The sequence below is a fragment of the Beta vulgaris genome, chromosome 5, assembly GCF_026745355.1.
Source record: "Beta vulgaris subsp. vulgaris cultivar EL10 chromosome 5, EL10.2, whole genome shotgun sequence".
Lineage (NCBI taxonomy): Eukaryota > Viridiplantae > Streptophyta > Magnoliopsida > Caryophyllales > Amaranthaceae > Beta > Beta vulgaris.
Window position 1 is genome coordinate 25454457 of NC_079206.1, and position 144179 is coordinate 25598635.

The window sequence follows — 144179 nt, forward strand, 5'->3', positions numbered from 1 at the left end:
ACATCCATACCATTCCATTCCAGTTCAGTGAACCAAACATGCCCTAAATTCTATTTGGTAGCCAAAAATAAATTACTTTACATATCGCGACCCTCAACTAGTTTGCCTTTTTACCTCGTGACATTACTAACCCTAAAATGTTATGTTAACGTTAAGTTTCATAGTTTTTGTTGTATAATGCGTTAGATTAGCTTAGTAACTTATTTCCCTCCAAAAAAATTTATTAGTTTCCCTCCAAAATGTATTATCCCCTTCCCCATATAAACAGGTCCTCATAGAACCTAAAGCACCATTTTTTTCCTTCCTTTAATTTTGTTTCTCTTCAATGGCTTCGTCTTCAAATGCTTCTTCTTTCTCAAACTTGGGTGCTACTAACGAGGGTACTTTTTTGTGGGTTAATTTCAAACGTTGTCTTTGCCAATCTAATGCATATTTTGAGATTAAGATTTCTGGATCTACTGCTAATCCTAACAAGCTGTACTATAAGTGCAAAGCGTGTGGAAAATTTGGCTGGGTTGCAGATGCAGATATGAAGAACGAAGTTGCTGCTGTGGGTGATGGGGTTAGGGAGATGGCAGATGGGATAGCTGATGTCAAAGAGAAATTAGGGTCCTTTGTCAAATTCATGGAGATGGTTGTTAAAATGACATGGTTTATGTATATAGTTATGGTTATTCTTGTGCTGTTGAAATAGTTAATAGGTTGAAGTGATGTATTGTGAGCAGGAGTAATATGTATTTCGTTGTACTTTTGCAAATCAAGAGATGAAGTTTAATTTGTCCAAAATAATTCATCTCATTATATCTCTGCCATGGTTTGAAGTCAATTTCCACAAATCACATAATGTGCAAAAAAAAAAAGGTTTACATTCCTAACAACCTTTTGTGAAAATTAAAACATGGTGACTACTTAGAATTAACCCCCCCTAAAACAAGTATAAACTAAACAGGTTGTGACATGGTCAGTCTTGCACTTCTTCTTGGTTGGACCGGCTGCATTGGTTGTGAAGATGTAGTTGCTCTCTTGTCTTGTTGCTTCTTCTGTTTTGCTGTTGCACCCCCCTTACAAGCTAGAGAGTTATGCCCAAACTCTTTACGGTTGCCACACCTAATGGTCTTGGACCTCTTCCCCTTTTGCTGCTCATCCTCCTTCCTTCTCCTATTTCTGCATGGTCTTCCTGCCCCTCTTTTCATCACTGGGGGTGCAATCTCAGGTAGCATAGTCTCAGGCTCTGGCCACTATTCAGGGTCAAGTTTTGACTTTATATTGGATGAGTAGGCTCTCTTGTACACCTCCACACTATACCAACTGCTTACATACTTGTGAGGATCCTCTTTGGCATGTAAAATGGCCCTCATACCATGTTTACATGGTATTCCACCTATTTGCCACAAATTACAAGCATAAGTTCTGTTAATCAAGCTCACTGGCAGAACTGACCTCCCATCATGTACTTCAAACTCTCCTTGACCAGAGAAATAAGCTTTGCAAGTCCTTGAATCTTGGCATAGGGTTTGTACTCTCTTGACAATATTGGGACATATGTCAGTGTTTTCCCAGCCCTCACAAATCTGCCTTCTGGATGCTAGCCTCACCATTGTTACTCTTCTTATACCTGCAAGTAAGAAAAAGAACAAGTCAACATAGGCCTAATAACTTGAAATAACAAAAAAAAAAGAAGTAGATATACCTTCTAGAAGTGTCAACACAGGCCTGCATCTATCTATGCCAAGTGTAGCATTAAAGCTTTCCACGAAGTTTGTCTTATTAACATCACTTTTAATATCAGGGTTGAATTGCCACTTTGTCCACCTACTTTGCTCTCCTAACTTCGAAAGCCATATTCTTGTGTTAGGATTTACTTTGTCTAAAGCTTCCATTGCCTTCTTAAAAGTGAACTTAGATGTGGCTCCACAAGCCTTCCAAAATAAACTGAACAGTAGAGGACCTCCAAAAACCCTCTTCCAATTTTTACTTAGGTGTTTACGGCAATACCTTCTCCCAACTTTTGGCCAATGCTCAGTCAATGCCATGTCAATGCCCTTGTGAAGAAAAGAAGAAAGCAAAGACCATGTTAGTCACTTAGTGAATAATGAAGAGAAGCAAAGACAATAAGTACAAAACATATGTACCTTTTGCCTATCAGATATAATACACCAGCTGTCACCTCTACCACTGTCCTTCAATGCATTTTTTAAATGCCAGACAAAGAATGCCCAACTTTCACCATCCTCACCAGGTACAATAGCCCAAGCAAAGGGGAATATTTCATTATTGCCATCAAGGGCTATTGCAGACAAAAGAATGCCCCCATAATTACCCTTAAGGTGTGCATCATCCACACCAATCAAACTTCTGCATTCAGCAAGTAACCCCTCCATAGGTCCTTTAAGAGCAATGAATATAGAAGAGAAAGACAATGGTCTTTCTGGATGATCTGGGGGTGTCCAGGCACAAATTACAATAGACTCAGGGTTTGTTTCTTTCACAATTTCACAATATCCAGGCAACAAACTGTAAGAAACATCATGCCCCTCATGTTTTCTATCAGTGCTTCTGCCCTCTTCTTGTAAATAGTGCTCTGTTTCATTTGGATTCCATATCTCTGCCATAACAACTCATTCAGAGACTTAGCACTAATGTCATTGTTTGCTCTGATATCATCCAGTAGCTTCTCTTTTGCCCACTTGCAGGTTACCATTGGGTTGCTCACTTCTAACCCCAAACAAGTGTGTCTTAAGTTTTGGATGGATTTGATGGCCCAAGTTGTGCCATCTGGTAGCCTTGAAGCATGCAGTCTCCACATACAACCCTGGGCAGAACAACTGCAGTATACCTAGTGTTACTAGCCTTGTCAACAACCACAGAGGACCCACATTGAATGCAATAATCTCTTACCACACTTCTCAAATGATGCTTGCCTAGAAATAACATCCAAGGCCTAAGCACTATCTTTCCAAACTCATCATCACCATATACCTCACCATTCTGGTATAACCTCTTCAAGTAGTTGGATTCATGTTTTCCATCAATATTGACATCATCATCATCTTCAAAATCATGGCCCTCATATGGGTCATACTCATCATGAATGTTTTCCAAACCATCATCATCAGATAAGCCATCCTCAGAGACCAAACTCTCATCAGTGTCAGTCCCATTTCCAGTAGGTGAGTACATTTCATCATCATCCAAGTTATGCCCCCCTTGATTTGTCTGCAAACTAATTGCAGCACTGTTAAGATCAGTTCCATGGCTGCTACTGTTCCCACTAGTAGGCCTCACATTCAACCCTATTCTAGCTGTAGTGGTTTTAAGGATCTTTTTTGCTCCAGCAGATGTAGTTTTAGATGCTTTTGATGAACCCTCAGTTGTACCAGAAGCAGTATTAGGTTGTAACAAAACTAGATTCATGTCATTCACAGTAGTACTAATAGTAGTCATTATTGTTCTATGGCTAGGGCTAGTACTAGGACTATGTAACAAAGGAATGTGTTTCACAGGAGCATATTCTTCCTTAGTTACATGAGCCCTCCCCCTTCCTCTTACCCTTCCTGTACCTCTTCTCCTAAGGCTAGCTCTCCCCCTACCTCTTCCCCTTCCTCTAACTGGACTGGTGGGTACACCTTCATTGATTATATCAATCCATGTTTCCTCTATTGCTAGGTTAATTGGATTGTCATTTGGTGAGTAAGGGATAGAGGAATTAATTGTGTCAAGAAATTCGGTAGCTGAACATATCTGAACTTCTCTATGCTTTTGGCTCCTCCTAGGTGTGTTGGTGGCAGTTGGTTTCAAAAAGGGTGGAATAGGTTGTGACAGCACATCATTACTCTCCACAACTTTCTTCCCAGACCTTAATCTTTTCATAACCTTCATGAGTTCAGATGGTTCACTAAGTTCCCCAACCCAAATGTAGATTAACTTAGACCCAGCTAAGTTAGCAAACATTTTCATTAAGTCACTGTCAGTTTGTAATTCAATGTGTTTCATCTTAAACACATAATTAAAGAAAGGGTTCTTTGGGACTTTAGTTTTGTTTTCACGGGCCTTATCTTCATACTCTATAACTAAGTCAATTAAATTGACAGTATCAATATCACTTACAACCAAATCGACATCAAAAACCTTATATTGAAATTTCAAAACCACAGCTTCACACATTCTTCAAGAGCAATATATACATGCAAGAAAAACAAGCATAAGCATAGTATCAACAACTACAAAATGAAGAGAAGTACCAAAAAACATCAAAATTCAGAAAAAAAAATCGACATACCTGGAAAATAATCGAACCTTTACAAACCCAGGAAATTTCCCAAAATCGAACCTTTTTGCAACCTTACTCCTCAATTGCACTCTTTCATTCGAAGCTCGCTCAAAAAATTAGGGTTTAGGGTTGAATTGCATTTGAAGAGGGATAATTAATGCCCCAAATTTGCAGATGAGGAAAATTTTTATGCCCGAATCGCAATTGAATAGGGACAAATTTGTTTTTGGTTCAGAAGAAAAACATGTCAAAGAGAGAAGTCAAAAGGTCAAGGTGTCATGTAAATAAAATTTTCAAACTTTAAAATCAAAATTTTAAGTCAACTAACGTTGTTTAGTTTGTAATGTCACGTTTCCTAACTGCGCACTAATTATAGGTCAAAATATGTAAAGAAGTTTACTTTTGGCTACCAAATAGAATTTAAAATAATACAGGGTCACCATATAGAATTTGGGGGTGTTACAAAGTGGTATCAGTTTTTCAGGTCTTGAAAAGATCAAAGTTGAACATCAAAATTGACCGGTAGACATAAGATAGGCATATAGAGTTTCGCATTTGTATTCTAAATTGTTTTTGTTAAGTTTAATTATTTTATTTTTGACGATTTGCATTGATGCATCTTGCTAGTACCACAAAAAGGTGTGTGTGTGTGTGTGTGTGTGTGTGTGTGTGTGTGTGTGTGTGTGTGTGTGTGTGTGTGTGTGTGTGTGTGTGTGTGTGTGTGTGTGTGTGTGTGTGTGTGTGTGTGTGTGTGTGTGTGTGTGTGTGTGTGTGTGTGTGTGTAGATGAAGGGTGTAGATATGTTGGGGTGACTAGCTCTGTCTAGGATTAGGAAGACTCTCCTCGATGTTGTGGGTAACTTCCTTACCTAGGAGCTATAATCACCTTGGCTATGCTATATCTTGAAATCAAGTACACTTTAAAAAAATTTAAAAATAAGTATTTTAAGCCATAGTGGTGCATCTAGTAAAATCTTGAACTATATTTAGTTATCATGTACTAGTATAACTCTTATGATGTTCTTGTAATATCCCAATTCTTCTTACTTTTATATGATTGTTGTAGGAAGTAGAGGAAAAAGTTTATGTTATTCCCTATGTATGGGATAAGCAAGGAGGACATGCTGCACTGGCAAGCAAATAGTAGTATTATGTGTATTATATTTCGTTAATGAGTAATTTTGTTAACATATGAGGGACATGTATTGCTTTGAAGAGCTTCTTTTGGAAAGAAAAACGGTCCCTGATTTTATAGATGATATTGTTGAGGCTAGTGGTCTTAATGCATTTGACTGGGAGCCATGGGTTTAGTGAGGAACCCTATGTAATCCCCGATAATTTTAAAGGATTTTATAAATATATGTAAGTATTTATATATTTATATTTAAACCCAAATGAGTTTGGAAAATGATTTGACTATTTAAAAAGGATGACTATTTTAAAAGTCAAATGAAATTATTTTTCATGGCTTAATAAAATTGAAAATATTTTAATTAAGCATGTTTTAATAAAAGTTTTAAATATTAAAGTATATTGAAAAAGAAGTCTAATAGAATCGAAAATCCTAAAAGGATAAAAAGGAAAAGAGTCATGTTGATGATTAAAGTCTTAAGTTGTTCATCTTATTAGTCATCAAATCTCATTAAACCTTATCTCTTTTCCTAAGCCCAAAAAGGGAAGCCTTTACATAAATATCCTAAAAACCCAATTATTTTATCCCACACAATTATTTTTCTCCACAATCACATCATTCATGTTCTCCCCTTTTCCTTCGACTTTTTCTCTCTCCTCTTCGTGCGTCTTCTTGTTCTCTCTCTCAAATCTCGTTTCTTCTTCTTAAGGTAACGTTTCTTCTTCAGCAAGAAACGTCACGAATCTCCCTAAAGTTCAAACCTTGCTGCTGCCGTGCCACTGCTGGGGTTTGTCTAGGGGTGAAAGTTCGGTGTGCGGTTTGGATTAAGGCCTAATCCAATCCGATCCGAAAAAAATTTGGATTTCAATTTTTCAATCTGAATCCAAACCAATTAGGATTTGAATCCGATCCAATCCAATCCGAAGTTTCATACTCTAGATTGGATCCGATCCGAAAATCCGATTTTTTTAAGACTCTAGTTTTTCGATGAAATAAATTAAGCACAACAGCAGCCTAGTAGATTTTGAAAATGAGGAATTAGGTGCAATTATTTTTTTAGGGGAAGGATTGAAGTGCTATGTGTATTGGGTAATAAAAAATCAGTTAAGCACTTAAGCCCAATCCAGATACATAATACAAGGCAGATTATTATTCGGTTATATTGGATTTTTGGATCCAATTACCCTAAATCTAATCCGATCCGGAAATCCAATTTTTCACAAAATCTCAATCCGAATCCAATCCGAACACAGTTTGAATCCGATCCGAATTACTAATTCGGATTGGATTGGATTGGATTGGATTTTGGATTTTATCCGAATAACTTTCACCCCTAGGTTTGTCCTTGCCGGCGCTGCTCTTCCTCCTTCGTTTGTTGGTTGTTTTCTTTCTTCCTTCCTAAGATTCCATTAAAAGACTAGGTTTTTATTTTTTTTATTATTATTAATTATGTTTACTAGTTAAATTACTATTTATATATATATATATAATTTCGGTTATTATAGTTATATATTATAAGAAATTTCAGATTTGTTATATTGAGTTTATTTTTAGTTTTAATCATGAAAATAAGAGTTTTTAGGGTTTTTAATTGCTAGAAACTAAAGTAATATATTATGAACTATGAGATTTACTTAGTACGTGTTTTTAAATACGTTGTACATATTTTAAGGAGGGTTATTAGCTTTTAAAAGTGTTGTAATTTAAGAAAAGAGTTATTTATGGAGTTTTTAAGGATTTTTAATTGCTAAAATAGTAGTACTATACTAGGAATTAAAAATAATACAAGATTGATACTTAAAATCGATTTTAAAACGTGTTTTAAAGGGGTTTTAAATTATTTAAAGCTGTTGTAATTTTTATTTTAAGTTATTAATTTTAGTTACCTTGTTTTCGAGGCGGAGAATTCATCGTAGGAGACTTTTAACGATTTAAAAGTGGCCTACAGGCTAGTATATACGAGGTACGTACATTATTACGTGCTATGTGGCTTAGTATCATATTTTAAGGAAGGTTTAAATTTTAGTATCATGTATAGGAACCTAATTTGTTCATATATGTGATTCATGGAAATTATTTTACATGTTTTATGCATGTGTGCAACATGTGACTTGGAATTGATTATGAATATCGAATATTATGTTTGTGTGGAATAATTGATACAAGCATGTTTAGAGAGTTTATTTATTAATTCATATAAGAATTAGTATATGTTAAAGTGAATCATGTAATGCATGCATTCTTTGAGAAGTATTATTTTTATTCTCTTATGAGGACCGTGGACCTTATTTGGTAAGTTTACATGTTACACCTATATAAAGGTAAGATTATTGTTGGTTAGGTTCAACAATTAAAGGAAGTTAAGATTAAGAAGGAATTAAAGTAGTCTTGGTTTGTAAGTTGTGATCACTTGTTAAATCCAAAGATAAAAGAAGTTCAGTTGTGATTGTCTGATTTTTATTTATATGTTATAGGTATGTGTGCGTGTGTCAACACATTAGTAATATGTAAATAACGTAAAGCGTAACGAGAACAAGTTATAGACTTTAGACTTCTGCACGTCTAGAGTTGGACGTTAAGGGTTGGGGTTATGGTGAGCGTGCCATAACTTTTCTAGGAATGGATTGATCACCATCCCTCTTTTATTTCAAAGGTTCCTCGATATCGCAGGTCATTTTTAAAATACGTGGTAGCTCCCGTATTTCATATTAGTAGGCAAGACAACTCGTCCAATAACTATTCCATTTAATGTAATAAAAATATGTTTTGTGTTTAGTTCAGTAAAAGTTGCCTGCAGATTATTATATGTTTATTTATTATTTATTCCTACACGTTATTGTTTAGTATCATGTTTAGGAATGTGTATGTTTGATATGTAGTACTCAGCTTTGCTGAGTACGTGCTTTCTTGTGTATGTGATCATGGCTTTGCTTACAGGTTCGCAGAGTCGATATTGCATTGACATTACAGGTTCGCAGATGTGCATCGCATTGGGAATCTGGAGTGGAGAGACTGTATTTCTAGCGTAGTTTAACTTATGCTTTCGTAGGAACATTTTATTTTAGATGGTTGTTTATTTAAGTTGGTTTGTTTAGATTCTCAACATTTGTCTTTTACTTAATGAGTTCACTAGTAGAATAAATGTTATTTGCTGCGGTCAAAAAGTGGCCTATTGCTGCGGTTTCGGGCGCGCAGCAATTAAGGGGGAAGCAATATGTAATTATTATATTGCTGCGGTTTAAAAACGCAGCAATATTTGAACATATTGCTGCGGTTTTTGGGAAAAACCGCAGGAATATTATTATTTTTATATCAAAATAATATTGCATAGTGCTGCGGTTTCTAGAAAAAACCGCAGCAATATATGGTATGTAATAATAAAAAATACGGATATTGCTGCGGTTTCTTTCTAAAACCGCAACAATAGACACTGGGCAGGTAAATTTTTTTTTTTTTTTACTTTTTCAAGCCTAAATTTTTTGTGGTTATAATAATATTATTATAATATGTTATATTAGCTACAACAATTCAATGTTATAAACACCCAACACAAAAAGAAACTAAAAAGCAGAAAAATGTACTACAAATTACAAATTAACTGTAATGAAATTATAATTACAAAACTAAACAAAAATACAGAAAAATATATTACAAATCAAATTCACCGTAATAAAATTATAATTATAAAATTTTAAAAAAAGTAGAAAAATACATTACAAACAAAAATCTGAAAATCGAAAAAATAAATAAAAAAATTTCATCACTGATAACGGAAAAAAAATGACGAGAAAAAAAAAACGAAAAGAAATTCTACTTTCAGATCTAGATCGAACGGCGGAGGCACGAACACTCTGGTCGAGGCCGGTGGACTTGGCGGCTTCATCGCGTCGCTCCGCTCAAAATCTGACGGGAGCAGTCGCGTTGCTCCGGTGGACGACGAAGATCGCGTAGCTCCGGTGGACGATGAAGATCGCATAGCTCCGGTGGACGACGAAGATCGCGTCGCTCCGTTCACGCGTGGGAACGTGCTGATGACGGGAGCGATAAAAGATGAGAGCTGTTGGACTCCGGTCACGCGTAGGAGCGATGAGAGAGATGACGGGAGCGGTCGCGTCGGTTGAGAGAGATGAGAGAAAAAAAGACGCGTTGAGAGATGAGAGAGGTTGAGAGAGAGAAGGTTGAGAGAATGAAAGAAACAGCTGGTGAGGATTGAAAGAATGAGAGGGGAAAAAACCCTAACACGCGCATTTTATACTTTTTTTGACAATATTGCTGCGGTTTTTACCAAGAACCGCAACAATATAGTAAAATATTATTTTTTAATATTATTTTAATATATTGCTGCGGTTCTTGACAAAAACTGCAGCAATATGTTTGGCCAAATAGTCAATTTTTTTTCAATAAAATTTTGGTAGATACCATATTGCTGCGGTTTTAAGAAGAAACCGCAGCAATATCTTTATTTCATATTTTATATTTATTTTTACGTGATATATTGCTGCGTATGGGTAAAATCGCAGCAATATCACCGCAGCAAAAAGCAATTATTCTACTAGTGGTTTAATAAAGTTGGTTTTAGTAAATTGTTTTCCGCTGCAAAATTCTGAATAAGCCGATACGTTATCACACGGGCGATAATGTCTGGGTAATTCTCTAAGTTTTATATTATAATGGTATTTCTGAAAAGAGAGAATTATCGGGGCGTTACAAAGTGGTATCTGGGAGCTTTAGGTTATTTTAAGACTTATAGGCGCCTAACTAGCTAGCTAGCTTACTAGTTATTTGAAGGAAACCTTAGAATTGCTCCTACTTATTCATTTTGAAAACTTATATAGAGTATCGTTTTTTTTTAGGAAAAATTGACAAAAATAAGCCAATATTTAGCCGATCTTCCGGAAATAAGGCAAGCTTTTGAAAATCCAGATATAATACAACCTTTGCATCGTTTTAGTCAAATTTGGGTCAGATGACTTTTTACCGATTGTACAGGTAATTTATTTGTTTTATTTCTTTATTTTTTCGTAATTTTTCTCTCTCTTTCTAAAATCCAACCTCCTACTTCCTCATCAAATCACCGACATCTACCATCACCTAACTCCACCGACCGAAATCAACAAGTCAGCCTCCATCCACCGGACCTCCACCGCCATAACCTCTGAGCGCCTCCTTTCTCTCTCTCCCTTTAATCTCTTTTGCTCTCTCTCCTTCGAAATTTAGCTGTGGTGATTTAGGGTGGTGGTGTTTGGTGCGGGATAGGGGTGTCACGGTGGGTTTTCGGTGGTTTCATGACGGGGTTTTGGGTGGTTTTGTGGTGGGGGTTGTTTCGGAGTTAGTGTTGGTCGATATGGGTTTCGGGGTTGGGGTTTGAAATTGGTTAGTTGCAGTTGTTCGAGGCAAGGTGGTCACGGTGTGGTTTGGTGTGGTGGCGCCGCTAGGTTTGTGGGTAGGTTTGGGACGGTGGTGGCGTTTAGTTTGGTGGGGTGGGTTAGTTGGCTACGGTTGTTGTGAGGTTGTCACGGTGGTTGTGGGGTTGTTTGATTTGGTTATGGTGGTGTTGGTTTAATTGTTGTGGTTGTGGGAAGAGCAATAAGAGGGGTGATTGTTGCGGTGGTGGTAGAGGTTATTGAACGCCGTTGCGCTGGTGTCGGCGGTGGTGGACGTAGGCGTGTATAGACATTTGTGACTGGTGGCGGTGGTGCTGGGTTCTAGTAAAGGGAAACAGGAAAAGGGAGGGTTAGGGAGGAGAAAGAAACTAAAATTAGTTTAGTTAAAACATTAAATTAAAATTATTAATTGAAATTAACCATAATTAATTAAATTAATCACAAATAACTTGTTACAACCTGTGCTAACAGGTAAACTAAAACCAATGACCCAAATTTGGCTAAAATGATGCAAAGGTTGTATTAAATCTGGATTTTCAAAAGCTTGCCTTATTTCCGGAAGATTGGCCAAATGTTGGCTTATTTTTGTCAATTTTTCCTTTTTTTTAAGGCCGATTTTTTTTAAAAAAAAAAAAACCGAATTTTTTTTCGGAAATCCTATGGTTCGATTTTTTTTTTTTATTCGAATTTTCTTTTTGTTCGAAACATTTTTCTTTTGTGTTCGAAATTTTTTTCGAGAAATCGTAATGCTTCGAAATTTTTTTTTTCGAAAACTATAGGAGCTTCGGAATTTTTCGAATATTTTATTAAGTCCGAAATTTTGTGAGTCAAAATTTTTTTTTCGAGTGTTCATACATCTGGATTTTTTTTTTTGTTTACTCGAAATTTTTTTTAGACACATCAATAATATTATTTATAAAAGTGTCTGCATTATATTTTCATACCTTTAAGGTTTATATTATTGTATTGTGAGAATGGTAGTATAAGAAGGGCATGTAGGATAGAAATATTATATGCCTGCATTCAATAGTTAGTTCAGCATCATTATATTTTTCTTCCCTGCTAATAATGCATTATTATCATTTCTTCCTGTTGACGATGCATTATATTATACTTCCCTGCTAATGATGCATGAATGTTTTCTTGCCTGCTAAGATGTTATGTTTTAATGCCTTTGTTTTTGTTTACCCTTATTGTTTCTTGTGGGAACACGTTGGATTGAGTACTAAAACATTCTGGGTTATTGTATTGTAGTTCCCTGAACATGTTTGCCAATCTAGGAAGCTACTTTAACCCTATCGTCCTGAGTGACGATGAAGTTGACGAGTTCCATGCACCCATCGACAGTAGACAATATACAGATCTACATTGGACTATGCGTTGCATTTTGAGGAAAGAGTTACGTAGTGATGATGAGGTTATAATAGAACTTGACAATGCTAGGGGCACAACTAGGGAAGACATCTATTATGCTTGTTTCAGGTATGAAACGAAAACTGAACCTGAAGAGGATGAGGACACTATACCCATTAGAAGATCCAAAATACAAAGGAAATTCATTGACTGTGATGAGGATGGGGAAGAAGAGGAAGTTGATGATGCAACATTTATGTCTGATTAGTATCAAGAAGCTAAGGATAAGAACAACAATGTAGTGCCTTAGGGTTATATTTTTTTTATGTTTCTAGGATACAGATATACATAGGATATTAGTTTTAGAAATAATGTTGGATGTATGCCAACAGTGATAGAGAAGTTTTATAGAATTATTCTTTTAGGAAAATATAAATACTATGTCATTCTTTTTCTTATACCCTTTATGGAAGAATAAAAGTTATTATTAAGTTTATATGAGTAAGTAAGAATTTATTCTGGGCACGTGATGAGAATATTTTTTTTATTCAAATTTTCATTATGTGATAATATTTTTTACTTGCTCGATTCTACTTCATGTTGATATGAATATATTTTACATGAATAATTACGTGATTATTAGAAGAACATTTCATGTTGGAACTAGTGGAATTGTTTGTTGATGCGATCTTTAATGATCAATTCAAATGTTGCCTTATTAGATGGACACATAAATTATACTAGAACCTAAGTAGAGTTATATTACTTTCAGGTCCCGGAGTAGAATGGCCAACAATACTGACTTAGCTGCTGCTATTCGCCTCTTGGCGGAGAAATTGACTCAGGAAAGAGTTGAGCGTCCTGAGACTGCTGGAGAAATGTTCGAAAGATTGGCCAAGGTTAAACCACCCTACTTTAAGGGACAATATGACCCTACCTTCTTAGAGAATTTGATTAGGGAGTTCGAAAAGCTATTTGAGGTAGTGGACTGCCCTGCTGAGATGAGAGTAGGTCAGGCTGTCTTATATCTGAAGGATGAGGCTGACCTATGGTGGAGAGAAAATGGTGTTAGACTGAGTGCTACGGAAGGATTCAATTGGGAAGCATTTGTGATAGTCTTGAGAGGGAAGTTTTACCCTGCCTTTATGAGGAAGCAAAAAGCCCAAGAGTTCATCAATCTTAGGATGGGTAACATGACCATTTCTTAGTACTATAGCAAATTCATAGCCTTGTCTAGATTTGCACCTGAGGTTGTAGCCACTGAGGAGCTTAAGGCTTAGAGGTTTGAGCAAGGTTTAACTGATGAAATTCAATTGGGATTAGGAGGTGAGACCTTTACATCCTTAGATGTGGTGTATGGGAGAGCTTCTCATATTTATGGATTGCAGACAAGGAGAGATAAGAAAAATGGGATAGTTGGCGAGAAGAGGAAGGATGTTAATGCTGGGGGAAACCAAGGGAATTTCAAGAAAAATTGAAATGGTAATGGGAACTTCCAAGGGAGGAACAACCAGGATAATCGAAGCCAGGGTAAACCTGATAGAGTTTACCATTGCAAAAAGTGTGACAAAAACCATCCTGGGAGAGATTGTAAGGGGGATTTAGTGACCTGCAACTTCTGCCAGAAGAAGGGCCATAAGGAGTATGAGTGTTTCTCCAACCATGGTAAGGATCAGAAGAGTCAAGGAAATGGTAACCAGGTTAGGTCAGGGTCCAACCAGTCAGGGAACCAGGGTCCTAAGCCTGGAGGTCAGCAAAATAATCAGGGAAACTATAGTAAGCCTCCAAATGAAAACCCAAACTAGAATAAACCTGCGGGAAAGATGTACGTGATGAGTCGTAATGAAGCTGAGAAGTCTGCTGATGTGGTTACTGGTAACTTTTCTATTAACTCAGTCCTTGTTAAAACGTTATTTGATTCGGGGGCGACTTATTCTTTTATTCGTCTTCTGTCCTAAAAACTCTGGGGTTAGTAGAATGTGAACCAATTGACTTGTCTATTAGCATTCCTACTGGGGAAATCATAAGGTGTACTAAGCTGTTTAAAAACATGCCTTTGAAGATAGGAGGCTGTGTCTTTCCGTCTGTTCTGATAGAATTCGATCTAGAAGACCTAGATGTGATTCTTGGAATGAACTGGTTGAGTCTTTACAAGGCTAATATTAATTGTGAGGTTCAAAAGGTAGTGTTGAGAAATCCTTTGGGAAAATTGACCTCATATATATATAGACGTTTTGGGAAACCTAAGAAGTTTGGCGTTATCTCTGCTATGCAAGTGAGGAAATTGATGAGAAAGGGGTGTATGCTATTTTTATGTAGCGTGCAGGATGTGAGTAAGGAAGCTGAGTTAAAACTTGAGGATGTCCCAATAGTGAACGAGTTTATGGACGTATTTCCGAGTGAGATTTCAGGTATGCCACCTGCAAGAGCTGTTGAGTTCACTATAGACTTAGTTCCTGGAACTGCACCTATATCTAAGGCACCATATAGAATTACACCTCCTGAGATGACTAAATTCAAGGTGCAATTGCAAGAGCTCTTAGATAAAGGTTATATTAGGCCAAGTGCATCACCTTGGGGAACTCCTGTGTTGTTTGTGAAGAAAAATGATGGAAGTATGAGGTTATGTATTGACTATAGGGAGTTGAACAATGTAACCATCAAAAACAAATACCCTTTGCCTATAATAGATGACCTATTCGACCAATTGAATGGAGCAAGTTTGTTCTCAAAGATTGATTTACGTTCAGGGTATCATCAATAGAGGGTAGCTGATAAGGATGTACCTAAGACTGCCTTTAGAACGCATTATGGTCACTATGAGTTCACTATAATGCCATTTGGGTTAACCAATACTCCTGCTATATTTATGGATTTAATGAATAGGATCTTTCATGAATTTTTGGACAAGTTTGTAGTGGTTTTCATTGATGACATTCTCATATACTCGAGGAATGAAGCTGAGCATGATGAGCACTTGAGGATTATTTTGGAGACATTAAGGAGAAACCAACTTTATGCCAAGTTCTCTAAGTGTCAGTTTCGTTTGGAGAAAGTAGCATTTTTGGGTCACTACGTGTCTAAGGAAGGAGTCTCCGTAGACCCGCTAAGATTCAAGCTGTGAGTGAGTGGCCAACTCCAAAGAGTGTGTCAGACATTAGGAGTTTCTTGGGTCTAGCTGGCTATTATAGGAGATTCGTGCGAGATTTCTCAAAGATAGCAAGACCTATGACCAATTTGATGAAAAAGGAGTCTAATTTCGAGTGGAATGAAAAGTGTGAGGAAGCTTTTCAGATCTTGAATGATCGTTTAACCTCTGCACCTGTTTTAACCCTGCCTGATGGAAATGAGGGATTTGACGTGTATAGTGATGCTTCGAAAAATGGTCTGGGATGTGTGTTGCAGCAAAATGGGAAGGTAATAACATATGCGTCGCGACAATTGAAACCTTATGAGGCTAATTATCCTACCCATGACGACCTAGAGTTAGCTGCCATATTGTTTGCATTAAAAATTTGGAGACATTACCTATATGGAGCAACTTGTAAGATGTTTACAGACCATAAGAGCCTAAAGTACATTTTCACTCAAAAGGACCTGAATATGAGACAAAGAAGATGGCTGGAGTTAATAAAGGATTATGACCTAGATATCCAGTATCATGAAGGGAAAGCAAATGTGGTTGCTGATGCCCTAAGTAGGAAATCGAGTCATAGCTTGAGTGCTTTGATAGTCCATGAGGAATTGTGTCGCGATATGCAAAGATTGAGCCTAGAAATTTTAAATCTTGAGGAAAGTGAGGCTAGGCTTAGTACTCTTTCTTTGGGAGTGTCAGTTTTCAATGAGATCATTGAGGGTCAAGTTGGTGATGAGCACCTAGATAAAATCAAGGAGAAAATCAAGCAAGGAAAGGAAGCTGACTTTAAGATCCATGATGATGGGAGTCTAAGGTTTAAAGGGAGGTGGTGTGTACCACAGAAGTGCAATGATCTTAAGAGACGCCTCATGGATGAAGGGCATAATACTCCATATTCTGTGCACCCTGGGGGTGATAAGTTGTATAAAGACCTTAAGGTTATCTATTGGTGGCCAAACATGAAGCGAGAGGTAGCTGAATATGTGTCTAAGTGCCTAACTTGTCAGAAGGTGAATATAGACCATAAGAGGCCCATGGGAAAGGTTCAATCGTTAGAGGTTCCTGGATGGAAATGGGATTCTATTTCTATGGACTTTGTGACTGCCTTACCTAAGACGAGAAGTGGAAATGACACCATTTGGGTTATCGTGGATAGATTGACCAAATCCGCCGTGTTTATACCTATTAAGGAGACATGGAAAAAGAAGTAGCTCGCTAAGACTTATATTAAGCATGTGGTGAGACTTCATGGAGTTCCAAAGGACATCATATCTTACCGTGCCTCTAGATTTTTATCGAAATTTTGGAAAAAGGTCCAATTAAATCTTGGGACAACACTGAAAATGAGTACAGCCTTTCACCCTGCAACCGATGGTCAGACTGAGAGGACTAATTAGACTATGGAGGACATGTTGAGAGCATGTTCATCGATTTTCAAGGTAGTTGGGAGGACCACTTAGATTTGATTGAGTTTTCTTACAACAATAGTTATCATGCGAGTATAAAGATGGCACCGTTTGAGGCATTATATGGACGGAAATGTAGAAGTCCCATTTGCTGGAATGACTTTAGCGAGAATATAGTCTTGGGGACTGAATTTATTGAGGAGACCGTCAAGAATGTTAGACTAATTCAGGCTCGAATCCAAGCTGCACAAGATAGGCAGAAAAGTTACGCTGATTTAAAACGACGCGAAGATGAGTTTGCTGTAGGTGATAAAGTGTTCTTGAAAGTATCACCCACTAAAGGCGTTATGATGTAATCCCCCACATTTTTAAAGGATTTTCATAAATATATTAAGTTATTTATGTAGTTATATTTAAATCCAAATGAGTTTGGAAATGGTTTGACTTTTAAAAAGGGTTGACTATTTTTAAAAGTCAACTAAAAATATTTTGCATGGCTTAACAAAACTTGTAATGTTTTAATTAAGCATGTTTTAAATAAAAGTTTAATTATTAAAAGCATATTTAAAAAGAAAACTTAATGGAATCGAAAGCCCAAAAGTAATAAAAAGGGAAAGGATAATTTGATGACTAAAGTCCTAATAAGCCATCTTGTTAGTCATCAAAGTTTTAATTATTGAAATTTCTTTTCCTAAGCCCAAAAGGATTAGCCTATTTAAATATCCTAAAAACCCAATTATTTTGCCCTACATTCTATTTTCTCTCTCCTCCCTTGCACGTAATTTTCTGGTTTGCTCTCTCTCACTCGGCCTTTCACTTTCTCTCTCCTCTTGTTGCGTGCGTTCATATTTTCCCCACCAAAGATCGTTTCTTCTTCGCTAAGTAACGTTTCTTGTTGAACAAGAAACGTCACGAATAATTTCTTGAAGCCGAAACCTGCTGCCGCCGGTCCTTGCTGCTGCCTTCAGTCCGGCGCTGCCTTCCTCCTCCAATTTCGGTTGTTTTTTCTTTATTTCTCCTTTAAGATTCCATTAAAGTCCTAATTTTTATTGTTATTTTATTACTATTTACATGATTATGATTTGAGTTATTATTTATTATGAAGAATTTGTTTCGGTCCTCATATGTATAAAAGAAAAAAAATTCAGATTTATTATTTTTAGTTTTAATCATGAAAGATATGGTTTTTAGGGTTTTAAATCACTAGAAACCGTATATTTAAAGTATAAATATGAATTTTGATTGGAATACGATTTTTATATGCATTTAAAATATTTTCAGAAAGTTTAGAAAATTTTATAGATGCTGGAAATTCAGAAAGTTAGTATTTTAAGGTTTTTAATGATTTTTAATCACTAGAATAGTTGTACTATACTAGGGATTAAAAATAACGAGAGTTTAAATTATAAAAACGATTTTTAGAGACGTTTAAAAAGGTTTGGGGACATTTTAAAGTTGCTGTATTTTTTTTAGTTCAAGTATTTACTTGATTATTTTATTGTTGTAGGCGGAGAATTTATAGTAGGGGACTTTTAGAACATAAAAGTGGCCTACCGTTGCGTTTATACAAGGTACGTACATAGTCTACGTGCTATATGGTTAGAAACATGCTTTAGGGATGTTTTTAATTTGTAGTATCATGTATAGGACCTTGTTGTTCATATATATGATTTACTGAGATGGCTTTACATGTTATTTACTTGTATGCTACATGTAAACTAAGAATATGTATAAGTAAGATTGTTTGTATGGAAGTTTGATGCAAGCAGATAAGTTTAGTTTGGTATTAATTCGTGAGTGAATTAATGTAAGTAAATTGGAATCATGTGTTACATAGATTCTTTGAGATTATTTATTTATCTTATAAGAACCGTGGATCTTATTTGGTAATTTTGAGTTATACCTATATAAAGGTACAGTTTACTGTTGGCTAGGTTCAACAGGCAAGTTAGCAAAGAATAAAAGAAGTTAAAAGAGTCTTGAATGATAAGTTGTGAACTTGTTAATTCTAAGATAAAAAGGAGTTTTGTGATCTTATGTGATTATTAGTTATATATGTTGTGTGCTTGGTTGGTGTCAACACAAGTATAAAAATGAATGCAACGTAAAGTGAAACGAGATAGGTTATAGACTTTAGACTGGTGCACGTCTAGAGTTGGACACTAAGGGTTGGGATACATAGTTCGCCGTGATATGTATTTTCCTAGGATTGGATTGATCACCTTTCCTTTTTAGCTCAAAGGTTCCTCGATATCGCAGGTCAATTGGAATATGTGGTAGCTCCCATATCTCCTACTTCAGTATAGACAACTCGTCCCATAACTATTCCATTTAAAAGAAGAAATAAAGTTTAGAGTCTAGTTCAGTAAGAGTCATCTGCAGTTTGTTATATGCTTATTATTATTTATGTTGTGGTATCATGTTTAGGATTATTTATGCCTGATATGTAGTACTCAGCTTTGCTGATTACGTGCGTGTTTGTGTTTGTGATCATGGCTTTGCCTATTGATCCTGTGGTGATCCTTCGGGGGAGCAGAGTCAAGAAAGCATTGACATTACAGGTTCGAAGATGCATACCATTGGGGAATCTGGATTGGAGAGGCTTTTGTGACATTAGTAGTATTTAAGTTGTTTCTAGGAATTTATATTTTCAGACTTTAGCTTTAAGTTGGTGTGTTTCAGTTCAAACATTGTTTGGTTTTTATTTCATAAGTTAATAAAGTTGATTTTATTTTAGTAATGGTTTTCCGCTGCAAAATTCTGAGTAAGCCGAAACGTTTTCACACGGGCGATAATGCCTGGGTAATTCTCTAGATTTGTTATAAAAGTATTTTCTAGAAAGAGAGAATTATCGGGGTGTTACATATGAGATTTGGGAAAAAGGGCAAGCTAAGTGCTAAGTATGTAGGCCCATATGAGATTTTGGAGCGTATTGGGAAAGTAGCTTATAGATTGGCGCTGTCAATGGAGTTTGAGAAGATGCATGATGTGTTCCATATTTCCCAACTTAAGCGCTATATCCCTGATGAGCGTCATGTATTGGAGCCTGAACGAGTTCAGATCTCACATATGAGGAAAGACCTGTCAAGATTCTCGACAGGAAAGTGCGTAGTACACGCAATAAAGATGTCCACATCGTCAAAGTTTGGTCTAACCACGAGTCAGAAGAGGCAATGTGGGAAGCCGAAGATGATATGAGGAAAAAGTATCCAGACCTATTCCTTGAGGTGAGTTACGAGGGCGTAACTCGTTTTCTTTTAGGGGGTAGAATGCGATAAATTTCGCGCTTTTGTCTATTTTTATGAAATTTTCATTCATTTGTATGCCTATGTCGGGCAATTTGCACATGTTAATGCAACAGAAGTAGATTCTTCACATAAGAAAAAGTGTTCATAGGTAACACAAGTGTTTTAAAACTGGGAAAAGTGCACAAGAGGCACTACCTTTCTTCAAAACTTTCGAAATGACGAGTCCAACTTTTGAAAGTATGAGAGTTTTGTGTCAAGTTTCGGGACGAAACTTCTTTCAAGGGGGGTAGACTGTAATCCCCCATAATTTTTAAAGGATTTTATAAATATATTTAAGTATTTATATATTTATATTTAAACCCAAATGAGTTTGGAAAATGATTTGACTATTTAAAAAGGATGACTATTTTAAAGTCAAATGAAATTATTTTTAGTTTTAATCATGAAAATAAGAGTTTTTAGGGTTTTTTATTGCTAGAAACTAAAGTAATATATTATGAACTATGAGATTTACTTAGGACGTGTTTTAAAATACGTTGTACATATTTTAAGGAGGGTTATTAGATTTTAAAAGTGCTATAATTTTGGAAAAGAGTTATTTATGGAGTTTTTAAGGATTTTTAATTGCTAGAATAGTAGTACTATACTAGGAATTAAAAATAATACAAGTTTGATACTTAAAACCGATTTTAAAACGTATTTTAAAGGGGTTTTAAATTATTTAAAGCTGCTGTAATTTTTATTTTAAGTTATTAATTTTAGTTACCTTGTTTTCTAGGCGGAGAATTCATCGTAGGAGACTTTTAACGATTTAAAAGTGGCCTACAAGCTAGTATATACGAGGTACGTACATTATTACGTGCTATGTGGCTTAGTATCATGTTTTAAGGAAGGTTTAAATTTTAGTATCATGTATAGGAACCTAATTTGTTCATATATATGATTTACAGAAATTATTCTACATGTTTTATGCATGTGTGTAACATGTGACTTGGAATTGATTATGAATATCGAATATTATGTTTGTGTGGAATAATTGATACAAGCATGTTTAGAGAGTTTATTTATTAATTCATATAAGAATTAGTATATGTTAAAGTGAATCATGTAATGCATGTATTCTTTGAGAAGTATTATTTTTATTATCTTATGAGGACCGTGGACCTTATTTGGTAAGTTTATATGTTACACCTATATAAAGGTAAGATTATTGTTGGCTAGGTTTAACAATTAAAGGAAGTTAAGATTAAGAAGGAATTAAAGTAGTCTTGGTTTGTAAGTTGTGATCACTTGTTAAATCCAAAGATAAAAGAAATTCAGTTGTGATTGTCTGATTTTTATTTATATGTTATAGGTATGTGTGCGTGTGTCAACACAGTAGTAATATGTAAATAACGTAAAGCGTAACGAGAACAAGTTATAGACTTTAGACTTGTGCACGTCTAGAGTTGGACGTTAAGGGTTGGGGTTATGGTGAGCGTGCCATAGCTTTTCTAGGAATGGATTGATCACCATCCCTCTTTTATTTTACAGGTTCCTCGATATCGCAGTTCATTTTTGGAATACGTGGTAGCTCCGGTATTTCATATTAGTAGGCAAGACAACTCGTCCAATAACTATTCCATTTAAAGTAATAAAAAGATGTTTTGAGTTTAGTTCAGTAAAAGTTGCCTGCAGATTATTATATGTTTATTTATTATTTATTCCTACACGTTATTGTTTAGTATCATGTTTAGGAATGTGTATGTTTGATATGTAGTACTCAGCTTTGCTGATTACGTGCTTTCTTGTGTATGTGATCATGGCTTTGCTTATTGATCCTGTCATGATCCTTCTGGTGAGCAGAGTCGATATTGCATTGACATTACAGGTTCGCAGATGTGCATCGCATTGGGAATCTGGAGTGGAGAGACTGTATTTCTAGCGTAGTTTAACTTATGCTTTCGTAGGAACATTTTATTTTAGATGGTTGTTTATTTAAGTTGGTTTGTTTAGATCCTCGACATTTGTCTTTTACTTAATGAGTTTAATAAAGTTGGTTTTAGTAAATTGTTTTCCGCTGCAAAATTCTGAATAAGCCGATACGTTATCACACAGGCGATAATGCCTGGGTAATTCTCTAAGTTTTATATTATAATGGTATTTTTGAAAAGAGAGAATTATCGGGGCTTTACACCCTACCGAATTTTGTTGGCCTTAATTCACCTTCCTCAGACACCCAAATACCAAATCCTCCATGATAAGTACGCTAATATGGTCTTGCCAACTACGGAGTGGGACAGTGATAATCATGAGTTCCATGGGGAGTTTGGTTAGCCACCATTCTTCATTTTGGCACCGAATTAATGTATATAGAAATAGATGGACCCCAAAAGGGGTGGGAATGCCATTGATATTGACCTAGTCCAGTATCCATAATTTCTTCAGTTTTCAAAATCTCTTCATGAAAATTAAAACTAGCACACCATTTCTTAACTATCATTGCTTTACCATAGAATAGATGAGGCCCATCAAGAAGAATATGATCTCTATCCTCCTTAGAGTTCAATTTAACAATGAGGAAACCCTCTTCATGCTTGAAGATGGCTGGTTCATAAGTCAAATGCCAAAAAACATTCACATATTGAGAAATAGAAGTGAGAGTGGGGTTTTGACCAACAACATAGACTACTAAAGCACCTTCCCAGTTCTTTGTCTGAGTATCTACATCTTTTTTGTCAAGTTTAGCAACAAAGTCTCGATTAACTACAACAGGAGCTACAAATTTCAACCACATACCTTTCTCGGAGATATGTGACTGTCCTGTAAAACCTTTCCATCGTAGCTGAGCTTCCTCAATGTGAGATTTCTCCACCACCTCTGGTTGTTGTTCATTAGTTACTGTTTCATTGATTTTTTCCACCGGGTCACCCAAAGCCTGAGTTTTTGTAACATTATCAACCATCTCCAAAGATCCCAACGTCGACGACCTACTTGCCTGCCCGGAGGTCTTCTTTTTTCGGCCCATACCGACCGATGGTGCACGATAGCAAAGAACCTAATCGTGCGCCAGCAGAGGGTTTTAGGAGGGTTTTTTATCAGCTCGTAATTAACTATAAGGGCTTACTATAACTATACTAGTCATTGAGGCTATATGCATATGAAAACTGGAAAACATATAATCAACATAAAATAAGTATTATAGCAGATCAAGGTATCTATGTGTGACGGTAAAGTAACTGAAAATAACTTTGCTTGATTTAAAGCAAGATTAAGTCGTATCCATTTTGATTTTAATTTTTTAAAACATAATATTTGAGTGAACCAAATTGATATTGGATTACAACGAGTCTCAAATTACAACGAATCTCGAACTACAATGAATAATTTTATAAACTAACTCTACAATCTTATTGAATGAATTAAACTAGCCACTAAAAAGATTAAACTAATCACTAAATGGATTAAAGAATGCGAGAACCAAATGGATTGAACTGGTCACTTATTAGATTAAACTAGTCACTATATTAACAAAGATGGTCTGTTCTCTTCTTAATATTGGGATCAGGTCGTTGCCTAATTTTAAATTAAAAGTATGCGGTCTCTTACAAGACCAACTAACTGAAGATAACATTGCTCCATGCCTCCATTATGATATCGAAAATAATATTGAAGTGAAACAAGTTAGTATCAGGTTATTAGATATTGTATCAATGTGAAACGATATCTTAAATGAGGATAAGAACACTCCAATGAAGTTAATCGTTTACAAGTTACATTTACTTTTTGAAATTCAAATATCTAATATAACTGAAACAAGGTGATACTGGATTATATAATATATCAATGTAAGCTGATAAGGTAAATGAAAATAGCAATGATATTTCCAAGTGGACCTTGATTAAGCTTTATCTATTATTGCAAATACAAAACATATTACTAGAGCAAAACAAGTTGATTAGTTGAGTTGTTATTAACTTATTCGATTAAAAGTTATATATGTGAATACATCTAAACAAATAAACAAATTGAAACAATTTGTTATTGCATAACGCTAATATATATGATGATATTGGATTAGATCAATTTATTGATAGAAGTCGATAGGCTAATTGGTATATATGGTTTACGTGGACTGTTTAAGATACTTTGTATTATGTTTACTTGGACCGTTTATGTTAAGATACTTTGTATTCTCTATTGAACATAACAACACACTATATATATAAGTTGATCGTTTTAAGTCAATGAAGTAATTAAAGATATGATCGTACGAAGATGGAGACATGAAGTGATGAAGTAAAACTTATGAAATTATATATAGGAAAGCATTAAAAGTATGAACTTTGTTTAAACTTATGAAATTGTGCATTGATAGTGATTAGTGAATATTGATTAATGATTGATACATTAACGATCAAACCACACATAGGTCGAAACTTGTAAGTGCTAATCACCACTCGTAAGTTGTAACTTGTAAGCACTAATTATTAACTTGTAACATGTTCGAAACTTCACATATTTATAATTTTCAAAGTTTTTAATAATAATTTATTTGAAATTAATAATAATAATTAAATTTCTATTAATTTATAACAATAATACTAGCTTAAGAAGTTACTAAATTACTAAACAAATTAATACTTCCTCCGTTTCAAAATAGATGGTACATTGTGATTAAAACGGACTCCTAGGCAAAATTTCATAAGTATGTTTAAGTAGTATAAAGGGAGGTAGATTAATTCTAGTGGTCCCATGTGAAAAGGAGGGAGAAAGAAAAAGTTGGGGACCACATGTATCAATCCCGCCAGCTTTGGGGAACAAAGGGGACCAGTTTTTTTTTTCCCCTCCATTTTTTTGGAAGTACATTCACCTTTTACACATGAAACCTTTTCAACCAAAACAGAAAATTTTGGCTTCCCTCTAAAATTTGAAAGCACTTAAACTTTTGTTAAATTTACCACCAAATCCTTGTTTTCCCTATTTAAGGGTTACAAACATTCTCCCAAAAAATCAGTTTTCCTACCAACCAAAATGCTTACATAAGGCAGTGAACATTCTCTCCTACACATTCACTGCACACACGCAGCACTATATTAACCAACCAAAATCTAAGGCAAAAAAAATCAGTTTGTTAATCTCATCATCATTTGCTGCATCTGGACAAAATGGATGCAGCACAGGAAATCTACAATGATGTTGTTGATGAAGAGGACTTGGATGAGTACTATCTACAACTACTTAAAGAGATTGTGCCCAACTTCAACAGTCAAATCTCCTCTGAACCAAAATCTGATACACAAGAACAAAACAGAAGAATTAAACCTGAGATGAAACATGAAAAGAGAAGGAAAGCTATAGATGAATTGTTAATTATGGAAGAGAAAGGAATATTACCATATGGTGCATTGAAGAAGACAACACAGAAGTATGGTGTTTCAAGACACACAATAGAGAGATTATGGAAAAGAGCATGCAATCAAAGAGCTAAGGATGATGTCATTGATGTCAGGTTAAGGAAAAAGGGAACTTTGGGGAGGAAATTAAAGGAATATAGTGAGGAGTTTCTCCAATCAGTGCCACTGAATTTACGCACTTCAGTTAGATGCTTTGCAGGGGCACTTAAAGTGTCTCCTTCAGCAATTTATAGACTGCTCAAAAAGGGGAAGCTCAGAAGCCATACAAGTAGTAACCATCCAAGTTTGACAGAGACTCACAAATTGGAGAGAATGAAGTGGGTGCTATCCCACATTCTGCCTGGCACACCCACTGAACAAGCACAGTTTATAGACATGGAGAACATCATATATATTGATGAGAAATGGTTCTACTTGAACCCAGATACAAGGAGATTTTATTTATTGCCAAGAGAAGATGATCCATATAGATGTTGCCAATCAAAGAGATTCAAAATTAAAGCAATGTTTATAGGGGTGACATCAAAACCAATGTATGATGCTGAAGGTAATCTGATTCATGATGGCAAGTTTGGTATCTATTCCTTTTGTAGAGAGGGTGGCAGCAAAATACACTACCAAAAACAGAGATAAGGGCACTATTGAAACCAAGGTTGTTGAGAGGATCACTCAGAAGGTCATCAGAGACATGATTATACAGAATGTACTACCATCTATAATGAGTAAATGGCCTGCTGGTCTGTCCAAGGATATATTCATCCAACAAGACAATGCTAGGCCTCACATACAAGGAAATAATGAGGCATTCAAGGCAGCAGCAACTCAAAATGGGTTCAACATCATGCTCATTCAACAGCCACCTCAGTCCCCAGATTTAAATGTTCTTGATTTAGGGTTTTTTAGAGCCATACAAGCTTTAATGTATCAAACTTTTCCTAAGAACATAGATGAGCTCATAACAAATGTGCAAGATGCATATGACAGATTTGATCCTAGTGTTATGAAATACACATGGTTACAATTACAGTGGATTATGGTTGAGATTCTACAGGTTAAAGGAGGTAATAATTACAAGAACCCTCATCATGGGAAAGCAAGATTAGAAAGTTGGGTCGTCTCCCCAAAACTGTCAAATGTGATTAAGTTATTGTGGATGAAGCTGTGCACTATTTGAATGAGAAGTTACCAAATGAAAGTGAAGAACTTGAGTACTTTGACAATGAGGGGGTTATTGATGAAGACTAAAATGAATGGTATGTGTGCATTTTTTTGTGAAGAAAACAGTTTTTTGGAAGAACATTAAAAGTGGGTGAATTTTGTGAAGAAAACAGTTTTTTGGAGAACATGTTTTTTTGGTAAATACATAACAATCCATTGAAGTAGGAACTTTTGTTAAACTGCACACCAAACCTAAGCTATGTAATGTAGTGGAGGAATGTAGGTTTGTAAATGCAGTTTATATCAATGATTATGCTTATTCTATTTACAGTTATGTTTCTTATTTACATCATTGTTATTGTTTTTAGTTTTAGGGACCGAGGCATACTATATGAGCAAAGAACCACAATCACAATCTTCATGTTAAGACATCATTTGACCTTCTAAAATCCATCAGGAACTTTTAACTTATGAAGGAGATCAATTCATTAACACCTCAAGGCACAATGCCGAGCAAATCATTGACTCACTTCAAGTTATTGGTGAGTCCTTCATCATATGGATTAGGGAGTGATTTAAAAAACAGGGGGACTTAATATAGAACAATAAACCAATGAACAACAAAAGTGCTTTCTCTATTCATAACTCATCATTCATCAATTTGACATCACCCTTAAACTCTAGTTCAAGCTCAACAGAACCAATAATCAACTAACACAACCAACAGCTCCCAAGAACACAAGCATCAAACACAATCCAAGCTTATCCAACATCAACCCAAACATTGAACATCACCAACAGAACTTCAACATCACCAACAGATTCAAGATCACCAACACAAGCGGAATATACATAAGCATTAAAATAGAAGAACACAAACCAACAACAGCAAAAATTAACATGCAAAAAAACGCAAGTAAATAAGGATAACAAAGGGACAGTAGTCAAACCTCCCTTACAAGAATTTTTGTTCAAATCAGTACCACCAATCACTATCCCCCTCCTCTTTGAACCAGATTTGAGGAACGATTTTGTCCCACTTCCACCACTTTCCTTAAAAGAACCCACCTTTGCCTTTCCTTTTCGGCTATATGAATAATAATCATCTCAGAGTCCATACAAGGAAGAGCACAAACAGTAATGCGTTTAGAATTAGGGTTTTTAGAGACAGAGAGTGGGGGTTTCATGGGAGTTTTGAAAACCACTTTTTCTTTTACTTCTTCCTCGGAACTCACCAGATCTATAACTCCGTCTTTCACAATTTCATCTTCTTCAGAGGACTCACTTGGTAAATCATCGGGAAACCAAGGTTCCTTCACGTCCTTGATATTTTTAAGAACAACACCCAAAGCTTTGCAAGCAGTTGGACCCATACACTTCTCAGCATCCCCTGATTCGTAAAGTCTACGGGGCCAAGGAGAACCATTTTCAATTGATTTCATGACGTCATAGATGAACATGCCTCTCCCTCATCCGTAGTTTCAAAATGCGCATCAATCAAAGGTTCCAAATTGATTGAATAAACCATTTTTAAGGAGAGAGAAAATGATTTTCAAGCAAAATTTCGAAGAACAGAAAGAAAAACGAAGATGAGGAGAGAGAGAGAGCGAAGATCTGAAGAGTTGGTGTTTCAGGAGAGAGAGTAGCTCTGAAAAACTTAGAGAGAGAACAGAGGGACGTTAATAGAGATGAGGGAGATGAGCAGTTATGAGGGAGATGAACAGTTATAAGGGAGATGAATGATGATGAAGAACCCTAGGTTAGATGAAGTTGGTGGGGTGGGAATTTAATTGGGGTAGTTGGGGGGTCATAAAAATTGGTGGGAATCATTAGTTTTAGGTTAGATTTTGTTAGGATTAATCAGATTATTAGAAGTAGATTAATGTACATAACACAAGTTAGTAAGGGTAAAATGGTAAAAGTGTAAGGCAAAAGTTACTAAATAAGGAAAAAAAAAAATGTTGCATCTATTTTGAAACACCCATAAATAGACAATGTAGCATCTATTTTGAAACGGAGGAAGTACTAGAATCACAAATTTAGAATATTTAATGCCACTGATTTAAGAAAGATCAAAATTGAACCATTGATGGACATTAACTTAGCAATCCATGTGCTTGGTCACTCTCAATGTTCATTGGTCAAAGAAGAATGTCATGGATCATGAATTGGGACCATTGATTAGAAAAAGGCAAAGCTAAGCCCTTCATTCTCTACTCTCTTACTCTCTCAGAAAAATAAAAATAAAAATTATAATGGGGATGAGAGCTAATCTTAGCGCTTAAATATTCAATCCAATGGATGAATTAAGATAAAAAAACCTAAAGTTGTATTTGATATAAACCCCCCCCCCCTTTTTTAGCCCCCCTCAAACCCTGTCATTTTTTCAATTCTGTCACGCCTCTTCATCCGCCTCTCTCGCCTATCGCCACGTCCATCAACAACTTGGCGAACACCACCAACACCGCCTTGAAGATGACCTCCGCAGTGAAATTCGACCACCATCACGCATGCCTTCGCCGCTGGCACACCTTTCGCTTATTGATTAACTTATTTCCCAGGCAAGTTTATCATTTTTCATTTTGAAGTATTCAAGTAACTAATTGTTGAAAATTTGGAATATTTATAAGAAAATGGTTTCAATTTTGGAATTATGCATCTTTTCATTAAGTGGGTTTTGTTAAAATTTTGTATATTTTTTCTGATGATGTTGCTAAAATGGTAATCACAGGTATACAAGTCGCTGATTGCGTTGTTGTTGGGAAACTGTAAATTGATTAGTGGGTATGACTATTCTCAGCGTAGTCTTTCACAAAAGACCTTCTGATGGATTGCTTGAATTTGTTGATAGAGTTTATGCCGAGTAATTTGTTTCTATTTTTCTGTCTTTAGCCGATTTTATAAAACTGTGATAATTCTAATTTGTGGTGTTTTTGGGTTGGTTGTTGAATGTTATCTTCGTCTTTAGTTCTCGCCAACCCAAAGTTATATGTTATTCATTCCTCTCTATTTATTTATTACAATTCTATATCTAATTTGCTAAACGCCGCCCTGAATTTTCCTACTAACGCCCTGTATTTTAGTACACAAATACATGAGTTGTATTTTACTACTTTCACTCTCCCACTCTCCCACTCTCACTCTCCTTCACTCTCATCACCACTCTCCTTCACTCTCTTGACCCTCCCTCACTTCTTACTCTCTCTCTCTCCATCTCCATTCTCTTTCACTCTCTTACTCCATCTCCATTCTCTTTCACTCTCTTACTCCATCTCTGTCATCAAGAAAGAGTATCAATCAAGTTCTCCGGCGACAAGAATCCCGGCGGCAGCGACTTTGGCGGCGGCGCATTTCCGGCCTCCGGCAAAACCTTTGTGAACATCCGGGCGTAGCGGCGGCAGCGAGTTTCGCGGTGGAGCATTTCAGGCCTCCGGTTTTTTCTAAATTTTTTTTGATTTTTTTTAAAAGGCGTCCACCATGGACGCCCCACCACCGGTGGAGGCGCCCATGGCAGGTGCTCCACCATATGGTGAGGCGCCTGCCATGGGCGACTCCTTTTTTTTGAATTTTTAAAAAAAAAAATTAAGGGAGGCATCCACCATGGACGCCCCACCACTGGTGGAGGCACCCATGGCAGGCGCCTCACCATGTGGTGGAGCGCCTGCCATGGGCGCCTCCACCGGTGGTGGGGCGTCCATGGTGGACGCGCCCTTAAATTTTTTTTAAAAATATTCATTGTAAATTGAAAAAAAAAATAGGAGAGGGGGTGATGGTGGGGGTATGCGGTGGTGGTGTGTTAGAGTAGTAGTGCGGCAGTGGTGGTGCAGTGGTGGTGCGGCGGTGGCACCGGCGTCTAGTGGTGAGTGGAAGAAGATGGGAGAGAAAGTGGAGGAAGAAGGGTAAAAAATCTGAAAAAATTAGGGAGTGAGTCAAGGGAAGGAGAGAGAAAGAAATACAAGTATATAAATACGGTATAAAAATAACGTATTTAGGGCATTATTAGGAAATTCTAGGGCGTTGTTTAGCAAAGCCCTTCTATATTGAGAAATCAAACTATCAATGTTGACCAATTATTTGATTTTTTCTACATTAACTTTTGCCACTAACATGTATGAAGTATGTAACAAAAGATAAAATTAACAGTTTCAGTTTTATATAGCTATAAAGTATAATGTCATAAATTCATATACTAATAATAAAATTATCATGATAAATTTTCATGTGATAGTATATCATAAAGTTGGGTAAAATGTAAATTCGATTTGGAGGGTAAAATCAGTGAACTTGACATAGTTGAAAATTATCAAAATTAAGCTATATGTCATAAATTTAAGTACTAATAAAAAAATTTCACGACAAAATTTGTATGTGAATTAGAGTACTATCATGAATTTGGATAATATGTGAATTCAGTTTAGATACAGTTAAAAATAATTTAAAATAGTTTCAGTTTAAATCAGTTTCAGTTCAGTTTCAGTTTGAACCAGTTTAATTAATTCAGTTAAATATTCAGTTCAGTTGATCGATCAACTTTAAGTTTTTCACAGTTATTTTCAGTTACAATTTGTTCGAGTTCAGTTGCAGTTCAGTTTCGATTTTTCATTTACAGTTTATTTCAGTTTCAGTTCAACATTTTTCCGTTAATTTCATTTACAGTTACTCTCAGTTCAATTTAATTTAGTTCAAATTTCAATTATTTCAATTCAACCAATAATTCATTAACCAAACTGACAGCTCTACTAACAACCTCATAAAAAAAATGGTTTTTTCACCAAATACCCCCGACAAATTAAGAAATTCACCATATACCCTCAATGTTTCAGAAATGCACCGTATACCCTTAAGTTTTCGAAAACGCGCACCAGATACCCTTTTGCCTAACTACCGTTAACCCACAGTTAGCTTTATTTACAATTTTGCCATCATTAACCCAAAACCCTAAACCCTAATCTAACCTAACCCTAATCCAATCCTAACTCTTACTCTAATCCTACCCCTAAACCCTAACCCTAACCCTAACTCTTTGGCAACCCCCACCCCCTCCACCCCACCCCAGCCCCTCCCCCTCTCCCTCTCCCCCACCGTCGGCCTCCCCCACTCCCTACGCGTCCGTCACCGCCGACCTCCCCTCACCCCTTCCCCGCTGATTTCCCCGACGATTTCCCAGCCCCTACCCCTCACCGCCGATTTCCAGCCACCGATTTCCCAGCCGCCGACTTCCCATCCCCGCAGATTTCCTAGCCCCGATTTCACAACCCTTCGAACACCAAACCACAACCCTTCCCCCTCGAACGCCAAACCCCCACGCCTCCCCGTCGAACGCCAAACCCATTCCCCTCCCCTTCGAACGCCGGCGACCATAGCAACGTGATTTCTGTTCGAATTCGAAGGGATGGCGACGGTGGAGCGATTGGAAAATCGACGGGGAGGGGGTGGGGGAGCGAAGGGAAATCGACAGGGAGGGGTGGGGGTTGCGGCAGAGGGAGGGGGAGGGGTGGGGTTGCGGCAGAGGGAGGGGGAGGGGTGGGGCTACAGGGGGGGGAGGGGAGGGGGAGATGATGGGGGTTTGGTGTTCGAAAGGGAGGGTGAGGGGTGGTCGACGAACAGACGCGCAGGGGGTGGGGAGGCCGGCACGCGCAGCGTCGGTGCGGTGGGGTGGGGGAGGCCGACACGCACATCGGCGGTGGGGGAGAGGGAGGGGTAGGGGCTGGGGTGGTGGAGGGGAGGGGGTGGGGATGGGGGCTGCCAAGGGGTAGGGTTAGGGTAAGGGGGAGGGTTTAGGGGTATGATTAGGGTTAGATTAGGGTTAGGTTTAATTAGGATTAGGGCTTAATGCTGGTAAAATCGTAAATAAATCTAACGGTAGGTTAACGGCAGTTAGGAAAAAGGTATCTGGTTCACAGTTTTGGAAACTCAAGGGTATACGGTGCATTTATGAAACATTGAGGGTATATGATGAATTTCTTGATTTGTCGGGGTATTTGGTGAAATAACCGAAAAAAAAACCATCAACCGCCAAACTCCCCCTTTGCTTTTGGGTGAAGGCAAAACGTACGTAGATGGATTGTCACTAAAAACCAACGGTAACTACCAAGTTAGCATCAGGCATCAGGCATCAGGCATCAGGCATCAGGCATCAGCAGTGAGCACTCAGCAGGGTTGATAACGCAAATTCCACTTTCCTCCACTTTCACCAAATTCACCAATTTGGAAGGTCACTCACTCCCTTCTGCACCATCAGCGCAATGCACTTCCTCGCGTACTCTCCACCCCCAATTCCTCTTGCATCTCCCAGCACCAACAATCTCCGTAATTCCTACTTTTCTCCTCACGTCAGACCAAAAATTCACAACTTCACTTGTTTTTCTACTGAAATCACAAGTACCCAGTTCAATTCTTGCATACCCAAAACAAGTTATTTCTTTAATTCCAATCTCACTAGCCCAGGTTTAGTTGGACTTTGCAGTTTTGTCTCTAAACCCAAATGGAAAAAACTAAAATTCCGCTTATCTGACTCATTAGATTGTAAAGGTGTAATTTTAGGGTTTTATGGTACAGAGAACTTCATATCAAGTCAGAATTTTAGGGTTTCTTGTGTTAATTATGTGAAATTGAGATATGGGTTTAATGGGATAGATAGAAGAAAGGTGGGAAGTGAGGGGAGGTTAAGAGCAGTGATGAATGTAGATGAAGTAGTGGAGAGAGGAAGTGGTGGAGATGAAGAGAGAGAAAATTATGATGCTATTGTGATTGGGTCTGGTATTGGTGGGTTAGTTGCAGCAACACAGTTGGCTGTGAAGGGAGCTAAGGTTTTGGCTTTGGAGAAGTATGTAATCCCTGGTGGAAGTTCTGGGTTTTATGAGAAAGCTGGATATACATTCGATGTCGGTTCGTCAGTAATGTTTGGCTTCAGTGATAAGGTTAGTGCTTGCTTTTTGCTTTGTGTTAGGTTCTCAGGAAGTCAAGTTATCTAAGCATTGAGGTTGATTGTATTAACTCTAATGTTATGTGTAGCTGTTGCAAATTTGAAGGCATTTGTGCACATTGATTAGAGCCTTTTTTTTTGAACTTGATGGCCAACGTGTAGTATAGATTAAGAACAGATATGAAATGTTGTGTTGATATTGATGGATTGATAAAAACATGATGCAATTTCGGTCAAAAGTATTTGCTGTCTTACAAGTGCAAGAGCAACACACCAATAAGTGTGATGTTAGTATATATTTGTATGATGGGCTAATTCCTTAAAATTGTTATGGTCCCTTGACTTACTAGTTGGCTACTTGGCTTGTTGATTTCTAAAGTTCTTTCTTGGGCTCTTCTTCCATTTATTTTCAATCTTATTTCGAAGAGTTTGAGTTCTACTTTCTCTATTATTTGGTTCTTTTAATCTTTTATTCTTGTTTATTTCATTTGAAATGTATATATCATGTTTGAAGCAGCTTATTATTACATTGATTGAATTCAATATCTAGATATGATAATGTAGAGGTATGTTATCCAATATATTCCATATAAATTATATTCCGCATCACCTAGAGTGGGTTTGTTGCTTTTCTGCTTGCTTGTAAGTGTCTTTAATAATTAGCAGCTACTAATGTTAAAGTATAATATGAATTTAAATCCGTGTTATTCGAATTTGACAGACACTTGTTAAGCATGCTATCTTGCTGCACAAACATTTTCTTACAGTGATTCCGTTGTATCCTCGTTTTTGTGGACTTTTGCCTGCCTTCTACAGCCTGATAGATTGGTTCATGAAGAGCAGATGGGTATTGGGCTTGATTATATAGATTGCTCAATATTTTTTTTTTCAAGCTTGAAGGCTTGATTATATAAATTGCTCAATATTTTTTTTTTCAAGCTTGAATTGTGTTCTATTAAGTGAATTCAATTGAAATCAAGATAATTTAATGTTTCGCTCTTTCTCTCTTTCTCATTTTTTTGGTTGGGGTGGGGGGATATGTGAAAGCAAGAAGCTAACTGTTACACTTATATGCACCTATTTTGAACAACTTTGACATCAAGTTTAACAAATGCTAATGCTATTAACTTCCAGAAAAGTTGTTGCCTTGTAATGGCCGTAGTTGGATGTGATAATTACTCCTAATCCGAATGCTGTTTGAGGGGGGGGGGGGTGCTGGTGGTGCGGGAAGATGAAATCTTAGGACAACTAGAGAGGGAAATGGGAAATTCAGTGGTATATGATCTTAAAGTTTAGATGTGTCTACCTTAGTTCCATGGTATTAACCTTTTAATTTGCTATGTATTTATCTGTTAGCTTACTTCTTGTTCTTTGTCAATGCCTGAATGTGGACAGGGTAATCTGAACTTAATCACCCAGTCATTAGCTGCAGTAGGATGTAAGATGGAAGTCATTCCAGACCCAACAACTGTTCATTTTCACCTCCCAGATAACCTTTCTGTTCGAGTGCACAAAGAGTATAGTGACTTTATCACTGAACTTACTACTAGATTCCCCCAGGAGAAGGAAGGAATTTTCAAATTCTATGGGGTGTGCTGGAAGGTAGTTTTGTGTAACGCCTCTGTAGCTTGTCTTGAACTTGGATCTTCCATTGTCGACCATTCGTGTTATTAATACTATGAATTACGTAGATCTTCAATGCCCTGAACTCATTGGAGCTGAAGTCACTTGAGGAACCAATCTACCTTTTCGGGCAGTTTTTCCAGAAACCCCTTGAATGCTTAACCCTTGGTAAGTACATACTTTTAATGCAAGCAACAATTTTAATGAATTCAGTTGATCAAGCTAGATCAATGTAATTGTGAGTTACTATTGACAGAAAAATATGTTGGGTTCGGGTGGCAGTTAAAGAGGAAAGAGTTTTATCGTATTATGTGTTGAGCTACCCTGTAAATTTTAGTCCTTTGGGAGTGTTTTGATTCTTTTTATTGCTTGTCATACTGATCATATGGAGGACAGTTGAAGTGTAATTTTTTTATGTTTTAAAAATAAGGTAATATAATTTAATTGATGCCCTCTCTGTGGGTCGTAATACAACCTACCCCAAATCCCCCCCCCCCCCCCCCCGCGGCAACAACAAGGTTTGATTGCATTACCCAGGCCATGGGAGATGAAGTAGCTGATAGCTCCCAACTGACCTATCCCTTGACCTTATCGAAGTGTGTATTAGGCTTTTCATTTTTTACAAATCCCGTGTATAAAGAATCTAGGTTTGAAGCATTCTTTATTCATAGACATATAATTCTTAAAACTTATAATGATTGTCTTCGCTTATCTGTGGTTGATACTTAGACGCTACTTCTAATTAGAAACATATGCTTATAGTTTAACATGCTGCTACTTGTACCTGCAGCTTATTATCTGCCTCAAAATACTGGAGCAATTGCTCGTAAATACATTAAGGACCCTCAATTGTTGTCCTTCATAGATGCTGAGGTAAAACAGATTACTTCTGTCTTAGGAGTTCAGTCTATCTGTATGCTTTGTAACATGGAGAACAACAGTTTGATCTGATAGTAAGATGTTATCTTCTGCAGTGTTTTATTGTCAGCACTGTTAACGCTATGCAAACTCCGATGATAAATGCAAGTATGGTAAGATATTTCATTTGCTCCTTTTGTTCTGGAATCTATTGTTTAGTTATGTCATTGATATACTTTATGATAGGTTCTATGCGATAGGCATTTTGGAGGGATTAATTACCCTGTTGGTGGTGTGGGTAGGATTGCCAAATCCCTTGCACAAGGTCTCATTGATCAAGGAAGCAAAATACTTTACAAAGCAAATGTCAGAGACATCATCCTGGAACATGGAAAGGCTGTAAGTCATATTAGCTTTGGGTGCTTGGAGTTGTCAATGATAAGGGATTTAAAGGGCTTACTAAAAATGTCGGACTTGTGTGCAATCGTGCTCATGTTTATGTGTGGATTTACAGGTTGGAGTAAGACTATCTGATGGAAGAGAGTTCTATGCCAGAACGGTTATATCAAATGCTACTAGATGGGATACCTTTGGTGAGTCTTGGCAATGAGTTAGGGTTTTATTTGCTTTCTCACTGGGATTTGCAGTTTTTTGTCATCAGTAACATTAGCGGATGCCTGGTAGTGTAGGCAAGCTTTTAAAAGCTGAGAAACTTCCAAAGGAAGAGGAAGATTTTCGGAGATTGTATGTCAAGGCCCCATCCTTTCTTTCAATACACATGGCAGTCAAGGCTGACGTCTTACCTCCAGACACTGATTGCCACCACTTTGTTCTTGAGGTGCTTACACACATTTCTTTATATATGGTTTTATTACAGGAATTGTTCAACCAATAGTCTTGTTTCTTTGTGATTAGAATGACTGGAAGGATTTAGAGGAGGCTTATGGCAGTATTTTTTTGAGCATTCCCACCATCCTTGATTCTTCATTGGCTCCTAGCGGACATCACATTCTCCACATATTCACAACTTCCTCCATCGATGACTGGCAGGTGCACTCAGGACTTCGTCGATTACATCGTAGCTTTCTTTTTTTCTGAGAAGAAATTAGATCTTGGCTCTATTCGTTTGGCCTCATTATTAAATGTTCTGTTCCCTCTTAAATCTGAAATCCCAGAATGTTCTGAAATATAATTTACATGAAGGGTTTGGGAATTGGGAATCAAATATCTTGAAACTTAGGTTTCTGATGTCACAGGGACTGTCTCCGGCAGACTACAACAAAAAGAAGGAGCTTATTGCTGATGAAATCATTGGCAGATTGGAAAAGAAGTTGTTTCCAGGACTTAAATCTTCCATATTGTTTAAGGAGGTATTGTTTCAGAAAATTTAGCTTGCATTCAGTATGATTGAGTGAATCTACCTCCCTCCCTCCCTCCCTCCCTCCCTCCCTCTCTTTCAGTTTCTTGATAGTCAATCAATAATGATTGCTCTTTGCCTTCATGTATGCTTCCTTCTTGGGTACGATTAATTGGGTTAAAAGGCATTGATTCTGACAGCTTGTCAGGCTCAATGTTATTAGTACTTCTATTTGAGTGCTGGCTTTAGATGTCAAGGCAAACTTGCCTCTTAAGATATAATCTATAAGCACGGCTCTCCCTATATCGCTTTGGGACAAAGCATGTCGGAAGTTGCATGAGGTCAGGGCCTTAGGGGTACGAGGTGCGGTATTCAAGGTCTGGTAGAGAAAGAGAGAGGAGAAGGAGGGAGAGGGCTATAGCACTTCAATTCCGGAAAATCTAATGTTGATACCGTTGGTATGACAAATACCACGTTGACTTGATGTCGATAGAACATTGTCATGATACTTTTAACAGAATTTACCCTTTTACCAAGTTTAATATCTTCTTTTAAGATTACTATCCGACCATTATATTTCTTGTATAAATAATCCTTTGTTATATATAGTACTTACCATTCTTAATACTAGCTCTTGCCGTATTTTTATCCGGCTATTTTTAAGGTTTGTAGAGGCAGTCAGTCCTATAAGAGGCGGTCAGACCGTAGGGCTATACCTTGTCTATGGCGGGTAGGTTTTAGGGGTTGTACCAAGTGTTTAAACTGGTTTAAGTTTTGTTCCATCCTTCGTCTATCCTAAAACACCCCCAAATCCTCCAAGTTTTCGAGAACTCTAGGCAAAACCAGGGAAACTCCAGCAAAAGCGGCCATATAAGGCAAAAATCTCGCAGGTAAAAATATTACAATTATTTCAAAACCAGAGGAAGGGGAATCTTCTCAAAAAACTCTCCTCAAAAACAATTTATGAAACCAGGTAGCTCTCAGGTTGTGGTGGCTCAACCTAAGAATAATTAGACTTCCGAATATTTTGTAAAAAATGCATCTCAAAACATTATAACAATTGAACATGGTTATCATGACGAAGATCCCTATGTTTCAATTCAAAAAATCTTTGGAAAAGGTTTTACAAACCATGAGATCATACTAAAACAACTGAATATTACCACACAATCCTTGAAATCACTGCCCTCCTCTGAATTCAAACACTTCTTCCATTACAAAAAGTTATAATACTTTCAGAACCCAATATAAACCTTCAAATATCGAAAGGTGTTTTCCTACCTTATGTTTATTTTCAATAAAGTTCTACATCCCTTGGGTTTGTCAATGGTTCCTCAAAATAAACCAAGATCAAGGAGGCATGGTTCTCCAAAGAAAATTTAAAACTAGAGGGCGGTCAAACTTCAATGCACCATAGTATATTCTCGAACCAGCCATTAGAGAATGGTTAAAGAAAAATAGTTACACAAGTATCACAAGCAAATTCCTTGCTTGCCTCAGCAAACCCCCCCCCCCCCCAAGATTACACACGGATCCTTCAACAACTAGCTAATAGTATGTCTGAATCCTCCATAACTTCGGACAATGAAACAACAGCAGACTCCTTCATTCACCTGAGTGACGATGAAGAAGATACTGGTTTCCAGACTTAAAAAAAAAGGTCTTTTCACTATCTCCAAAGCAGCAACAGGGTTTACACAGCAACAGACAAAATGTTTTAGAACAACAGTTTTACACAGCAACAGACAAAATGTTTCAGAACAACAGTTTTACAGGCATATTTGAACAGCAATAGACAAAATTTTCAACAGTGAAAAGCTGCTAAATTATTCATTAACAGTTTAAAGCTTCAATAAAACAAAATTGTGAACAGTATAAAGCAGAAGACAAAGTGTTCGTGCACAGTAAAACAACGTGAAAGATTCGTTCTCCTTTGTCTATAAATTGAGGCCGGTTCTCCAGTTGAGGGAAGAGCAAAATACACGGTTATATTAGCTCCTCATAAAATCTCTCTACCTCTCTCTTCATCCACAAAAATTTGTAACTCTCTTTAGTAGAATCAGTTTCATCTCAAGACAATTTGTAAGTCTTTTTTGTTAAACAATGGGTGGTTAAACCGCCTTACTTTTAATTATTTATGTTTTCAATGTTTTCATTTCTATGTATTATCTGTTAACACCCCAGATTATTGGTCTTATTCTAGTATCAGAGCCAAGTAGTATATTTTGTTCCTTATAAATGCAACTGGGGTGTTAATAAATAGTAAGACCAGATCCTTGTTCCTTATATCTACTCATTTTATAAATCTACTCATTTGTCGCAACGGAGGATGGTCAGCTTGAACAGTGCCATATGGAGTCTCCTAGACGGGTGTCCTTTTGTTGGTGTTGACACTATATATGGATTTAAAAGGGTAATTAATGTTATGGTTAAAACTATAGAGTCCAAACCAATCAAAAAATAAAATATGAGCTTTGTGTTGTATTAAAAAGTTGTAATAACTCTCTTGGATCTTTGCGCGGATATCTAGAAAGTGCTCAAAAAACCACGCTCCCTTTGAAAGGTTATGTGTGGCGTAAAAGTCTTCATGAACTAATTTTTTTTATTGACCTCAAAGTTCTTTTCAACGACGTTTAGCTTATTAGAAATATTTTCAGTTAAAACTAAGTTAAAACTAAGGCTGAGGGCGAGTCCGGAAGATACTGTCGTTCAGCATATGGAAGGTGAAGGTATATCTGAGGTAAAATAAGATCATAAGATCAAGGATATGGGGTGTTAACAGATAATACAGATAAATGAAAACATTGAAAACATAAAATAATTAAAAGTAAGGCTGTTTAACCACCTATTGTTTAACAGAAAAGACTTACAAATTGTCTTGAGATGAAACTGATACTACTAAAGAAAGTTACAAATTTTTGTGGATGAAGAGAGAGGTAGAGAGAGATTTTATGAGGAGCTAATATAACCGTGTATTTTGCTTTTCCTTCAACTGAAGAACCGACCTCAATTTATAGACAGGAGAGAACGAATCTTTTATGTTGTTTTACTGTGCATGAACAATTTGTCTTCTGCTTTATACTGTTCACAATTTCGTTTTGTTGAAACTTTAAGTTGTTGATGAATAGTTTAACAACTTTTCATTGTTGAAAAATTTGTCTGTTGTTGTGTAAACTCTGTTGCTGCTTTTGAGATAGTGAAAGGACTTTTTTTTTTAAAGTCTGGAAACCAGTATTTTCTTCATCGTCACTCACGTGGATGGAAGAGCCTGCTGTTGTTTCATTGTCCGAAGTTATGGAGGATTCAGACATACTATTAGCTAGTTATCGAAGGATCCATGCGTAATCTTCGGGAGTTTTTGCTGAGGCAAGCAAGGAATTTGCTTGTGATTTTAGGACTAGGAACTTAGATTGTTCTGCCGATGATGCCATGATACTGTGTTGCTATTTTTCTTTGAACATTCTCTATGACTGGTTCAAGAATAGATTGTGGTGCATTGAAGTTTGACCACCATCTAGTTTTAAATTTTCTTTGGAGAACTATGCCCCCTTGATCTTGGTTTATTTTGAGGAACCATTGACAAACCCAAGGTTGGTAGAACTTCATTGAAAATAAAATATGGCAGGAAAATGCCTTTCGATAGTTGAAGGTTTATATTGGGTTTTGAAAGTATTATAGTTTTTTGTAACCTGAGGGTGAAGGAATTTTGTAGACGAGCCATAAAATTTCCACCAATGCGTAAACCAAGATGACAATTTTTGTGGCTGTATGGTTTTCGTGTTTAAGTATATTAGCCATGAATGGAATAATATTTTGTTTTGTATTAGGAAGGTGGAAAACCAAGCCTGTTGGTAATCCTAATAATTAAAGGTTTTACAATGTGGGAATGTGTTATTGAAGCTAATAAGGAAGGTTTGTTTTTTGACAGGTCTTAATTCCAGTCGTGAGGACTGAGAACTTTTAGGATTTTGATGGTTGAATAAGAGGGTTATGCTTGTTCATTTTTATAGAAAAAGTGTTTGAATTCAGCGGAGCCACTGATTTTAAGGATTGTCTGGTAATATTTTATTGTTTTAGTATGATCCCATGGTTTGTAGAATCAGTTTTTTCCAAAGATTTTTTGAATTGAAACATAGGGATCTTCATCATGATACCCATGTTCAATTGTTATAATGTTTTGAGAATCATTTTTTACAAAATATTATAAATTCTCATTTTTCTTAGGTTAAGCCACCACAACCTAGAGCTACCTGGTTTTATAAATTGTTTTTGAGGAGGGGTTTTTTGAGAAGATTCTCCTTCCTTCGGTTTTGAAATAATGTAATATTTTTACCCTCCAGATTTTTGCCTTCTATGGCCGCTTTGTTGGTTTCCCTTCTGGAAGGCTTAGAGGATTTCGGGTTGCTTTAGGATAGATGAAGGATGCTCAGTTGAAAGGAGTCAGTCTTGAACTTCCTGTGTTCTATCAATGGAGGAAGTTCCATTCTCTATTCTCAACTACATCGTATCAGGTTTTTATTGGTTTTTGTGTGGTGCATATGGTTTTCTCAGGAGGAGGTCGGAACTTCTCCTTATCTTTTGTCTTTTTTTTGTAAGAAATTCACGGGTTATAAAGTCAGGGATAAAATTCTCTTCTCCTTTTATATGCTCAATCTAGAATTCAAAAATGCTTAAGATAGACTGCCATGTGGCAAAAATATGTTTTAAAGCAATATTTTGGACATCCTTTTTTAAAACAGCTTTAACAGCTTGACAATCAACTCGTAAAAGGAATTTTTTATATAATAAATCAGATTAGAATTTGGCAATACAAAGAACAATTGACAACATTTCTTGTTTTATAGTAGAATATTTTTCCTGGGTATCATTCTAGTGCCCTAAGGTGAACCTGATAATGTATTCTTTACATTACCGACTTGTTTTAAGATACCTCCGTAACCTTTGTCAGTGGCATCTGTTTCAACAATTTTAGACAGATTAAGGTTTGCTAAACTAAGGCATGAAATTTCTAAAACACAGGTTTTTATTGTTTTAACAACCTCGGTGTGGATATCATACCAAGGCGGTGGGTTTTTCTTTAGTCTATCATGGAGGGGCTTGGCAATTCTACAAAGATTTGGATAGAAGTCTAAAACATAATTTAAGCTACCAAGAAATCTCTGTAGTTGAGTTTTGTCTAGGATTTTATGAGGAAATTTGCTAGTGAATTGGAGAGATCTATCAATAGGGGTAATAGTTTCACAAGACACCAAGTGACCAAAGAATCTAATTTTTGTTTGAAATAAAGAAATCTTTTTTGCCGAAACGACGAGACCATTTTTCTTAATGAGATAGAAAAAAGTCTTTAGATTTTTGAAATGCTGGTCAATCGTGCTTGAGTAGACTAGCATATCATCAATGTAAACTATGCAAAAATCTGAATAGGGGTTAAAAATATCGTTCATTATCCTTTGATATTCAGAAGGAGCATTTTTAAAGCCGAAAGTCATTACATTCCATTCATATTGGCCAAAAGAAACAGTAAATGCAGTTTTATAACGGTGTTGTGGCTTGATTTGTATCTGCCAAAATCCAGGATTCATATCAAATTATGAAAAGATAAAAGCGTGCTGTAATTTTTGCATCAGATCTTTTTTATTTGGTATAGGATAACGGATCTATCTTAGGGGGTCGTTAAGAGATTATATATATATTAGATAGATATATAGATAGAAGTGAGTTCATATGAGAATGCATACTTACCTGAAAAATGAGAATGAATGTAACGCGCTATAACTTTTATGAATAAGTGATGTAACTTCGAAATAAGAATGTTAGAAAAAAAAATTTAAAATATTTTTTTTGACTCAAAATTTTTTAGGGGATATAACTCTAACGAACAAGTGTTGTAACTCTTATCCAATCGTGTGGTTGAGATTCATTCTCATTTCTTATGTAAGGAGCATTCTCATGTGATTTTGCCCCTACATACACATAGAGATGGCAATGGGTAGGATTTGGACATGGTCCTCTAAGATCCAAATCCAAATCCGTTTTTTAGGCAAGGATCCAGATCCTACCCGGATCCACTGGGTAATAAGAATGAGGATCCAGATCCAAATCCGTATGGATCCTACGGATCTGGTTCCTAAACGGATCCAAAATGGATCCTTGTCTATTGTCTTCAAACTACCCTAATTTTCACAATAATTAAAGATTTTATATAATAAAGTCATCTAATAACCATTTAATTTTTGAAAAATAACCATTGCAACTAATTTCAAGTTACAACTATTCAATTATCAAACTGTAAAATGGTTATCAACGCAATATTCGAACTCAATTGTAAATTCGCACAAAATCACACATTAGTTAGAATAATACTCTGAAATTAAAGCGAAAATCTGTTTTACATGTAATAACTAATATTATGATAATATAATATTAAATAATAATATTATAAAACCGGGTAAACAGATATGGATCTGGGTAATACTTTAGGACCCGGTCCAGATTCGTTTTTTTCAAGGAGGATCCATATGGTCCAAAATTTGAGGACCCACATCTGTCAAAAATGGATCTGGATCCACATCCGTGTAGGATCCATTACCCACTGTCATCTCTACACACACACATGTATATATATATATATATATATATATATATATATATATATAATATATATATATTAATATATATATAATATATATATAATATTATATATATATATATATATATATATATATATATATATGTATATATCGATTTTTTCACTAATTACCCCCGAGTTTTCACAAAATTCACTTGGTACCCTCCCAAATTTTCAAAATACATGGTGTACCCCCTAAGTTACAAACTAATACACTCAGATACCCTTAATGACTAACGATGTTAACCGCCGTTAGTCATTAACCCTAATTTTCTATTTTAAACCCTAATTAACCCCCTAATACTAACCGTAATCCTTACCCTTACCTCTAACCCTTAACCCTAACCCTTAACCCTAATCTTCCCACCATCCCCTCCCCCACCTTCCCGCCACCCGAACAACCCCCCTCCCCCACCCTCGCAGCCCCCCTCTCCCACCCCACCTCCCCTCCCATCCGCCGTCGGGAGCCCGAAATCCAACAAGCCAGTCGCCAGCGAGCTTCCCCACTGCCGTTGCGAGCCCAGAATCCAACAACCCAGTCGCCGACGAGCTTCCCACTGCGACGCGCGATCCCAGACAACCTTCTCGCCTTCATCTTCGAACTGGAGTATAGCGGAGTAGGCGGGATTCGACGGGGGGTGGGGGAGGGATACGGACTTCGTCAGGGGTGGGGGAGGAGGTGCGGAATTCGACGGGGTTGAGGGGAAGGGGTAGGTAATTCGACTGGGTTGGGGGAGGGGGTGGCGACGGGATAGGGGGAGGGGGCTACGGTGGTGGGAAGGGGCCTGCTGGCGTGGGGGCTGCCAGGGGTGGTAGGAGGGTGGGGAAGGGGGGTTAGGGTTAAGGTTAGGGTTAGGGCTAGAAGTTAGAGGTTAGGGTTTAATTAGGAGATAGATTTTAGGGTTTAGGGTTAAAACTAATGGTTAATTAGGGTAAGACTAACGACGGTTAACGCCGTTAGTCATTAAGGGTATCTGGGTGAATTAGTTTGTAACTTAGGGATACCTCGTGTATTTTGAAAATTTGGGGGTACCAAGTGAATTTTCTGAAAACTCGGGGGTATTTGGTGAAAAAACCGTAATATATATATGATATAATAATATAATAATATATATATATAAATGTATCATAATATATATGTATTTAATATATATATATATATATAATGTATATATATATATATATGTATATATAATATATATATGTATATATATATATATATAGTATATATATATATATATGTATATATATATATATATATATATACTTATATACTTCCTCCGTTTTTTATTAGATGTTACACTTTTCAAATCACGGACTCCTAGGTAATTTTTGGAATGGAGAGAGATAGAGAGAATGAAAAACAAAAGGGCCCCATGTGAACATGTGATAGGAGAGAGATAGAGAGAAGTTATTACCCAAAATAAAAGTGTAACATCTAATTTAAAATTTCCTAAAATAGAAAGTGTAACATCTAAAAAAAAACGGAGGAAGTATATATATATATATATATATATATATATATAGGTTTAAGTTCATATGAGAACCACCCTTATGGTGAGAACCGTGAGAACCACTAATTTTTCTTCATTTTACGAAGATTTTGATTATTTCATAACATTTTTGCTCATTTTTTGTTTCACTTATTTTATGGTTTTGCTTATTTAACAATTTTGTGCTCATTTATCAACATTTTTGCTCATGTTACGTTTTCCTCATTTTACTTTTTTTTCTCATTGAATTTTTTTATGCTCATTTTACGTTTTTCTTCTTTTACATTTTTGTCCATTTTACGTTTTGATAACTTAATGTTTTCTACTCATTTTATGTTTCTGCTCATTTGTTACTTTTTTGTTCATTTTAGGAAGTTTTTACTCATTTTAAGTGGTTCTCACGGTTCTCACCATAAGAGGGTTCTCACTAGAACCCAACCCTATATATATATATATATATATATATATATATGTATGTATACATATGTATATGTATATGTATATGTATACGTATATATATGTATGTATACATATGTATATATGTATATGTATATGTATATATATATTATTCTGATGAAAAAATGATGTAACTCTAAATAAAGAATATATGAAAAAATAATTTGAAAAAATATATTTTTTTTTGCGCTCAAATTTTTGTAGAGGGGTATAAATCTAATGAACAAATATTGTAACTCTAACTCAATCGTGTGGTTGAGATTAATTTTAATTTCTCATGTGATCTTGCCATATATATATATATATATATATATAAGTGAATTCATATGAGAATGCATACTTACATGAGAAATGTGAATGAATTTTAAGCGATATAACTCTTATGAATAAGTGATGTAACTCTAATGAAAAAGTGATTTAACTTCAAATAAAAGAATATTACAATTTTTTTTTTTTGGCTCAAAAATTTTTAGGGGGTGTGACTCTAATGAACAAGTCTTTAACTCTAATCCAATCGTGTAGTTGAGATTCATTCTCATTTCTTATGTGATCTTTCCCCTATATTACATGAGAAATGAGAATGAATCTCAACCACACGATTGGATTAGAGTTACAACACTTGTTCATTTGAGTTATACTCCCTCTAAAAAATTTTGAGCCCAAAAAATTTTTTTAAATTTTTTTATCTAATATATTCTTTTTTTGGAGTGACATCATTTTTTTCATTAGAGTTACTTAACTTATTCATAAGAGTTATATCGAGTAAAATTCATTCTCATTTCTCATGTAATATAGGGGTAGGATCCAATGAAAACTAACTTTAAGTTGAAAACTGAAAACCGAATTTTTTGCTCATTTTATGTTTTTTGCTCATCTTATGTTTTTGCTCATTTTGCTCATTTTTGCTCATTTTAGCAAACTTTCGCTCATTTTATGAAGTTTTTGCTCATTTTACAAACTTTTGTTCATTTTATGTTTTCACTCATATGAACAAACTTTTGGTCATTTCACAAATTTTAGCTCATTTTATATTTTTGCTCATTTTAAGAACTTCTTGCCCATCTTATCTTTTTACTATATATATATATATATATATATATATGTGTGTGTGTGTGTGTGTGTGTGTGTGTGTGTGTGTGTGTGTGTGTTATGTATCTTCAAAATATTGTTTCCAACTCCACTTGTAATATGCAATCAAAGATAATAGTCACACGTGTAATTGGAGATGATGGAAAATCAAATGATAGAAGTCCACAATGACCAAAGGGAATATAAATCTAAAACATCAAGATGCCAAGATGAGATCAATATAATAGATCCGGGCATTAAAATTACAAGGGGCATTAATGTAGAACTTATCCATCCCTTGAGAAACAAAAATCACTTTTATTTGACGCACAAATTTAAGATTCCAAATGGATTTTCATCTTTAATATCTTTTTCGTCAGGCCATTAAAGTGGGAAAGGTAAAGGCGCATCAAAGTAGAAATGTGATGTACCTTGGGGCACCAACATAAAAAAACTCTTTGTTTGAGGCAAAATTCTCGGATTCCAAACGGATTTTATAACACGTTACTGATTAAACCTATGTTGCTCGGATTCGGATACCTATGTACAATACGGGTACGTGTCCAAGTGTCGGACTCGGCTATTTCTGAAACCTCTTTAACCTTTTGGCCCAAAATGAAGTGTACAAGTGTCCCGCCCATATCCGAGTGTTAAGGATCCGACACGGGTACTTCAAGTGAAATGAAGAGTCCGTGTAACTAGGTTTATACAAAAATTCTAATGGTGTCTTGTCAGCCTTAAATACACAATGTTTAAGGAACTAGGATCACCAAAGTGAAAATATCTTTTAAAAAAATTTAGAGTAAAATTTTGCCACACCGCTAAGCATCAAATTTGGAACTCTTAATGTTTCTATTATGGCACATGAACAAAGAATTAACTCCATGAATGTAGAGATAAACATGTTCATTCCATTATTGTTCAGTTTTGCATCTGTAATTATGAAATGTATCTATTATCATTATAGGTTGGGTCCCCAAGAACACACAGGCGATTCTTGGCTCGTGATAGTGGCACATATGGACCTATGCCACGTTCGATTCCTAAAGGCTTGCTGGGAATGCCATTCAATACTACGGTTAGCTGGAAGTTATTGGTTTTGAGACTTCATGTTTTTCCTCCTGTGTCTTGATTTGTGAATAGGACTTTCTGTTGTTGAATTCACAGGCTATAGATGGTCTTTACTGTGTTGGTGATAGCTGTTTCCCAGGGCAAGGGGTCATAGCTGTGGCCTTTTCAGGAATAATGTGTGCTCATAGAGTGGCTGCAGATATTGGTTAGTATTATCCATGCTTCAGTGGATGTTAGATGAAATTCCAGTATCATCTCTTGCTAATTATTAATTAGTTGCGAACTTGCTATGTGCTATGCGGAAACTGAGCTGCTTGTCTTCATACATTTTGATTGATATCGTTGAAATAGCTTATTCTCATTTGTTATATAATTTTTCGTTCTTTGTTGACCTGCGTTCCCTCGTTCTTTTGCGCATAGGGATTGAAAAGTCCTCGCCTATATTAGATGCTGCTCTCCTTCGCTTGCTTCGATGGCTGAGGACATTGGCCTGAATAATTATATGGCTCAAGGATGGCTACAGGGTGCATCCAAGGGGATGCACACTGGCTCATTGTTCAAGTCAAGGTGAAGAAATATCCAGATGTTTCTTGCGAAGAAATGGGTTTGTTACTGGTCATGGGGAGGATGTTGCATCACAGGGCTTAGAATATACTCGATTTCACTTATTATGTCAGTATCAGAAATATTAGTGATTAATTTATTCAAAGTAGTGACTTATACGAGAAGCTTGTACATGCAAATGTGTCCTGAAGTGTACAAAAAAGAACAATAATGCTCTATATATAGAAGTTGTTTTCTGCTTTAACATGCCCAACTAACTGAACTCCAACTTTGTCTTGTCTTCACTGAATCAGTTAACTGTTTCTTCATGATTTGGAGATGGTTACACTAATTAAAGAACGTCATTATACATTGGATAAAGTTGAGATTTTGAGACTGAGATTACTAGAAAAAAGCTTATCTCAAGAACGTTTGTATATTATATCTCCATACATAGGAAAAGTATCTTGTAGCTCTCTATGCTGTTTGCTGGACTGAACGAAGTGCTAACTAGATGTGCATGGGAAACTGAAGTTGGATCAGCATCCTGACTTTCGCACCCTCTTTTCACTCTGACTATGACATAATTTTCTCCCTTGGTATTTGCAGGTGTCAAAGTAAAATATCGAAGGTGCCTTGCTTGTAATCCAATGAAATGACAAGTAAATCTTAGCTTATTTTCACTGGAGCTGCATTCTCCTTAGAGATATGTAAGCTAACAGTCGGTAGCCAAACACCATGGCAATCAGAGCACCAACCTCCTCTAAGCCACTGTCAAAAATCATCATATTTGTGGGTTCAATATGATGCTCATAGTGTACTTTGAGGAGTAGCCTATAGGTGTGGTAGTTGAAAGAGAGATAACGGATCCAAGATATGAATATCGGAACTTTCTGCAGAAGAAGCAGAATAGTTAGTATGCATTATCTACATATTATCTCAATAGAGCTGGTAAGATAAGTGATCTTAGATACTGAAATCCATGGAACTCTTGTATAATTTTTTGGCATATTTACCTTAACAAAGTAACCACCAGCCAACATGAAAGTCATTACTGTAACAGAACCTAGAGTTGTTGCTTTCTTTATATCCATTAATGAAGCACCTATAGCCAGTCCAAGTCCCTGCCATTGCAGCTAAATAATCATATAAAGTTCTAGAAGATGACTTTTGACAAAATGAGGTTAGGAGTTTTTTGCTGACTGAACATTGTGAAAAATTAGTTGACATGAAATACCTGTGCAGCTATAATGCAAAGAAAAACTGTCAGCACGGTTAGGAAAAATGTTCCAGCATCAAGCCTCAGGCCTGCCATAAAGTAGACTACGAGCAGGAAGAGAACAGGAAGGACGAGGTCAAGTGGAAGGTCACTTGTTGTCCTTGCAAGAAAATAGGCACTTAGTCGATACATGTCAGCTGCTCTTTCTTTCAGAAGCATGGCTCTCTCCTGAGGAAATGCAAAAATTGCTGTGAAGACTGGAAAGAATCCCCAAAAGACAGCAATAAAGAAAAGCAGCCCTGCCTGCAATAGTTGGGAAAATCAGAATCTGGTTAGATTTTCAATCAACATGTTGATTTGTATGATAATGAAATAACTAATTTTTCAGTAAACTGTGAAGTAATTATCGTGACATATTGACATCAGTAAATAATTTTCTTTTTGCAGCTTGCATATGTACGCATATGGTCGTGGGACCGTCAACAAATGAGAAGTATTGTGGAAATAAATCGTCCCTGGAACCTAATTGCAGAATGTAATAGGGCTATACCTGATCCTCTAGTCCCTTTTCCGTTGTGCTATCTGACTGCCACCATAACAATCCAAGTATAACTGCAGTGGCCAAAACTTGGGTTACCCTTAGCCAGCTAAAATACTCGTGCTTTCGCTCTTTGATTCCTCTCCTGAATAAAATGGAATATTGTTGCCACCAGCTTGCTCCCCACTTTCGTTTTACAGAAGATAAATTTGATTTGAATTCTTCGTCAATAGGTAGAGGAGCCATAAGCTTTCTCTTTTCTTTCTCTGCAACTCGTGATTCGTATGATTCCACTAGATACTGCAATGAAAGTTTTAACATGAGGCAATTGTATGTGAGAACCCCTATACTCTCATTTCTTTTTTCTTTATAATTCTGTGTACTATATTTAATTTGTAGTTATATTTTGGAACATATATCAGCTCACTGTCAGTTGAACTGAATGTGAGCACAATAAAAATTACAAGTTGTACCCTTTCTGCTCGTCCTTTTTTAACGTTTTGCTTGGTTTAGCATTTGAGGAGCAGGGGTGACGTTACCTCATGTATTACAGCTGCAGATGGTCTGGCATTCGTTCTTTCAGTTCCCGGGTCGTCTATCTGTACTTTATCTTCTAATTCAGATGGTACAGTTACATCATTTATGTTCCCATTAGCAAGGTCCAGGAGGAATTCTGCTGGGTTCATTGATATCAGAGGGGTACACCCTATGGCGGAGAAGTAGTTCATCACTTGTGATGCCTTTCCAAAATAAAGCAAGCTTCCTTTTCCAAGAAGGATCAATTTATCAAACTTGTGAAACAGCCTGCTTGATGGTTGGTGGATAGTAGTTATCACCGCCTTCCCATCCTGCAACATGTTGGAAACCAATTGAGAGGTAGGATTCTTGGTAACTTCTTTCTTTTCAATTTTATCTTAAATTGCAGGAAGCTACCATAAAGGTGCAACAATTGGGGAGGGTATAAAAAGTATATTTGAGATTTTTAAGGTAGGATGCTATATTACTCGGATGGGTTATTGTGTCGAACACGAATATGTGTCCAACTCGTCTATTTTTATAAAAATTTATGTTGATTATGGTATGAAGTGTCGGAAGTGTATACATCCATACTGGAGTGTCGAGGGTCTGACCCAAGTACTTGAGGTATGATGAAGAGTTTGAGTACATTGGTAGGATTTCAGTATCGACTATCATGGTATCTAATTGCATGTATATGAAAACCTTGTTCATTAAGAATTCGGAAAGTAGTTGAAACTAGCATTTGTTAAGAATTCATTGGAAGTAAGCTTCGAGCAATGTAGTGTAATGTACCTCAGCTATATCTTGCAAAACCTGGATTGTCCTTAAAGCGGTTGTAGAATCCAAACCCGAGGTTGGTTCATCTAGGAAGAGAAGCGAAGGGTTGATTAAAATCTCATTACCAATACAAACTCTCTTTCTCTCTCCACCCGAAACTCCACGTACAAAGGAACCGCCTATCAATGTGTCCTGACACCTGATCATGTATAGTTATTAGAAACTGGCACTTATTACTTCTCATATTCACAGACTTTGTGGTTCAAGAAGGTTACCTCTCTAACCCCAGCTCGCAGATGACATCCAAAGCCCGCTGTTCCTTTTGCTGCTTTGTTAATGTTTTTGGCAGTCGTAGGTATGCAGCATATGTGAGGGTTTCTCTCACAGTCAGGTGAGCATAAAGAACATCATCTTGAGTCACAAATCCTATCCTGCAAGTGTCATTGGTTTGGCATGTTTACTTGAATTTCTCATCAATATCATTAAATTTAATTAGTGAATACATCAACTTGTGTGTATATACTTGCCTGCTTTTCAGGTACTTTGAGTATGGTTGATCATTGTAAGTAACAGAACCACCAGCTTTGGGCTGAGTTAGCCTTCCTCCGAGCACATTCAAAAGCGTAGTCTTCCCACTTCCTGAAGGGCCCATCAGAGCCAGCACTTCTCCAGGATGCACTGAACCTGTGATCCCATGTAAGATCTCCTTCTCTGCAGTTTTTGTCACTCCTTTAATAATGACCTTGTATGTCACTTCTTTGAACTGCAACATTTCAAGCAAAATAACCAATCCAATCAGTATTCCTCTCATAATCAGCCAGCCCAATAGTACATTGCTTTGGCACAAAGAGTGTACAGTCTATTCTTTCCGAACCCCAACTATTGTCCCACGCCCCCCCCCCCCCTACCTACAGGATATATACAAGTTAAAAACATCGTTTCCTTCTAGTTAACAAACTAGTAGGTAGAAGGTTGTGTGATTTGATATATTTGTGGGGGAAGGGTAATTTGATGTCTTGTACATACTGTTGTAGAAAACAAGATCTGTACAAGACTGAACCTGATCATGATATTTAGTCATGCTAAATGCAATGGGATTCCGTTGATCTGTGAGTAGCTAAACTCTCCAACCCCTGGACCTGTTGAGATAGATAGGCATAGGTCGTGAGCGAAAGACTTCATGTCGTCTTTTGGAGTAAAAATGCAGGTTGATCAACTCCATGAATGATGCACGTTTGCAAAACTTTTAAGATGAAAGATGGACAAAGGGATCCCTGCAATAATGGCTAAATAGCTATAATTTAGATAAATACATGAAAAAAGTGGAAGCCCTCATTCTACCCTTAATGTAAATTACTGTCAAGGAAGTAATGATGAATAAATAAGCATGCTAAGGAACACGATTTTTAGATATCTTAAAATTAGATACTTATCATTTCTCCTTGCAAGAAGATACGTCGTTACCTTCAAGTAGACCGGCAAAGTTGGTTCTGCGTCAATCTTCTTCTTACGTGGTCCTGCTTCAATGTCCTCGGCTGCAACAATCAAAAGCCATATTTTTTTTTGTCAATTTCACTTATTTAAGACCATCATAAATTTCCTCCAGCTTTGTTTTGTTATGACATTCCAAAATGCAGTGATTAAAATTATCAGTATTTTTTTTTTGTTTCACGTCCATTATTAGTATTCCTACAAGGGGGTGGATTATGAAAATTAACGTAAGGGGATAATGTGTTGAGATCCTCTAGAGTTTCAAAATAACTCTACACGGTAGAGTTCGTTAAATATCAGTCGTTGATTAAGAAATCAAAGGCTTGTATTTTTTTCCCCAAAAAAACCCCCTATTTTCCCCCGAATATTCTGCCCATATCTTTTCCTTTCCCACTAATCATGCGCCCTTGATCTTATAATATATGGTCAGGATTCAACTCTACTTTGTAGAGTTTTCATAAAACTCTAGAGGATCTGGACCGGGGGGTAATTTGCCGCATTTGGTGTTATAAAGTACAATTTGGAGTTCTGCTAACATCGCTTGCGGACCTTATTGTCCAAATGGCCATAAATCAAACTTGAATAGAGTAATAGACGTGTAAAAAGTCTGACGTCGTTGGTTATCGTAGTTGTCATATCAAATTTCCATATTCGTCAGTGGATTTCAATTACCCAACGACTTGAGATAGGATTTTGATTTTTCAAACGTTGCTGTGGAGCAAGTTGCAAACCACTTAGATTTTCGACTTATTGACTTGCGAGTCTAACAAGGACTGAGGTCGCTAACATAGTGAGTAGTGACTACATTTTTTTTCGACAAGAAGTGTCCTACATTGAGGATGACTGGAGTTTGGCCTTCCAAACAATACTATTGAAAATCTAAATGTGAAATAAAATAGAGAAGATAGTGAGTTTTATATATATAGTGTATTTACATGAATATCTTCTAGACTCAAATTCTAAAGATTTAGATATCTAATTGTTAACTATTTGGCTAATTTTTAAATGTTATAATCATGTAATTTTTTCTCCTTCTGACTATGAAATAAAAGTTAACCATGTTATGTTTAAATTGTCCTTAACTCCTTAATACCCTCACCTACAGTAAATAAACGAGAAGGCATTGGTATAATATACTTACCTGTTAAAAAAATAATATGACACAACTATTATAAAAGCTACTATAGATAGATTATAGAAGTAATCGATTCTTAAATATGGATGTTCAGGAAATAGGATATGGTAAATTGGAGTAACTATTCTAGAAAGCATAATCATTCGTGGGTTTTTTTTTTATTATGCAAACTAGTGGATATAATCTAGTTTCTCATAAAATCTAACAATTATTATAGTACCAAAAAGATGGTGAACTTTGTACTATATCTTTCCGTAAATTATTTTGAGTTGTAATAAAATGGAAGCTCGTTACTCACAATCTCACATGCACAATTTAGTTGGACATTATACATAAGTACTACCTTCGTTTCTTAAAGATCTTCCTTGTTATTGTTACTACAGATACCAATGAGAATCAAGTTGTGTGGGTTGTGGGGTGAGTAAAGTATAAGAGAGTAAGGGGTTAAGATAAATAAACAAATAAAAGGGGTTAAGATAAATAAACAAATAAAAGGGGTTAAGATAAATAAACAAATAAAAAGGGGTTAAAGTAGGATAGAGAAAGGAAGTAAAATTGAATTAATAATGTAATGGTGCACCATATGATAGGGACATGAGAGGGTAAAAAAGAAAAAAAAAAGGAAAAAAAATTCCAAATAAGGAATAAAGTAAAAGAGTATGATCTTTTGGAAACGCACTTAAACGAAAAGATGGAAGATTTTTAGGAAACGGAGGGAGTATGTGTTTAGGTGTCTGATTTGGCTATTTTATAAAAATATTCCGTGATATTGGTCTATCATGAAATATTGAAATGCTTGTTGCTAATAATATTGCATTGTCAAGTATTTAATATGAGTATTTGACGTAAATTAAAAAGGAGGTGACACTACTATAGGTAGAAGTATAGAAGACTGCTTTAAATAAAACTTTTGTAATTTGTTTTGTTTTATATGTATTTCCCAGCAACTATAATGAAAATATTATAGAGTCAATGGGGGAAAAACTACATATTTACAAGAAAACAAAAAAGAGACAGTTGTAAAGATGGGATATAGATTTGACGATAAGGTTTAGTCTTGTTTTGATGTGAATGGACTCGATGTAGGAGTTGATGAATAATGTAGACCTCAATTTGTTTGCACGAGTAGCGGTAATCGAGCTTTCTTTTGTGCTATCAAATCTCATCAAAGGTCACTTATGTTTTGGTAGTTACTTTCAAAGATGACTAGTGTGTCCGACTATTACGACTGTCAAATTTATCCCCCATTTACATATGTAGAGAATTAATGACATTTGAATAATTTCTCCATATAAGTTGGACAAATGTTTTGAGCTTTCTTTAGATCTTGATTCCTCGTTATGGTTTTCTCCTAATCAAAATTTCTTACATATTATTGTATATCTAATACTTCCACCGTTACATATTACTTGCAAACATTTTTATAATTTGCGAGTTTTACATTAATTACAAACATTACTTTATTTGGGGAAATACTCTTTATATGTCTGCTATAGCATGATTTATCTCTCCTTATCTCTACCCTCGTTACATATATTCTTGAAAAAGTACCGTGTCAATCACATATGTTAGAAGCAGCTAATATAACATATAAAACATTCGAAAAACAGAAAAGGTTGTTTGTTATGCTAATGAGTTGGTGTATATTATATTTCCAACCTTATTAACTTCTCGTTAGTTAGTTTTTCACATTAGAGTTTCACCAATACATGTTAACCTCTATTTTCTTTAAAAGTAAAATTTTTTAGAGGCGTGTCAGTGTAAGAAATTTATGAAGTTTACTTAAGAGTAAAAGAGATCTATTTAATGTGTTTGGCTATTGATACAAAATCTCATCCATACAATTAGAGGTGGTATAGTGATTGGGTCGGGCAGGGCTTCAGTATACAATAGCATTCCCATAATCGAAAAATCATGGCAAACTTTTCAAGGTGAAGCAGACTTTTTCGAGGTGGGTTGTGATTTTGGCCTAAGTACGTGATTTTTGAGCTGTTCAAACCCCACACTTTCTCAGATCGGACTGGACCAAGCAAGTGCGCTTGGGCGTCCTTTTCTACTTCAAATATAAAAGTTATGTGACTTATGAGTTCAAATAACTTATAACATCATTATCTATACTAATATATTAAAAGACGTGCGAAAACAAGAAACTATGCTATGCGGCGCTCTTCCTAGGGAGTTTTAGTTCATGTAATCCATGTACAATAAAAAAATTAAGAAATTACATAGTATAGGATTTGATCCCAAGACCTCAAGACTCAAGTACATATATTAAAGTTCTAACCACTAGGCTAAGTTGTATTTAGTGTTATTATCATAAAGTATTATATTAATAAATGAAATTCTTTCTTACCCGGGGCATAACCCGGGCCTAATAACTAGCTAATTTACTAAATATGATATGTTTTATCTTCATCGCTTATCATTAAAGCTTTTTTGTGTTGTTTCATAAACCAATCTCATAGAGAGGTGGTAGCTCAGTGGAGTACCACCCCGAATTTCAGGGCAATGTCCAAGGTTCGAATCCTCATTCCAACAATATGTTGGACATTTAATTTTGGGCTGTTTAGTCTTGTACCAGCCTCTGAGCTGATGTGCTCTACAGGCTAGTAGCCTAGCAAGGGTTGGTTTTCGGACCACTTATCTTTCCTAATAAAAATAAATAAATAAAACAATCTCATAATATTTCACCTACTAAATCAAATAATATCTTTAAGAAAAATAAAAAGGACAAAACAAAGAAAGAAAGAGTTAAAATTATACAACCCATCCCCAACGTACTACTACCATGGACAATTTAGTACAGAGCAAAGGCATGTCCTATTCAGTACTAAAAGTTGTAAGTCGTAAAACCAAGTGGGTTTAGCCTAAAATTGTAGAAAAAGAGGGACCCTCAATGATGACTAGAGGTGGAGAACAAAGGAAAACTTTAGCACTAACAAAGACCTTTTATTTGTCTCGTGGGCCGGGCTTCCAGTTACCCTAACGTACTCTTGTCATTTGGTTGGCTCATAGTTTGCAAAGCAACCAAGCAACAACTAAGGGAATACTATTCTAAAAAAAATCATGGAGTGTGACATTTGTAAACATATTGTGGATTCAAGAGTATTATATTTTTATTAAATTATTTCTTGGCCATATATGCTTGAACGTTATATTGGGGAACAAAGACTACCAGAAGTTTTTTCCTCCTCTAGGCTATAGTTGTATTTTATATGAACGTGGAAAGTGGACCCCCCACCACCTCCATAACGAAATAGCTGAATTCACATTAAAGCTTTGTGATGGCTGTTCATGTTGGTGGAGTACTTAGGTCTAAGATGAAGAGTTTCGATGTGAGCAAACCCATCTTAATGTGAAAATGCTATAAAGCTGAGTATTAGATGAGTTCGTCTTATAATAATTTATATTTTATGTTGATTTTTTTTTTTCATATTTCTACAATTTTGACTTTTATTACTCTCTCTACTTTTTTTGTATTTACTAAATTTTTACTTTGGAAAATCAAGTCATCACCTTTCCCCGATGTATATTTTGCTTTTTTTATAATTAAAAATATAGGCATATATAGTCTTGTTATATTCGTCTTGATGTGTAGATTTATAATATCAAATTATTATTTTTTTTACTTAAAAGACATAAGAGATATGCATAAGAGATATTAAGTGTATAAAATTTCTTTAAAATTGTGCAAAAACAATGTAGCAAATTAAAAAAAAAAAGAAAAGCGGAGGGAATATTAAATGCTTAACATTATACTTTTATTTTGTTTTTAGATTGTAAAGAAAAGTGCCTTATGGAGCCAAAACCTCACACAGGTTAAACCCTAATAAGTTATGTTAAAGATGATAAAATAAATTTGATATTGTTAGAAACAAACTTTACCACTAAACTAAGTACTAATCGATAATGTTTAATATCATATGTCGGATATCATTGAACTACTTTAATCAATAATGAATATCTCTTGCAGTTTTCTCATTGTTCTTTGTAGATTTTTTCAAACACTTTTTTAATTTTAACATTGAAATTTTTTTTGGCATCTATTATTTTGTGTTTCAATTACTTATATTCTTTTTGGTAGGATGATTAGATTTATAGCTCCTCTTTATTAATCTTAAACATGATGTATGAAACAAAATGACTTCAGTTAAGCCAAAATGACAAAGCCATATCAACAAAATATTTTTTTTTATAACAACTACACACGGAAAATTTACTTTTATCACCTTTAGCATACCTTATTTTAAAACAATCTTATTAATAACTAAAATTATATATGGACATTTGTGGTTTAATAATGTCTAGGAATTCTATGATTAATCATATATCATATCTATGCAATTTCATAACCAAGTAGAGCATATTACATAAATTGACTTGAGTATCTTAAACAGTATATAACTTATTTGACCGAAATATTAAAAGTATTTAGGATTTTCCAAGACTTATAGGATTAAACATCCTTAGCCAATTAATATAACTTGAGAATCTTTATCAAGCTCACTTTATGAAGCTCTCTTTAGCATTCATTTACTTCAATGTTATAAAAGAAAAGATAATGTTGTGCTCATCCACCCAATGGAAAGTATGAATCTTCACTTGCTTTTACCTAAAAAAACTAGAAAGCCGAAATTTAGCCTTTAATTTGAAATCGTTTTGGTAGTAGTTAGTCCTTATCAAATCTAAGCACAAGGTGTCGTCTAAAAGGTTACTCTAGCAAAGTATTTCACCTATATCAACTTCAATTATTTTCTTTTACAATACTTTATATTATAAGAGTTTCACTTAGCAAATCAAATGCATACTAGTTAGAAAAACTATATATGGTAATCTTGTATATCATTTTTGTTGTCTAGAAAATTATATATGATACTCCTAGAAAGCTCTCTTTATCGTAGATTAACGTGATATTGGAACTTTTCTAGAAAATTATATATGGTAATCACAGAGAGCTCTCTTTATTGTAAATTAACGTGATATTGGAATTTCTAGAATATAGGTGTACCAGAAACAATAATAATTGAGCGAAAACCATATTATATGAATAACCAAAACATAAAAAAAAAAAAAAAAAAAAACTTACGAATATCATCATCACTGAAGGGTTTGGAATCAACTATATCTTCAGGAGGCACGTTGAAGCCAGTGAAGGAGAAGGAAAGGCCCAAACTAGCACTAGAGGCTCTACTAAGGGCCGCACCATTGCTGAGATCGTCGATGTCAAGCTTCAACTGAGCGCTCCTTGTCTTCCTAATGTGTGTATTGTAGTGCCTGCTGCTGGAGTTGGCACCCCCTGGGGAGGTTATCCTACGGCTTGATTTTCGTGATCCGTCTACGGTTGGGGTTGTCCCCGTAGTCCCCTCCCCTGATGGTGAGGACTTCATCGCCGCCATCGCTGCCGCCACCGTCTCCACTAGTTGGTCCGACTTTGTCCGGACTAACCCCATGGTGGAATTCATCTTGTCCATCATTGGGCCTACGGTACTAGTAGTTGAGTTTCCTACACAAAAGGATATGTGTAGTTGTATAAATGTGTGACTCCAAAATATGTGGTTATAGTGTCCAACGATATATGGTGATTAGCTGTATTTATTGTAAAAAAAAAGAGAGGTTAAAATCCCATGGGAAAATATCTAGCTTAACTTTAAATAATTTGGTAGAAAATGGTGCATGAAATAATGCGTTGATTCAACGAGAGGAGAAGAGAAATTAAGTAAAATTATTTTTTGCAGTAGGAGAGAACCCCATGCAAGCACAACTAAAGGTTAAAGGATGACTGGATGATATATGCTGATGGCTTATGCATGTAATAACTAGTTAAGTGATTAAATTACTTGGTAACTCAGTAAGTCATAACAACCATGACAATAATGATATGTAAAAACATCATGAATTAGTATGAGACATATGTATTCATCATAGGACTTTGAACAATTGGAGTTGCTAAAAGATGAGCTGAGAAATGGGAGTGAAGCTACCTTTTGCCTTTTGGTTTATGGAAATTTGAAGGTGTCGAACTTGCAAGGAAGAGGAGATTTGAGAGAGAAAGAAAGACAGAGATAGAGGTGATCTCTTTGAAGAGGGAAACTCAGTGAACAACTAAACTGTGACACCTTTTGTGGTGTAACCCATCCTTTATAAAGGTACATTTATGAAGGGGGGACCCCTGGCACTTACAAAAACACCCCTATAGACTTTTCACAATCACATTTTTATGCCAATAATTTTAAGTTAGTTTGATGTTGATGAATGAGCGAAGAAGTTTTAGAGTATCACTGTATTATGCATAGGTAGGGCAGAGTGGGACTGCTTACTTGATTAAGTTGTTTAGAAGCGTTCTGTAGCTCTCAGTGGAACTGGTTACCTGATTAAATTTTTTGGAAGACGTTCTATAAAGGGTTATAATTGGTTTTTAAAAATTAGAATTGGAATCGATATTAGTCAGAATCGAGTTTTTAAAATAAGGAACTAATTTTTTTTTTTTTTTTTTGATTAGGAAAGAAAATTTAGGAACGACCTCTTTTAATCTGGAGGCCAACCTAAAACATCATTGCAGATGATAAGAGAAAAATCAACATTATAAGGAGGGAAGGAATACAACAGAGAGGAACATATGTGGCCTCGATGCGCCATAAAGTCCGCTGCATGGTTGGCCTCCCGAAAAATATGATCACATCGAACGGACGAGAATCTGCTAAGATCAACTCCTGCATCAAAGAGAATATTGCTTCTTTCCCAAGGAGTACTCCACACTTTCTTAAGCGAGTTAATAACCGAGAGATTATCAAAGCAAGGGCCCCTCTAATACCTTCCCTGAGCCCCCACGCTTCCGCTTGAAGAATTGAAAGCGAAGAACCGAGGGCTTGAGAACCAGCTAGCAGAACCTGTCCCTCCGAGTTGCGAATAACAAAACCAAAGGCAGCACTACCATCACTTAGTTTAGAGCCATCAAAGTTCAACTTAACTACATCTGGGGGAGGAGGGGACCAAGAAGCCTTTGGGCCAACCCTCAAACATTTAGGCAAGTGGCCACTAGAGCAGGGAGTGGGAACTGCCGAGCTCAAATCTTCACTGCTCGACTTAAGCCAATTGATGGCGAATTGAGCTATTAACCCCGTCGCTTGTGAGTGAGAGACCGACTCGTCTCGAAAAATCAGATTATTCCTGCAATAACAAATATACCACCAAGCAATAGCAACAAGGGATAACTCACTTTTATCCATTAACTCATTAGAGCGGATACAAAGATCAACAAAGGAGTAGTTAGACATGGATGGAAGCCAATCGGGGAGGGGGGGCCAACCATTATGAAGATGAAGGTGAAAAAAACGTCTCTAGCAAAGGGGCATTGAAAGCATAAATGAGCTGCAGATTCAGAATGATAATTACAAAATACACACTCTTGAGGGAGGAAAATATGACTTTTCTCCAATCGGGACTTGGTGGGGATGCCATCATTACAAGCCTTCCAAAGGAAATTCTTAACCTTGGGTGGAACATTTAGCTTCCAAATCCAATCAAATGGGACTTTAGCAATTCTCTGATGCAGAAGACCCTGGGAAAGAAGCGCTCCTGATTTAACCGAGTAAATGCCATCCGCAGACAAACCCTAGACGAGCGCATCCGGCTGAGGATGGAATGGGACAAAGAGATAAGAGATCTTTGAGACCAGAGCTGGAGGAAGAAAGGACTCGAGCTCAAGGCAATCCCATGAGCCACCCGAGATTAGACACTCACTGACTCGAAGATGAAAAGTCCCAGGAATAGGAACAACCACATCCTTAAGAGGATAATGGAAACCCAAGTTATCGAACCAAAAACTTATTTTGGAGCCATCTCCCACTTGCCAACGCAAACCTTTGCAAAACATGGGGCGTAAGCTCATAAGATGCTTCCATTGCTAGGAAGCAATATTCGCAGGTTTATGGGTCAGAAGGCTTTGATTTTTCACATACTTTTTTAGGATTAGTTTAACCCACAAGCTATCTTGATCTTTAAGGAGCTTCCAGAGAAGCTTAAGCTGCAGAGCAATATTGTTTGTATCCGCTTTGCGGAGGCCAAGACCACTAAAACATTTCGGTTTACAAATGCGATCCCACCCAATAAGCTTAGCTGAAGAACAGATGGGGTCTTTGTTCCAGAAGAAATTCCAATAGGTCTTATCAAGCTTTCCAAGGATAGGCTTAGGTAGATAGAAACTTTGCATTTGATAATTGGCTTTTGTAGCAAGATTTGCCTGAATAAGAACCGTACGCCCCGCTTGCGAGAGCGAATTGGCCTTCCATTTAGGGAGCTGGGATGAAACCTTATAAACAACATTGCTAAAGTTTCGCGCGAAACCCCGGAAGTTATGATGGGACAGCCTGAATAGGATCCCAAGTCATTAGATTCCGGCATACCAAGAATTTCCGAAAAGAGACACTTATCACTAGGAGAAACATTGCCAGTAACATGAAAAGAAGACTTTTGGTAGTTCACCAGTTGCCCGGACATTGCACAATACTTATCTAGAATGGAATGAATCAGATGACAACTCTCACTAGAAGCCTTAGCAAAAATCATAGTGTCATTAGCAAAAGTTAAAAAGGGAATTCTAATACCAGAATGACCAATAATCCGAACGCCGATAATTTTATCTTGATGGCGGCACGCTGCTGCAAACTGACGAGCCAGAAGTTCTGCACATAAAATGAATAAATAAGGAGATAATGGGTCCCCTTGACGAATACCCCGAGAGGGCCGAAAAGACGAGCCCGACACTCCATTAACAAGGACTGAGAAAGAGGGAGTAACAATGCATTCTTTAATCCAGTTTATCCACACCGACAGAAACCCAAATTTTCTAACATAGGTAGAACAAAAGGCCATTCTAAGCGATCATAAGCTTTCTCCATATCCAGCTTAATGGCAATCCACCCCGACTTACCCCCTTTCCTCCTAAAAGAATGGAAAATCTCATGGGCTAGCAAAATATTATCTTGGATAAGACGATCTAACACAAAAGCACCCTGAAGGGGGTGGATAATCTTACCCAACACCCCTTTTAGACGACTAGTAAGCACTTTAGAGATAATTTTGTAAATTGTGGAGCACAAGCTAATTGGTCTAAAATGGTTCGCACTGGAAGGATTGTCTACTTTAGGGATGAGCGCCAAAAAAGTATGATTAATTTCTTTTAGCATCATTCCGGAATAAAAAAAAGCTTGGACAGCCCGGATGACCGAGTTTCTCACCAAAGTCCAATATTTTTGAAAAAAGAATGGGGGAAAACCATCCTGTCCGGGAGACTTGTCAAGGCATAAATCAAAAGTGGCATTTTAATTTCTTAATCTAGAACAGGAACCGAAAGAAGATCATTATCTTCATAAGAGATGATTGGAGAAATAAGATGAAAATCCTCCGAGGTATTGAACGAACAAGCCGGATTAGACATAAACCTTTGGGTGAACTCAGAGGTAATGGCATCAGATATCTCTGTGGGAGAGGTAAGCACATTGCTATTATGGGAGGTGAATTCTGAAATTTGGTTTCGATTGCGGCGAATTGAAGCATGCGCGTGAATAAAACTAGTATTAGCATCTCCCAACTTTAGATAGGTGGTTTTACTTTTTTGTTTCCAATATTCATGACTAAATCAAATCAATTTACATATCTTCTGGAGAAGTAGGTCCTATTCTTGGAGAAGAGTCACATTAACTTGGTCTGATAAGAGTTCAACTTGAATACTTGCTAATTTTGAGTCTAGATTACGAAGCTGACGAAAAGTGTTTCCAAATTGAAATTGATTCCAAATTTTAGATTGAACTTTTAAGAGTTTGCATTTACTAACAAGACGAAACATGTGGGAGCCTTCAAAATGAGTACACCAAGTTTTTTCAACCAGATTGTCATAATCTTTACGTGAACACCACATTTTTTCGAAGCGGAAAGGAGGGGCTTTAGTAATGCCTAGACTATCAAAAGAAAGAGATATGCAACAATGATCAGAAGATGTGAAATTATGATGCTGAACTTTAGCTTTAGGGAATTTAGCTAGCCAAGGGATACTAACAAATGCTCTATCCAGACGCTCAAAGATATTATTCGGCCCTCCCTTCTTTTTTCGCCAGGTGAAACGAGAGCAAGAAAAGGGGAGGTCCACACAGCTAATTTCCGAGAATAAATAAGTTAACATTGATGATCTAGCAGACAAGAAGGCAGCACCCCCTAATTTATCACTAGCACCACCAATTTCATTAAAGTCTCCCATGATAAGCAAAGGGGTGGATAATGAATTAACATACTGGTTAATTTCTTGCCAAAATTCTAACTTTTGTTCTTGTCTAGCAGGAGCATAAATGAAAATTGTTGTGTAAGAAAAATCATACAAGCGTAAATAAATATTGCATGCAATACACCTGCTAGCCTTGTGAATTAAGCTAAATGGATTAATATTACAAGGCTTCCAAAATAGCCAAATCCCACCCGCAAAGCCTTGCGTTGGAATAAAATCAAAAGACTGAAAGCCTAACTGAGAAGCAGTACAAAAGGAGGGAGGAGATTGAGCTTTGACTTCACACAACATCATAATACTACTACAAAAGTCCTTCACCTCAGGCAAGGCATTTTTTCTAGTGGTACCACAAATATTCCAACAGGCAATCGTCATAATAAAAACATTAACAAAAAACAATCCATTGCAGGGGGACTACAAAAGCACTTAGTTTCTTTTCCTCTTTAAGATTGAAGAGGCATCATCACTCTCCATGTCATCTTCCCTGCGCCTAATAGAATTAGACTGGGAGGAGAAAAGGACTGGACGAGAAGGGTCCATCCCCATCTGCTCAATATGCTTCACTATAGAATTGTCAAAGTGGACAGAGTGAAAAGAATTTCCAGCAAAGGAATTCAAATCACCCAGACTACCAGAACCAGTATTATCTAGCAGAAAAGTAGTATCTACATTCTTATCATTATGAGAAGAGGGGCACAGCAGGGCCAGTAGCCTGAGGCAACACATTCTGAGCAGCACCCTCCACCCCAGAAGGGCAGAAGACAGATAAAGGAGCAGGAGAACAGATAGGAGAATGGTTCTCACTAGCCACTTCAACCTCAAAACCCTCTGGTTCAAAGTGGTGCAGGGGGACTAGAGGTGCCAGAATAGTAGCCTCATCATAAGAGGAGCTATCAGACAAAATAGGATGGGCTATCAACAATTTACCTTTACCTTTACCTTTACCATGAGTAGGAGGAGGACAGAGCTTACCAGCAACAGACTTACCAACATGAACATTTTCTTTGAATCTTATACCCCTCCCAAGAGGAGTAGGCAGAATTCCACCCTGGGGGGATTTAAAAACTTTCTTAATAGATGGAAGAGGGGGAGACACACAGACTTATTCACATACTTGGTTGCATGAATCACTCTAGCTTGCTCAGCAGTGGGTTCATTCATTTCTTGCCCAGTGGCCCTTGCCATAGACAAGAAAAGCTCTTTTTGTTTTGATTTTTTAACAATTGCACATAAATTTCTCTCTTAGGAGCATTCAGTAAGGGACAAACATTAATCACATGAGCAATCTCACCACAGATTGAGCAACCAACTGAAAAATCCTCATAGTAAATCACATAACCATGGACCAGATCACCAACATGATAGATTTAAGCAAACTCAAGAAAAGGGGCTTGAATATTAACTCTCACACAAGCCCTAGCAAAGCGAATTTTATTTTTCAGCAAAGAACTTTGATCCAGCTTGATCAAAGCCCCTATATCATTAGCAGCTAGAAGGTTAGCTATAGAATCAAAGTTTAACAGTTCAGTAGGAAGATGATGGATTCTAACCCACAGGTCTGCCCACTGAATTTCTTCAAGATAGGGGTCAAAAAATGGCTTCCAAGACTGCAACACAAGTAAGTCACCTTGGATATGCCAAGGTCTTTGGGACCAGACCAGAGAAATGTCTTGGGGATTAGAAAACCTAAGCAACAACCATCCATTACCCATCTCAAGGTGACCCACATCACCTTTAATGAATTTCCAATCAGCTTTAGTCCTAGCTTTTATGGTGCGAACATCTAGGGGAGCTAATAACATTTTAACAAACAAGCACGACTTTGATAGTTCAACAATGTCCTGTTTGACCCGAGGAAGGTCATCCAGGACAATGGACTCTGGGAAAGATGGGGGGGAGGATCCTGATCAGACCCAAGGGTTTCAACCTAAGGACCAGAGGGACCAGGGGTGGACTCAGATTCATTTAGAACAACAGTATGCCCATTTTCAGAGACATCAGCCTCATAATCAGGGTTAGGGTTTTGAAGTAAAATTTCTTTGAAAGAAGAAGGGGGAGCCATAATAACTTCTAACAACCAGAACAAATAATAACAGCCAGACAAAGAGAATGAAAATGAATAAGAGAGACTATGATGAGAAAAAATGGAAAGAATTCATACTAGAATTTGCCTTTTATAGACAAATTTAACTACTTGATAAGAAGAACTACTCCCAAGAGGAGATTCAGCTACTTCATTGATACATTCCATTGCATTAAATGCCATAGAAATCTTAATAGGCAAGAGAAAATTCAATCGCAGAAGCAAAGCCTCTGAAGGACCTCCAACTGGCACAAGCAACCATCAATCATGACCAAAAATAACACCACCGTAGCACACACAGCTGATAAGGCAAAGGAACTCTCACTCGCATTAAATGCACAAACCCAGAAAACCCTAATTTCACTTGAAATCTTGAATTTATAGAGGGAATAAAAAATCCCTCAGATCCAATTTACAGCTTTTTGAGAGGCTCTAGAAAGAGGAAATGAAGTATCAGCACGCCAAAAGAAAACTTTAAACTCCTGACACTCTAACCACCATGATTTATTAGCCGAAATTCTATGCAATTGATTTGGGGAAGCTAAACAGACGCTTCGAAAAGGCGAGATTAATACCAAACCCACACCTAGCTTTTTACTAGGAAGAAAACTAGCTATGAAATAATGATGATGAAGACAAAGCCATTAAGGAGTAGCTGTGTATAGGAGAAAGATTTAGGAAAATCAATTTGGGGGAACTTTTTAGGGTTTTCTGAGTTTCTCTATCTTTCTCTCTCTAACATCTTGTTTCTAGGGAACCTAAATTCTTTCTAAATTAAGGAACTAGTTTGGCAATCTCAATACTCTCAAACTTGATGAAAAGTGGGGAGGTTCTTATGGTGGCTTTTTGAAAAAAAAAACTATCGTAATGATTTAATGTGAGCCACACATTGCTGTAGTAGGTATATATAAAATGAATAATGTTAAATACAATATTTTTATTATTTTTTATATTTGTATTTTAGGTAGTTTATGTTATACGAAAAAGTTATAAAGTACAATATACGACATTATACTCTATTATATACTTTTTTTTACGGCATAAATAACAAAATTAAACCTTATAATATGCGAAACGGAGGGAGTATATTATATCATTTAATTTCGTATATTTTAAAGTACGACTTTTGTATATTATACAATATAAATTTGTGTAGTGTATTGTATAAGTTCTTAAATCACAAATAAAAATACAAAAAATAAATCAAGATTTTTTTTGAGACGTAAGAGAGAAATATATTGCTCACAAAAACTTTTTACAAACTAGAGCTAAACTAGAAAAGGACAAACCTTCTAGAAAGGACCTTCCTTTAAACTAGAAGTTCAGAACTAAATAGCCTAACAGGCAGCCAAAAGGAAACTATACAACACAACAAAAATAAACTAAATTAAGAATTTAGTATATATAATTTTGAAAGTTATCTATAACTGAGAATAAACTGTTAAAAATACATATACAAAAAATGTGGAAGATCTATCCATAAGTATATTAATACAAATATACTACAACTGTCATTTGTTCTTTACGGTAGCCTATTTTAAAAAAGCTACTGTAAAATTTTCAGAGAAAATAGGTACCAAATCAATTTCAGATTTTTATTCCATTCATTTCCATTTTGTTTATTGAATTATCACTCGAGTTACTTGGTTAGTGTTTAGTCTTTTGTTTTATCCTCAAATACAAAAACAACTGAGTAATATATAATCATGATGGATATGAAACATTTCAATTAATTAAGAGCATATATATATATATATATATATATATATATATATATATTATATATATATAATATATATATATATATATATATATATATAATGAGAAGAATATTACAATGAGAAGGGTGAAAAGGATTAATATGCATGTTCCAATTTTCGAACAATAAATATATAATGTTGAAAAATAAGATGCACATTCAGGTAAAAAACTGCACATGATAAAAAAGTTAGTTGCACATTTAGTTCAAATGTGTCCTTTTAGTTCAAAAACTACGTTAAAAAAATCCTTCTTATCATACTCATTTTAAGAATCTTCTTATTTATATTTAAGTATATGTATATGGTCTTTGACAGATTAGTTTCCATCTGTTTCATAAATATCGAAATACTTGTTAGTTGAAGCATATAATTTTAGGTAATAAATTATAGTATGCTAATCATATATGATTTTATTAAAAAACTAGATGTGATAGGAGTTGGTGGGGGTATTTTTAATTGGTTGAGAAAGAACATTGGGTAAACTTTTTATTGCTAAAGGTAGAGTGCGGTCCAAAGAAGTGTAAAAGAAATAATATACTAATTGTGGGACCATGCCGAAAATGGAAGTGTTTAAACTAATTTGGGACAAAAATAAAAGAAAAGTAATCAGACTATTGTGGGACGGAGGTAGTATGAAATAGTCATCGCCAGGAGCACTTTGACAAATTGGTACAAAAATTAGAATTGGTTTATAAAAACATTACAATTGACTAAATATGCAATTTAAAGTTTTTGAACTACAAGTATTTGCTCTTGAAAAATAAGTTAAGCAAATATATAATATGTAATGTATGGAAATAACATGTGTAGCTGTTGTAAAGGGAAAAAAAATGAAGTATAGTAAGTATATATAATCTCATCTAAAGATGGGAACAAGTCAGATTATATCAAGAAGTGCAAGAAGAAAGTATATCCCAGATGACTTTATCCCAAAATCAAATAAATATATTTTGAAATAGAGGGAGTATATAATTTTGCACAAGTGATTGAATATTTTTAAGGAATTATGCTAAAAATATCATAACTATTTTTCACTAGGTTAATTTTTACAGCTTTTTTATACTAATATATATAGTCTTTCTTAAAAATTATACGTGTTGGTTATCGTTAGTGATGATACGAAAACGTCAAAAATTTTATATTTCTTTCAAATTATGCTTAAACTGTAACTTGTTTTTGACACCGGAAAAGCCTACATGAAAGAAAGCAGATAAGACAATTAACACGATACGAAAGGAAAAACGAACGTGCGGCAAATAGTTGCTAGAGTATGCGTTGGAGCGACATCATCCCTATGCACCTTGAAAATATGACACCAATCGAAAGAGGCCGCCGTAGTACGAATGTCCTTAATCGTGTGTTGCACCAAGATTTCATGTCTTGTTCGAGATTGTAAAAGACGAACTAAATTAGTAGAATCCGTGTAGAGAAGGATACGAGTAAGCCCTTCACCTCGGGTCCAAATGAGCGCCAAGAGACAGTCGCGGGCCTCAATATGAAGAGCCTATGAAGCAAGGAAACGTTGCTCATGGCTAACTGAAGGTGTCTCGCCTGGAAAGGTCGCTATACCCAAGCCGACGCACCCTATGGAGAGTATTTTAGCCAAGATCCATCAATCCGAAAAAGGACCTTTGGTGGAGCCTGGGTATAATGTCCAAGGGTGGCGAAGAAAAAACATGGGGATGGACACGCCCCAATGTGGCCCATATGATCCGGGGAAGGCACTTGGGCAAAAACATAATGTTGTTGTTGCCCTTCCTCAAATGTCGCTTGAGAACTTTCATTGTGGCTCTAATGCGTCTGAAGATCTGGAAGGTCCTGATTATCCATATAGCCCAAAAGATATCAATTAATTGCGGTAGGTGACTACCATTGGTACCCTCTGCCTCCTTAAATTGGAAAACCAAACGCATAAGCCATTCCTCAAAAGTTGTAGTCGTATGATCGAGATCAGTGCGCAGAAACCCAGTAAACGCCCAAGCTTCCAACGCAAGAGGACATTTACGGAAGAGATGTTGATGAGATTCAATGTCACCTAAACAAATAGGGCACAATTCCAAGGCTCCGAGACCACGATGAAACAAATTTTTCGATGTAGCGAGGCCATTCTTGCAAAGCTTCCATAGGAAAAGTTTCCATTTTGGCATGATGTTCAAATTCCAAAGAATGCGAAAGAAACGCACATGCATTGGATTTGTCATGCTACAGATATCGATTTGCTGTTGTTAAATAATAAGAGCATAAGTTGATTTGGTGGAAAACTGACATGACTTGGTATGGGGCCAGTGTAACACATCCATACCTAGAATTTTTCGTGCACTGGAAGGGATGAAAAGATTGCGAACTTGTCGGTTTTTCCAACAGTGGCCAGTAGGAGAAACAAGTGCAACCACTTTTAATTGCGAAGCCACTCGAAGAGGCACTTCATCTTTCATGATTGGAGTGGACCGTTAACCCATTTGCCGTGTGCCTCTAGGATCGCACGACCATTGCCAACCTTCCAGGCACAATGGTGCTTTAAACTCTTTGTCGCTTGCCTAATGCCCTGGGTTCCCCAAAACAAAGATGTCCTCCTAGCCTGTAGACGCGAAGTATGGTATGTACGGGAAAGTAGAATTTGAGGATGTTGATGTATGCGCCAGGCTTTGTGCATTAGAAACACCTTGTTAAACGTGCCAATGCTCCGAAGATCGAGACCTCCCATTCCTTTGGGAAGGTGGAGTAAGGCACGTTTTCTCCAGTGAATGCATCGATTAGCCGAATCTGACCAGACAAATCGTGCTAGTAGCCCATCCAACTTATGAACAATAGTTTGAGGAATGATGAAAACAACTAGTTGATGCAGAATAGTGAGAATAAGGATGGAATTGATAAGGATCATTTTGGTCGATTGAGATAAAGTACGATGTCTCCACTGTGATAATTTCCCCGAAATTTTATCAAGGAGTGGAGTGAAGTGTCAAATTTTAGACCCTTGTATATTGACTGGGTTGCCCAAATATGTACCCAACGAGGGTTGAGAATCCATCCGAAGTATGGACTTGTATTCCCGTTGTTTCTCTGGGGAAGTATTCGAGCTAAAATTTAATAAGGATTTCTGCAAGTTCAGCACCTGGCCCGAGATAATGCAAAATATGTCTATCATTGTTTTGATATTTGTACAAGCCTCCTGGGAAGCTTTAAAAAAGAAGAGTGAGTCATCAGTAAAGAAGAGATGGGAGATTTCTGGACCCTGTTTGCAAGTACGAATACTCTTGAACTGCTTAATATCCACAGCTAAACTAGTCATTCGCGACAAGATAACCATGCAAAATAGAAATAAATAGGGGGGCATAGGGTCACCCTGACACAATCCGTACTTAGGTACAAAGGGTGTAGTAATGTTACCATTAACCAGAATCCGGTAGGAGACAATGGAGATACATTGTTGGATGAGCTGAATCCAATGCTCTGGGAAGCCATATGCAGTGAGTATTTTTAGGAGAAAAAGCCAACTCACTTGATCATAAGCCTTGTTCATATGTAACTTAAAAGTGGCTAAATGACAAGATCCTGTCCTTTGCTTATTGATAGTGTGCAACAAATCATGTGAAATAAGAACATTGTTACCCCTTTGACGACCAGACACAAAAGCATTTTGAAAATTATCGATGAGTTGTGGAAGTAATGGTTTCATGCGGTTGACCAGGCATTTGGAAGCACACTTGTAAATGACATTACAAAGATTAAAAGCTCTAAAGTGGGTGACTGCTTCTGGGGAATTCGTTTTTTGGAATAAGAACCACGAGCGACCATTCCACTCCTTCAAGAGAAGTGCTGATAGAAGAAACTGTCGAATAGCCTAAGTAATATGAGTCCCCAAAATTGGCCAATGAACTTTAAAGAACTCTAAAGGAAAGCCATCTAACCCTGGAGATTTGTCATTAGTAACATCAACTAAAGCATGCTTAATTTTGTGATCCGAGAACGGAGTCGACAAAGAATTTGCCTCCGCCTCCGAGAGTCTACGCAGATGTAACTACCGCAAGACCAGATCGATGTTCTGTGCATGAGTTTGAGGATCCTCTACGGCAGGCCCTCATAATGTGTAAAGGTTTTTAAAATGTTGAACAATAAGTTATGCGATGGCTTGTTAATCCTCTAACCAAGTGCCATCATCCGCTCGAAGCATAAAAATGTGGTTGCGCCTTTTGCATTGCTTGATTCTATTAAATAGGAAAGACGTCGGAAGGTCCCCCAGCTTTTAATGTTGATCCCTTAGGTGTTGGCGTCAATAAGAATAGGCGAGGGTCGCATTATTCAGCAATGAGCGCCGCCGGCTGCCAAGCTCTGCACCTTGGGGGAGAGAAGGGATACTGGAGCCCATATCCTGTAATTGATTCATAATAGTGTTCTTGTTGATTCCCCAAAAAAGCTTTCCGTCCAAGCACCAAACTTTGAGATGGTCCCGAATAAGAAAAAGTTTTCTCGACAAGGTGTACATCGTAGAACCAGCCATTTGTAGCCTCCGAATATCCTATATTATGACGGTAACTGTCGGTTGATTGAGGCACCAAGTCTCAACTTGGTAAGGTCTGCGAGTTTTTTGCATTAGAGATCCAGCTGGAGAATAGTCGGAGCATGATCTTAAATAGTGATTGGAAAGTTACGGAGAAGAGTATTGGGAACTCAGTTTGTCAGTCGGGGGATGGTTTGAATAAGATTAACAAGCTCAGGAGGGACATAAGCTTGGAGTCTAGGGATATCCCATTGGTTTCAATGAATTACATCCGCCACTATCTAGTGTGCAACATTGTTGGGAATGTTAATGTTATGGATTTTATAAAAAGGACTCTCTCCTACCAAATAATTAAATCAAAAGGAAGCACCTTGCCCATTCGCAATATAAATTTTAAGCCCCTTAATCAACAAGTCTCTACCCTTAAGAGTGTCTCTCCAAATGGTAGATTGGTTAGAGTTGGGAATAGCATCCAAAAAAGTGGAAGCTTTGCAGTATCTTTGCATCAAAATTTTAAACCAAAGTTTGTTAGGTTGATTTAGAATTTTCCAACCTAGTTTTGACATAAATGTTAAATTCTATCTTCTAGGATCCCTCACACCAAGGCCACCAGCTTTCATGGGCATACATTAGCCTATGAAGTTCTAGAAATGTAAAGGGTTATGTCAACCTTATTTTAAAGAAAACGCTTCATATTTTTTAAATCTCCTCTAACACACTAATAGGAAGAGTTTTAGTTTTCATAACATACATAGGGTATGAATTAAGAACACATTGAATTGAAGTACACCTTCCAGCCATGTTTAGGAGTCTAGCCCGCTAACCTCCAATACGTTCCTTTGTTTTTCAACCAGATCAAAATAATCCCCTTTTTTTTAGTTTATTTAGTCAAATAGAAATTCCTAAGTATCTTTCAAAGTTAGAAGTGAAAGAGAGATTGACATGAGAGGCTAAGTCTCTTTTAAGGTTGAAATCTATGTTGGTAGGAGATATGATACTAGATTTGATAAGGTTATGTGTAACCCAGAAATCCTACCAAAGTCAAGCATCACCTCTCTAATCACACTAAGATTAGTGATTGAGGCCTTTCCAAACAAAAAAACATCATCGACATAAAGAAGGTGAGAGAGACGAATATTATTTGTAAATTTCAGGGGTTTCCAAAATACCCTCTTCTATCTTTTCCCCAATAAGACATAACAATCTCTCCATACAGAGCACAAAAATATATGGAGAGAGAGGGTCACCTTATCTTATTCCTCTAAAAGGGTAAAATTATGAGGTAATCTCACCATTCTATAGTACAGAGATAGAAGGAAATGAAATAATATTCATGATAAGCTTGATTATTGAAGATGGAAAATTAAAGGCCATTAGGGTTTCACGAATAAAACTCCACTCTATATTATCAAAGGCTTTTGTGAGATCCATTTTTAAAGCCATGATATGCTTTGATTTTATTTTCCTTTTTGAAAATATGGTCTACCTCCTTAATTATAATAGGAAATTTTGCCAGAAAAAAAACCTTTTAAAAGTTCAATTTTGCGAGAAAAAAAACCTTTTAAAGCATTCTTTGCCAAAAAACCACAAACTTAATTTTTCATGCAAGATGAAACCTATTCCACTTTTCGGTGTGGTTTTGAGATGTATAGGGGTGGTGCTGCAGTTAATGAAATTAGGGGGTTAAAAAAGATAGAAGGGTGAGCGCTGGAATTGAAAAAAAAACACCTCGAAGAATGGGAATAGGTTTCTTCTTGCAAGAAAAATTAAGTCTGTGGTTTCATTTCGCAAAAAATATTTTATAGGGTTTTCTTTCGCAAAATTAAACCTTTAAAAGGCTTTTTTTAAAATATAAATTAGCCATTATAATAACATTCTCATCAATGGTTCGATTAGCAACAAAGCTAGACTGGAGTTGATTTATCAAGTTAGGGACATACGACTTGATCCGTTGGGCTAAAGCTTTAGTCAGTAGTTTAATGATTGTGTTGCAAAGCGCAATGGGCCGAAAGTCACTAACATATCGACGAATCTATTTTTTAGGGATAATACATAGGTAAGAGTTATTAATATCCTGAGGGACCTCTCCAAGCATCATGCACCTATTCATAAATTAAGTAATTGGTTTCTGTAAGTCCTCCCAACAATGCTGGAACAAAGTGGGCTGAATTCCTTCGGGACTTGCGCTCTTAACAGGAGTCATAAAAAAGAGAACAACTTTAACCTCACTCGAGCAAAAGGAAGACACCCGAGAAGGTAAAACAAGGAATGTTCGAGGAAAAGGAATGTTTTGATTCGAAAAAGGAAACAAAATAATCACGAACTAAGGACTTAAAAGCAGAATCATCCTCCACCGAAACCCCTTCATTATTCATTAAAGTGATTATTTTCCCTTTCCTTTTTTTTTTTTTTTAATTTTGCAACCGTATGAAAATATTTCGTATTGTGATCACCAAATTTGTGTCAATCAACACCAGCCTTTTGAGGCCAAAATCTTCTTCCAAAGGTATGAGTATCATTCAGATCTTTAAGTAAAGATTTCTCAAGATCATTAAGGAAAGAGGACCATCGACGAGAAAGAGCAATTTGAATTCCGTTAAGACGAGTAGTGATATGATTTGTCCTAAGAGTTAAATTACCGAAAACATTAGAGCTCCACCCCCTTTAAGTTATTTAAAATTTTTTCCCTCCCTTGCATGAAATCAAGAGTTGGATTATGCCAATTATTAACAAAGAATCCATGAAACTCCGAATGAACAAGCCAAGGCTCCTTACGTATAAAGGGAAATTTACCAGTTTTGCAAAAAAAAAAAAATCAATACTGGCCAGACAGTGATCCGAGTGAGTTCATGTTAAATGGGTTACCTGCGTGTTTGAAAAATCGGAGAGCCAAGATGAGTTGGCTGGGGCTCGATCTAGTCTTTCTCTAATCAGTGCAATTCCTTCTCGAGCATTCGACTGGGTAAAGGGATTTCCATTAAAACCCCGGTCAACCACTCATCCGAGTCCATAAAACTGTTCAGATTACAGCATTGAGCGGAGCTAAAAGAACGGTCACCCTGCTTCTCTCTATGACTTGTGATCTCTTTCAGATATCCAAGAACCATTAAGCTCCATATTTCTCCAAAGAACATGGCCCTCCCTAGCAGTGCACAGGGAATGCATGGTAGTCAGAAGCAATTAAGAGTGCTTTGGACTGAATTTGAATAGTGAGTGGAAAAAGTAAGGAGAGGATTCACTCCAGTTGACAAGCTCCACATTGTTCATCCCAAAAAGCCAAATCCCTCCCTTAATGCCATTAGGAGATAGCCTCAAATTGATCAAACCATAAGATGCACATGACTTGTTGAGCACGACAATCATCCAATTTTGTTTCTAAAAGAATGAAAATCAAAGGTTTGTGAGCTCTTATAACATCCCATGATTGGGGAACAAAGACATTATTGTTTGCACCACGGACATTCCACATAATTATATTCATTGTCAAATTTGGTACAGGTTTAGGAACTAATTCCTTAATAGGCTCTTCTTTTTCTTCGATGGAGGAGGGGGCATGAATTGTTTCCACTCCTTCCAAATCGGGTACATGTCCAGACCCCATGTGTCCATCAATTGAATTGAGGGTAACCATGGCTTGAATCTCCTTCACACCTGATTGGAGAATGTTCTGCCGAGTTTCTATTTGGCAACCACCACTTCCTTTAGAAGTAATAACATTTGCATAAGGTTGTTTTGAAGCTCTATATTTCGCTCGACACTTTTTAATGGCTAGGGACATGTTGGTATTTCTTGTGGAGGGGGAATTAAATTTGTATGATTGAGGGATGGATTTTGAGGAAAGTTGGCAAGGCTCAAGAATTAGGGATTCAGGGTCTGGAGGTTTTGAAGGGACAAATTCATCATAGATGACTTCTCCAATGTTACTAGAAGACTCAAAGACTTCCATAAGATTGGTTCCGACTTGGTTGGGAATAAATTCAGAAGCTTGGTTGGAGACGAGGTTGATGCATGTGTTTGGTTGTTGGTAGGGTGAAGGCGAATCTCCGAGTAAGGGCTCAATGGCTGACGGTGAAAGATTGATGTCTGGGTTACAATGGGCGTGTCTTGAAGCGGTGTATGTGGAGTTTCCTGGGAATTCTGGCTGGTGTTGGATTGTTCCATCAATGGTTAGGGAAGAGGAAAGGTTAGAGTTATGGGGAAAAGGAAGAGATGGAGTAGATGTCGTTGAAGGGTAGTTTGATTTATCAGAGAAGGTAGTTGACCGGACATCAAAGGGTCGGATTGACTCGTCTATGATGGCCATCATATCTAAGATTTCATTGCTTGCCACCACTTGGACATCTGGAGCTGGCTGAACAATGGGGGGAGAAGAGTGTGAAGAGATCAAAGGAGGGGGGTGATTACGAATGTCATTATGATTGTCATCGTGACCAGCAATTGCATCCTTGATTAATGTGTTGTCAATGAGATTTAAATGTTTGCTTTGTTCTAGGACACGCCAGTAATTTCGTTTATTTTGGTTATTAGAAGATGAAAGGTTCTTGGGTGGGGGTAGCAGCAAAAGAATTCCTAGGTGTATTTCTTCGGAAATTCTTCTACGCTATTTTATTATTATTTGAGTTCTTCTTGTTTGTGACTAGGGTCCAATACCCATAAAACTCAGAATAAGTTTGGGCTTGGATAACATTTGTAATAGAAGGAATAACAGATATTGAAACATGGGCTTCTAAAGGCAACGGTTGACTTAAATTTTTGGGCAAAGTGAAAACTGTGTCAGACTCATGTGACAGAATGCATGGATTAGACGTAGTAGATTTGTGTTTCTCACTTTGTCGTTGACCTTGAAGTTCTGCACAAAGATCTTTGAGATGGCCCATCCTTCCACAATGAAAACACAAAAGTTGAATATTTTCGTAAAGATGCCTTGCCATTGATTTCCTACCCAAACCTTGGTTATCAGAGGATGGGAAATATTTATTTCCACAAAAACTCTGGCATACCTAGCTTTTGTAAGATGATTAGTAGCATAATCTACCCTAATTGGTTTGCCTACCTTCTTTGTGATTTCAAACAGGGATTCCTTATCATAGTACTCAACAGGTAACTCCGGGAAGTGAATCCATACCACCACCTGTTGGAACGGATTAAGTGCTAGCCTAAAGTTTGGTTGCCAGCTTGCCAACATCAGATAACGATCCATTATTTACCATGGACCTCCAAACAAGGTCTTCTCAAAATCATCTTGAAGCGAAAATATATAAAGATAGGTGTCCCTACCCAGATTAATTACCTCCACGGGCCCTTTTGGTTTCCAGAGAAAGCGAACACGTTGTGACATGAGTACATGACTGATGGCCTAATGTTAATCCCTAAACACTTACCCATTATAGTAAGTTTCCAAGGTTCCCTAATTTAGCCAGCTGATCCTTGGAGAAATGCACCACATTTAGAGTAGTAATGAGTGGCAGAACTTCCTCATCTTCCCATTCCATTATGCTAACAAAGATGGATTTCACTTCAGGATACCATTGAGATGAAGTTTCCACCACTTGCCTAAAAGACATCATCACTTTCTTTGGAGCACTAGATTTACTATGCAGAGCAGGATCCACAAATAGAAATTTACCTTTTACTTTTTTTTTTAAACTTTGAGGTCGTTTATTAGAACCTTATCTCATTTGTCAGGTCACTTAATCGTATGAACGTGACTAACAAACCCTTGATAAAATATATATTGTCAGATAATGATTAAGTAAAGTATTATTGTTATTTCATCTTTTATTTCTTAATGGATGCAAATTGTCCTTCGCTTTATTGCGGCATGTTATTCCAACCCATTCTCTTTCCACTGTCCTTCTTCAAGAATTTTCCAAACCCGCACTTAGTGAATTATCATAGTTATGATTTCATATTCTAAGGAATCTACGAATCACTTTTTTAGGTATGTTAATGAATATTCCACGTTGTATTTTACTTCACCGCGTAGAAAATGGATAGATAATCTAAGTTTGTGGTATGTGGATGGTGAGCCGAAGCAATTGATGTTCATTTCATGATAAAACCTCGACTCACTTTGTGCAGAGAATCAACCCAATCAAAGAAATTAAATCACAATGCAAGCAGTTGTTTGCTTATAATGTTGTAATATTCTTTACATGATAAAACCTCATAAATGATTTGGAATTGCTCTTAATGTTAATGGTAAAAAAAAATGCTTGTCGACTACAGTAATGAAAGGCGATTTAAGTGATTCAAGTGTATCTTATTTTATTATTTCAATGCTTTTGTTAAGGACATAAAGGATATTATTTGGTATATGAACTTTAAAGAAAATGGAAAAAAATATGTTGAGTGAATAGAGAAAATAAAGAATTTTTTTATCACAACTTTGAAAACATTGAAGAACTTGCTGCTTTGAAATTATCAAAAAAAAAAACTTGTTGCATTGAAGATGAAGGAAATGAGCATTTTAAACCCCTATTTTCAACTATTTAATGGTGAATCTAATTTTTCTTCTTTCTTAAATTGCAAAAAAATTGCAAAGTAGTTTTTATTTTATTTTATCTTTAGTTTGAAAAGTCAACTTAGGTTAATAGCTAGTCAGGTTAGGATGCTTAATTCTTGTGATCTGATTGTAGGGTGTGGTCTATAGGGGAGTTCTGTTAGCGTACTTCTTGTTGTCTGTCTAGTAAGCTAATATAATGGTACTGGTTGTTGGCTAGTTGTCGATTGGTTGTCGTTGTGGCAGTGTGTTGCCCAACTTCGTTTGGTTAGGTTGTTGCCGCTTGTTTTAGTTGCCTTTGGAGAAAACATAACAAGTCTATCTTTTCAACCCTTCCTAGAAGGTGGAGAAAAAGAGACGTTGATGCTTTTTCAATCCTTAGGCTAGGTGTGTTTGGTATTTGTTTTGCTTACCTTCTTTTTGGTTTTAAATAAATTTTTTGAAATTGCCAAAAAAAATACTGGACTTCGATTTTTAAAGGTGAAATAAAAGCACATGAGCTCCTTAAAGATGAAAAAAGCAAAATGTTATTAGTACCTAATTGTATGTTTAACTCATTTCAAGTCATTATTTGTTACCATAATGTGCTAGCTAGATAGATGACATCGAAAATCCTCCCCGCCCTTTTGATATTAGGATTTTTTAACTAGAATAATCCAAACTTGGGGCTGTTCTCTCGCAATAATACAAACTTTTGACTATTTTTAAATAATACAAACTTTTGCCTAAAATTCCTCTAGTGGGTATTATAACCTTTAACCTGTAAAACAGGTTAAACCTTTTTCACTCTCCTCCCCCTCCTCCAACCAGCTAAACCACTCCTAACCCACCACCCCCTCCCACTAAGATACCAACCCCCCCCCTCCCGACCACCATAATAGGGAACCTTGAATCCCTCAACCACCTGAAACACCACCCATAACCTCGAAGTCACCTAAACCACCCCTGAACACCACCTGAAACCACCTTGTAATCACCCCTGATCCACCCGAAACCACCCCTGATCCCACCAGCCCTGAAACCACCCCTGAAACACCACCCGAAACAACCCCGTAACCACCCCTGATCATTTGGCAACAACTTTGCCGGCCCCACATAACTGTCTTTCTCTCTCCTCTTTCCACTCTCTTCCTTACTCAATCTCCTTCTCTCTCCTCAAATTCAACCCCAATTTCACTCAATCATCACCTTCCACTCCCCAAATTCAACATACCACACTCATTAATTGTAATTCAATTCGATCGGAAATTCATCCAATTGAACAATTCAACAGCAAAGATCGTTATCGTTTATATATATGGTGGAATTGAATTTTGATGCTTGAATTTCGCAAAGTATAGATAAACAATAAAGCTGGAGAAGATTGATGGGAAGAATAATCAAAAGAACTGGAGGCGAATCAGTCTCGACAAAGATCGACAACCACCACTGCCTCGAAAAAGATACGACACTCTGCCACCTCATCATCGTCCATAACCATCACTACCTCGTCTAATCATCACACGAAACCGGTCTCCGTATCGTCTTTTCGAGGTGGGGGGAGGGACTGGGGAATTGGTTCATGGTTGAGGAGAGGGCAGGAGGAAGATAGAGTCATGGTTGAGGGAGGGTCTGGAGTGGGGTGGGGTGGGGTGAGGGAGAAGAAGAGTGGAGGAGACCAACAGAAGAAAGAAAAAAAGAAAAACGTTGGGTTTAATTTTTTTTTTCAAATTGAAATAAAAAATTTAAAAACCCAATCAATAAGATAATGACACGTGTCATAGTGACCTGCTGCAACAAGTTACCACCGGTATCGACCTACGAGGAAAATTTTGGGAAAAAATTTGTATTATTTAAAAATAATCAAAAGTTTGTATTATTGCGAGAGAACGGGCAAAAGTTTGTATTATTCTAGTTAAAAAAATCCTTGATATTAATGACCAATTACGGAAGCATGTCAATGTGTAATGGCCAAGCTATGACTATATGGGCACCGTTTCTTGCGAGCTTCTGTAAATCATCCTCAAATTGGGTTTTATAATCCTAGAGACATTCATTGAACGTCAAAATGTTTTCCAAGAACATAAGCACACTTGTGTCATATATTTGAAAAAAACAATTTATTAATGACCACATCCAGTTTTTCAAATTGAATTGATTGGATTCACGAATTAAATTGTTTGAGGTAATGTGTTTATAACAACGACCTTTTTTTAACAAATAAAAAACTCGCACTCTAATCATATGTACAAATTTCATGTTGTGCTAATTTTTTGCCATCTCTAGATTTATATTTTGATTCACTTACTGGTTTTTACGTTGACTGATAATATATTATTGTAAGGCTATGTTTAGTTCACCTTATTTTTGCTTATTTCAAATCTATTCAGATCAGATCAGAAAAAATAAATTCAGATCAGGTCAGATCATGCTTATATTTAAAAACTCGTTATTACTATTAATATTATTATTTACTAGTACATTTATTCAAAAGGATTATTATTGTTGCTGTTGTACTTGTTAATTATTAATATTGGTAATTATTATTAATCTCGTTGTTATCATTATAAATGTCATTGTTATTATTACTTTAAGTTATTTTGTTATTAAATCATAGAAAATTAAAAGCCACGTGTTAAGAACATAAGATTGACGCAAAAATAAGACATATATAAAATATGATAGCTCAAATTCATGACAACGAAACTACTAAGTTCGGATCAATTCAAAATAAGCTAAGTGCGAGATATAAATCATAAATTTAGATCTGGTGTACCTCTTCCTACCGAATTTCAAATCACTTTAGCTATTTGAAGTTGCACCATATCCGTTAGTAGTAAAAGAGAAATTACTAGTAGTACTTAGGTAGAGTTTCATAGTTGTTTGTGTATCTTATTTAATTTCATATGAAAAAAATGAGTTGAGTCTGCCGACTTTTCAAGTGAGAAACATTTTTTTTAAGGGAAAGTGTGAAACATTTTAGAAGTACTGTTATAAATTAATGACTTGGGTTATAGAATTATTTTTAGTAATAATAATTCTTATTATGATTATAATCATTGTTGTTGTTATTATAATAATGATAATAATAATAATAATAATAATAATAATAACAATAATAATAATAATAATAATAATAATAATAATAATAATTATTATTATTATTATTACTAAATGTTGTGTAAAAGTTGTGTAAAAGTTGTGATAGAAATAAAATGATAATAATAGGAATACTATAAATAAGATCTTATAATGTATTACATAATAATAAATTAAAAAGTAAAATATAATAGTAATAATATATTTTATAAAAGATAAGATCTTGTAAATCAAATTAGATAAGATAAGATCAGATCGGATCTGAAAAAATAACTTCAGATCAGATCAGATAAGTTCATGAAAATTTCAAGTGAACTAAACATAGCCTAAGCCTATGTTCAGTTCACCTTATTTTTGCTTATTTTAGATCAAATCAGATCATATCAGATCATGCTTATATTTAAAAACTCATTATTACTATTAATACTATTATTTACTAGTACATTTTTTCAAAAGGATTATTATTGTTGCAGTTGTACTTATTAATTATTAATATTGGTAATTATTATTAATCTCGTTGTTATCATTATAAATGTCATTGTTATCATTATTTCAAGTTATTTTGTTGTTATTAAATAATAGAAAATTAGAATCCACGTGTTAAGAATATAAGATTGCCGCAAAAATAAGAAATATATAAAATATGATAGCTCAAATTCATGACAACGAAATCACTAAGTTCGGATTACATTTCAAACTAAGCTAAGTGCGAGATACAAATTATAAATTTAGATCCGGTATACCTCTTCCTACCGAATTCAAATCTCTCTAACTATTTGAAGTTGCAAGCTATCCATATCTTTCTTGCGCAAATCATAGTTGTTTATATATCTTATTTTATTTTATATGAAAAAAAAGAGTTGAGTCTGCCGACTTTTCAAGTGTCAAACATTTTTTTTAAGAGAAAGTGTGAAACATTTTATAAGTGCTCTTATAAATTAATGACTTGGGTTATATAAGTGCTCTTATAAATTAATGACTTGAATTACATAATTATTTTTAGTAATAATTATTATTATAATTATTATAATTATTGTTGTTGTTATTATAATAATGATGATAATGATAATTATTATTATTAATAAAAGTTGTGTAAAAGTTGTGATAGAAATAACATGATAATAATAGTAATATTATAAATAAGATCTTATATTGTATTGCATAATAATGAATTACAAAATAATAATATAATAATAATAATATATTTTATAAAAGACAAGATCTTGTAAATCAGATCAGATCAGAGCAAATCAGTTCAGATCAGAAAATTTCAGGTGAACTAAACATAGCTTAAATCCCTAAAATATCTCGGGAAAATTCCTCAGGTACCCCTGAGGTTTGACGTAATTCCCAAATTACCCCCCATTTGGGAAATTCCTTAGATAGCCCTGAAGTTTGTGTTTGTGCTCAAGATACCCTTACTATGGATGGAAACCTAACGCCGTTAGGTTTTCCTCTCTTTCTCCCCAATTTTCTTTTTCTCTCTCCACCCATCATCCTCCATTGATGAACATGGAAGATTTCTCTCTCTCCCAACCCATTCTAAAGCCCTAACCACCCAACCCCCACCACCTCCCCTTCCCCCCACCCCGCAGCCCCCCACTCTGCCAGTCGCAACCCCCATTTTCGCAATCTCTCTCTCCTCTGTTTTTCGAGTGGGCATCGATTTCGACTAGGTGGGGAAGGGGTGGGGTCGATTTCGACAGGGGTCTGGGCGTCGATTTGGACGGGGTTGGGTGGGGGAGGGGTGGGGTTCTTGCGACGGGGTGGGGGGAGGTTGCAGGGGTGGGGCTAATCTGGTGGGGGAGGGGGCTGCTAGGGTGGTGGGAGGGTGGGGGAGGGGGGTGCGGGGGTAGTGGAGGGGTAGGGAAAGGGGAGGTAGTGGGGTTGGGTGGTTAGGGCTTTAGAGTGGGGTGGGAGGAGAGAGAAAGCTTCCATGTTCATCAATGGAGGATGATGGGTGGAGAGAGAAAAAGAAAATTGGGGAGAAAGAGAGGAAAACCTAACGGTGTTAGGTTTCCATCCATAGTAAGAGTATCTTGAGCACAAACACAAACCTCAGAGGTATCTGAGGAATTCCCCAAATATAGAGGATAATTTGGGAATTACGCTAAACTTCAGAGGTAGCTGAGGAATTTTCCCAAATATCTAAAAAGCGAAATTTTTGGGATTGAAGTAGCCAAATTAATTAAACACCGCTAAGATATGATGAATTTTCAATCAATCATGGTCAAAGAACAAGGGCCATCTATATAGTACACGTGTTTGGACAATTCAAATGCTATGTTGTGTGTATTTTCTCATCATAATCTTAAATTGTCTTGTCAAACTCATAGCAAATAACAAGTTGGAAGGCCACTCAATCACCATTTGCATTACTAATGCCACCTTTTGAAATTAATGTTATTTAACCTTACTTGGCCGCTCAAATTTGCTCGCCTAATTATCAAAATGAGACAAAAAAGAATGACTCGTTCAATTCCAAGACATGCAAGTATGCAACCCTTACGTTGCATTGCATGGCTCCATGCGTTTGATTTAAATCTTGTCCATCTTTGAGTTTGTGAATATGAAGGGTCCGATTCCGTATCAATTATTTTTTCATGATCAGCAGTTGCCTTTCAACTAGGGAATTCGAATCAGGAGAAAGGAGCCTTTGGAATTTAGATTCAAACAATTTTTTGTACCACTTCTGAATTTTTTCTTCATCCCCTCTTAGATTTGGCAGGACAATATGCCGATTTCAATTATGAATATTGTCATCTTATGACTTTATGAGTTCATTGATTGACATCACTATATTCATCTTCACCGTCATGCTTTGTCATCATCGTTTAATGTGACTTATAACTTACCATAGTAATTTTCCCCTAAAGAAAAACCATACTAGTAATAATTATGGTTTTTATTGCTTTATGGTGAGAAACTATAGACTAATTACTGACAGGTCTTATGATCTCTATTATATAAGTGAAGGGGGGAAGCGTAGTGTTTCCTATTAATTGACTATATTACCCTTACTTTTCTAATTACATCTATTGTGTTTTAAATTTTAAAATAATAATGCACAATCAATTAATCAATCAAAATATTTGTCATTTTTAAAAACTACAATTAGAATAACTTGAAATTTTATATTAAAAAAAATAAAGACTAAAAAAGCTTACAAAAAAACAAAGATAACGTATTCATTTAAGAATATAAAAATTTTGCTATTAAAAGGAAAAATTGCCAAAACAAAAAAAAAAATCAACAATATACTTCCACAATATTATACATAAAGGACAATAATATCAGATCAATAACAAATCTGAACTTATTTTTATTGAAAGTAACTTCTAATAAATTGAACAAAACATAGCCTTTATTGAAAAACCTATCAACTTAAACTATTATAATTAGTTTTCATTGCATATATTGTGTGCATGTAAAACTAGGTACTCGACATGCATTAGGAAATATAACAATGAAAAAATTATCGTTGCACGCATCGCGTGCTTAGAAAGCTAGTAGTGATGTAAGTAAACACATAGTATCAAAGGTTTGGTTAAGGAGCAATTTCGTAAAAGCTATTTAGTAAACATAAAGGAAATGGGTCTAACTTGTTTTTGCTTCAGTGCATTTAAAACTATAATTCATAACTTAATTTTGCTGAATATAATTTTGCTATACTTAGCATTTTTGTGAATTTGTTTAGCCTAAGCTTTATTTTTATTGAGCCTAACTTATCTTTGGTGCAACTTAATCTATTAAGTTGAGGATTGTTGCAAATAAGATAATAAAATGAAACTTATATGTTGAAGCGTGAGCGGAGAACAATTTACCAAGACTTCGATTACCACTATCCTAAAAGACAATTTCGCGCTACTCCGGTGCAATAGAAATCAAGCGATCGTCCTTCAGGACTAGCATGACTCCATGATATGTGTGTACCCACACACCTTGAATGGAGACCATAATATTGCCGAAAAAACAGAGAGTATTTTTGTGGAGAAGTTTAGACGAGAGTAATTTCTGTGTATATTTTAACTAAAGGAAAGCAACCCTTAAAAAAGCTTGAATCAGAAAAACGAAAAGGCTGATTATAAGGAATGAGGAATCAATTAAGCTCCGAACATCTTGATGGCCATGGTCATAAAATATGTTAATAAAGGCAAGTCGAGATACTTGCAATTTGTGTCAAAAATAAAAAAAATGAGATCCAAAACGGACCACAGACCCACAGCTTGCACTCGCCACGAGCCCGAGCCCGACCCGATGGTACGCGTGTGTGGTACATCCATATTTCTAGCACTCCATCAAACAATGAGTGTTAAGGATCTTCTATTAATAAACAAGGTGAAGCATAATTATTTTCCCAATGTGGGAGAAGAAATTTTTACTTTGTTTTTCGACTCCTTACTTTAAGGTTTTTCTTTTAGACAAATTGTTGAACTTCCAACGAGGATAACATAACCACAAGTAGGGGTGTTCACACGTCCGGGCTTGGACTGGATCGGATCGGGACCAGCTGGATTTGCTGACTAGAATACTTGAACTGCATTTTTCAGGTCTAGTCCCAGACTGGAAAAATCAATTCCGGTCAAGGTCAAGACCTTTTTCAACTTGTTTTATGAAAAAATAAAATTTAGGACATAAAACATCATATCTAAACTTGTGTTTTGATTTTAATCTTATTGGATCTGCTTGCATCTCTTACATGAAGGAGAAGGGAGGTAAGGAGGTAAAGAAATGACAAAGGTTTCATCTAGAATTTCAGGAAGGGGAAGTTAGTATGTAGAAAAAAACATATAAGTTTTTAAATATACTAACCAAATTTCAGGCTTCTGGTCCATGAAACCCGGAATTGTGGTTTTCTCGGGCTGATTATTTTTTTTCCTATAAATAGGCTCGTGTTCTACTTAATTTTTCATTTTTGGCACATGATTTCATACAGTTTGATCAGAGACGATCATGGGTCGGGCGCGGCCAGGTAGAGCTTTAGCCAAAAAAGTGGCCAATTTCGCACCAAAGCCTCGAACTAAAAATTTTTTGTGCCAAAACATCGCTATTTTGGGCTGTCAAAATTAGCCTAAATTTCTGGATTTAGGTTGCTCATGGCCGAACATTTTTGCACAAAAATTAGGCCCTCCTGAACTGCAGGAAGAAAAATGTTTTCTAGATCCTGCTAATCATTGGGTTGGACCAAGTTGATCACCTCGAACTTTCATACACTTTTACACATGCTTTAGTACGCTAACATAATATTCTCAAATCACTCCACAAACTGTCCAAATACTTCAAGCACATTATCAAAAACCTTCAAATTTCCATTAAATCTTCATTCAAGCTTCAAGATGGCCACACATGCAAACCATTATTCAATACGAAGAGACTAAGGTATAATTTCTCGAGGGTTAATTCTAATTTTTTTTCTTATTATACTTACAATCTAATTTTCATGATGTAGATAATTAAATATTTCATGTCTTTATGTACATTCTAACCTTTCAATCATTCTTTTTACTATACATTATATATTATTCATGTGCCCGATGTGTGTTTATCACTTTCATCACCACACATGTTTATTTCATGCTAATCAAAGACCTAAATAAATGTTCCAATATTAAAACCAAATAATTTGGACAAGCTGTTAAGTTTCCTCTAATTTGATTGCACAGATAATATATCACCAAAAATTAGTATCTTTTGTTTAATGATCGAACACAGATTAATTTTAGAATGCATGATCATATATATTGCTTGGTTGCTTAATTGCACAAAAATCAACAAGAATCGTACTGAATAGAGGCCAACAAAAGGTGAATTCGATTCATGATCATAATCATACCCTTACCATAGAACATTATATTTGGATAAGTCGTTGCGGGGATATCTACATTGGATAGTCTCTAAGTTGTCCGTAATAAGATTTCACAATATCTAATTAGATTTATGAGTCTTCTTCTAAGACTTGTTAGCAACTTCAAATAATATTTTCAATAAAACCCTTCAATGAGGTAGTCAAAGCCGTGCTAATCCCGCTTAGGCAATAAAAATAGGTCTATTACAGTTTTGCATATGCATGGATATTATTTAGAGCCACTATATGTTATTGTGCTTACCCTACTACCGCACGTTCTACGCATGGGGCCATCCTTGTGGTATTGCGCTTTGTCCCTTCAAAAAGTTTCCTGAGAAATAGTGTTGGATCTTAGTCATAAGCAAACCTAACCAATCAAGGCGTTGTTCCTGATTTGAGACTAGACTGCATCTTACACGTGACCCTCTTTTGAAACAAATATACAAAACATGGGATCAATCTCTTAGTCATGGATCCTTGTAAAGCTAACCTAAGCCTGGCCATAATATTAAACATAGATTTGGACTTTAGGTTGGAACTACATATAATTCTTGCCTATTTGACATTATTGATTGCATGTTTGCTATTTCAAAATATTTTCCCCTCGTATTTCCTAGAGTTAAGCTATATCATAAAAAACGACCAATAAATTATCGAAACGAAAAACAGTTCGAAGGTCATGCACTAAACACCCAAATCTTATGTGCACATAAGCCAATTTTATATGATCACTTGTAGGTCATATTGTCAAACAAAACTCACCTAATTCAAAGATAAAAATGTATCTTTTTCATGCATATCATCTGAGTTTGAGTATATCATTTAAAGTGGACCTAGATAAGTGCCCATGATAGAGTTTGATTCAGCATGCATCTCATCCTATCTCATATTAACCCTTCTATTCAACCAATTTGTTCCAATATATCTATCCTATCATATTCCATCGATAAAAAAAAATTCCTTTCCAAAAATCGATCCTACCCTCTTACAATGTATCTTTTTTTTCAAAAACAAAATTATCATCTTCCTATCCTTTTTTTTAAAAAAAATTCATCTTCAAAACCAATCACCTAAACATATTTTGCAAAATTAATCCATCATTAATCGTGATCATCGTTTCCACTAATATAAAAACTAAGGGGTCCTTTTAAAAAAATAATAAATTATAAGCCCAGTCCAATCAACCCAATCAAATCAATAAAATCCAAACAATTCGATTCAATCAACCCAATGCAAGTCCATGTATTCATATTAGACTCATATGCATTAGAGTTCATGCATTCATCTTACTCTCATATAAGACTAACTCATGTCAAAATTTAGGCCTATTTGCATCTCTATGTGAACCTTAGTTTATGTCAAGCTCATGCAGGCCCAATATGATCCTAGTCCATTTCAAAGTCAAGCCTATATAATATTCCCAGTCGATTTCAAGGTTAAGTCGTGCTTCTTCATGTCTATTCCAAAACTTCGCCTATATCCTACTCCAGTCTATTCCAAAGTCAAGTGTATGTGCTTCTCCCAACATATTCCAAATTTCAAATCCTCGGTCTAGTTTGGATCTCCATGTCGTAAACCCTAGTCAATTTATTTTCAAGCCCATATAGGACGAAATCTAGAGTCTAACACCTCTCAATATTTTAGTTTAATCTATTTACTTTCCATGTAAAGTTCAAAGTCTAGCCCGTAAAAAAAAAAGTTCAGAGTCTAGCCCTCCCATCGCCATAATGACTCAATCTTCGAGTCCAGTCCTTATTTTAGGTGTAAGTTCAAAGTATAGTCTTCCTTATTGTCTAGTCTGTTGATTCTCCATGTAATACCAAAGTCTAGTCTTCTTTATTGCCTATCTTGCTTACTATCCATGTAAGTTGAAATTCTAATCTCCCTAAGCTTAGCCTTCTTATTCTAAATGAAGTACAAAGTCTAATCTTCCTTATTTCCCAACTTTCTTACTTTGCATGTAAGTTCAAGCTCTAGTTACTTATTCTAAATGTAAGCTCAAACTTCAAAGCCTATTTTTCCTTATTGTCTAGCCTGCTTACTCTATATGTAAATTCAGATTCCAGTCTCCCTAAGGCTAGCATGCTTATTCTAAATGTAAATTAAAGTCTAGTTTATGTTATTATCTAGTATGCTTATCATCCATATAAGTTTAAAATCTAGTTTCGCTAAGTCTAGCATACTTATTTTAAATGAAAGTTTAAAGTCAAATTTTACTTATTCTCTAGCCTACTTATTCTCCATCTAAGTTCAAAGTGTATCTTCCCTATTGCCAAGTCAGCTTACTATCCATGTAAGTTTAAATGTCTAGTATTCCTCAAGTCCATGAAGGCATAGTTTTTTGAGTTTAGCTTGCGTACTCTACATGTAAGTTCAATTCTAGTATTCTTTTAGTTCCTAAAGGCACATTCATTCAGTCCAATCTACTTGTATAGTCTAGTCCACGTCTATATATGCATATAGTTAGGCTCGTGTCTCCATCATGGTTAATTCCATACTATTCCAAAACCTATATCCTTTTTAAATCTTCTATCTCCGATCGACTCATTTCTCATTCAGAAAATCATTTCTAAAAACATACAAGTAATGTCGATTTATATTCTAAACAGATAGTGAGGTTACAACTTGGGAACACCTAGTAGAGAGGAAAAAAAGGTCAACCCACTCCCAAACTCCTTAAAGGAACAATAACTTTTTCAGACAAAAAAGCCCAACTAATAAGACCAATTTGGGCTTATCTGATCCAAAATTGGACCGTATAAGTTGGCTTCTTAGCGGTTCAACTGGAACAGTAATATATCCATCAACTAATCGATTTTCACCAAAAACTGCACCAACATATAATTAACTGGTCCCGTTTTTAGGTGAAAACTGGATCAATTTTTGGGTAATTGATCTAGTTTCACCCAAATACCGGAACATTTGTTATGCATGTAAATTTAAAAAATTTCCCAAAGAGAGAAATTTGGAGGTGAAGAGCAACAACAATCATGACATCATCTGTTGCAACTAAAGAAGTATAATGAAGATATACAAACGAACTATAAGGTAATACTAGTATCATCAAACGAAAAAAGTAAAATAAAATACACAAAATATACACAATTATCAACAAAAAAGTTAACAAACCAAATATAAGGCATTAAATATACACAATTGAAAAAGAAAACAAATTTACCGTAAATTTGGAATTACAAACGAAAACGAAAACAAATGAAATAAAAGTTTAAGTAAAATTACAAACGAAATAATGAAATAAAATTGACCATAGATTTGGAATTACAAACGAAAATAAAAAACGAAAACAACTAATTCATAGATCTGGAATTACAAACGAGATTACAAAAATGAAAGAAAAATCCGTAATTAAAAAAAAAAAAGCCTCAAACTCGTTTTCGAGGCGAGCGAAGAACACTGTCCTATTTTGGTTGACTGCAGCGACGAACATTGAGAGAGGCGAGGAGATAAGAGAATTGGTGGTGAGCGACGAGCGAAGACTGTTATTAATGTTTGTTGGCAAATTTAGGTTTCTCCAAGGTTGGTGATGTCGCCATACAACTAGGGATTGAGATAGGAATTTAAGGGGAGCATCGTATGTAGAATGTCAAAGAAAATGTGAGGAATCTTGTAAGGGAGATGTTGTGATTCGGGAAGCTTTTAGTGGTTGCTCCAATAAATTATATTTTAAGAAGCGAAGAGGGAAGAGCAATCTGGCACTGGTGAGGAAATAAGGTTAGCGGAGTGATGATAGCAGTGGTTTAAGAAGAAAAGAGGGAAGAGAGGATTACGGAAAAGGAATAGAGGATTAGGGAGAGTGAATAGTGTATGAGAGAGGGAAGAGAGGACGATGACAAGTTGGAGGTAAGTGAGGGTTAGGGTTAGAGGAGTGAGAGAGGGAAGAGAGGCGTAAGAGAGGGGAAAATAAAAGGCTTTGTTTGGCTAGGCTATTAACGAATGTGCCATATATTATTAGGGCTTCGATCAATTAAGTGACTGATCCATGCCCCAAACCGTATTAGTTAATCAATTCTAACCTTGGGCATTAAAATATGGACCACAATGATCTAGTTTTTACCAAAAATGAATCAGAAAACTTGTGTCATTTATGATTTTCTTTTTCCATTAGTGTCTGAAACTTCTAACGCCACACGAAATGGGAGATATTTCTAAACAAGTTAGTGCCATCATGACCCAACTTCAACTGATGAACTCTCGTCTTGAGGAACCAAACAAGGATCTCAAGACACTAAAGGAAAAACTGACACCTCAGGGTGAAGAATGGGATAAGGCTCCACCACCACGACCACCTCCTGTGATGTCCGGGACTAACATAAGGTTCAAAAAATTTCGAGCAATTATCCGATCGATTCCTGAACTCGAGATTCAGGCCCATGGACATGACATAATTGATACTGTACCAAAGGGGAAGCTTATTAACAAGGTAGAATGGGTGACCTCGAAAAATTTAAGGGGGTTGAAGACCTTGGCGATCATATGAGAGCCTTCTCTATCTCTATGGCTCTCAAATACATGAGCAATGACCTCTTAATTATGTATTTCCGTTGACCTTGCATGCACATCCAACTAAGTGGTTCAGATCACTGAACAAGACAAAGCTGAATGATTGTGACTTTATCAAAGAAGAGTTCCACAAGCAATACCAATAAAATGCTTAACTTCCAATCAGATCTTCGTGAGTTGGAATTGAACAAGAAATACTCCAACGAAGACTCTGGCACCTTCCTTACTAGATGGAGGGAAAAGGCCGTGCAAATGACTAATAGGCCATCTAAAGATGATCAAGTTCGACTGGTGATCGGTATATATATTGCAATTTAAGTACGGAGATCACGTTTAATTCGATCATATAGATTCTTTTATGAAGCTTTACAAGGTGGTCTACTAATCGAGGAAGAGGTTCAAACCTCTAAAAATAAGACTTACAATAACAGTAACTTCTCCAAGATGAAGAACAAGAACAACCTGCCTTGCTCCAAGAGCAACAAGTTCAATGCCTAATCAAACTCGTGAAGAGTTGTAATCTGCGATTTTACTTGCGGACGACTTCGATTTTTCAAATCAAACTCGTGAAGAGTAAAATAATAGAAAGAAAATAATGTGATGAAAATAGAAAGAAAAAATTCAAAAAGCAAAAGGAAAAAGCAAAGCAATAGAAAAAAAAAGTAATGCAAAAAAGAAAGAGTCAAAGGTAAAAGTCAAAGAAAAGCTAGTGGACTTACACGCAAGTTCTACCCCTCATCTCAAATACTTTAATCCATGAAACCCTTAAAACCCATAAAAGCGAAAAACCTTACCTTGTCATTCAAATAAATGTAAGCCATAACCGTTACTTTGGTCGATATAATCTAAAGCCATAATCCTTGCCTTGGCCCATCTAATTAAACTTTCATCCAAATTTCAAAACTCTTTAATCATCCATGACTCCTTATCCAAAGTATGTCTAAGTTTGCCAAGCTGAAAACCCAAAAGAGTCGCTAAGGCAAAAGTTACACCACAAAGAAAATCGGATCAAGAACTACGAATTGTCTTATTCTACAAGGACATGTAGGAATCCTCATCTTGAGTCCTGAGCGCTTTAATAAAAAATTAATTAATCAGGGCTCTGAATCATACTATTTTTGAAACCCGACATAGACTCGAGTTTGAAACTAACTACGTCAAAGCCTTTTACCACCTATATTTATGTTAGTTATAGATTAAGCCTTTTATTTTTCAATCCAAACTCTTCTTATACCTGAAGGACTATCCAAGACATCCATGGTCTCTGGCAATATCTGACTTTACCTATAAATTGACTTCCTAGTGAAGAAACTCTTAATGATCCTGAGTGTAATTCAAATCAATAGCTCCAAATGTTCAAGCCAAGTCAATTATCTTCTAATATAGGTTCATAGCGTTTAATTCAAGTCAAGAATTCCCAAATTGAGGAACTTCTAATTTGTGGTGCTTCCTTCAAATCAAACTCGCGAAGAGTTGTAATATGCAGATCTTACTTTCGGACAACTTCGATTTTTCATCAAATTAAATTAAAATCCAATCCATCTTTACCAATCTAGATCTCTTAGCCTTGCATGACCCTGACCTTGCATAGCAATTCAATCTATCTATCTTTCTCAGCTTTGCATAACACCAACCTTGCACATTGTAAATTCGCTTAGTAGACAAAAAGTTAATAGATTTTGCACATTTCTCTCTCTAGTTTTTCTCTATGCGTACAATTTATGTGAATAGCCATGGCAAGGAAAAATAAATCTCAAAAAGCATCTTAGGCGGAATCTAATAACGGTAACCAAAAGGGACTAGTTTCTGACACTCAAGCAAAGAATAAGAAGTCTATGGATTCGATTTTGGGGGTATCATTGTTGGAGATTGAGGAGAATGTTGATATTGAGATTCAGGAAGAGATTTTATCTCCTAGATTATCGTCGGTTCTTTCTATTCAACAACAAGATAATTTGCGGGAGAATTTCTCCGATTGGCTAGCTTCAATCAAGCAATCGGAAGAGCGGGGGCTTATGAGCAGAGTAAGCGTAATACTCGATCGGAAGGTATTATTGATCCTATTCCTATTTCATTTTCGTCAGATAATCCTCCAGTTCATGTAATGGGGGGACTCATTCGTCAGGTTCGGAGGAATCATGGTGTGGAGAAGGTAGTTATGGCTAAGGCTGGTATCTTTGTGGTTCAATTTAGAACAATAGAAAAGAGGGATTTAGTTATTAATATTATTCCTCCTTTTTTGATAAGAAACCTCTTATAGTGAAGAAATGGACATCTGAGATTGATCTTTATAGAGATAATCTTAAGACTATTCCAACTTGGATTAAAATACACATAAATTTTAAGTACTGGGGGGATCATACCTTGGTAAGATAGTGAGCACTATTGTTAAAATGATAAAAGTTGATCAAGCCACTGAAAAGAGGGACAAGCTACAATATGGAGGGTATTAATGGAATTTTAGGTTGATCAGAAAATTCCTGGACTAATATCTTTCATGAATGAAAAGGATACAATTATTCCAGTGGAGGTGTATTATGAGTGGAAGCCTCGGGTTTGCAATGGAATGGGGCATAGTGCTGTTAACTATGTAAAGCCTGTTGGTAGGAAGGAATGGAAGCCTAAAGGAATAGTTAATGAGTTGAAGAAACCACCTGATGTTTCAGAGGTGCCTGAGAAACAGGATGAGTTTACAAAGGTAAGAAATCCTTCTAGGAGAATCGTTACTATTCTAAAAGCTACTAACACTCAAAATGTTTTTGATGTTTTAAATGACAACACTCAAGTTGTGGTAATTTGTGACATTGTATGTGATCAGAGTAATCAGGGAGTGGTAAGGGGTAGCCCACCTCCTAGTGGATATAAATAAGGTTATAATTTGGAATGTTAGGGGTAGCAACAGCTGACGGAAGCAAACTGATGTGAAAAATTCTTTAACATGAATAAAGTTGGCCTTCTTGGACTCCTTGAGACAAAGGTAAAGGCCCACAATATGGGGAACCTTTAGTAGAGAGTATTTCAAGGATGATACTTTAGTTATAGCTTTTCCTTTCACAAGGGAGGCGGGATAGTAGTATCTTGGAATCCAAATAGTTTTAATATGGGCACGACTTATTGTTCAAGTCAATTTGTTTATTATAGTGTTTGTCCAAGAGGTAATGGGGGTAGTTTTTGGTGTTCTTTCCTTTATGCTTATAATGATGCAAGTGAAAGGAATATAACCTGGCAGGATTTGCTTAGTTTGAAGACTAAGTCGCGTGGTCCTTGGATTATCATAGGGGACTACAATTGTAATTTTTCCCCTGAGGACAGGATTGGTGAAGTGGTGAGAACTCAGGAATATGCTACTCTACTAAATAGCATAACTAATTGTGGTATGTAAGATATTAGTAGTATTGGAAGTTTTTTCACTTGGAATAATAAGCAACAAGGTGATCAGAGGGTCTTTTGTAAGTAAGATCAAGCAATGGTAAATCAAGAATGGATGTATTGCTATCCTAATGATGTGATTCATTTTATGCCATTAGGGTCATTCAATCATTTTAAAGTAGTGGTTGTTATCTGTCCTTGCAAAGAGCCTCACTGCTAATTTTCATCAGTTGATGACAAAAGGATGGGCAGAACCTGTATGAGGGTGTATGATGTTCCAGTGATTACTAAAATGAAGAAGGTGAAGATCATCTTGAAAAGCCTGAATAAGGAGGGGTACTCAGACATTCAAGGGAGAGATTTAAAAGCTCAGGCAAAAATGCATAAGTGTCAAGCTGAGCTGTATTGTAACCTGACGAATATGGAGCTCAGATAGGCTGAGATTCATGCTGTGATGGAATACAGGAGAATACGTAAGGATTACTTATCCTTCTTTGCCCAGAAATTAAAAATGCAATTGTTTAAAGATAGTGATGATAATAAATCACTTTTTCACCAATCAATTAAGCAGAGAAGGCTATAAATCTCAGGTTATCTTATTCATGACTCATTAGGGGTGTGGAGGAATAACTTAGAGGAGGTAAATGTCGCTTTTCTAAGAGTACTACAAGACTTTATATATTGGGGGTTACTATAGAGCAAAGGGAGAAGGTTAAATCTATAATGATTGAGATGAGCCCTGTGGTGAATTCAGCTCATATTCAATTGTTTAGCAGGCCCTACACAACAGAAGTGGGGAAGCAGGCGCTTTTTGACATACCAGGAGACAATGCTCCGGATCTAGATGGGTATGTCTCCCTTTTTTTCAGAGATACATGGTCCATCATTAATGAGGATGTTACCAAAGCAATGCTTGAATTCTTCTCAACAGGTAAGCTTCTAAAGGAATTATATGTAACCGTATTAACATTGATTCCTAAAGTCAATTGTCCAAATCATGTTGGAGATTTTAGACCTATTGCTTGTTGTAACACCCTATATAAGTGCATTATAAACATGTTATGGGATAGGATTAAACATGTCTTACCTGATCTTATTGCTGAAAATCAGGGTGCATTTGTGCATGAAAGATTCATAGTTGATAACATAATGATTTGTCAAGATTTGGTTAAGTATTCTGGAAGGGAAAATATGCAGTCAAGTTGTACCATAAAGCTTGACATGAGGAAAGCTTATGAAACAATAGAATGAGATTTTTCAGAAGAAATGTTACAAGCTCTTCAATTCCCTAGTCATTTTATACAACTTGTAATGGTTTGTGTGAAAACACCTAGGTTTACTCTCATCGTGAATGGATCCTTAAATGGATTTTTTGAGTCAAAAAGAGGGTTGAGACAGGGGAATCCTTTTTTTCCCCGTGCTGTTTGAAATTTGTATGGAGTACCTCTTCAGGTTAGTGAGGAAAATTCAAGAGTCTTCTAGGTTTGCTTTTCGCTCTAGATGCAAAAGGGTAGTTTAAACCACCTAGTGTTTGTTGATGACTTTATACTATGTTGTAGTGGTGAGTTTCCAGCAGTTTATACCATGATATAGGCTTTAAACTCTTCTCCGCAACCTCTGGTTTGAATGTGAATGAGCAAAAATCTGAGTTTTATATAGCTAGAATGAATGTTGAGACTATTTTAGGATCTAAACATAGCAGCATGCCTTTTAAATATCTTCGCATTCCCATTTGTGCTAAGAAGATTGGAATTGTTGAATATATGAGCATAGTTGCGAAAATTGTTTTTAGTAAATAATCAGGTCCTTAAACGAGGTCCATAGATTACAAGTTTTCGTTAGTTTGACTTGATCTTGTCTTGAGCGTATAGACTTTTCCACTAGGGATTCTTCTTTTGGAAGTTGATACAGACAAAGTCAAAAATCGCCAAAGATCATGAAATCGTCGTAGACTCCTTCAAGGACAAGGAGAGTTTGGAAAAAAAAATAATGGGTTCAAATTTTATGACTCTTATAGATGTAGGTGGGGAAAGACTTTAATAAGGTTAGGTTCATACTCGAGTCTGTGTGTGGATCTAGAAAGAGCATGCTCTTGAATTCTAGAAAGTCAAATCATTAAAGCTTCATTAATTTAATTTTATTAAAGCAGTCGAACCTCGAGATGAGGGTTCATACATATCCTTGCGGAATCAGACCATCCGTATTTTGAATTCGATTTATTTTTATATTTTTTTCTACCTGAACTTTTGCCTAGGGCTTCTTTTTGGGTTTTCAACCTAGCGGGCTTGGAAATACCTTGAAAAAGGAGTTAGAGTTGATGATAGGTTGAGAGGGTTTAAAGTTTGAGGTTTGATGTTTTGATAAAGGTTGAATTTGTAACACCTTGTAGTTTACACCCTTTATTTTTGGCGTTTGTTTATATTAAAATGATATTTTTATAAAAAAAATTATTTATTATTTAAATTACTTTGGAACGTGTTGTAAAAATTTGTATATATTTTTAAATGTTGTGAATTATTTATTTTCATAGGTTAGTTACTTATTTTAAAAGTTCAGGATATGGTTTTGTCACATTGCGTTTTTGTAACATTGATGGACCGACTTGGGTGATGAGATGTTGCATCACATGTGGTGTGTCATGCTGGCCAAAAACCAGCAATTATGGAGTGGAGGATGAAGGGTTTTGGTGCTTATTAAGCCAACCTTTGAATCTCTTTTAACCCCCCATTTAATCCCTCATTAACACTCTCTTAAACCCTTCATTTTTTCTTGCCAATAAATTATGATTTTCAATAAGAGAAATTCAGAATCATTCTCATTTGAGCCATGCCAATTTCAAGAAAATAAAGAGAGGGAAGGAAGAGAAAAAGAAGACAAAAGTTCAACTCAGTTTTTCCTGTCACACCTTCACGAAAATGTCCATCACTAGAGATCTAACCTTTGGATCATCCTCAAATTTGGACAGCACATTTTGAACATCTTTTTTTTACTTTGATCAAAGGGATTTTGAATTCGAATTTTGATCGACGGGAATCTTGGTCGGAATAGAATAATATGAAATGAGATTCTTTTTCAAAGTTCAAGAAGAGGGCTTGGACAGCATGGGTGCACGCATATTTCCGAATCTCTTTAGATTCAACTCTCCTCCCGACGTTTCAAGTAACTAGTTGTTATCTTAGAACGCTACAGATTAGAGTTTATTTCATTAGTAGATTATTTTGTTCGAAAATTGTTTTAACTACTTTTCATATGAAACTATTGATGAAAAATTATGTGTATTGTATGTATATTATGTGCAACAAGATAATTTTTATTTGAATTTTTCCTCGATTAGTAATTTGTGTGTTTATGGCTTAATTATTACTCCCTCCAATATGAAACATCATCCTTGTTATTGTTACTAAAGATACCAAGGAGGATCAATTTATGTGGGGTGTGGCGTGGGTAAAGTAGGAGAGAGAAAGGGGTTAAGAAAAATAAACAAATAAAAAGGGGTTAAAGTATGTGAGAGAAAGGGAGTAAAATTGAACTAATAGTGTAATTATAGACCATATAATAGAGACATGAGAGGGTGAAAAGGTAAAAAAAAATTGCCAAATAAAAAATAAAGTAAAAGAGGGAGGATCTTCTGGAAACGCACATAAACGGAAAGAGAGAGGATCTTTAGGAACCGGAGGGAGTAAATAATTAGTGAATGAGCTTTATAATTGCCAAAAATATTTTTATTGAAACATGTTACACATGTAGTATGTTTGTAATGCCTTAGAATAATTTTTGTGTACTGTTTTCGAGTTTAACTAATTGAATTTCCTATGTTTTGCATTTTCAAGATTCTTAGTAATTAATTCATGAATATTATTTTTAAGGTCGAAAAATCTATTTATTTTCATAATCTGTATTACCATGGGTTTATGTATGTTGTGTGAATTTTCGGTAATTTTTCTGCGTTTATTTATAATTTTAAGTATTTTATTGGCTTTATTGAGTAATCTGGAAATTAGTGGTTAAAATTACTTTTGAAGTCCGAAAATTAGAAATAAAATTATTACTGTGTTAGTAAAGCTATAATGGATGTATTTTGATTTTCTTGTGAATTTAGGGTTCGATTTTTATTTTTGAATAAATTTTATTGTGCCAAAGATTTAAGATTATTCTTTTTAATAGTAAGAGGTTAATAATCAGGTTTAAAATGAAAAATTTTGCATTATTTGAATGATGATGATTTTTATGTTACAGTTGTTATGATTAAGTGTTATTATTTTTACGTGCAGTTAGAGTAACAATGTGTTTGTTTTAGTGAATTAATGAGTTTTTGGTTAATTGATACTTTTTTTCGGTGGCGTTAGACGCACACAAATGCGTCAGGCGCTGGATGGTTCGTGTAGATGTACAGGTTGGCGCTAAGCGCAAGCTCCTGCGTCGAGCGCACAAGTGTTCTGTATTATGTTACATGATTTTCGTATGTAACTAGTGATTTTCGACATTGGGATTTATTTTGTTTGTTACTGTTCGGTGCTGTAAAACTTCTTTTATATTATTACTTGTGCTTAAATGTGTACAAAGGTATTTGTTGTTTAAAGTGTTCATTGTAAATTTATATGTTTACTTCTTTGAGTAATTTTGAAGAGATATCTATTGATGAATTGTCGGTATAAGATTGGGTGGCATCCCTTTGATGAATGTTATTGAGATGAATGTATGATACATTTATGATATTTATGACTTTATTTTGAGATAAAAACATCCAGTGGGATAGATGTAGTCCCCGGTGAATAAAATGTCCATCAACTAGATTGCGATCTAGGGGTAAACTTGGGTTAATTGTTGTCGTTTGAGAGGATAAGGGTTTTGCGTGTTCTACCATGCATTGAGAGTTTGGTCATTATTAGACACATGGAGTGGGGAACGTAAGCTCATACACTGACTTGGAGATTGCGATCTAACAAATCTTAAGAAGTGGGTTGCTATCAATTGGCGTTCGGTTTCTTACTTAATAACATGTTCGAACTATACTTTTATTTTTATTTAAGTATTTTAAAGATTATTTATTTATTTTATCCAATTTATTTATTATTTACTATTCATTTCGTTACTTGGATGTGAATGCATATTGTAGTTGACTTGACTTTATTCTTTCCTTTTTCTTACTAATCTATAAGTGGAATAGACTTTGATTTCTTTTGTTCTACGAGAACTCCTAGTTACTCCCTACTGATTGTGGGTGTTTGTTGTATATTTTTGCACGTTATGTTGATGGGAATCTTCTTTGGTTTTAGGCTCGGGTTGAGATGTGAGCATTAAAATGTTAGATGTTTTAGGCCTAGACTTTTAGTTAGTTTAAAAGTCAGTTTTCTCTTTTTTGGATATTAATCTAATTAATTTAACGAATTTATACTATTTATTTATGTTGGTTTTATCACTTAGTTATTTAAACGCATTTCTTGTAGTAGTGACATTCCCAGAAGACGATGCTTTCGCCATTGTCCTATAATACTATTATTATTTCTTTCTTTTTCGTTTTAAAATTTTGGGATGTTATAGTTGGTATCACAGCAAAACTCTCCTAAACTTTCGACAAGAGTGGTTAATGATTCTTTAAAATTATTAGTGAGCACTAGTGGAAAAAATGAAGAAGGGATGCGCTGAAAATGGCCTGTAGGGCTGAGCTTTTTGACAGCAGCCCTTTCAATAGCAGCCCTTCACTTTTCAAGTAGGGCTGCTTTAAAAGCGCATCCCTTCACAACGAAGGGCTGCGCTTTTTAGTAAAAAGCGCATCCCTTCTAAGCTTGAAGGGCTGCGCCTTCTTAACTAGCGCAACCCTTCTAAGCTTGAAGGGCTGCGCTTTTTCAGCAAGCGCAACCCTTCTAAGCTTGAAGGGATGCCGGCTCCAGGAGCCCTGCTACTATGAAGGGCTGCGCTAGTTGGAACTAGCGCAACTCTTCTAAGCAAGAAGGGCTGCGCTAGTTGAGAAGAAGGGTTGCGCTTTTTGAAAACTAGCGCAGCCCTTCACTATTTTATTTTATTTTTGTAAAATTAATACAGCTTCTTGCCCCTGCTCCTGCACACAGCACCCACACCCTCTACCACTGCCCACCCTCCCAGCCCACCCCCACTGCCCACCCTCCATGCCCCCAGCCCACCCCTCTGCCACACCCCACAACCCTCTGCCACACACTCACTGCACCCACCCCCACTGCCCCCCCTCCCAGCACCCACCCCACTACCCCACTACACCCACCCCCATTGCCCCACTGCACCCACCCCACTGTCCCCATCCCACCCCCTGCCACACCTCTGCCACACCCCTGCCACCAGCCCTGCACCCCCATCCCCAGCCCACCCAGCAGCCCCACCACCCCACCCCCACCCAAAACCTCCCTTGGACAAAAAAATTGCAAATTGCAATACGATAATATATGACAAGTGGAGAAAGGTAATAATTAACTTCAAATATATTTAATAATGTAAAAAGTGTACATAGAATTGATAGAAACTAGTACATTCGAGCTAAAATGTCATCTTATGCAATCATCGGTAATGTGGGACGCTAACTTATCCCGAACTTCATCTATTTCTTTTTTGGTGAAGTTCCTCAAACGTGGTGTGCAATTCGCATAAACCTTGCAAAACAACCAAGGAATAAACACATATATAAGAATTCAATCATTTTACCGTAGTTAGTACTTCTAAAAATGACATATACCTTCCCGAAATTCAATCAAAATCAAATGCAAGCCTAAAAGTCTATATACTAGTTATAATATATCTCATATAACATGTTCAAAGAAAATTTGGGGTTAAATGACTTGATAAGTACATTTTGGGAGCGAAAAGGCCAAAATAGGCCGGAAATGGCCTTTTCGTTCCCGAAATTGCAACAACAAATGCAAGCCTAAGAATCTAGTTATATTATGCATCATATAATCATGTTCAAAGAGAATTTGGGGTTAAATCAGTTCATAAGTGAATTTTGGGAGCGAAAAGGCCAAAATAGGCCGGAAATGGCCTTTTCGTTCCCGAAATGCAACCAACATATGCAAGCCTAAGAATCTACATACTAGTTATATTGTGCCTCATATAATCATGTTCAAAGAAAATTTGGGGTTAAATCACTTGATAAGTACATTTTGGGAGCGAAAAGGCCAAAATAGGCCGGAAATGGCCTTTTCGTTCCCGAAATGCAACAAACAACATATGCAAGCCTAAGAAACTACATACTAGTTATATTATGGCTCATATAATCATGTCCAAAGAGAATTTGGGGTTAAATCACTTCATAACTACATTTTGGGAGCGAAAAGGCCAAAATACAAAATGGCTCGTCCGAAATGCAACAAACAATTGGAAACCTAAAAGTTACATACATTTCGAAGATCACCAACATCTTTGCAATGGTTGACGATAACGAGCATGAACCTCATGATGTAATACCCACACGCACGTCCACCTATTTGTACCGGACACTAAAATTCACCAAAGATGCAATAAATGACATGTTAGATGTGTATTATGTGTTTCTATAAAAGGATCAAAAAATTACTCATGTTACCTCGACTAAATGCCAAACAGGAGGTTTTGGTTGTCGAAGTCCAGATGCAATAACCCCTTCATCACACTACATCAATACATTATTATAAGATTAGATGTACATTTAATATTAATAAGTGTGCATATATTGAGTTTCGATTAGGCTACCTATTTAACAATGATTTGACTAGTAAGGACCGCATGTTTCTTTACGCAAAGAATCAAAGTGGTAGACTTCGTTACGTGCAAACATATTGCAATCAGTGTCCAATGGTTCCTACAACAATAAAAATGTTATTATTATCGTAGAACAACTAATAGGTCAATTTAATTAAAGTAAAAAGTGAGTTTAAGAAGCATACGATTCAATGTAAGGAAAAGAATGATCTTATATCCAAGACGGAACATGCTTTCAAAGAATCCTTGAGATATGCTTTCACTCCTTTTGGTTTTGTACGCAACTTCATCTCGTACTAAGCTTGGACATAACCAACCAAACATTGGCTCACTAGATGCGCTCAAATCATTGTATAATAGCCTGAGAAATCATATTGATTAAAATAAAACTTATTATGGAAGTTATTAGTTGGATTGAATACTACTTAATTAAGGCATATATGTATATTTATTAATTTATATACTAATAAAGTATTACCTCATGAATGTTTGTATCATGGAAACATTCAACTCTTCCTCAAGTAAGAATTCTTTAATATCAACCTTAGATATGAAGGTCGATGAATCCTCAAAGTAGTGGAATTGGTGGTCGACAACTTAATCTAATCATTGCTTCATCGTCTACATCACTAGCGCACTCATGTAGCCAAAAGCACGGTTGAGTAAGGCCCTGCACCACCTCGATATCCGTAATGAGTGGAGACTTTGCCATAGAAACATTTACTTTCTCCACTTGGGCACGTCGGCCTTCCTGAGGTGAAGCTACCTTCTTTCTCTTCCTGTCGGCCTTCCCCGAACCCTAGTAATTAGTTAAATTAAAAGATATTACTAACAATCATATATAGGAACTATAAAAGAAAACTATGTATATAACTTATGTTAATCATTATACCTGATCTGATAACCGCACCAATGCACGCAGCCATAGAACATAACTGCCAAGGGCATCAGTCACTGACTGTACACCAACTTCTGCATTCGGCAGCGGAAGAGGTAATTCTTCGAAACCGGGCACGATGTCTGAAATGCTGACCACATAGTGAATATAAGTGACTGGCTGGTTGTGCAATCGTACTCGGTCCCTAGGGGGCTATGCAGAGCCATAAGCAACGACAATGAAACTGCCATAACCATCTCCTTGAGCTAATAGCTCACATGGTGTCTCTTCCTTTAAAAAAAACTCTATTCATAGTTATCTATGAAACAACATATATATAGTAAGAAACTCATGCATTTAAGAACAATAGTTATGATATTAAATGATTATCGTGAACTCCGGATCTGGATGAGGCTGCGTAGGAACACTGCCTTGCGAGAAAGCACCAAAAGTCGGTAAGCCCATCTGCGCCAAAATGGCGTTGAAATTCTGAGTCATCTCCGCTCTAAGCTCCTCCCGAATTTGGGCTTTCATAGCCTCCACATCTATGGAAGCTGCTGAATCGACACCTCCTACGCCCCTCACACGTCCATATTGGTCCCGTCCTAGAGTCTCGTGTAAGGCATCAATTTGTCCTCTATGAGTGAACTCACCAGTTGCCTCCTTTTCCTTCAAGCCAATCTGCATAAGGATAAGAGAGAAATACTCGTGAGCGCACAAGTTATATTATTATGTATACCTTATGAAAAACTTATAATATGTACTTACAATGGCATTAGCTATCTGTTTTGTTCTGGGATCGGGCAAGACTCTCTGTCCCTTTGCATCAACCCCATGCATGGAACACCACCCATCGAACACTCTATCTGGTTGCCGAGGCTGTGCAACTGTCGTCCTAGAGCTAGTGCCCGATGCCATGGTCGACGCAATCCTGGGGTAATGGCTATACATCCACGATTCTCTCGCCTGACCATAGGACTGAGCACCCAGATGGTGATAGTACTTCCTAGCTTTTGCATTCGTGCTACTTTTGTCACGAGATGCCTGAAACACACAAATATAAACAAAGGTTAGATATAGTGTTATACAATAATATTGGATCTAAAAGTATTAAATCTTAGCTAGTAAAATATTCTTACAACAGCTTCCGGGGTTGTTTTTTGTGCAACAAATGCTTGCTACTGCTCAGGTGTGATATGCCTCCATATCTGATATGGTAACTTGGAGGGCGCCTCAAATGATGTGTCCGATAAAGCCTCAGAACTGGTGTGTATTTCTACCCCGTAGATTTTCTTCTTCTTTGTACCCCGGACTTTTCTCCGCTTCGTGATCCACCCCGACACTAGCTTGGCCTTGAAGTCTCTGAACCTCTGGGCAACCGCGGATAGAAACACATTCTTCTTGGCTTCACCATTTGCAATATTGAATTGATTCTACAAAAAACGCATTTCACGAATTAGTAAATATTACATACTATATTTAACAAAAGTGTTAAGATTCTAAACGTTATTGTACGCGAAGCTTACCATAGTATCTTCCCAAATCATCTTTTTCAAAGACTCGGGCACCTCTTTCCATGAGTGGAGAATGGAGAGCTTATGCATGCAAATCCCAACTTGGATGGCATACTTTTGACGCGATTTTCTACAATGTTGTCCCAAATGATCGTACTCCAAAGTCATTAGGGTGGGTTTCCCTAGTGACTTTGTAGGTCCCCTTCCTTTCCTCTTTTTCGTCTCCAAGTTCTTACTTGGCCTTTGTAAACCTTTTTACGGCGAGCCTTAACCAATTGTCGCCGTTCCTTTTCGTAATCGAAACACTCATCCTCGGTAGTGTGTTCAGCACTCGTATCCGTATGCACCTCCGCCATGTCCCTGAAATTGTACAAACATACGCATTAATATAAAAAATTAAAAATTAAGTCACTAGGAAGGGGGGGCAATAGGGGTAGGGCAGTGAGGGGTGTGCAGTGGGGGTAGAGGGGGCAGTGGGCTGGGAAGGGGGCAGTAGGGGGAGGGGTGCAGTGCAGCAAGGGGAGGGGGTAGCAGGGGGAGGGGTGCAGTGCATCAGGGGGAGGGGCAGTGCAGCAGGGGAAGGGGGGCAGCAGGGGGAGGGGCTGCAGCAGGGGGAGGGGGCTAGCAGGGGAGGGTGGGGAAGGGTGCAGTGCAGCAGGGGAGGGGGCAGTAGGGGAGGGGAGGGGTGCAGTGCAGCAGGGGAGGGGAGGGGTGGCAGTGCAGCAGGGAAGGGGCAGCAGGGGAGGGGAGGGGAGGGGGAAGCAGGGGGAGGGGGGAAGTGGGAGGGTGGGGGAGGGGTGCAATGGGAGCGAAAAGGCCAAAATAGGCCGGAAATGGCCTTTTCGTTCCCGAAATACAACCAACAACAAATTAAAGCCTAAAAATCTACATAATAGTTATATTATACCTCATATAATCATGTTCAATGAAAATTTGGGGTTAAATCACTTGATAAGTAAATTTTGGGAGCGAAAAGGCCAAAATAGGCCAAAATAGGCCGGAAATGGCCTTTTCGTTCCCGAAATGCAACCAACAACAAATTAAAGCCTAAGAATCTACATACTAGTTATATTATACCTCATATAATCATGTTCAATGAAAATTTGGGGTTAAATCACTTGATAAGTACATTTTGGGAGCGAAAAGGCCAAATAGGCCAAAATAGGCCGGAAATGGCCTTTTCGTTCCCGAAATGCAACCAACAACAAATTAAAGCCTAAAAATCTACATACTAGTTATATTATACCTCATATAATCATGTTTAATGAAAATTTGGGGTTAAATCACTTGATAAGTACATTTTGGGAGCGAAAAGGCCAAAATAGGCCAAAATAGGCCGGAAATGGCCTTTTCGTTCCCGAAATGCAACCAACAACAAATCAAAGCCTAAGAATCTACATACTAGTTATATTATACCTCTTATAATCATGTTCAAAGAAAATTTGGGGTTAAATCACTTGATAAGTACGATTTGGGAGCGAAAAGGCCAAAATAGGCCAAAATGGCCTTTTCGTTCCCGAAATGCAACCAACAACAAATTAAAGCCTAAGAATCTACAGACTAGTTAAATTATGCCTCATATAATCATGTTCAAAGAGAATTTGGGGTTAAATGACTCTATAAGTACGATTTCGGAGCGAAAATGCCAAAATATTTACAAATTAGAGAAATTACACAGACCTGAGTTTATGTCTCATGATTTATTGAGCTTCCGCCGTTTCTTAGGATCCTCAATTACATGTATCCCTTCCGTGTGATCTAGACACATATAGTTCTCCGACATTTTCACATCATCTTCCACACTAATTTGAGGACAGGTAAAAGGGGGGAGGTCCTCAAATGTATCATATTCTTCCTCATTATCAACATCACCAATACCGAGGATACTCCTTTTACCAGGTACAACAATTGACCACTTATGATCAGCAGGATCAGTTACAAAAAATACTTCCTTGACTTGTGATGCAATTACAAATGGCTCCTCAGTTTCACGTAGACGGCTAAGGTCAAGAAGAGTGAATCCGCAAGGATCATCGTTTCTTACACAACGTCGATTATCGTCAACCCACTTGCTACACAAGAGGCAAATATTAAAAGTACAGTAGTCCAGCTCCCATATTTCTTGTATTCTCTCATAATAGTTGCTTTCAGCATAAACAGGCGACTTATCTTTCGAGCTTGCATATTGTGTAGACGACGCCACAAGTGAAATACCACTATTTTATTGCGATCTTGACTTCAGATCTTGACGTTCAGTCCAAAACGTATACCCATTAATATCATAACCCTTATAAGAGCGTACAGTTTCACGAGGACCAAATGCTAACCACTTGACTGTTTCAGGAACACTTTCATCCAAATCATTGAGTACTCGTTTATGAAACCAATCAATGAAAGTCTTGTTATGCATTTGCGTCAATGCCCTCACTCCTTTTCCAGGATTGCTAACACGTAATTCCTCCATATTTTCACTTAAATAAGGATGCACATCTGGTACGTTGATGCAATACAAATAAGTGAGCTTGTTTACGCTTTTCTACAGAAGGTGTGATCAATTTTGAACCAATTGTACCCTTGCCCTCAAGTCTGCCCTCGTGTCGGGATGTCGAAAGTCCAACAGGATCAACACTAGCAAAATAATCAGCCACAAAATTACTGATCTCTTCACCCACAATCCCTTGAATTATACTACCTTATGGTTGTGCAGGATTCCGAACTTTATCCTTCAAAGTTCCCATATATCTCTCAAAAGGATAGCACCACCTCAAAAACACTGGACCGGCCACACAACATAATTTCTCGAACTAGATGGACATTGAGATAGACCATAATGTCAAAGAATGCGGGGGGGAAATACATCTCAAATTTGCATAGAGTTTCAAAAAATGAACACAGTTCTCTAATGGTGTGCCTCACATGCTTTGGAAGTATCCCACGAATTGTAATCGGTAAGAATACTTGCATCATGACATGACAATCGTGCGATTTCATACTCGATAACTTCAACTCACCATTTAAGGTAACAAAGCGCTTCATATTCGATGAGTAGCCAGTTAGGACCTTAATGCCATACAATGACTCGCAAAAAATCCGTTTCTCTGCACGCGACATCGTGTAGCAAGCTGGTGGCAAATAATTCCTCTCCGAATCCTCCACCTTTTTACTTTTCTGAGCTTCATCATCAACCCTTTCCTCCCCTCTTTTCTTCTTCCTTCCGTCCCTTTTCTGAGCCCACAACTCTGGTCGAATCCCCTCTTTTTCCAAGTAAAGTCGTGACGCCTTAACATCTTTTGTCTTGCCCGGAATATTCATAAGTGTCGCGATAATAGCTTCACAAACATTCTTCTCTATGTGCATGACATCCAAACAATGTCTGACCTTTAGATCTTTCCAATATGGGAGTTTCCAAAAAATGGACTGTTTTTTCCATAATCCTGTAGGTCGATCAACCTCACTAGCAGGTTTACCAAAGACTGTTTCAATGCCCTTCACCTGATTATAAACTTCAGTACCAGTTAATGGTCTATGAGCAACTTCTTCTTCAACCGTCCCATCGAATGCCTTCTTCTTAAACCGATAGGGATGGTCGCGGCTGAGGAGCCTTCGTGTGCATATACACATGTTTGCAGCCCTTAAGGTGTGTAGATTTCATGTCATCTAAACAAATCGGGCAAGGTTGTTTTCCTTTAGTCTTATACCCAGATAAGTTCCCATAAGCTGGATAATCGTTCATAGTACAAAAAAGCATGGCACGCAGAGTGAACATCTCATTAGCATACGCATCAAATACTAACACTCCTTCGTTCCACATCTTCTGTAAATCTTCAACAAGCGGCTGAAGGTATACATCTATGTCATTTCCAGGTTGTTTGGGCCCCGATATAAGAAGCGACACATCATGTACTTGCGTTTCATGCACAACCAAGGAGGCAAGTTGTAAACCACTAAAACTACTGGCCATGTACTATGCTGCGAGCTGAGATTGCCAAAAGGGTTCATGCCATCCGTACATAATCCAAGCCTCAGATTCCTATCCTCATTACCAAATGACTTATGCACCCTGTTGATAGTTTTCCACTCAGGCGAATCAGCCGGATGCTTGAGCAGACCGTCTTTCTTCCTACGATCTGCATGCCACCTCAAATTCTTCGCATCTCCTTTAATTGAGAACATGCGCTTAAATCTAGGTATTATGGGTAGATACCACAACACCTTGGCTGGTGGTCCTTCACTACCTCCAGCTCCTTCACGCTTGTACCTCGACAATCCACAACGTGGACACTCATGTAAATGCTCATACTCATTACGATAAAGCACACAATCGTTAGGACAAGCATGTATCCGCTCGTACTTTAAACCCAAAGGACACATCAGCTTCTTCGCATAATAGTACGACTTTGGCAGTTCATTTCCATCAGGGAGCATCTCAGCTAAAACTTCCAACAACGATGTGAAACTAGAGTCCGTCCAACCAGCGTTCGACTTAATGTTGAACAGTGTTACCACCGCGGAAAGTTTGGTGTACTTTGTACAACCTGGATACAACGGCTTTTCAGCAGCCTGAGACATAGACTCAAAAATACGAGGTCGTCTACACGACTGATCTTCAACCTCGTGTATCATCTCGTCTACCCGATCCCTATCTTCATCATCCAAATTCTCATCCCCTAACTCATCATCATCCTTCTTTTTTTCTTCACATACATCATTTTTACTCCAGAGCTTCCATATACCTCCCCTGCTCACCATGCCAAACCATACGTGGTATTGAGGCCTAAACCCACGGCGAAAGACATGCTCCCTAACCACATGTATACTACTAACCTTGCTCACATTTCTACAATCCAAACAAGGACAATAAAAGTCGACTGCTCCAGAGGATGTTTGATATTCTAATGCACTTCTACAGAATTCCGAGACCCCATTCACAAACTCAATCGATTCACGACTACCATACATCCAAGTACGATCCATCTCATTCAAGAAGACCACCTCTAATAATTAAACACAACATTCATTATAATGCATCAATCTATTAAAGTACATACACTCACATATTCAAATCACACACGTATACAACAAGCTAAGATAGTGACATGTTCAATTGTATGCATGCAGTCAAGGTCCTTATCACTCCAACCTAACCCATCCTTGGACGTCTAATCTCACTAGTGAATATATGCCAACTTTTCAATTCTAAGGAAAATCCGGCAGCATTTCCCTACAGTTCTCCAAGTACACAATGTAGATAATTGCTTATCTACATATGTACCCAGAGAACAATGTTAAGAAACGATAAGCCAAGATTTTCCTCAGAATTGAAAAGAAGACACACATTCACCACCTAAGTGAGATCAAACGTCCAAGAACAGTCCCAAACCGGGGACTATTCAAGACTTACTCCTAATGAGTAAGTCTTGAACGGGTATCTAGGCATATATGATGATGATTCAAACAACTTGTAGATTTCATATATAGCTAAATCACATTGCGTTTTCATACAATCTCATATCAACAAATATATATATATATATATATATATATATATATATATATATATATACATATAAAAATACATATATACATCACTAAATTATCATAACTTAATCAATTTGAAGCACATGACAACTTTGTCTACATGTTAAACTAGTTACCTCTTATCACCAACGACGAGCAATGAAGAGAGAAGAGATAGTTGGACCTTTAATCTGCCTTCCTAAGCCTCTTCTTCCTAGCATTAACAAAACCCACATTGCACATTAATCATTTAATTTAATAATTAAGAAAAAACAAAAGTAACTTAAAACAAAATTGATTCATACCTAATTAAACACTCAAATGGTGGAGAAGAGAAGAGAAGAGAAGAGAAGAGAATGGTGGTGGTTGCACATGGTGGAGCAATGTGGTGTGCAAGGAGGTGGGCAATGTGGTGCGCAAGGTGGTGGGCACAGCAGTGGTGCGCAAGATGGTGGGCGCAGCAGTGGTGCGTAAGGTGGTGGGCGCAACAGTGGTGCGCAAGGTGGTGGGCGCAGCAGTGGTGCGCAAGGTGTTAGGCGTAGCAGTGGTGCGCAAGGTGGTGGGCGCAACAATGTCGTCGTGCAAACCCAGTGGTGGAGCAGTGGTGCGCAAGGTGGTGGGCGCAGCAATGTCGTCGTGCAAACCCAGTGGTGGAGCAGTGGTGGTGGAGTAGTGGTGGCAAAGCAGTGGTGGTGGTGGTGTTAGGGCTCAAATATTTTCGCTCGTAATTCTCTAAGGGAGGAAAGTGGGAAAAATAGAATGAGTATGGGTATACTGTACATGCGCGCTTCAATTACAGAAAAAAAATTGAACGAAGGGGTTGCACTTTTTGAAAAAGCGCAGCCCTTCTCAAAGTGAAGGGCTGCGCTTTTTTAAAAACGCGGCCCTTTGTTTGTGAGAAGGGCTGCGCTTTTGATAAAAACACAGCCCTACTAACTGAAGGGTTGTGCTTTTCTTCAAAAGCGCAGCCCTTCTGTATGTAGGGCTGCGCATTTTTAGAAAAGCGCAGCCTTTCATTAATAGGGCTGCGCTTTTATCAAAAGCGTAGCTCTTCCTGCGCAGCCCTTCCTTTTTTTCCCCTAGTGTAGCCATATGAGTTAAAATTTATTTAGAATTAAGTTTAGTAGTTTCACTATAATGAAGGTGTGATGGGTAAAGTAAGTAAAGGGGAAAAGTTATGGCAATGTGGTATGCTCTCATTCTTATGGACTATATTTTATATGTATAGTTACTTGTATTATTTTTAAAATTAGTCTATTAAGTTTGCTAATCTTTTTTGCAGGACCTCTTACATGTAATTTATTTTCTCTTTATCAGAGTGAATAGCGAAAGCGAAGTAATTTATAGCCTTCTCGATTTAATTGTGTGTTTAATTTGTTTCTTGTTTTGCAATTTTTTAAAAAAAATAAAATTTAATTTTAATGTTAATTTAGTCATGTGTCTTGCATTGTATTTATTTTATTTGCTGGTTGCTTGATAGTATATGTTATTATGTGCAATGATATATTTTTTGTTCTGTTCCAATTAAGTGTTGTTTTTTTATGTGAGTACTACGTATCTGTTTTGTTTACAAAACTTTCTAGTATTCCAAATTATATTTTGAATCTATTGATCTTCATAAATTTCATACTTATATAAGAGTTATATTATGGTATCCAAATTTTTGATATATACTCTTCTGAAAACATTTAATTCTAATCGTTTCATTAAGGTTTGGGAAAAAGAAAGGATTGTGGGATTTTCTTTCAAGATATTCTACAAATTACTTTTACCGTCTTTTGACCATATATATATATATATATATATATATATATATATATATATATATATATATATATATATATATATATATATATATATATATATATATATATTAATATATATATATGTATATATATTTATATATATGTATTTTTGCGTTAATCCTTATTCAGCCTTTAATTGTGGTAATAAGGTTTCATAGTCTCTGAAAATAAAAGTACTCTAATGATTTGTTTTGGTGTTATAGATTGAATTGTAGATGCAAACTATTTTGTTATAAAGGTAATCTCTGGACAACTTTTATTTTACTTGCTGACTTACTTGTATTATTAATTTTATTTTCAAGCGCAAATGTGTGAAAGGATCTTGTTTACTATTTGCTGTTTAAATATTTAGTGCATTCTCATTTCGTAGCAAAATTTTGATTGTTTTCATTACTTCTTATTTAATTCTCTGATTTTGACTGATCTGTTTTATATTCCTTTTAAATGAAATTTATATACTTAGTCTAAATCTTAAACTTGTTTGAGTTGATATTAAGTTATAATAGGTGATTCCTTTGACTTTTATGTCAATTTGATGAGTTGACACATTTTGACTATTTTGATTTAATTTCTTTTTTGAGTTGACATCAAGTTTATATTGTGGGATTCCTGTAAACTTTAATTTTATTTGATAAGAAGGCTTTCAAATTTTATGCTGACTTGGCAAATTTTATAATTGTTATTTACAATTTATTACTTTATCGCCTATTTATTATTAATGTTTCGTCGTTGTGAAATTTATTTTAAGGTTATCAATTTCTTTTGCGAACTTTAAATTTGATATATATGTTGAGGAGGACGTACACTCTTATAACGTATGTAATTACTTGAGTTCGTAAGTGCTATTTTGATAAAGAAGCTACTACTCTTTATTAAAGTATTCTTATCTCTTTCATTGGAGTATAAGCCTGTGTGGTTATTTCGATTTAAATTATTTTGACTATCAATTTACGAACTTTTGCTTCTTCACTTCTTTTCTAAAAATATTTATGTATGTTCAAAATTATTCTTTTATAATTTTACGTAAATATTCATTCCTGCTTCTTTTGCAAAATTACCTATAGTTTATTGTAGAAAAGTTTGTACCCTAAACTTTCTATTTGTCAAAGGGTCTTTCACATTTTATAAATGATGGTTGTTACCATACTTCCTTACTTTACAACTCTTTTTGGTCTTCCAAAATATGCAAAGTTGTTTAGTTCTTAACTAAAATCCATCAATTTTTGTTTTCTTAATGTACTTTATCTAGAGTATTTTCTTTATTTGTCTCTTGGTTGTTTTAAAGTTTCGAGTACAAAACTCTTTTTAAGTGGGAGTGATTGTAACACCCCGAATTTTACACCCTTTATTTTTGGCGTATGTTTACATTAAAATGATATTTTTATAAAAAAAAAATAAAAAAAATTATTATTTAAATTTTTGGAATGTGCTGTGAAAATTTGTATATATTTTTATATCTTGCGATATATTTATATAAATTTATTTTGAAAGGTTAGTTATCTATTTTAAAACCTATATTAGTTTTGTTATTTATTTAGGCGTTTAGGATACGGTTTTGTCGCATAGCATTTTTATAACGTTGATGGACTAACTTGGGTGATGAAATGTTGCATTACATGTGGCGTGTCATGCTAGCCGAAAATCAGCAATTATGGAGTGGAGGATGGAGAGTTTTGGTTCTTACTAAGCTAAGCTTTGAATCTCTTTTAACCCCCTATTTAACCCCTCATTAATACCCTCTTAAACCCTTCCATTTTTCCTTGCCAATAAATTTGGATTTTTAATAAGAGAAATTCAACATCATTCTCATTTGAGCCACGCCATTCCCAAGAAAAGAAAGAGAGGAAAGGAAGAGAAAAAGAAGAGAAAAGTTCACGAGTACATAATTGCCCTAAAGTATCACCCCAAAAGTGTTACCTAAAGGCCTAAAGTGTTGCTTTAGGCAATTGGTAATACTTTTATAAGTGAAATATCTTCCCGTACTACCTATTTTCTAATGTAACACTTTCTAATGCTAATGTTTCACTTTCTCAAGTGTTACTCAAAAATCTCTAATGTAACACTTTTTTTAAAACTAATGTAGCCTTTTATAGTGCTACTTATAATTTAATTTCTTATGTAATATTTTTTCATTTATAGTAGCATTTTCTATGTCATTTCACGAATTATAGTAACACTTTATTAAATATTATGTATCAATTTAAGTCAGCATATGTAGCACTTTATTACATATTAGACAACAGTTTTTGTTAGCTAGCTCTATAATAACACAACTATTTCACTTGTCGTATAGTAATATTTTTTAATTTATCGAGCCACATACAATGATAATAACACTAAAACTTATGAATTTAATAACAAAGACCAAATGATATGATATTATAGATATAAATGAGTACAAATATTCGACTATTATTGTAAAGAATGAGCCACAGAGCAGTATTCATCAATTGAAAATGTACTATTGCGTTCAAAATATGTAGTTTATATGAAAATCCAGTCATGATATATATTTATATATATAACTCCCAAAATAAACCTAAATCAATATTATGGTCGTTTCTTTCTTTTGTCTTTAATTACATCGCTCTACCCATGCATGCATATTTCGCGAAAGGATCATGCCTACTTGGAACTCTAATCCACTATCTTCATAATCCTGCAATATGAACAAAAAAAATAAGAATATTCAAAGTCTTATATGATAAGAAAACTAGTGATGATATACTTGTTGTAAAAAGAAAAACGAGTATAGTATATTATCAATCTTCATTACTTCATAATATGATTTATCTCCATCAATCTGCCTTATTGGCATATGAACTTCCTCCATCTTATCTTACATTAGAAATAATGGAAGCAATATAAATATCCACCAAATCAAAGCTGCAATGGAAAAACGTAGCTTAACTAAATGTAAAGGCAACAAAACTTACAACATTATAATTAATAGGCTCGTAAACAGTTTTGTATATTTTGTCCACTTTTCTCGTTTGAGAGTCTTTGTACAACTTTGCTGGGGATGATCATTTCTTCTCATTATCTTGTTGGTGCTAGCATTGAAATAAATAAAGAATTCGGGATACATATAAGTTACATGATGGTAGCAAGGGATGATAAGGAAAAATAAAACAAAGAGATTAGTTCGTATTTAATTTACCAATTCACGATCCTTCCTTGCAAAGCTCATAGGACCCATAGTGCGCCTATGTTCTTGGTAGGTACATTTAGGCTTTTCTTCTTGCACTAGCTAAGCTTGGCCTATGCTTACTTACAAAGATATATATATATATATATATATGTATATGTATGTATGTATATATATATATATATGTATATATATATATATAATAATATGTATATATATAAATATATAATATATATATATATGATATAATATATATATATATATATATGTATATATATATTATATATATATGTATATATTATATATATATGTATATACATATTATATATATATATATATACATATTATATATATATATATATACATATTATATATATATATATATACATATATATATATAATATATAATAACATATATATAATATATATATTACATATATATATATATATATATATATATATATATGGAAAGAAAGAAACTCCAGTCTTCGAAAATGTGTCATGAGAACTTGGTCAATTACAAAAACTCCTATTATTAATTAAGGATGTGTTAGTGGATTGATGGCTGGTCCGATCCCTTTCCAAATTCAAATGATGAGGTCCTTCGCAGCCCATAATTTTTCAAATGGGGGACTGCAACCAAAAAACAAAAACCTGCCGAAGCTTCATTACAAAATCCTATAATTTTTCAATTGTTCTTCTTTTTTAACCCTATAATTTTTTACATAAACAAAAAAAAGCGCATGCCTTCATTTTCTCCTTTCTCAACTGAACAGAAAGACTTTCTTTCCCCAAATTTCCTCTTACTTCCCCAAATTCTATCTTTCTTCGCAAATGAGCCCTAAATTATGAAAGAGTGAAACCTAAATAACAAAAATGAGCTCAATTTTCTCTTCAAGTTTCAAGAAGAATTCAAATACTATTTTAGATAATGGTAGGATTTATTGTCGACATCGATTACCTGCAGTAATCCAAAAGTTTAACTACAGTCAAGGAAAACGCTTGTATGGCTGCACCCAGGTCCGTATTTTGGAGTGTCCAGGCTATAAGTCGTAGTTAGGGCTATTTGGTGCATGCGCGCTACAGTTCAAGGTGTTGAGGCCAATTTTGAATATAAATGACAATATTATCTTTGTTAATATACACTTTGACCGCTAAAGATTTTTTTAAAAAAATTGGTAACATGAAAGAATTTATTGAACTTGCACCTCGCACACGTATAATCAGTCAGGTTTGCAGGTCAGACTTTTTGAAGGGAGAGGGATGGTAAGGAATACCTCATGTCAAAGATCCCCAATGAGATTATTTTTTCTGATTTGATCTGATCTCATTAGATCTGAAATAAGCAAAAATAAGGTAAATTGAACATAGCCTTAATCCCACAATTTTAAAATTATTAGACCAAATCTTTACCACTAGTTTAAGGCTTCAGCCTTCAAGTCTTGTTTGGTATCACTTTGACCGCTCAAGATGAGCAGTTTATCATTTCTCCCACGTAGAATAATACTCTACAGTTTACTCAGAGCGAAAAGTAGTGCCAAAAAATATCTTTTTGAAGCAAAACACATAAAAAAGGCTCATTATTCGTTAACCATGTCGTGTCCCTCAAACCCTCTTCTCTCTCCAAATTTGTAAAGAAAGGGCGGTGCCGGCCTAAGGAAGGAAAGACACGTGACAGGATGACTGTGTAAGGAACAAACATTGGTTCCTTTCAATACTTCAATGTAAGTGGTCTTTAACCTTTTCTATTGTAAAACTTATTACCATGGGCAATGGGGTCTTAACTAACATAGGACATCTTTTGTGAAATTGATTGGCTTGTACGAATTTAAAAGTAAAGTTTAATTAAACATTAATTATCTATAAGCAATTTGCTTTATTTGTATGACTTTTAAACAAGTTCTACTCTTATGTTTCTTTTCACCTGAGATCATTGGTCTTAATATTCATTTAACAACATTAATAATCATTTCTAAGAATCCCTAATTGTCTCCCAAAGTTATTTTCTACTTTATCACAATCTTTTTCTTGCACCAAGGATGTCTTGGCCCAGTGGTTAAGATTGAGGTGCTGTGAACGATAGGTCACAAATTCAAATCCCCCCTCCTCTTCTTGTACTTTGTACTGATCAATTTTATTGTCTCATAATAGACTATGAAGAAATAAAGATATACTACCTCTATTAAATATCAATAGCGGCAATTCATCGAGAATTTTGTGCTACTCTATGCTAACTTTCATAGCATTTCCCACTAATATATGAAAAACCATGGCTATCATGTAAAATGGTGTTGGATTTAATTTGTTTCAATATATATGTTCAATATATCAAATTTTTGGTAATTTTTTCTTATCAATAAATAATAATATTGATTGTCAAAGTGGTGAATGGACAAGTGTGCAAGTCCATATATTACATTAATTTTCAGAGGAAATATACAAGAGCTTGTAGAGTGTTAACCTCGCAGAATATGAAATAGGATAGATGTCCAGAAAAAATAGAGAAACCATCTTAATAGACGTGATAGTAATTTCAATATTTTAGTATTTTTCTTGACTATTTTAAGCTATTGGATTCGTAATGTTGTAAGTTTAATTAGTAATTTAAAACAGTTTGTCTAAAGTGTATCCATGAATAAATGTTAAACTATAAGTATAATCGTCTAGTTTTGGTAGTTTCATTGCCAAATTTAAAGAAAACCCCAAAAGAATATATCTAATAAATGAGATGAAAAAGTTTCAAAGGAATTCAAAATACTTAGGTTACCTTTTTTTTAGTGGAAGGTTAAGGTGTATAGCAGTATAGGAAGATTATTGATTGCTATTTGTTTAAGACTAACGTAACAAAGTAAAGAGGAAAAACGTAGTATTTTTGGTTTTATAAAGAAAGAAAGTTATCGAGCCTATCATACTATTGCCACCTGTAAACAATACACGTCGTCAATATCGGAAGTTGTAAATGGGCTCCTGGATACCACTTCATTTTTCGTTGATGAAAAGACTTGGAAAGGATTAGCCAATTTGTGGTTCTATAAAAAAAAGAAAGTGTGATTGTTCTTCCATCTAAACTTTATAATCACACATATGACATGTGCTTCTAATTCACTATTCTTAATGCCAAACTGCCGACTTTCGAGTAGGAGTTGGCACATCACGCATGCACACACATTATCTAAGTAAAGAGCAGCGGCGAGGATGAGCCTGCGCGGTGCGCGAGACGGGGCAGGATCTCCGAAAAATAAGGGCTCCAAAATTATTATATATATAGCAATTGTTATCATATGCTAATAGATAAAGTAGATTGGTTCAGTGGTAAGTAATTAGTAAATGAAAGGACCCTAATTTCCTAAGGTTAAGGGTTGAATCTCTTAGAAAATAGTAATGTATTTTTTTTTTATAAAAAAAAACGGTTATATTTACAACATACTACTTCACGTATTCTTGTTTTCTTCACTTCATCCTTTCCTTTTCACTCAACACATTCCAGGACAACCAATAATACTTCACCTTCCAATTTCCATACAAATTTCTCCAAAATCCATTAATTAGTCCGTTAATTTTCCATTAATTAGTCTGTTAACCTTCTTGTGAGTATGTGACTTGATCAAGACAGCACAACTGCGGGTCGTGTTGGGTCGCGGGGTGCGACGCATCGCCCAGCAGCTCGCTGCTGCGAGGCTTGTCGCGAGGTGCGACATCTATCGCGGGGTGCGACGCCCAACCCCTCTCCTTCACTCTTTGTTGCGTGGCTCGTCGCGGAACCTGCTGCACGCGAAGGCGATCTCACTCGTTTTTTTTTACTCGACAAATTAGGGCTTGTATTGTAGATACCATATAAATATGTTAATTCATATTTAGGGCTAAAAAAACACAAAATATCAGAGAGAGATTAGCTTAAACACAATAGAGAAGATTAGAGAGAGTCTTTGAGATTCAATTGCATTCAATTGAATCTTGCCTATTGTAATTGTAATCGTCTCGTTCATAGTGAAACAATCTTTTTCCTGCCTTGAGGACGTAGCTATCGCATTGATAGTGAACCTCGTTAAATCTGTGGGTTCTTTATTTGCTTTCTTGTTTTCTTGTGTGTGTGCTTGGTTGTTGTGCATTCTTCTTTTGGTTAATTAAACGATTCCGCATAACAAGTGGTATCAAGAGCTACAGGTTAACACCCGGGTTAATCGCTTTTGGGACATCCTTAAAGGTCGACAAGTTTACGGGAAGGAATAGTTTTGGGCTATGGCAGATAAAGATGAGAGCTTTATTGAAACAACAAGGTATCTGGAAACCATTGATTAAGGGTTTCACAACGACATCAAAAGAGGGAAATCTGACTGGTCTAACTGAGGCCGAGTTGGAATCTATGGAGGAAAGAGCACACTCCACTATCTTGCTATGCTTGGCGGACGATGTCATCACAGAGGTTGCAGATGAAATCAGCGCAGGTTTGTGGTTGAAACTGGAGAGTTGTACATGACAAAGTCGCTCACAAACAAATTGCTATTGAAGCAAAGGTTGTTGGCCTACGCATGAGAGAAGGTATGTCCCTAAAAGATCATCTCGATCGTTTGAATTCTATTTTACTGGACTTGCGTAATTTAGATGTTAAGATTGAGGATGAGGATGCTGCGTTGATATTGTTGGTTTCATTGTCAAGTAGCTATGAACATTTTGTAGAGTCTTTTGTGGTTGGAAAAGACACTGTGTCCTAGAGGAGGTAAAGTCGGCACTTTACACTAGGGAATTGCGTCATAAAGCAACTGGTGATATGGTAGAGGATCGTGATTATTCTGCAGGTTTGGTAGCAAATGCTGAAAAAATAAGGGAGATTCGAGTAGGGATAGGAGAAAACCTAGGTCGAAGGGCCCTAAAAGTAGTGATCTTTGCCATTATTGTAAAGAACCGGGTCATTGGAAGAGTGAATGTCCTAAGAAGGTGGTTCGGCTTCTTTTGCAAAACAAAATAAGTTGACTACGATTCTGAGGAGGATTTAGCTCTAATTGTCCATGAGGAGAAACGCTTAGAAGATAAGTGGGTTCTGATAGTGGATGTTCTTCAATATGTGTTCTGACAAGGAGATTTTCGACCTATAGCTTATGCAAGAGTAGTGTTACTTTGGGTGAAATACGGGTGTGAGGTGGTTGGAGTAGGCTCGTGAGGTTTAGAATGCATGAGGGAAGTTAGGGATCTTAGAGGCATGAGGCATGTTCCACAACTTAAGAGAAATCTTTTATCTCTTGGGATGTTAGACTGTAAGGGTTTCGATTCCAAGGAGGGGGTGGAGTGTTGCATGTGGTGAAGTGTTCTTGTGAGTTACTTCGTGGCGTGAAGTCCGATGTAAGTAACTTGTATGATTTGCAGGGTACGACACTGGCTAGAGATGATTATGAGTTAAAGCTGTATTCTGGGTTGAAAAGTGATGGTCTTGAGTGTATGTGAGGTGGAGCTTATGGGGGCTTCTACACAGGTTGAGGGGTCAGAGTCAACGGGGTTGAGTTCAACAACCGGGTTGGAGATTATTACTTGGGTTCAGGATGAGAGTGTCAACAATGAGGTAGAATTTGTGGGAACTACTACACAACTGATTGAAACTACGGGTCATCAAGAAGAACAACCAAGGGTCTTTCAGCAGCGGTCTAGTATGATAAGGTTCGGTTCTATTGATACTTGTGTGCTAACATATAGCTATGGGGTCTTGAGCGACATGTCATTGCCAGGGTTGGGTCGAGAGGTGGTTCTGCGAGAAGTCACCTAGAGTAGCTAGATTGGAACTCCAGGAGTGCCTGCGTTTCATGAAACGGGTGGAGTGCTTCGGCGGCGAGCATATAGAAGAACTTCGACAAAAGTTCCCCTGCGCCAAGGGTGTTGTTTAGTACTTAGATGTAGGTACAAAGGCTCTAGTTGGAGCAACTGCAGATACTCGTTGTCTTGATTAAGGTGAGCTAGTGTTTCGTCAGTGAAGACGTTTGATTCCCGACGGGTAATAAATTGGGCTTTGGTTGAATGCGCAACATGGGTCTCATAGGCTGTGAGACCGGGTCGTTCATGATGAGTGATCAACGATTTTAGTGAGATTGGGTGAGACTCATATGAGGGCAAACCCGGCATCAGGTTAAAGATACAAGTGCAGGAGGGGAAGAAGAGTATCTCGTGTATTGATGAAGAGGTACGTGTTTTGTTCGAGGTGGAGTGTGTGGTAGATGCAAGATAAGGTGGAGATTTGTGAGTATGTAACTTGATCAAGGCAGCAAAGCTGCGGGTCGAGCTAGGTCGCGAGGTGCGACATTTGTCGTAGGGTGCGACGCCCATCCCCTCTCCTTCACTCTTTGTTGCGTGGCTCGTCGCGAGGTGCGACACGGGTCGCGGAACCTGCTGCACGCGAAGGCGATCTCACTCGGTTTTTTTTTTACTCGACAAATTAGGGCTTGTATTGTATACTCCATATAAACATGTTAATTCATATATAGGGCTAAAAAAACATAAAATATTAGAGAGAGATTAGCTTAAACACAATAGAGAAGATTAGAGAGAGTCTTTGAGATTCCATTGCATTCAATTGAATCTTGCCTGTTGTAATTGTAATTCTCGTTCATAGTGAAACAATCTTTTTCCCTGCCTTGAGGACGTAGCTATCGCATTGATAGTGAACCTCGTTAAATTTGTGTGTTCTTTATTTGCTTTCTTGTTTTCTTTTGTGTCTGCTTAGTTGTTGTGCATTCTTGTTTTGGTTAGTTAACCGCTTCTGCATAACACTTCCGATTTTCAATTTTAATACTTGTTAATTTTCAATATTTTGAGTTAACAAAATCATCTTTTTGTAAAAAAAAAAAAAAAAGACTTAAGGGCTATTTTTTAAGAATATGCTCACAATCTCCAATATGCTAGCCCCGGCCCTGGTAAAGAGAGAAATGCCACACTAAATAATTTTAAAAGAAAATTGCAATCTACATTCTTTATATAGTATTTATTATTTTTATTATTATTTATTTATTTTTATTATATAAAATATATTTTATTAATTATATTTGTTTGATATTTATTACTTATTATTTATTATTTATTATTTATTATTTATATTTATTATTTATTATTTATTATTATTATTTATTATTTATTATTTATTATTTATTATTTATTATTATTTATTATTATTATATTTATTATTTATTATTTATTATTTATTATTTATTATTATTATTTATTATTTATTATTTATTATTTATTATTTATTATTTATTATTTATTATTTATTATTTATTATTATTATTATTATTATTATTTTTATTTATATTATTATTTATTATTTATTATTATTATTATATTTATTATTTATTATTATATATTTATATTATATTTATTATTTATTATTTATTATTTATTATTTATTATTTATTATTTATTATTTATTATTTATTATTTATTATATTATTATTTATTATTTATTATTTATTATTATTATTTATTATTTATTATTTATTATTTATATTATTATTTATTATTTATTATTTATTATTTAATTTATTATTTATTATTTATTTATTATTTTTATTATTTATTATTTATTATTTATATTTATTATTTATTATTTATTATTTATATTTATATTATTATTTATTATTATTATTTATTATTATTTATTATTTATTATTTTATTTATTTATTATTTATTATTTATTATTTATTATTTATTATTAATTATTTATTATTATTATTTATTATTTATTTTTATTAGTATTATTTATTATTTATTATTTATTATTTATTATTTATTATTATTATTTATTATTTATTATTTATTATTTATTATTTATTATTTATTATTTATTATTATTATTTATTATTTATATTATTTATTATTTATTATTTATTATTTATTATTTATTATTTATTATTTATTATTTATTATTTATTATTTATTATTTATTATTTATATAATTGAAAGCCATGAGAATGGAATTCACCAGCTGCATAAGAAAGCTTTTTCAGTGACCAAAGCCTCACTCTAGCCATGGTTTTATCAATTAGTGGCTTACATTCATGGTAGAACAGCTTCCTAGTACTTAAAGGCACTCCCAAGTACTTGAAAGGGAATGAGCCCAAGGGTAAATTCATAATTTGCTGCAAAACTTCTCTTTGTTCTCCACTAGTGCCAGCTATGTACAGATTACCCTTTAACTGCAGAAGACACCTAGACAAATACTACATACCCAGAGCAAACAGGAATGGGGACATTGGGTCCCCTTGCCTTAACCCCTTTTTAGCACCAAAAGGCTTACAAGGAATGCCATTTATAAGTATAGACAAGGAAACTGAAGTTATACAAGCCATCACCAAGCCAACAAACTTAGTGGGAAACCTATCTCACACATCACACTTTCCAGAAAGGACCACTCAAGAGAGTCATATGCTTTTTTAAGATCAATTTTAAGCATACACCTAGGTGAGATATTTTTAGTAGTGTAACCTTTAATTAGCTCAGTAGCTAGCAGAATATTGTCTGATATATTCCTACCAGGAATGAAACCAAATTGTGCTAGGTCAATAACACTACTTATCATACAGTGCATTCTATTAGTCAAAATCTTAGCAATGATTTTGTACAAAATAGTGCAACAAACAATGGGTCTATAATCCTTAACTAGTGTAGGATTAGCCACCTTAGGAATTAAGGTGATCAAAGTACAGTTAATAGCTGGTAGCATAATATTTGTTACAAAGAATTGGCTAACAGCAGCACACACCTCAGTTTTGATAATAGGCCATGCCTTCTTGAAGAACATGCTATTGAACCCATCTATCCCAGGTGCCTTAGCTTCATCAATAGACCATAAAGCAGCTTCAATTTCCTGAGATATAATAGGCTGAATTAGAGCAGCAGCATCAGTTGAGTTAACTTGAGTCCCAGCTCTCAGCATAGCTACATCAACAGTAGGGAGAGTGAGAGCAGCTGTTCCTAGCAACCCTTTATAGAATCTTAGAACTTCATGCTGAATATCATCAATAGTAATAAGTTTGGTCCCATTCTCATCATGAATGATCTCCATACTATTCTGCAAGTATCTCTCTTTCATGGCATGAAAAAAGAAATGAGTATTGGAGTCACCAAGCTTCAGCCACTACACCCTAGCCTTCTGTTTCAATATAGACTCCTGCACTTGCAGAAATTTTTGCGATTGAAGCATACAAGCTTATTCAGCTTGGTGTAAGTTAGGGCAGCTGTGAGTAGTAGCCATCTGGTTTTGAACCTCCTGAAGCTCTTCGCTAGCCTTATCAATCTGTAAGCTCAGATTACCATAATCCTTCTTATGCATCTGCTTAAGCACCTTCTTCACTCTTTGAAGTCCCTGCCATACTTCCTTCATTTTATTGTTGCCCCTCCCAACTTTAGTCCAATCATCAGCAACAACATCCAGAAACCCCTCATGAGTAGCCATATAGCTACAAAATTTAAAAGCCCTACCTTTGCACTCTGAATTAGCAGACCATCTAAGGAGTAGTGGAGAATGATCAGACACTCATGGATTCAAGTATTCCACCACCAAGTTAGGATACTTAGTAATCCAGAATGAATTCACCAGGCACCTATCTATTCTACTACATATTCTTGCAGCTCCCAGCCCTTTATTGGACCATGAGAAGAAGTGCCCACAAGATTTAAATTCACTCAAATCGGTATCTCTAAGAACCTCAACAAAGTCTTGAGTTTCATAATGGGAAATAGGCACACCATTCATCCTATCTTCTGAGGATAATACTGCATTGAAGTCTCCCATAAGGCACCATGGTTCCACTATATTCCTATCCCTATCTCGCACTCTTCCTGTCTTCAACTGTATGTAACCCATAAATCACTGACCACCACCAAGTGATCCCAGTAATCTTGTCACACACCATACAATGCACCATTTGAGCAGAAGTATAAGTAACTTGGACTCCCACCAGAGATGGATTCCAGGCAATCCAAATTCTACCTCTCTCAGAATAACCATAGTTAGCCCATTTCCATTGTCTACCAAATTTATTCACGATTCTCTCATGATTATGAGCCTTAACTCTAGTCTCCAATAAAGCAGACAAAGTAATTTTATTGTTTAGCAGAAACTGCTTTATTTCCCCTATCTTAACAGGGTTATTCAACCCTCTCACATTCCAAGTGCTCACAATCATCACCCTGGGGAGACAATGAATGAGCTTGTTCCAGCCTCATCCACCATGTGTGTCACTATTCCAGGTCCTCCCACACCCACCACTTCTTTGCTTTTCTGACCCCTAGTAACTATGTTCCATAGTGGTTCGATGCCATCTTTAGCTATGACAGGCTCTCCTGAATCAACTGCAGCTTTCCCAGTGAGTCCCTCATCTTCATTATTGGTAACCTCTGCCTCCATTTCCTCCTGATTACCTGAGTCTTTAACACCCTGGCCACCAACCTCTAATTCAGGATGAGCATCCTTGTTCATCAACTTGTTAGGTACAACTGGTAAAACAGGTTTAGGCACCCACAAGCCCTTTACTAGGTTTTGCCTTATTGTAATCATGGCCAATGATAGAACATTTACCACAATATGTAGGTGCCCACTCAAAATGAACCCTCTTTGCTCGAGTCTTCCCATTTTTATCTTCTATAGTAACCACCTGAGGCAATGGTTTACTTACATCAACTTCAATCAGCAATCTGGCATAGGTAATCCTCTGTTGCTAAGTGGTACATTCATCCGCATAGAGAGGGGTACCAATCATACTTCCAGTCTTACTCAGCGATTCCTTACCCCAATAATTCAATGGCAAGTTATACAATTTTACCCACAGAGGAATGACTCTAAGAATCTCAGCTTGAAAATCAAAATCAGAGGTCCAAGCTTTTACAATAATAGGCCTACTATTAAACATATGAGGGCCTGCATAAATCACTTCATTTTTATCATCCAATGACACAAATTTCACCACAAAATACCCTTTATCATGGAGGAAGATCTTAGGTTTAGCAACATGGTTCCTGACTTGCTCAATGTATCTAGTTATGGCTCCAATAGAAGGGGTCTGCCCTACAACATACAATATCACTGTTGTAGACCATATCTTTTTTAACTCATCTACTTCATATTGAGAAAGTTGTGCTACAGGCTTATCATCCTTCATTAATGGCGGGATATAGGTGAGGGGTGCTCCTTTAGCTGTAAGAGTCTTCCCAGCAACAATATTTGCTCATTTAGGTCCTTCTGTAAGATTCAGTCTTCTAGCAGCACCTCCAGTTCCTGGATTTTGTTTAGCTCCTTCAACCAAGTCAATCACGGTGTTCTTAGCCACTTCCCTTGTTTCAATCGCATCTCCTTTTTAGTCTCACTCACCTGGGCAGAACGATGATCTTTAAATATCTCATTCATGTCTTCAATCGCACTTTTTGGTGTTTCATTCACTCGGTTTACTGTTCCATTGGTTACTGTTCCATTGGATGCCATTTTTGTGCTGCTGAAGCTCCCCTAGTCACTCCCTCTTTTGCTTGCAAAGTTTGCGGTGAAGTTTGAGGTTTTTTCCGACGGCCCATGGTGGTTGACAACGGCTAGAAATCGCCTATGCTATCGCTTGCCACCATAGAGCAAAACCTCTAAAATTTACGTGTTAGTATTATTATAGAGTTAAATGTGATATGTAAAAGTCTTATTATTATATATGCACTAATAAAAGTATTATTATTATTATTATTATTATTATTATTATTATTATTATTATTATTATTATTATTATTATTATTATTATTATTATTATTATTATTATTTTTATTATTATTATTATTATTATTATTATCATCATCATCATCATTATGAATGCATTAATTATTTAGAGAAATTATCATTCAAGAAGTAAAGGAATTGAAAATTTGCACTTTTTTTACTATATAATATAGATTAGGTGAAATTGTATCATTCAATTATTTTAACTTTGTTAAATTAGGTATCTAACTGATAATAGTAAAATCAAACATATAGAAGTAGATAGGTATAGATAGAATTGAATAGGTATTAATCTTAAAGTTGGTTTAATGAGATAGTTAAATTAACAAAAATGGGTAATCATAGTAAAACAAAATAGATTCAATATTGCATAATTAGGTGAAATTATATCATTAATTTATAATAAACGCGTTAACATTGATTTGTGTACTTTTATAATGGATGAAAACTAAATTCAAAATACTACAAGAGGAGGAAATGGAGTGATGATAAAAGACGTCAAAGGCAATCACTCGCTCCTGAAGAAGGAGGACGTTAAAATGCAATAAGATAATCCAAATACGCTCATGAACATGGAGAAAAATGCAGTTGCTTCTCAAGGTCATTGCATGATTGAAGATTGCAATGATCATTCAAACCCTGCAGAAGTTAGAAGGCCCATGTCAGACATTACTAACTCTAGTAGTCGCGTCACTAACGGAAACGAAAGACAAAATGGTGAGTATTATTATGAAGTTAATTAACTAGTGTAAATACATAAAAAAAAAAATCATTCATAGACTTAAATAAAAAAAAAAACCTTCTCGATTATGCAGTAAACCCTATTGATGAACTCCCTTCACTCGACACACAAGCACATTGAAGATCAAACCCAAAGTTATGAGGACTTCGCAAATGGAAACAACTTGCACAATCGATTCTTTTGTGTGGGAGAAAGTAGTGGAACCAGTACAGATATATTGGAACCCACATCAGATGCAAGAGACATTCCGCACTTAGCTGAGCAGAAAGATAAAGTTATTTTCCCATTCAAACGTTTGAAACTGGCAACAATAATAGATCCCATTCGAAAAATTTATCAAGTCTCATCTCTAATAATGTACGAGTTTGGAAAGTTGAAAGGCACGGTTATCGATATTGTGCAAGAAACTACACTAAATTACAAGGGGTGCCCATATTTATTTTTCCTACAATGACAATGTGTCCATATTGTCAAGCACACCTTTTTTTGATCTATATCTCTTGAATTTTGTTGCTTAAACGAGAAGGTCAATCTACCTATAAAATGTTTGTCATCTGATTTACTTGACCTATTCTTTAATCAGTCGAATGATGGGATTCACTTCAGACAGAACATCCATAAGTATAACTATATCTTCGCATCCACCTCAATGGGAGTAGAAATAGATGATAATTTGGTTAATGCATGTCAAGGTGTGTACACATTTTGTGCTCAAATGTCAATTTATCACCGCATCGGTGGTCTATTTCCATCGAACTCAAATGATCTTCCTCGATTCTTTCAGCTCTACATTTATGAGACTGATCATGAAAATAAAAATCTTATAGCATAAAATTCGTCATTACTAATCGACATCATTGACAAAATTAAGCATATTCAAGATTCTCATAATTCTTTTGTCCATAATCATCGTCATATTGTCACAACGTACTGACATACACGGCTGTAATTTTGTCATCAAAGAGAAACCTGCCAATAATCATCAATATTTAATGCCTTCAGCATCTTAAGTGGCAACTGTCGTTGTTGGAAGGGATGACATGGCCAACCTGAAAGAGGGAGATATTATGATAGAATCTGTCAATGGACAATTGATGTATATTAAAGATACTATTGGTTATTATAACCCACTACAATATCCTTTATTATTTCCTTAAACCTCTTATGGATGGGATTTGAACAGTCATACAACGATTGGCAAGAAGCTGACATGTCGGGATTTCTATGCATATATGTTTCAGGTGAAAATAATTTTAAAACTCTTATGTGTATGTCTCATTTTCCTACATATATATATATACTTATCCCATTCTAACAACAACAAAGAATAGGTATCTTAGATGTGACAACATCTTGATTCTTTACTCCTAAGAGGTGGTCGTCTACTCCAACAATATGTTGTTTAAAATTGTGTAAAAATGCAAGCATCCAAGCGAAGATGGATTGCACTTAATCAAGACAAGATATGTGCTCATTTTTACTAGGGTTTATAGGGATTCTCTTTATGCTGGAGAGCACAACATAGGTTCAGAATCATATAGTATATCAATAGTCTTCGTAGTGAAATGAATCCCTTCAATTAACATTGATTTTTTTTCATTAATATTTTCATCTGCAGAGTATGTTGGTCGAAGGACGATACTACAATCTTCATTCGTAGGAAGCCCACGATATATGCACCAGTGGTACCAAGGTGTCATAGCCTTGGTACAGAAGATTAGCAAGCCGGATATATTTCTGACAATGCAAGCAATCCATCTTAGTCAGAAACACAATGGAATTATTGCCTGGACAAGTTCCAAATGATCGTTCAGATCTACTGGCAAGGGTGTTTCATGCTAAAGTTGAAGAGTTTAAAAAATATGTTACAGCAAGGGGAATCCTTGGAAAGGTAGTTGCTTATATAGTTATATATATTGTAGTTGCGGATCCTCGACCAAACTGACAAGCTAACCACTCCAGAGGACTACAATTTAATTGTTAGAGCAGAAATACCAGATGGACAACAAGGACTGGAGTTGTACAAAAGAGTTATTAAACACATGATTCATGGTCTATGTGGTGTTTACAACAAGGATTCTCCATGCATGAAACAAAGGAGTTATAAGAAAGGATTCCCAAGGTCATTTACTAATGTTACAATGCAAGGAAATGACTCATATCCTCTATATCATCACTGAAAAAGATCGTCCACCTGTACCATTGTTATTAAAATTCTCGGATAGAAGTAGAAACCCGATGGGTAGTTCCCTACAATGCATTGTTTCTCTTAAAGCACGACTGCCACATCAATACAAAGATATTCAGCAGCATTAAGTGTGTCAAATATCTCTATAAATATATACGTAAGTGTTCGGATAAAGTATCCATGTAAGTTAAGAATGGTGATGATATTGCACAATACGTGGATGCGCGATGGATTTCTGCACCTGAAGCTTTTTGGAATATATACAAACTCTCTTTAACTCTGATGTGTCTAGCTGTAGACCGTTTGCAGGTCCATTTGCTAAACATGCATCAAGTGAGATTGGAATGGAACAACCTAATCTCAGACATATAAGACGACCCGAGAAACTCCGGGACGATGATGAATCAGTTCTTCAAGATGGATAAAATGATGCAGATTTAAGAAAATGTATTTAAATAGAACTCCTAGAGCATTATAGTTGGCTTAAATCCACGTCTGAATGGCAAGAAAGGAGAAGTAATCAGCGAGTTATGGGTCGATATATTGTACTTAGCTTCTCCACTTGAAGGAGAGAGATTATTGCTAAATCACCTGCGATGTCCGAATAATTTGAACGTCTGAGAACGCTCAATGTTGTCACACAACCAACATTTAGAGCTATTGCAGAATCCCTCGGTCTTGAGAGTTATGAAAGCATCCGTCAGTATCTTTTAGAAGCATCTTTTGTAAGAATGTCATCATCATTGCTAAGATTATTCACAGCCATCTTAGTATAGTGCCAACCAACTGGATTGCGTGCGTTATGGGACAAGTTCTTCACTTTCATAGCTGAGGATTATCCATCTTTAAGCACAACAACTAACAATGATGTTGTCACTCACAAGCTTCTGCAGGACTTAGATCGTTTTTTACTGCCACTCAAAAAAAGAATTTCTTACTTCACAGAGTTGTCAAGTTTACTAGAAAGTACCAAGGCAATCTTCCTATAATCATGAAGGAGTACTTTTGTGTGTCAGTTCCATAAGAGGATTTAGCGTGTGTAAACACTCTTTATAGCGACCAACCACATGTGTTCGACACAATTATGGATGTTGTCATTTCAAAAACTGGTGGAGCTTTTTTTGTTGATGGCACAGGAGGTACGGGAAAAATATTCTTATACAGAGCACTCCTAGCTACCGTAAAAGGGAGAGGTGAAATTCTTGTTCCCACGGTGGCGTCTGGTATTGCAGCAACGTTGTTGCATCAAGGAAGAACATCGGACTCGACTTTCAGCTCCCATTGCAACTTCATACCAACTCAACTTGCACATTCACCAAACATTCAAATTAAAAACTGCCACTATTTTGAAACACTTTGCCATAATTATATGGGATGAGGCTCCAATGACACACATATATCAAATTGAAGTTGTAGACACATAATCGTGTCTACCCATTTAAGGATCCGGTTATGAAACATATTGTGGTCTTAATTGGTCCAACCCAAGGACATAGCAGTCTGAAAGGCCATCAAAATTATTTCAAAAAGTGTTAAAGTCCTATTTTAAAGCCCAATTAATCATTCATAATAATTAATTGTATTTTGAGCACAATTCTTTGAAAAGCGAAATCAATTATTTAACATTAATTAATTGATTTATTTTACTAAATAAATATTTTCAAAAGATATTTTTATAGTTAAAATGATATTTTATCCTGTAAAATCAGATTAAGGATAAAAAAAATCTTTTACAACATGTTTTCTATAAAGCTGGCAAAGGAACCTTGGGAGCCAAGCTGGTGCGTCTAGCGCACTAACTTTCGCCTGGCACACGTTTGTGTGTCAGACGCAGCTCTGTCCACCTGTGCTAGGTGCACTAACCTTTAAGTCTCTACATGAGACGTGGAGTTTCTTTTTTTATCTTTTTTCAAAACGTGTGCCATGTGTACGCTTTTTACCAGCATGTCGCGCCATGCCCTTGACATGTCATCCTGCGCCAGACGCAGCTGGTGTGTGAGGCACAGTGTCATTTTTCCTATAAATAGGATCAATTTCCGTACAAAAAGAAAAAACGGATTTTTCGCAATACACTCGACGAATACTTTACGAATACCTCTCTACAAACTACAAAACCTCCCTACAAAATTCATAATTTCCGACACAAACACATTCAATCTACATACTTTCATACATTCATATTTTCAGGCTTCACGATTGCTCATCCCAAAGGTTGTCAATTTCGTAGCCACGGTATAATCTTGAGGGTCCTTAAATTAATTAATTATTTTTGTATTGAAGTTACTAATTATTTCTTTCATGATGTAGATCTTTAATATAAAATTGTTCTACTATATATTCTAAACCTTTTTTTTTGATACATTATATCATGCTTGCCTGATTATTATATGCATATTATATCATTGTCCTGCAATATTGCTTCTATCACCCACATGTTATTATTGCTAATAATCAAGACTTAAAGAACTCTTCTAACATAAATCAGATTAATTTGGAAAACCTGCTAGGTTCCCTATAAATTAATTATACTGTATAATAACATATCACTAAAAAACAATCTTGTTGAACCCTAATTTTGATAATGACAAAGAAACAAAGGAACAAACTAAGTAGTGAACTAATGAATTATTTAAGTGTATGGTGTCTAAGGTATCAATGCAAGGAACTGGGAGAATACGAAGTCAAGAGAGGATTTCAAAGGCTACGTAAAGAAGTTTCTATGTTGATACTGGAGCAAGCATTGGATCAAGAATAATAGAAGCTAGGCGTTTTATTTTCTAGTTCCAATGTAAAGGAACAAAGAAAGAATGGTAAGGAACTGTGGCAGAATATTTGAGAATGAGCGTTTGTTCCTTTGTAAGGAACAAACTAAGTGGCACTTAGCAAATATGTTAAAGGAACTGAATTAATATAAGGAACTAGACTTAGGCGTGTAATTAGTGTAACGGTTAAAATGATAATGGAGTAAGTCATGCCTAGATTATAGGAAATTAGTTATTTCTAATTTCAAATGATAAAATCAGTTTTAAAAAAGAAAATCTGTTTTGGAAAAGATTTTATTTTTCGGAAAATAAGAAAATAAATATCCGGTTGTTAGAAAGATTTTATTTCAAAGATATTATTTTCTTAAAGATTAGAAATTCAGATTTAAAGATAAAAAGAGTTTATAAAAACTGATTTTCGGATAATGCTCAAGGAACTCCTATTATTTAGGAGTAATGGCTGCATTTTATCCACGTTCATTTATAATTCATGGGATCATGGGACATGATGTAAAACGTGTTCCTTAGGGGAAGGAACATCATGGGTAAATGGACTAAAACGTGTACTCTAACATTAATTCCAGGTTCTTCATGATTAACACTATAAATATAGAAGTCTAGATAAGTTCCAAATTGTGTCTGACTAAGTAATTAAGTGAGTTTAACTTATTAAGTGTCAGTGCCTTCATTCTCTCATAATAACCATTTGTTCTTTGCCTTCTTACTCTAATTCCACTAAGCTTATTTCGATCAATTGTATTTTGGTTTTTGGGGTAAGGGAACTTTGAGTGAAGTTCTGTAAGAGAGAGGCTTTGAGTGAAGCTTGTATGTGTGAGAAAACTTCGAGTGAAGTTGAGAGGAACTGCTGTTAAGGGAACAGTGGCTCAGGAACTTGAGTTTAGGAACTCAAGGTGTGGCTCGAGTTAGAATTAGGTTGTAACAAAGTTGTTTGGCCTAATTAGTGAAAGTGTTGAGTTTAAAATCCCTAGTTGTCGAGGTTGTCTCTTCTTGTTGGGCCCAAGAAGTTTTTCCTCGTAAAAATCCCTTGTGTTCCTCTAGCTTGTTTATTCGTTTATGTTTTGATTTCCGCAAAAAGTTACGTTTATTTCTACACCTACAATTCACCCCCCCTCTTGTAGTGTTCCTAGGAAATAACAATTGGTATCAGAGCTAGAACTCACGTAAGATAGGAAACCCTATTGAGGAAAAGATCCAAGGAACAATGAATACCACCGAGAAACTTGAAGAAGGTTATTCCACTCAAAGGCCTCCTATGTTCAATGGGAAGTACTACAACTATTGGAGGAACCGCATGGAGATATTCATCAAGGCTGAAAACTATCAGGTATGGAGAGTCATTGAAGTTGGCGATTTCGAAGTCACAACTACAAATGACAAAAATGAGGTAACTCTTAAACCCCTCTCTGATTATGACAAATCTGATTTTGAAAAAATGGAAGTAAATGCCATGGCTATTAAATTATTCCATTGTGGACTTGGACCCCATGAACATAATAGGATCATGGGATGCAAATCCGCAAAGCAAATATGGGATTTACTAGAAGTAACCCACGAAGGAACTAATGAAGTTAAAAGATCAAAAATTGATTTACTTATGAATCAATATGAACTGTTCTGCATGAAATCCAAAGAAAGCATCCGAGACATGTTTACTCGTTTTACTAACATTATAAATGAGTTGGCTTCTCTTGGAAAGTTTATTTCATCAGAGGAACAAGTTCGAAAGGTTCTTAGGAGTCTTCCTAAGGACAGATGGATGGCTAAAGTCACTGCTCTTCAAGAAACAAAAGACTTCACTTAGTTCAACTTAGTACAGCTGGCAAGGTCACTTATGACTCATGAGCTTCACCTTGATACTGAATATGGTGAAAGCTCCAAATCAAAATCAATTGCTCTCAAAGCAGATGATGAAGATGATTCGGACTCTAAGAAGAAGAAGCAGCCCTCATGGTTCGAAAATTTCGAAAGATGTACAGGAACATGAAGAATGGAAACTTCAAAGGTAAAACTAAGAAATTTTCTAACAAAGCTGCTTGTCATAAATGTGGAAGTACAGATCACTTCATCAAGGAATGTCCTCTTTGGGAAAATGACAAAACCAAAGAAAGGAACAAGGAACGCTTTGCTGAAAGGAACAAAGAATCAAAAGCACCTTTCTCTAAGGCAAACGTGCGCAAAGCTATGATAGCTGCTTGAGGAGATTCAGAGACGGAAGAAGAAGAGGAACAACAACCAGAAGAAACAGCAAACCTTTGCCTCATGGCAAACACTGACGAAAAAGAAGATGAAGAAAAAATTGAGGTAAGTCAACATGGACTTGAGTTAGAACTAGATGGTAAAACTAGGACTGAAATATATGATCTTCTTTATGATGCAATTCTTGAATGTAGAGAGGAACGTGAAAAACGTGAACAAACGGAACAAGCCTTAAAGGTTTGCAAGGAACACATAGAATGGCTTAAGAAAATGAGAACTGATGTCGAAACTAGATTTTTTGATTTGTTTGATAAAAACTTAAAAATCAAAGAATGTTATGAGAGTTTGAAAAATGAAAATTATCTAATTAATTTAGAGATTTCACACTTGAAGGAATTTGTCCCTCTTCTGAGTTCCTTTGATATAAGATCAACCCCTTTGAAAGGATACAGATCTGAGATTGAAAAAATAAATAAAGAGAAAAATATTTTAAAGGAACAGATCTGTAATCTTAAAAAGGAACTGGTTGTCGCAAGGAACAGAGGCAAAATCATGAAAGTTCCTAAGTGGATTGAGAAACCACAGACCAAAAGGAAGGAAGATCTTGGTTTTTGAAAACTACAAGAAAAGGAACAAGACAAAGAAATATGTTGATCTACCTAGTGATAAGTTCTGTATGTATTGTGGCAAGGTAGGTCATTACATAAATCAATGTCAACTAAAATCTGAGATGATTGGGAAAAATGTGACAATAAGTAAGAAAAAATGGGTTGTCAAAACAAATCCTAGTCAAGAACAGGAACCCACGAAAGATGGGGTTCCTTCAACTAACAACTAGTTGATTTTTGCAGGTTGGAGTGAGGGGGAACAACACTTGGTATCTCGATAGTGGTTGTTCCAAGCACATGACAGGAGACAAAATGAAGTTTCTCTCACTCACAACCTATGAAGGTGGCAGTGTAACATTTGGTGATAATAAGAAAGGTAACATTGTTGCTATGGGTAAGGTCGGTAAGTCACCATTACACTCCATTGAAAATGTATTTTTAGTTGAAGGTCTAAAACATAATCTATTAAGCATTTCTCAATTCTGTGACAAAGGAAATACCGTAAAATTTGATAAGGAAAAATGCTTAATCATCAACATTAAAACTAAGAAGGTTATCTTGGAAGGAACAAGGAAAGGGAACACATACATTGTGGATCTAGACCTTGTTCCTCAAATCAATTTAACTTGTCTTAGTGTTATTAAAGATGATTCACTTCTATGGCACAAGCGTCTAGGACATGCTAGCTTTTCATTACTTGAGAAACTTATGCTCCGTTTGGTAGGGCGTAAAATATTTTCAGTGTAAAATAATTTTCATGGAAAACAATTTACAATGGAAAACACAATTCCAAAATTAGTTTTCCGTTGTTTGGTTCGATGTAAAAAAAATGATGAAATGAAAGGAAAATGAAACAGAAAGTAAGGAGGTAGAGAGAGGAGTGTATAAGAGAGAGAAGGAAAATAGTTTTCCCTTCATTTTGAAAGGAAAATGGTTTTCCATCTTTGGAAGAGAAATTTTACCCTAAGGGAAAATGGTTTTACACTCTTTTGCCAACCAAACAATGTAAAACTGAAAATAGAGGAAAACAGTTTTCCGGGAAAACGTTTTACGCCCTACCAAACGGAGCCTTAGATCAAAAGACCTTGTTTTAGGATTACCATCTATAAAATTTCATATTGATCAAGTATGTGATGCATGTGCACGAGGTAAACAAGTAAGATCCTCTTTCAAATCTAAAACGATTGTAAGCACCACTAAACCATTAGAGTTAATTCATATGGACTTATGTGGACCCATGAGAATTCAAAGCAGAAGTGGAAAGAGGTATGTACTTGTGATTGTAGATGACTACTCTAGGTACACTTGGGTTATTTTTCTCTCTAGTAAAGATGAAACTTATGATGAGTTCCTTGTCTTTGCTAAAAGAGTTCAAAACCTAAGTGGACATAAAATAATGCACATTAGATCAGATCATGGCAAGGAATTCGAAAATTATAAATTTGATGACCTAAGCAGAGATAATGGCCTAGATCATAATTTTTCTGCCCCTAGAACACCACAACAAAATGGTGTTGTAGAAAGGAAAAATAGAACTTTGGAGGAAATGTCTAGAACCATGTTAATTGCTAGTGAACTTCCAAGGAACTTTTGGGCTGAAGCTGTTAATACTGCTTGTCACATAATTAATCGTGCCATGATGAGACCTATCATTAATAAAACTCCTTATGAACTTTACTTTGGAAAGAAACCAAACATCACCTATTTTAGAACATTTGGATGCAAATGTTATGTGCATAATAATGGAAAAGATAATCTTGGAAAATTTGATGCAAGGAGTGATGAAGCAACATTTTTAGGATACTCCTCACATAGTAAAGCTTATAGAGTATATAACAAGAGAACTATGTGTGTTGAAGAAAGCATTCATGTAATCTTTGATGAATCTGACAAACATAATCCAAGCATACAGGTTGATGACTATGAGATAGGGTTAGCACAACCTAGTACAAGGAACACAGATTCACAAGAAGAAGAAGAAGTGAAAGAGGAAAGGAACGAGGAATTTGAAAATAATGAATCAATGATGTTCCTGTTCCTCAAGGAGGAGAAGATGCTCCTGTTCCTCTAAATGAAGGAACTGAGTCCACCGAGGCTAACAGAGGAACAACTGAGCAGAGTTCCTCATCTACTCAAGGAACTCATGAGGAACAACATGTTCCTATAAGAGAGTTTCAACCAAAACCTTGGAGATTACAAAAGTCACATCCTGTGGAACTCATAATCAGCGACATATCCAAAGGTACGCAAACTAGATCTCAGTTAAGGAACTTTTGTGCATTTCATGCGTTCCTATCAATGATGGAACCAAGAAATCATGAAGAAGCCTTAACTGACTCTGATTGGATTACTGCAATGCAAGCTGAATTAAATGAGTTTGAAAGAAACAAGGTATGGCATCTAGTTCCTTCATCTAAACAACAAAAAGTAATTGGCTTAAAATGGGTGTTTAGAAACAAACTAGATGAATATGGAACCATTGTAAGAAACAAAGCTAGACTTGTAGTAAAAGGTTATAACAACAAGAAGGAATTGATTATGAAGAAACCTTTGCTCCTGTAGCTAGATTAGAAGCCATTAGAATTTAATTGCATTTGCTGCTTACATGGGATTAAATTATATCAAATGGATGTTAAGTGTGCATTTTTAAATGGCTATCTAAACGAAGATGTATATGTTGAACAACCCCCTGGTTTGAAAATAATAATCTCCCAAATCATGTCTACAAGCTTGATAAAGCTCTTTATGGGTTAAAACAAGCACCTAGATCATGGTATGAGAGATTATCAAAGTTCCTTTTAGAAAACAACTTTAAAAGAGGAAAGGTTGATAAAACCTTGTTCCTAAAATCTAAAGGAACTGATATTTTGCTTGTTCAAATATATGTTGATGACATCATATTCGGAGCTACTAATGAAACATTGTGCAAAGAATTCTCAAGTCTCATGAGCAATGAATTTGAAATGAGTATGATGGGTGAGTTAAATTTCTTTCTTGGACTACAAATCAAACAAACTGAAAAAGGTATAATTGTTCACCAACAAAAATACATAAAGGAACTATTAAAGAAATATGGCCTCGAAAATTCAAAGATAAATCACACTCCTATGGGAACTTCATAGGAACAAGTGTTGATCAAACAAAATATAGAGGAATGATTGGTTCACTTTTGTATCTAACTGCTAGTCGTCCAGACATAGCTTTCAGTGTTGGTTTGTGTGCTAGATTTCAAGCAAATCCAAAGGAGTCTCACCTCACTGCTGTGAAGAGAATTCTTAGATATCTTAAAGGAACAGATGATCTTGGACTCTACTATCCAAGAAGTGATACATTCGAACTAAAAGGATATGCAGATGCAGATTATGCTGGAGATCTTGTAAATAGGAAAAGCACCTCAGGTATGGCACAATTCCTTGGTCATAGTTTAGTTTCTTGGAGTACCAAGAAACAAAACACAGTTGCTTTATCCACTGCTGAAGCAGAATATGTAGCTGCTGCTGCATGTTGCTCTCAAATGCTTTGGATAAAACAACAACTTAGTGACTATGGAATAAACTTTGAATGTGTTCCTATTTATTGTGACAATACAAGTGCTATAGTATATCTAAAGATCCAGTGCATCATTCTAGAGTAAAGCATATACATATTAGACATCACTTTTTAAGAGAAAATGTTGAAAAAGGTTTGATTAAACTTGAGTTTTGTCAAACTGATTATCAGATTGCTGATATCCTAACTAAGCCTTTGCAAAGAGATAGATATGAAAAATTAAGGCTTGAGTTAGGCTTAATAAAAATTAAGTGATTGTTCCTATGTCATTCCCCCATGTTTGAATCAATTTGAGTGACTTTGTGTGCTAAAAATAATTGTGTTTAATTGCCTAAGACCATTGCAAATTGGAATGTTGCAAAACATAAACATGAAGTCAAAGAAATTAAACAACTCACAAATGTCACATAATACTCCCCTTACTGTTCCTAAGGTCAAGAAACATGCATAGTATGAAGGATATTGATATGTAGCATTAGTTGTTCCTATAGCACAAGTTCCTTAGCATTTATTTTCTTTCAAAAATTAAAATTCATAAAAATCCGAAAAATCCGAAAAATCCCAAAAATAAGGGGAACCAGTTTAATTAAATCTTGGTTCTTTTTATCTTTTCGTTTTCTTCCTTTTTATTTTTATTTTTTATTTTTTTTTTTTTTCTTCCCGCGTGTCATAATTACTATTACATGCAAAACTTCCTTCTTCAATTCATCTAAGAAACCGTGTTCCTCTCAAACGCTTCATCTTCACCATACCGAAACCTCATCACACCCTTTGATACTCCATAAAAACCTCCAAACCTTCATCAATCATGGCAAAAACTTCAAGAAACTCACCTTTTCCAACACCAAAAACAACCGACACTTCAAAAATGGAAATTTCTTCATCTCCAACTAAAACCCTTGAAACCGAATAATTCAAGAAAACCCCATAGAGGAACACAATTAGAATCTCCTAGAAGGAGCATGCGAGAGAAAATTGATTGGGGAAGACGATGAAGAAGAAACCCCGGAACAATCTCAGGGGGAAGAAGAAGAAACTGCACCTGTTCCTTCCAAAGGAACTGTTTCTTCGTCTTCCAAGAAAAGGGTGAACGAAGTGAATCTAGGTATGTTTTGGGTTTTTGCGTCGATTTAGAATGGGCTATAAAATGAATTTCTAGAATTAACCTCCATTCTAAAGGAACAAGGCATGGAATTCTTGTTTGAATTCGCCTTTAATAATGCTCTTGTTCCTCTAGCTATGGATGAGTTTGTGCAAATTTTGTTAATACTAATGGAACTTGCACAACTGAGGTTAGAGGAAAGAAAATAAGGTTTAATCAAGCAACTTTAAGCAAAGTATGGGAAGTTCCTTGCAAAGGAACTGATTTGTATTTAAAAGGAAAGGAACTGTTTCCTTTCCGAATTTTCCTCAAGACAAATCTTAGAATATTTTGGAGGAACAGCTGGCCAAAACAAATTAACCATAACCTACTCTCTCCCCTTCACAAAGTGCTGTTTAACTTGGTTTGGAGAGCACTCATTCCTCGAACTGAAAAGAGGAATGAAGTGGGTCTCTTGGATATGTGTTACATGTTTTGCTTGGACCACCACATACAAATTAATTTCCCTTCCCTCTTCATTCAACACTTAACCCACTGCATTGAGAATAATTGTGTTATTGGCTACGGTGCATTGAATGATCTCCCTCTTCATTCAACACTTAACCCACTGCATTGAGAATAATTGTGTTTTTTTTGAGGAACAAACTAAGTAGTGAACTAATGAATTATTTAATTGTATGGTGTCTAAGGTATCAATGCAAGAAACTGGGAGAATACGAAGTCAATGAAGAAGTCAAGAGAGGATTTCAAAGGCTAAGTAAAGAAGTTTCTATGTTGATACTGGAGCAAGCATTGGATCAAGAATAATAGAAGCTAGGCGTTTTATTTTCTAGTTCCAATGTAAAGGAACAAAGAAAGAATAATGGTAAGGAACTGTGGCAGAATATTTGAGAATGAGCATTTGTTCCTTTGTAAGGAACAAACTAAGTGGCACTTAGAAATATGTTAAAGGAACTGAATTAATATAAGGAACTAGACTTAGGCGTGTAATTAGTGTAACGGTTAAAATGATAATGGAGTAAGTCATGCCTAGATTATAGGAAATTAGTTATTTCTAATTTCAAATGATAAAATCAGTTTTAAAAAAGAAAATCTGTTTTGGAAAAGATTTTATTTTTCGGAAAATAAGAAAATAAATATCCGGTTGTTAGAAAGATTTTATTTCAAAGATATTATTTTCTTAAAGATTAGAAATTCAGATTTAAAGATAAAAAGAGTTTATAAAAACTGATTTTCGGACAATGCTCAAGGAACTCCTATTATTTAGGAGTAATGGCTGCATTTTATCCACGTTCATTTATAATTCATGGGATCATGGGACATGATGTAAAACGTATTCCTTAGGGGAAGGAACATCATGGGTAAATGGACTAAAACGTGTACTCTAACATTAATTCCACGTTCTTCATGATTAACACTATAAATATAGAAGTCTAGATAAGTTCCAAATTGTGTCTGACTAAGTAATTAAGTGAGTTTAACTTATTAAGTGTCAGTGCCTTCATTCTCTCATAATAACCATTTGTTCTTCTTGCCTTCTTACTCTAATTCCACTAAGCTTATTTCGATCAATTGTATTTTGGTTTTTGGGGTAAGGGAACTTTGAGTGAAGTTCTGTAAGAGAAAGGCTTTGAGTGAAGCTTGTATGTGTGAGAAAACTTCGAGTGAAGTTGAGAGGAACTGCTGTTAAGGGAACAGTGGTTCAGGAACTTGAGTTTAGGAACTCAAGGTGTGGCTCGAGTTAGAATTAGGTTGTAACAGAGTTGTTTGGCCTAATTAGTGAAAGTGTTGAGTTTAAAACCCTAGTGGTCGAGGTTGTTTCTTCTTGTTGGGCCCAAGAAGTTTTTCCTCGTAAAAATCCCTTGTGTTCCTTTAGCTTGTTTATTCGTTTAAGTTTTAATTTCCGCAAAAAGTTACGTTTATTTCTACACCTACAATTCACCCCCCGTCTTGTAGTGTTCCTAAGGAAATAACATATCTTATATGAGTTTCTTGAACCAACCTATACTGATTATTTTTAGGGTGCTTAAAACATTATTTGGTTATTCTATTGCATAAATATTGACATGAACCGATATTTTGTAGAGACCAGCAATGGGCAACATAATTCCTGACTGTGTTGTACCCGCAACCCTGAACTCAATCTTTGGTTCATTTTGACCATCTATGGATTCATGACGCGGAAATCTACACTAAACAAGTTCCTAATTTGTCCGCACTGATTCCCGATATCCAATTAGGTTTATGATTCTTTCTTTAAAATTATTGGCGACTTCAAAACATTTTCAATACAAAACCTTTATAGTGGGGGTAGTCAAATCTAATACGTGCTCATCCCGCGTAGGTTAAATAAAAAACACGCCTACAGAAGTCGATCATCGATCACTGAGAGATTTAATGGGGAACAACTTACCATTTGGAGGGAAAATTATTATTCGTGGTGATTTCAGACAAGTGTTATTAGTGCTTCGAAACGGGACAAGGCCTCATATGAAAGATGTGTCATTTATCAAGTCCCCTATTTAGAGACACGCCAGTATTTTATAATTGAGAAAAAATAATGAGATCAAGAGATGACAACACATTTGCTACTTGATTG

The 144179-nt window shown here is 35.9% G+C and overlaps 4 protein-coding genes and 2 long non-coding RNA genes across 7 annotated transcripts; 4 read left to right on the forward strand and 2 right to left on the reverse strand.

The window, feature by feature from the left end:
• Positions 1-941: 941 nt before the first annotated feature.
• On the reverse strand, positions 942-2612 carry LOC104893355 (uncharacterized). The gene is made up of 4 exons (XM_010679451.1): positions 2133-2612; positions 1691-2042; positions 1317-1615; positions 942-1238 (listed from the first exon to the last, which is right to left on the reverse strand). Exons 1-4 carry the CDS (start codon positions 2610-2612, stop codon positions 942-944), a joined length of 1428 nt encoding a protein of 475 aa, XP_010677753.1.
• Positions 2613-17936: 15324 nt separating this feature from the next.
• Positions 17937-19416, forward strand: LOC130591395 (uncharacterized). The gene is made up of 2 exons (XR_008969230.1): positions 17937-18251; positions 19217-19416. It is a non-coding gene; the product is annotated as an uncharacterized LOC130591395 (long non-coding RNA).
• Positions 19417-25075: 5659 nt separating this feature from the next.
• Positions 25076-26498, forward strand: LOC104893356 (uncharacterized). The gene is made up of 2 exons (XM_010679452.1): positions 25076-25871; positions 25918-26498. The coding sequence occupies exons 1-2, from the start codon at positions 25076-25078 to the stop codon at positions 26496-26498; spliced, it is 1377 nt and encodes a 458-aa protein (XP_010677754.1).
• Positions 26499-32569: 6071 nt separating this feature from the next.
• LOC104893199 (prolycopene isomerase, chloroplastic) lies at positions 32570-48769 on the forward strand. Of its 2 annotated transcripts, XM_010679293.4 has the most exons (13): positions 32570-33402; positions 34803-35009; positions 35099-35198; positions 35821-35903; positions 36005-36061; positions 36135-36287; positions 36403-36481; positions 36578-36726; positions 36804-36938; positions 37145-37258; positions 47858-47968; positions 48058-48166; positions 48382-48769. In XM_010679293.4, exons 1-13 carry the CDS (start codon positions 32728-32730, stop codon positions 48453-48455), a joined length of 2046 nt encoding a protein of 681 aa, XP_010677595.1. In that variant the 5' UTR covers positions 32570-32727; the 3' UTR covers positions 48456-48769. The 2 variants fall into 2 exon arrangements, 1 of the variants encoding a protein (XP_010677595.1); XR_007274399.2 differs by lacking the exons at positions 48058-48166; positions 48382-48769 and having other exon boundaries at positions 36804-36966.
• LOC104893198 (ABC transporter G family member 22) lies at positions 48717-59657 on the reverse strand. Its single transcript, XM_010679292.4, has 10 exons — positions 59270-59657; positions 53022-53092; positions 52085-52320; positions 51833-51988; positions 51573-51756; positions 50801-51109; positions 50274-50561; positions 49742-50026; positions 49521-49628; positions 48717-49397 (listed from the first exon to the last, which is right to left on the reverse strand). Exons 1-10 carry the CDS (start codon positions 59655-59657, stop codon positions 49185-49187), a joined length of 2238 nt encoding a protein of 745 aa, XP_010677594.1. The 3' UTR covers positions 48717-49184.
• LOC125497531 (uncharacterized) lies at positions 49913-50953 on the forward strand. The gene is made up of 3 exons (XR_007274400.2): positions 49913-50054; positions 50171-50595; positions 50815-50953. It is a non-coding gene; the product is annotated as an uncharacterized LOC125497531 (long non-coding RNA).
• Positions 59658-144179: the final 84522 nt, after the last annotated feature.

Bases quoted from the DNA above. Each gene is read 5' to 3' on its own strand.
- LOC104893355 (XM_010679451.1), bottom strand. From the start codon at position 2,612: ATGGCAGAGATATGGAATCCAAATGAAACAGAGCACTATTTACAAGAA. The intron at 2,043-2,132 runs GTACATATGTTT...TTTCTTCACAAG, and splicing joins TTATATCTGATAGGCAAAAG to GGCATTGACATGGCATTGAC. The intron at 1,239-1,316 runs GTAAGCAGTTGG...GACCCTGAATAG, and splicing joins AAGAGGATCCTCACAAGTAT to TGGCCAGAGCCTGAGACTAT.
- LOC104893356 (XM_010679452.1), top strand. From the start codon at position 25,076: ATGGATGCAGCACAGGAAATCTACAATGATGTTGTTGATGAAGAGGAC. The intron at 25,872-25,917 runs GTAATCTGATTC...TTCCTTTTGTAG, and splicing joins ACCAATGTATGATGCTGAAG to AGAGGGTGGCAGCAAAATAC.
- LOC104893199 (XM_010679293.4), top strand. From the start codon at position 32,728: ATGCACTTCCTCGCGTACTCTCCACCCCCAATTCCTCTTGCATCTCCC. The intron at 36,288-36,402 runs GTAAGTCATATT...GTGGATTTACAG, and splicing joins TCCTGGAACATGGAAAGGCT to GTTGGAGTAAGACTATCTGA. The intron at 36,727-36,803 runs GTGCTTACACAC...CTTTGTGATTAG, and splicing joins GCCACCACTTTGTTCTTGAG to AATGACTGGAAGGATTTAGA.
- LOC104893198 (XM_010679292.4), bottom strand. From the start codon at position 59,657: ATGATGGACAAGATGAATTCCACCATGGGGTTAGTCCGGACAAAGTCG. The intron at 53,093-59,269 runs GTAAGTTTTTTT...TGATTGTTGCAG, and splicing joins CTTCAGTGATGATGATATTC to CCGAGGACATTGAAGCAGGA. The intron at 52,321-53,021 runs GTAACGACGTAT...GAAATGTTGCAG, and splicing joins CTTTGCCGGTCTACTTGAAG to TTCAAAGAAGTGACATACAA.